Source organism: Triticum urartu, chromosome 6 (assembly GCF_003073215.2).
Source record: "Triticum urartu cultivar G1812 chromosome 6, Tu2.1, whole genome shotgun sequence".
Taxonomy (NCBI): domain Eukaryota; kingdom Viridiplantae; phylum Streptophyta; class Magnoliopsida; order Poales; family Poaceae; genus Triticum; species Triticum urartu.
Genome location: NC_053027.1, coordinates 571,046,938 through 571,191,116, shown reverse-complemented (window position 1 = coordinate 571,191,116; position 144,179 = coordinate 571,046,938). Strand labels below are relative to the sequence as shown.

The 144,179-nt window shown below is 45.2% G+C and overlaps 4 protein-coding genes and 2 pseudogenes across 5 annotated transcripts; 4 read left to right on the top strand and 2 right to left on the bottom strand.

Moving 5' to 3' along the window:
- The window catches only part of LOC125516321, a 26,729-nt pseudogene extending 20,361 nt beyond the window's left edge, over positions 1 to 6,368 (top strand).
- A 27,679-nt stretch (positions 6,369 to 34,047) lies between these two features.
- LOC125515592 (disease resistance protein RGA2-like) lies at positions 34,048 to 39,435 on the top strand. Its single transcript, XM_048681088.1, has 3 exons — positions 34,048 to 34,477; positions 34,599 to 34,896; positions 35,017 to 39,435. Exons 1-3 carry the CDS (start codon positions 34,168 to 34,170, stop codon positions 38,600 to 38,602), a joined length of 4,194 nt encoding a protein of 1,397 aa, XP_048537045.1. The 5' UTR covers positions 34,048 to 34,167; the 3' UTR covers positions 38,603 to 39,435.
- Positions 39,436 to 41,233: 1,798 nt separating this feature from the next.
- On the bottom strand, positions 41,234 to 42,667 carry LOC125513126. 2 transcript variants are annotated; one of them, XM_048678170.1, is made up of 5 exons: positions 42,521 to 42,667; positions 42,157 to 42,298; positions 42,002 to 42,055; positions 41,778 to 41,847; positions 41,234 to 41,641 (listed from the first exon to the last, which is right to left on the bottom strand). In XM_048678170.1, the coding sequence occupies exons 2-5, from the start codon at positions 42,208 to 42,210 to the stop codon at positions 41,589 to 41,591; spliced, it is 231 nt and encodes a 76-aa protein (XP_048534127.1). In that variant the 5' UTR covers positions 42,211 to 42,298; positions 42,521 to 42,667; the 3' UTR covers positions 41,234 to 41,588. The 2 variants fall into 2 exon arrangements, with proteins under 2 accessions (XP_048534127.1, XP_048534126.1); XM_048678169.1 differs by having other exon boundaries at positions 42,157 to 42,317; positions 42,521 to 42,663.
- A 5,349-nt stretch (positions 42,668 to 48,016) lies between these two features.
- LOC125517084 lies at positions 48,017 to 101,325 on the top strand (annotated as a pseudogene).
- Positions 101,159 to 134,217, bottom strand: LOC125517083 (splicing factor 3B subunit 2-like). Its single transcript, XM_048682288.1, has 19 exons — positions 133,926 to 134,217; positions 106,627 to 106,937; positions 106,427 to 106,540; positions 106,183 to 106,308; positions 105,997 to 106,059; positions 105,190 to 105,297; positions 104,023 to 104,100; positions 103,770 to 103,862; positions 103,321 to 103,407; positions 103,095 to 103,196; positions 102,870 to 102,989; positions 102,700 to 102,762; positions 102,474 to 102,619; positions 102,292 to 102,385; positions 102,120 to 102,178; positions 101,923 to 101,962; positions 101,735 to 101,826; positions 101,569 to 101,638; positions 101,159 to 101,473 (listed from the first exon to the last, which is right to left on the bottom strand). Exons 1-19 carry the CDS (start codon positions 134,215 to 134,217, stop codon positions 101,402 to 101,404), a joined length of 2,130 nt encoding a protein of 709 aa, XP_048538245.1. The 3' UTR covers positions 101,159 to 101,401.
- Positions 134,218 to 138,343: 4,126 nt separating this feature from the next.
- LOC125513125 lies at positions 138,344 to 139,707 on the top strand. Its single transcript, XM_048678168.1, has one exon. The coding sequence runs from the start codon at positions 138,371 to 138,373 to the stop codon at positions 139,556 to 139,558; it is 1,188 nt and encodes a 395-aa protein (XP_048534125.1). The 5' UTR covers positions 138,344 to 138,370; the 3' UTR covers positions 139,559 to 139,707.
- Positions 139,708 to 144,179: the final 4,472 nt, after the last annotated feature.

Below are 144,179 nucleotides of genomic sequence, written 5' to 3'. Positions count from 1 at the left end.
TCCTCCCGATGAATCCAAACCGTTCGAGGTCTTTTGCGATGCCTCTCTCCAAGGTCTCGGTGCAGTGTTGATGCAAGAGAAGAAAGTTGTGGCTTATACCTCTCGCTAGTTGAAGCCCAATGAGAAGAACTACCCCACTCATGACCTCGAGTTGGCGACAGTTGTGCATGCTCTTTTGACTTGGAGACATCTCTTATTGGGAAGAAAAGTGGACATCTTCACTGATCACAAGAGTCTCAAGTACATCTTCACTCAGCCTAACCTCAACCTCAGGCAGACTTGATGGGTCGAAATGATTCAAGAGTATAATCCAAGTATCGAGTACACTCCAGGCAAGGACAATGTGATTGCTGACGCTTTGAGCAGGAAGGCTTATTGCAACAATCTGATTCTCAAGCCTTATCAACCCGAGCTTTGTGAAGCTTTCCGCAAACTTAATCTGCAAGTTGTTCCTCAAGGTTTCCTCGCCAACCTTCAAGTCTCTCCTACCTTGGAAGACCAGATTCGCCAAGCCCAACTTCTTGATGCTATGGTGAAGAAGGTGAAGATTGGGATTGCCAAGAGTCAACCCAAGTACAAGTGCTACCGCCTTGATGACAAGGATACTCTCTTCTTCGAGGATCGTATTGTTGTGCCCAAAGGTGACCTTCGTAAAGTGATCATGAACGAGGCTCACAATTCACTCCTCTCCATCCACCCTGGGAGCACGAAGATGTATCAGGACCTCAAGCAGGCTTATTGGCGGACTCGACTGAAGCGCGAGATTGCTCAGTTCGTGAATGAGTGTGATGTCTGCAGAAGAGTGAAGGCAGAACACCAAAGGCCAGCTGGTCTCCTCCAACCTCTTGCCATTCCAGAATGGAAGTTTGACCACATTGAGATGGACTTCGTGACTGGGTTTCCAAAGTCCAAGCGTGGCAATGATGCTATATTCGTTGTCATCAACAAACTCACTAAAGTGGCTCACTTTTTGCCTATCAAAGAGTCTATCACTGCAGGTCAATTGGCGGAGCTCTACACCTCTCGGATTGTCTCTCTGCACGGTATTCCACAGGTGATCTCTTCAGACCGTGGCAGCATCTTTACCTCCAAGTTTTGGGAGTCTTTTCAAAAGTCCATGGGCACCAACATCCGCTTCAGCATAGCTTTCCATCCGCAAACTAGCGGTCAAGTCGAGCGTGTCAACCAGATTCTTGAAGATATGCTCAGGGCTTGTGTGATCTCCTTCGGCATGAAGTGGGAGGATTGCCTTCCATATGCTGAATTCTCCTACAACAACAGTTTTCAAGCAAGTTCGGGCAAGGCCCCATTTGAAATTCTTTATGGTAGGAAATGCCGTACACCTCTCAACTGGTCTGAAACCGGTGAACGTCAGCTGCTGGGTAATGACCTAATCACAGAGGCAGAAGAAATGTGCAAGGTCATTCTTGATAACCTCAAAGCAGCCCAATCCCGCCAGAAGAGCTACTATGACAATAAGCACCGTGATTTGGCTTTCGAGATAGGAGATCATGTTTACCTACGCGTCTCTCCTATGAAAGGGACTCGTCGCTTCGGTATCAAAGGGAAGCTTGCCCCCAGATACGTCGGACCTTTCAAGATTGTCAGCAAGAGAGGCGACCTCGCCTATCAACTCGAGCTTCCTTCAAACTTTGCCAATGTTCATGATGTGTTCCACGTCTCCACTCCGAAAGTGCTTCAAGACGCCTGACGCACCGTCAACTTCGAGGACATTGAGCTCCAAGAAGATCTCTCCTATCGTGAGCACCCAGTTGCTATTCTTGAAGAGACTGAACGCAAGACTCGCAACAAGTCAATCAAATTTCTCAAAGTCAAGTGGTCACACCATTCCGACCGTGAAGCTACCTGGGAACGCGAGGATCACCTCCGTTCTGAGTACCCGGAGTTCTTTCAGTCCTAGATCTCGGGACGAGATCTTTTCGTAGTGGTGGAGTGTTGTAACGCCCCACATGTAACCTCCCCCAATTGTACTCCGACTCATGCCGTTTCCGGCATTAAGTTATATTTAATTCTCGGGTTCGGGTCTTTGCCTCCGTGTGTTGTTTTCGTTTTTGTGCATCTCATATCATGTCATCACATGCATCGCATTTGCATACATGTTCATCTCATGCATTCGAGCATTTTCCCCGTTGTCCATTTTGCATTCCGGCGCTTCGTTCTCCTCCGGTGGTCCATTTCTAGCTTTCTTTCGTGTGTGGGGATTAAACATTTCCGGATTGGACCGATGAGACTTGCCAAGCGGCCTTGGTTTAGTACCGGTAGACCGCCTGTCAAGTTTCGTATCATTTGGACTTCGTTTGATACTCCAACGGTTAACCGAGGGACCGAAAAGGCCTCGTGTGTGTTGCAGCCCAACACCCCTCCATTTGGCCCAAAACCCACCAATAACTCTGCTCCATATCCTAGAGCGTTCGATCACGATCGCGTGGCCGAAAACCGCACCTCATTTGGACTCTCCTAGCTCCCTCTATGCCTCTATATACACCCCCCATATTTCGGCATCCTCGTCTCCCTCCTCGAAACCCTAAATCTAGAACCCGCGCCGCCACATGTCCGGACGGCGACAGTCTCCGCCCAGTCCGCCCTGTGTGGCTACGAGGCCTTCAAAGCCAAAATCTCAGGGATGCCTGCCCAGGACCTTTTCGTCCTTCGCCGAATGTAGATAGCCTTCCTTAGATATCCCCCCAGACGCCTAGTGGTTCTTGGGCGCCTATCACAGCCATCGCCGTTGCATTGTCGTGGACACCGCGAGGGAATGCGGAGCGGGGCGGGCCCATCACCCGCCGCCGGCCTCGCCAGAGGACCGCGGCCCGCCAGTCGTTTAAGAAAGCCTTTAACTCCTCTTTGCACCGGGGAATTCCTCCCCACCATCCCGAGCGCAGGAGACAAAACACAGCAAACGTCCTTTTCCTCTGGCAGGTTGCCATGATTGCTGGCCGCGACCGCTTTAAAGTGCTGCCGCTCGCGCCCGGGGCCGCCACCGCCGCTGCGAGCGGGAGGCGCCCTAACGCCAGGCCCTCGTAAATGCATGCCCGCCGTCGGGTGCTGCCTCGCCTCCTCGCCGTGCGCCGGCGCGCGCCGTCTCCCCTCAAGTCGCCCGGCGAATGGCTTGCCGGCGGCTCCATTTCGCCCCCGCGCTCCGGGCGGCTACTCTCCCGTTATGGGCTGGACCCGGTCGGCAGTAACCCTCCTCCTGCAATCGCATGCCATTAGATCCGGTACCGTGTCTGGCCTCGGATCGGTCGGATTCTGGGGTATTCTGATGGACAGACTCTAATTCGGTTGACTTTTTTTATCCCCGAACCACTAATTTTCGATGCAACGTCTTTGTCCTGCGTAACTTTGCATCCGTAGCTCCGATTTGGGCATATGATATATCGAAATCTTCGTCTCGACGGTACATCATTTCATTCCATTGCATCATTTGCATTTGAGGTCATCATTTGATGCCCAAAATGCTGTTAGAAGGAGGCTTCGTGAGTTAAATTGCAGATCCGTTAGTTCATCATGCACTTTTGTCATTTTTGCCATGTTTAATCCGTGCATGATATGCCTGTGCCCCTTTGGGATGAATTGTTAAGCATTTGTCTTCTTTCCAGAGGTGCCACCCATGCATTTTTAGGATGTGTGTGTTGTCTTGTGCAAGCTTGCGAAGAGAGTACCTGAGATTGCTGATTTCAGGGACTTAGTGATTTTCACTGAGTCTGGGATGTTTTAGTTCACGATGCTATATGTCCAGCTTGTTTCCTAGTGATCTGTGCCTCTTTTGAGGATGATCAATAAGAGTGATTTGTTATGCTTGTTGTGCTTATCCATCCATGTCTTTACTTGTTATGTTGGAGCACCCTAGGTTGATCAATCGAGCTCAACTTTTGCATAGTTGTGTTTTGGGCAGATCGTGAACTCTTTTGCGATTTTGCCGGAGTTTGCAGTGATCCATGCATGCTATGCCATTGTTCTTGCCATGTCTAGCTAGAATTTTGTGCCTTCTTAATGGATGTATGCTTGCCTTGCCATGACTTGCACCGTAGTGAGTGCATCGAGCTCGTTTACATGCCTTGAGTTATATTTCAGCATGTCTCAGTTTTCACTAAGTCTGAAAACTGATTGTGTTTCATCTATGTTCGTGTGCTCGTAGTATTTTGTGAACCCTTTTGGCCCCAGGTCACTTTGGGTGTTTTGTTAAGCTTGTTGAGTAGCTCCATGCCATGTTCTTACTTGTCATGTTCAGTTTTTTCATGTTGTTTTGCTGCTCCGAAGTGAGCATCGTGGTCTGAAATTTCAGACTAGCGTGTTAATTTCGCTAAGTCTGAAATCTGTTTTGCTTATTAAGTTTTGCCATGCTTGTTTGAAGCCCTTAATGGATGAATTTGCCTATGCCTCAGTCATGATGATTTGTTAAGCTTGATGAGTACATCACTGCCATGCAATTTGTTTACATGTTGGGTGGCTGTAGCATGTTCATTTTGTTGCATTTAGGAGGCATGTTGATGTAAATCGCAGATCGGTTCGTTTAGTAAAACGCTTGCCATTTATAGCCGTAGCTCCGATTGCCATGATCTTTATATCGTTTTCAGGGGATTTCTTCCCCTCTATCCAGTGGCACACTTGGTTTCCCAAGTTGAGGCCAGGTTCATGCATTTCCTGTTACATCTGAGTGTGCCCTGAGAAAGAGATATGTGCAGCTCCTATCGGGATTTGTCGGCACATTCGGGCGGTGTTGCTGGTCTTGTTTTAACCTGTCGAATCATCTTGTTGTACCGGGATACCGAGTCTGATCGGTGGTCTGGTGGAGGTCTATTCCTTCGTTGACCGTGAGAGCTTGTTATGGGCTAAGTTGGGACCCCCCTGCAGGGATTGATCTTTCGAAAGCCGTGCCCGCGGTTATGGGCAGATGGGAATTTGTTAATGTCCGGTTGTAGATAACTTGAACTTAATAATTAAAATGAATCAACTGTGTGTGTTGCCGTGATGGCCTCTTCTCGGCGGAGTCCGAGAAGTGGACACGGCGTTGGAGTTATGTTTGCGTAGTCCGCTCTATTTAGTTTTCCGCTCGCGCCTTGCCTTCTCTTTCTCGCTCTCCTTTGCGAATAAGTTAGCCACCATATATGCTAGTCGCTTGCTGCAGCTCCACTCACATTAACCCTTCCTTTCCTATTAAGCTTAAATAGTCTTGATCGCGAGGGTGCGAGATTGCTGAGTCCTTGTGGCTCACAGATTACTATTACACCAGATGCAGGGACCGATGATACTCCTCCGGATGGCGCGCTCGAGCTGAGGTGGGAGTACGACGAGGACTCTCAGCGATACTATGTTTCTTTTCCTGATGATCAGTAGTGGTGCCTGCTCGGGGTTCGATTCAGGGATTAGTCGCATGTTGGGGAGTCTTTTCTATTTTGGCGCCGTAGTCGGGCCATGAGTGTTTGTATAATGGATGCTATTTATGTACCTTGATGTGACGTGGCGAGTGTAAGCCAACTATTATTATTATCCCCCCTTTATATTTATATGTACATGGGTTGTGTGAAGATTGCCTCACTTGCGACTTATGCCTTCAATGCGATTATGCCTCTAAGTCGTGCCTCGACACGTGGGAGATATAGTCGCATCGAGGGTGTTACAGCTCCAAACACCCGGAGCGGTCTGATGACTGGATTACACGTGAACAAACCAGGAGTTTCGCCAGCTGGTTGCAGACACGTACCATGCATGACACCTCTATTGAAGATGACCTGTACTTGCTGTCCCAGTTACCATCTTCGAATATAATGACTTTCAAAGGGTACGAGATAAATGGTAATACATTTTACACGATCGCCCAAGATAAGAAGAGCACCAACCAAAACAGTGGTGTCCGCTTTGATGCAGAAACCAAGACGGGAAAGGAAACATATTATGGTTATATACAGGACATATGGGAACTTGACTATCGACGTGGTTTGAAGGTCCCTTTGTTTCGGTGCAAATGGGTCAATATGACACGAGGCGGGGTAACGGAAGACCCGCAGTACGGAATGACAACAGTGGATCTCAACAATCTTGCGTATGCAGACGAACCATTCGTCCTAGCCAATGATGTGGCACAGGTTTTCTATGTGAAGGACATGTCTACCAAGCCAAGAAAAAGAAAAGATAAGGAAGCGAATGCATCGTACGATGAGCCAAAGCGGCACATAGTTCTTTCTGGGAAGAGAAACATCATGGGAGTGGATGACAAGACAGACAAGTCAGAAGATTATGAAAAGTTTGATGAAATTGCTCCATTCACAGTGAATATTGACCCGAGCATCCCGTTAAATGATGAAGATTTTCCATGGCTACGACGCAAAGGGACACACGCGAAGAAAAAGTTTCACACCCAAAGATCTGGGATGTGATCGGCTTAACTATCATCACTTTCTTCTGTGTTTCACACCCAGGAGGGAATCTCTGTAATAGTTAGGGTAGTAGTTATGTGTTTTGGCATTTGAAACGCGAAGAAATTTTATGTGCAAACAAATTCTTTCATGCCTTTACTGATTTTTAAAGTTAAGTTATTCACAAACTAGTGATTCACACTAATTTCAAATAATTCAAAATTTAAACTATTCAAATTTGAAAACTACGGGCACTAACAGAAAGTTTGTAATTTTTTGTACCTAAAGCAAAAATATTCACAAAGAAACTCTAAATACAAAAAACAACTCAAAAATAAATAAAGCAAAAAAATAAAAAAGCCCGCCTACTAGGCCAGAGCGGCCTGCATACGACTAGAAACCCAACCTGTTGTTGGGCCAGGATGCAGGCCCGCAAAGGCCCAGTAGGCCAACAGGGCAGCACAGCACAGTAGGCCCAGAAGGCCTGCATTTGAGAGGAGCTCAAAGGAGCAGCCGCGGCTGGGTTTATAAACCAGTGCGGCTGCCCCTTCGCTAGGCGAGGTGGGACTAAACTTTGCGCCCCTCGCCTGGCAGCGCACCCCCCTTTAGTACCGGTTCGTGGCACCAACCGGTACTAAAGGGGGGCCTTTAGTACCGGTTGGAGCCACCACCCGGTACTAAAGGGGGTCGCTTCCCGCCGCTTGGCCTGGCCAAAACAGGCCTTTAGTACCGGTTGGTGGCTCCAACCGGTACTAAAGGTGTCCCCTATATAAGAAACACTTCAAAAATTCAGTTTCTCATCTCCCACTTCTCTCTGCCGCCGCCCCGTCCCGCGCCGTCGCCGCCCGTCGCGCCGTCCCCGTCGACTCCGCGACGCCCCCGTCCTCGTCGCGTCGTCCCCGTCGACTCCGCGGCACCCCCGTCGCCGTCCCGGTCGCCGATCCCCTCGCTTCGCCGTCGCCGTCGCCTTTGGATCGACCTCGCCGCCGTCGCCGTCGCCTCGACCTTGCCCGCGCGCGCTGTGAGCCCCTCCCCCGGCCCCTCTCCTCCCTCCAATCGATCGTAGCGCACACCGGCGCCGGCGCCGACGACCGTAGCGCACACACACGCGCGCGGCACACACACACTACATGCACACACACACACACTACACACACACTACGCGCACACACACACAATTTTTCTGTTTTTAGCTTTTAGTTTTTTCTGTTTTTCTGTATACAAAGTTTTAGATGAATTAATTAATTAGATTAGATTAATGTCAAATAGTATGTAGAAATGTTAGTTATAATATATATAATGTCAAATGTTATAGAAATGTTAGTTATATAGAAATGTTAGAAATTTTGGAAATGTTAGTTTTAGCTAGCTAGATGAATTAGATTAATTTCAAATTGTTAGACGATGATCGATGTTTTTTTAGTTTCTTATATTTTTAGTTATAAAATTTAGAATTTGCATATATGAAATCATCACAATCCATCATTTAAAAAATGTTACTTTACTTTTGCGGCATATAGTATTTTGTTGTCGACGATGCCCGGCCCGCATCCTCGCCGTCGACACGTCCGCGACGACGTCCTGCTTCAGAGGACCCATGTCCGGGACTGGGCTCCGCCGGGCTGGCACTGGGAGGTGCTACCTTCAGGGGCGCGACGCTTGGTGAGGAACCCGGCCCCGGGTCCCGTCGTCGACCCTCATCTCCTTTGGTGGCATTCGTGTGGGCCACTTTCGGTGCGGAGGGAGCCGGCCCCGCCGGAGGTGGTACGTCGCCGTGTCAGGGAGGAGGACGAGCACGTCCATCGCTACATGGCTGCTATGGACGTCAGGTTCTCCAATACCTGGCAGGTTCTTTGGGGAGATCACCCGAGCTATGATCCAGTGATGGTTCCTTCACTTTGGTTGTCCACCGCCTAGATTACTCTCTAGTATTCGATCTTTATTAGCTAGCTAGCTAGCTAGTGATGTATTCGATATATAATATTCGAGATGATTTATTCGAGATTATATATATTATTTGAGACGATGTATTCGAGATTATATCTATTATTCGAGACGACGTATTCGAGATTAAATCTATTATTCGAGACGATGTATTCGAGATTATATCTATTATTCGAGACTGTATTCGAGATTATATCTATTATTCGAGATTATACTAAATTGTTTTATATTTCTTTTGGCATAGTTAAATAAAAGCTATGGCGGACAATACCGACAGAGAGAGAGAACAGACCATGTTTATCATATCATACGCGGGCCAGATGATGATCAGAATGAAGAAGATTTTGACGGCTCCGAATTTCTAAACAACACCGGAGAGGGTGATATGATATTCGATCGCGACGACCGAGAAGATGAAGTCATGAACTACGACGAAGAACATGTTGATCCTGAAACAACAAACACCGGCGAGGTATATATATTTATATAAGCAGGAATCTGGTGATCATCGCATGTTTTAAATGAGTTGAAGATATATTAACGAATCGATCTTTCTTCTTTCAGCCATCCGGATCGAGCAAATCTTCAGGCAAAAGGACGAAACGAGGCCCGAACAAAAAGTTGAAGGAGGGCGTAAAGTACAATATCGAGGCATCAAACCTAATGGCGAACCATTAGCGCCTAAGAAGATTGCGGACAAGTTCGTGTGAAGGACCAACTCCCGATCTCCCTTCAAGAATGGAGAAAGCCAGCAAAGCCACGTCCAAATGTTACTTTTGTCGACGAGAATAAAAAAACTGCTTTGGGATACTCTCATGGAACATTTCACCCTACCAGATCATTTCACAGAAGCAGATGTGCGAAAGTCAAGGACGCTGCTTTTAGGAAGATGGCGGTTGCATTCAAGAACCACAAGAAACGACGTGGGAGAAGTACGTCAAGGGAGGAAGGAAGACTCCAGTATTCGAGGGCAGATACTAGAGAATCAAAGTGCTCATTGGGACGATTTCGTGAAATTCAAGGATTCAGAATTAGCTAAGGAACGGTCGAGAATAAACAAGAAGAATGCCGAAAAAAAGGATAAGTTCCATAAGCTGGGGCCAGGTGGCTACGCGGTGAATACCTAAGACTTCAAGAAAGAGATGGAAGCATCACAACACAGCCATACAATCAATGCGTGGTATGTCACATTAGGCTAAGAAAAAAAGGCCGAAAGTTCCATAAGCTGGGGCCAGGTGGCTACGCGGTGGCAATGCCTAAGTGGGATAAGTCTGAGAAAGAGATGGAGGATGCAAGTGTCACTCCGGTTACTAAGAGCTGCCCCCCCAGGTGCAGGACTTGGTTCTATGCGCATGGGGGGGAGTTGGACCCGAAGACAGGCAATGTTTCGACGAAGGCATGTCTGAACGGAGCCGACGATGCGCTACTTGTTGCAATAGAAGAGGCTCGATCGGGGGTGTTCCAGCCCAACAGAGAGAACGACGAGCTTACGCGTGCCCTGGGAAATCCTGAACACCCGGGAAGAACACGAGGCAAGGGCGCTATTCCGTGGTATGAGGGGTTTTCGGACTGGAACGCCGACTACAGAACCGTGCGAGAAAGAAGATTGCGGAGGAGAAGAAGAGGAAGATGGAGGAGGAGCAGAGGAAGCAGGACTATGAGCGCCTTCAAGGCCTAGAAGCAAGTCAAGCGGAATTGGCAGCTAAATTCCAGCGGCAGCAGGAGCAGATCGACTCACTTAGCCAGCAAAGGGGGTCTCAGCAGCTGCAGCAGCTAGCGGATGATCCAGCATTGGATATTGTAACACCCTCGATGCGGCTATATCTCCCACGTGTCGAGGCACGACTTGAGGCATAATCGCATTGAAGCATAATCGCAAGTGAGAATGTTCACAACCCATGTACATATAATTATAAAGGGGGAATAATAATAAGTTGGCTTACACTCGCCACGTCACATCAAGGTACATAAATAGCATCCATCATACAAACACTCATGGCCCGACTACGGCGCCAAAATAGAAAAGACCCCCAACATGCGACTAAGTCCTGAATCGAACCCCGAGCATCACCATTACTGATCATCAGGAAAAGAAACATAGTATCGCTGAGCGTCCTCGTCGTACTCCCACTTCAGCTCGAAGCGCCATCCGGAGGGTATCATCGGTCCCTGCATCTGGTGTAATAGTAATCTGTGAGCCACAAGGACTCAGCAATCTCGCACCCTCGCGATCAAGACTATTTAAGCTTAATAGGGAAGGAAGGGGTAATGTGAGTGGAGCTGCAGCAAGCGACTAGCATATATGGTGGCTAACTTATTCGCAAAAGAGGGCGAGAAGAGAAGGCAAAGCACGAGCGGTGACTAAATAGAGCAGACTACGCAAACATAACTCCAACGCCGTGTCCACTTCCCGGACTCCGCCGAGAAGAGGCCATCACGGCAACACACACAGTTGATTCATTTTAATTAATTAAGTTCAAGTTATCTACAACCGGACATTAACAAATTCCCATCTGCCCATAACCGCGGGCACGGCTTTCGAAAGATCAATCCCTGCAGGGGGGTCCCAACTTAGCCCATAACAAGCTCTCACGGTCAACGAAGGAATAGACCTCCACCCAGGACCCACCGATCAGACTCGGTATCCCGGTACAACAAGACATATTCGACAGGTTATTCGACAGGTCAAAACTAGTCCAGCAACACCGCCCGAATGCGCCGACAAATCCCGATAGGAGCTGCACATATCTCTTTCTCAGGGCACACTCAGATTGTCTAAACTTCCGGTAGGCCAGCCCAGAGTTGCCCCTGGTGGCCACCGGCGGCTGACGTTCCAGACCAACACTCAGAGGAGCACCGGCCCGTGGGGGGGCTAAAATAAAGATGACCCTCGGGCTCCGGAAACCCAAGGGAAAGAAAAGGGGTAGGTGGCAAATGGTAAAACCAATGTTGGGCATTGCTGGAAAAGCTTTAATCAAGGCGAACTATCAAGGGGTTCCCATTATAGCCCAACCGCGTAAGGGACGCAACAAACCGGGAACATAACACCGATATGACGGAAACTAGGGCGGCAAGAGTGGAACAAAACACTAGGCGAGAGGCCGAGCCTTCCACCCTTTACCAAGTATATAGATGAGTAAAGATAACATAGCAATATAGTGATATCCCAACAAGTAAATAAATGTTCCAACAAGGAACGGCTCCAATCTTCACCTGCAACTAACAACGCTATAAGAAGGGCTGAGCAAAGCGGTAACATAGCCAATCAATGGTTTGCTAGGACAAAGGTGGGTTAGAGGCTCAATCATGGCAATTGGGAGGCTGACAAGCAAGTGGTAGGCATCGTAGCATTGGCAAAGCAAAAGAGCGAGCAAACTAGCACAGCAAAGATAGTAGTGATTTCAAGGGTGTGATCATCTTGCCTGCACAGTTGTCAGAATTGACTGGATCCTCAAAAGCAAACTCAACGGGCTCCTCGTTGGCAAACTCGTCTCCCGGCTCTACCCAACAACACAAACAAGCAACAAGGATACAATCAACCACGTGCAAGGGCAACCAATAAGATGCAAAGATGATATGCTATGCGGGATGCGATGCGGGATGCAAGAATGCAACATGTAACAGGAAATGCATGAACCTGGCCTCAACTTGGAAATCCAAGTGTGCCACTGGATAGAGGGGAAGAAATCCCCTGAAAACGATATAAAGATCATGGCAATCGGAGCTACGGTTAAGAAATGGCAAGCGTTTTACTAAACGAACCGATCAGCGATTAACAGCAACATGCCTCCTAAACGCAACAAAATGAACATGCTACAGCCACCCAACATGAAAAAAATTTGCATGGCAGTGATGTACTCATCAAGCTTAACAAATCATCATGACTGAGGCATAGGCAAATTCATCCATTAAGGGCTTCAAACAAGCATGGCAAAACTGAATAAGCAAAACAGATTTCAGACTTAGCGAAATTAATGCTAGTCAGAAATTTCAGACCACGATGCTCTCTTCGGAGCAGCAAAACAACATGAAGGAAAACCTGAACATGGCAAGTAAGAGCATGGCATGGAGCTACTCAACAAGCTTAACAAAACACCCAACATGACCTGGGGCCAAAAGGGTTCACAAAATACTCTACCGAGCACACGAACATCGATGAAACACAATCAGTTTTCAGACTTAGTGAAAACTGGGACATGCTGAAATAATAACTCACGGAGGCATATAAACGATCTCGATGCTCTCACTACGGTGCAAGTCATGGAAAGGTAAGCATATATCCATAAAGAAGGCACAAAATTCTAGCTAGACATGGCAAGAACAATGGCATAGCATGCATGGATCACTAGCAATCACTCCGGCAAAATCGCAAAAGAGTTAACGATCTGCCCAAAACAGCAACTATCCAAAAGTTGAGCTCGATTGCGTCAACCTAGGGGGCTCCAACATAACAAGTAAAGACATGGATGGATTAAGCACAACAAGCCTAACAAATCACTCTTACTGATCATCCTCAAAAGAGGCACGGATCACTAGGAAACAAGCCGGACATATAGCATCGTGAACTAAAACGGCTCAGACTTAGTGAAAATCACTAAGTCCCTGAAATCTGAAATCTCAGGTAGCCCTCTTCGCAAGCTTGCACAAGACAACACACACATCCTAAAAATACATGGAAGGCACCTCTGGAAAGAAGACAACATGCTTAACAATTCATCCCAAAGGGGCACAGGCATATCATGCACGGATTAAATATGGCAAAAATGACAAAAGTGCATGTTGGATTAACGGATCTGCAATTTAACTCAACATGCCTCCTTCCAACAGCATTTTGGGCACCAAGATGACCTCGAATGCAAATGATGCAATGGAATGAAATGATGTACTCGTCGAGACGAAGAATTTGACATATCATACGCCCAAATCGAATCTATGGATGAGGAGATATGAGCGGTCAAAGTAGCAAGAAAAATATAACGGGAGAGGGAAAAAGTCAACGGGGGCGCTAGGGTTTACTGTAGCAACCGTGTCCCAGATCCGATCTCGCGCACTGTTCACCGGCGACGCGGAACTGTTCACCGGCGACGCTGCCGGCCGGATCCGGCGACGGCGAGGCGGCCGGCGACGAGGGGCGGCCCGGGGACGGCGAGGGGAGGCACGGGGGGAGTCCGGCGACCCTCGGGCGGGGCCGGGCGAGGCCGGCGTCGAGGTCGGCGCCGGATGCGTCGGGTGGCGGCGAGGACCGAGTGCGCCGGCGCGAGGCGGCGATGGCGATGCGGCGGCGCCGGCCACCGGAGGCGAGGAAGGCGGCGGCGCGCGGCGCTGGGGAGCTGGGAGGCGCGAGCGGGCCCGCGGGGGCCCCGCGTGGGCCGGGCGGGCCTCGGGCGGCGGCGGCGAGATGGTCCCGCCCCGGGGACAGGTGGCGGCGTCTGATAGGCTGGCGGCGGCGGGCGGACGCGTCCGGCTCCGTCCCGGACGTGTCCGGCGGCGGCGGAGGCTTTTTTTAAAAAAATTAGGGTTTCGAGGGGGAGAAGAAGAGATCCGAGATGGAGGGGTATTTATAGGCATAAGTGGAGCTAGGAGAGTCCAAATGAGGTGCGGTTTTCGCCCACACGATCGTGATCGAACGACCGAGACGATGGAGCTGAGTTTGGTGGGTTTTTGGGCCAAAATGGAGGGGTGTTGGGCTGCACACACACGAGGCCTTTCCGGTCCCTCGGTTAACCGTTGGAGTATCAAACGAAGTCCAAATGACCCGAAACTTGACAGGCGGTCTACCGGTAGTAAACCAAGGCCGCATGGCAAGTCTCGGCCCAATCCGGAAATGTTTAATCCCCACACACGAAAGAAAGCTAGAAATGGCCACCGGAGGAGAACGAAGCGCCGGAATGCAAAACGGACAACGGGGAAAATGCTCGAATGCATGAGACGAACATGTATGCGAATGCAATGCACGTGACGACATGATATGAGATGCACGAAAAAAACAAAAATAACACACGGAGACAAAGACCCGAACCCGAGAATTAAATATAACTTAATGCCGGAAACGGCATGAGTCGGAGTACATTTGGGGAAGGTTACATATGGGGCGTTACAGGATACCACCGCCCCATCCATGCCGAGAAGCAGCGTGGGTTCCGCCCCGGGCGACGCAGTGCTGGATAGATACCCCGTGGATGATATCACGGAGAACACTAACTGCGAGCTACAGTTCAAAATGAAGAACATATCCATGAAGGTGGCGGATGCCGTTGCTTTTTCAAATTCCCCCGAGGCAACCTTCCATTGCAACCCGATTCCAGCGGGCTATGCTCGTGTCTTGGTTGATGAGGTCGTGGACCCATATTCGGAGCTACAGCTTGACATTCCTGGAGGTGACGACGAGCACACATTGGGAGAGGCCATACATCGTGTCATCCTATGGAGAAAGGATTGCATCATCTTTCGAAGGCCACCGACACCGCGTCACCCGACTCCTCGTCGAAGTCCGCCACCGAGTCAGCAGACTCCCGCTCCAAGTCCACCAACGTGTGAGGCCACTCCTCCTCCTTCAAGTCCGGCAAAGTGTCAGGCCACTCCTCCTCCAAGTCCGACACAGCGTCAGACGTCCACTCCTCCTCCAAGTCCGGCACAACCTCAGGCCACTCCTCCTCCAAGTCCGGCACAGCTTCAGGCCACTCCTCCTCGTCCAACTCAGCCCTGTCAGCCATCTCCGCCGCCTCAGCAATCGCAGAAGAGACACCCCGCAGCTATGGTGCGTAGCGGTACGAGTCGAGGTGATAGTACAGGAAGTACAGGCGGAGGCCAGCGATATAAATATGGTCCAAACCTCAGTACTCCTCTTCCTGTGAGGGCTTACGACAGGACCGAGGAGCAAACCAATGCCATAGTGCGGGTAGAAGTCGACGCCCATTTTGGACCGAAACCGCCACCGCCGCCAAGGGAGAAAGTGCCTGTGGAAGTAGTTGACCACTTCATTCCTATGGCTCAACCACCAGCTCCTAAGCCTGTTGACACAGATTATGAGCGCCACATCAGGAAGTTACATCGACAACGTCTACAGAAGGAGGCGAGCTCGAGCTCGAGCAAACAACAAGCAGCTGTCAAAAAATGCGGGAAAACCATTGCCCAGCTGGGAAAACAGGCGGCGCAATCGATCCCCCCGCTTGTTGTGCCGCCAACAACACGTGAAAGTACGCGCGCGCAATATTATTGTGGCCAAACAGTTTACGTTCCCGAGGTGGGCGATGTGGTAATAACCCATGAGCATATAATGCAGGCTGGAGAACTCAAGATCACTGTTGGACAACTCCTCGAGATCGAAGACATGCCTCTGATTACAGAGGAGGAAATAAAACGGAAATTTGTCCGGGGCCAACCTTTGGTCAAGCCAGAAGATGTCAACAAGTTCCCAACGAGAATGTATGAATTGCATCAATGGTACATGGACATTATCAAGAGATCCGATCGAGAGTCCCTCATGGTGTATGTCAAGAAGGATGATTACTACCATCAGAAAGCTGTGGCCATTGAGTATAATGAACTGTTTCAGTTATACAACCAAGCCGCACTCGACAAATCTATCGTCAGTTGCTATTGTCTGTAAGTGATTTCTTTCTGTAATTTAAGTCTCAAGCTAGCTGTAGTGATCCTTTTGATCAATCATTACGTGTAATTATCCTCACTATATTCTTTTCTGTGGTATTATGCAGGATGAAGATGTATGAAATGAGAAAATGTGGATGCTATGGCATTGGGTTCATTGACCCAAACACCGTTAATGAATACACATGGAAAATAAACAAGCATCATGAAAAAGAGGTAGAGGACAGCATGCTAGAGTTCTTGAAGCGCCTCAAATACAATGAAGATATACTACTTCCTTACAACTTCCAGTGAGTCACACTTTCTTGTACTACAAATTCTCTGTTTTTGCCTACTAGCTAGCTACATGTTTTTGCTTACATATGCCCGCTTAATTAAGACATGCAAACGTGTGTGCATGCAGATATCACTGGATCTTGTGTATCATTAAAGTTGACGCTGGAACAGTTGAAATACTGGACTCGCTACTCAAAGCAAATAGTGACTATAACATCTTGTTTGGGATAGTCAACAGGTAATTTCAATCATTATTAACTATATATCTCGGCCTATTTAGTTCATCATTTCATGATATGAACTATTTAATAACCCCTTTATTCATTTTTTTGTCGGCGGGCAAGGCTTGGGCAAGGTTCATCAGCGTCACTCCAGGCGAATGGAAACCACATCTGAAATGGTTTCGAGCCAAGGTAAGTAATTAAGTAGTACTAGCTAGCTAGCTAGCTGCCATCTCTTTAATTATCATGCTTGATTAATTATTATCTGATCAAATTAAATTCCATTCTCGTAATAAAGGCCCTGAAGCAAGCGCAGGGGACTGATCTGTGTGCATTCTGCGTTTGCGAGAACATTCGCATGATGGCGTCCAAAAGGAGCAGGTCTCAAAGACAGGAATGGGTACGCTTGTCAGAACACTATTCACAATTTTTACACCATTATCGATATCTAGTCACACAACTAATACACATGCATATTGATCTCCTTCTTAACAGTTCAAAGAGGTGCGGGACAAGCTCCTAGAAACGGAGCGCGTAGAAGCACTTCAAGAGGAAATAGCAGGATTTTTGCTCGGCCAGGTCATAAATCCGAAGGGAGAATACTATTACCCGCTACCGCCCCCATCGACCAAGACATGAACCACTTCCAATTGTCATCATGCTCCGAAGGCACCAATCAGGCTAATGCCACTGGCTCCGAAGGCAACATGCATATGTAGGAGAAATTGTATATAGCTATACATGTGTGTATGTGTGAATTAATATGGTGGTTTGTGAGACATGATTGATGATATATATATGATTGGTTCTACTAGAAATTCTATTTATATATATGTGTATATATATAGAGAGAGTAACACTATTCTGATCACGGGATCAGAATAGTTATTTGGATCACAGCCAGCCCTATATAGGGGCGATCACATGTTCCTGAGATCGCAAAACCCACCGGACCGATTAAAAAAACACCACACCACACCCCACCTGCTGCCCCGATCCCCACCTCCTCCCTCGATCCACTCCCCCCGAATGCCAGATCTCGTCGCCGCCTCCTCCCCAAACTGCCGTCGGGGCCGCCTCCTTCCCCAACCGCAACCTCTGCTCCCCCGAGCCCCTCATCCCGCCGCCGTCCTCTGATCCCGCCGCCGCGCGCCTTCCCCCGAACCCCACGCCGTGCGCCCCCTCCCAGGAACGCCCCGCCGCCACGAGCCCTCCCAGGAACCCCCGCCGTCGCGCACCCTCCCCGGAACCACCGCCCTCCTCAAATCCCGCCGCCCTCCCCGGATCACCCAGCCACCGCCATCTCCCTCCCTGGTCACGCCGCCACCACTCTTTCCCTCCCCAAATAGCGCCGCAACCACCACCTCTGGCCTCTCCTGCATCGCGCCCTGCTCCTCTACCTCCGGGCGTGGCCCTGCGCCGCAACCATCGCCGTCGACAAACCCCGACAACCATCAGCCTGGGTGTCCTCCCTCCCGCCCGCTCGCTCCGACGCGGATCCGGCCGCAACCTGAAGGAAATATGCCCTAGAGGCAATAATAAAGTTATTATTTATTTCCTTATATCATGATAAATGTTTATTATTCATGCTAGAATTGTATTAACCGGAAACATAATACATGTGTGAATACATAGACCAACAGAGTGTCACTAGTATGCCTCTACTTGACTAGCTCGTTAATCAAAGATGGTTATGTTTCCTAACCATGAACAAAGAGTTGTTATTTGATTAACGAGGTCACATCATTAGTTGAATGATCTGATTGACATGACCCATTCCATTAGCTTAGCACCCGATCGTTTAGTATGTTGCTATTGCTTTCTTCATGACTTATACATGTTCCTATAACTATGAGATTATGCAACTCCCGTTTACCGGAGGAACACTTTGGGTACTACCAAACGTCACAACGTAACTGGGTGATTATAAAGGAGTACTACAGGTGTCTCCAAAGGTACATGTTGGGTTGGCGTATTTCGAGATTAGGTTTTGTCACTCCGATTGTCGGAGAGGTATCTCTGGGCCCTCTCGGTAATGCACATCACATAAGCCTTGCAAGCATTACAACTAATAATGTTAGTGTGAGATGATGTATTACGGAACGAGTAAAGAGACTTGCCGGTAACGAGATTGAACTAGGTATTGGATATCGACGATCGAATCTCGGGCAAGTAACATACCGATGACAAAGGGAACAACGTATGTTGTTATGCGGTCTGACCGATAAAGATCTTCGTAGAATATGTAGGAGCCAATATGGGCATCCAGGTCCCGCTATTGGTTATTGACCGGAGATGTCTCGGTCATGTCTACATTGTTCTCGAACCGTAGGGTCCGCACGCTTAACGTTACGATGACAGTTATTATGAGTTTATGCATTTTGATGTACCGAAGGTTGTTCGGAGTCCCGGATGTGATCACGGACATGACGAGGAGTCTCGAAATGGTCGAGACGTAAAGATTGATATATTGGAAGCCTATGTTTGGACATAGTAAGTGTTCCGGGTGAAATCGGGATTTTACCGGAATACCGGCAGGGTTACCGGAACCCCCCGGGAGACTAATGGGCCTATTGGGCCTTAGTGGAAAAGAGAAAAGGGGCAGCCCATAGCTGGCCGGCGCCCCCCCTTCCCCAAGTCCTAGTAGGACTAGGAGAAGGGGCCGGCCCCCCTCTCTCTCCTTTCCCCCTTGAGAGTCCTAGTTGGAATAGGATTGGAGTAGGACTCCCCCTGCGCCTCCCTCTCTCTGGCCGGCCGGCCCCCCTCCCCTCCAACCTTTATATACGGGGGCAGGGGACACCCCAAGACACACAAGTTGATCCTTGAGATCGTTCCTTAGCCGTGTGCGGTGCCCCCTGCCACCATATTCCACCTCGATCATACCGTTGTAGTGCTTAGGCGAAGCCCTGCGTCGGTAGTACATCAAGATCGTCACCACGCCGTCGTGCTGACGGAACTCCTCCTCGACGCTTTGCTGGATCGGAGCCCGAGGATCGTCATCGAGCTGAACGTGTGCTAAGAACTCGGAGGTGCCGGAGTAACGGTGCTTGGATCGGTCGGATCGGGAAGAAGACGTACGACTACTTCCTCTACGTTGTGTGATCGCTTCCGCAGTCGGTCTGCGTTGGTACGTAGACAACACTCTCCCCTCTCGTTGCTGTGCATCACCATGATCTTGCGTGTGCGTAGGAAAATTTTCGAAATTACTACGTTCCCCAACACAACCCCCCTCCGGTGAGCCTCCTCTTCTCCTTTTCTACCTCTGGCGTCCCACCCCTTCCCCTACCTCCCCGACCTTCTCTGGTTGCCTGGACAGGACTGCCCTTGCCATTGGGCGCGACCAGTGCCTGTACTTCGCCCACGACCAAGCCACTGTGCTCATCTTCAGTTTCGCGTCGCCCAGTTGCATAACAGTTGCGGTATGTTGATGTTCAGAGCACATGTTCTGTTGAAAAGATTCCCATTTTGCCTAATTATATTGCAATCCTGCAAGTCTATGAGCCATGCTCTGTACTGTGAACATATACTAATAATACAAGTTATTTGGTGCACTGTCAAGGTTCAGGAAAGGATGCAGGCTTCCACACGATGCCTGAAAAATGCCACTTCCCAAATCTCGTCTCCGTCTGTGCACGAAGCCGCTACTGCCCGTCAGTGCTTGGTGCACCAGCAGAAGTTCGTCACCTCACTCGCGAGCAGTCCATCTATCGCCTCCCATGCAAGCACTCCATCACCTCACACAGTGTCCGTTCGACAGAGTTTGTCCTTTTGAAGAAGCAGAAAATGGAGCTTGAAGCGGCCGCGGGCGGGTGGTGGTGTGGTTGTAGAAGAAGAAACGCTGGTGCAAACTCGTCCATCCGGCGCTAGTATACCAGTATGATTTGGAGGCAAAGAATTTGTTATGTCTCTTACCATGAATCTCTGTAGCTATGGAAACTTGGCTTCCTGTATTTTTTTAAGATATATCGCTAGCACTTTGTTCCCCAAGTGTGTTTGCATTAATGCGTGAGAGGAAACTATTCTGGGTAAGTATTCACCTGTGATTTTCCTATGCTTTGCACTGCTACGTACATAGTTTTTTGGTAAGAGGTGCTTTTCCGGTCACATGGAACATATCCCATTACTTGAAGATGTTTTTTGAGAGTAATTCTTTGTTTGCTCATTAAGAAAGGCACATATATTCGTTAAATCGATAGGAGGTGCTTTGTACAGATGGTGTTCATGTAGAAAAATCAAACTGGCGTTTGAAAAATGTGCAGTAGAAGTTCATGTCAAACTAACGGGGCGATTCAGCGTTTATTCTTGAAAAAGTGGAGAAAATTGTACATGCTCTGTAGGTCAAAAGTTTGGCATTAATTTATGTTTTGCGAAGGTCAAAATGTTGTGTTTGAGAAGGTCAAGTGTGTTATCTTAGCAAGTTCAAAATAAAATTTAAACCTGCAAGGTAAAACATGCAAGAAAGCAAAAAAGAAAGAGAGAAGTTCAATTTCTAAAGATGGCGCGGTACACAACGTGTAAACCAATGTTGAAAGAAAAAAAAGAAATGAGAAGTTCAATTTCTAAAGATGATGTGGTTCGACGTGCTAAACAATGTTGAAAGAAAACAAAAAGAAAAGGAGAAGTTCAATTTCTGAAGATGACGCGGTTTGATGTGCAAACCAATGCAAAAACACACACAAAAAATGTTTTTTTGGTGTCTTAAAATATTTTTATTCATAAAAAAGATTAAATAAATAAACCAGGAAGTCCATATTAAAAAGATGGAGAAGTTCGATGATTATAGAAAACTCAAATTTTCCTTGTTATTAAAGAATGGAAACAAGAAATTCAAACATTAAATAACAAGAGGTTCAACTTTTAATAAATAGAGCGCTTCAAAATTTCATAAAAAAGATTAAGAAATAAAACCAGGAAGTCCATATTAAAAATATGGAGAAGTTCGGTGATATAGAAAACTCGAATTTTCCTCGTTGTTAAAGTATGGAAATGAGAAGTTCAAAAATTAAATAACAAGAAGTTCAACTTTTAATAAATAGAGCGCTTCAAAATTTCATAAAAAGGATTAAGAAAATCAAATTAAAAATTCATAAAAAAACTCAGATATTTTCACGTAACCGAGAGAAGTTCGATTGATATCTGCCAGAAGTTCACGTACTACACGGTGTGCATTTTGTATTAAAAAGGAATAAAAAGCAAACGCTAAAAGTTTGTTGTTATAAGTTCAAGTCCTTCGTCGGAGAAAGTTAAAAAAAAATAATTCTGAGAGAGATTTGTACAAAAGGAATATCATTTGTGTAAAACCGACGAATGGATGAGAAAATTGCAAACGAAAATACGTCACAGAAGTTCAACTGAAAACAGCAGGAAGTTCAACTACTACAGTGGATGACTTTCAGATGAAAAACTTGTAAAATCATCGTCAGTATGAAAAATTGATCAACACGGGAAAGTTGCGTGTTCACAACAGCTTTCCATCGGTGTATCACTTGCTCAATTCCGGTGAATGGATGGAGAGCTACGAGGAGTGAATGGAGAGCTACGAGCAAAAAAATCACGTGAAAAACAGAGTGAAGTTCAGGTACATGCGCCGAGAAGTTCAGGTTCTTCACGCGGTGCATTTTCGAAGAATCTGTTTCGCGATATAGGCAGAACGCATGATCTCGTCGTTTTCGAAATTACTTGAAAACAGCTAGAAATTAGAGAAAACCATCGACATGAAAAAGTTTCGCATTTTCCATAGCTTTTCAGTGGTATATTATTTGCCCCATTCCGATAAAGTTTGTGGAAATTACGGCGAAAATACGTTTTTATCCATTTTAAAAACTGACTTAAAACAGTAAGGAATTTGGAGAAAAAATATATACCAAAAAGTTTCGCATTTCCTCAAGCTTTCCAACGCCATATCATTTGCTATATTCGGATGTACAGTTAAAAAATTAGCTCGAAAATACACACTCGGTGTAACTTGGACCGTTTTATAAATCACTTTTAAACCGTTTACAATTAGGAAAAACTTTCAACATGAAAAAGTAGCGCAATTTCATAATCTTTCCAACCCCATATCATTTGCCTCAATTGGATTAGCCATTTAGAAATGACATCGAAAATATGGACACGGCTGTTCGGTTTGTGAAATTTTACGTTTTTTCAAATTACTCTTTAACCGTAGGGAATTAGAGAAACTTTTAACATGTGGAAGAAGCGGTTTTGCAGCAGTTTTCCAACGCCATATTACTTGCCTCATTCCGATAAACGGTTTAAAAATGCGATAGAAATTACGATTCACGTTTTTTGTGTGAAGAAAAAACGGTTTTCAAAACTGCTCTTAAACAGCTTACATTTTGCGAAAAATTTAACTTGGGTCATGATACTCGTGTCCATAGCTTTCCAACGGTATATAGCAAGCCCTATTTGGGCAATGTTGCGGGAAGTTCAACCTAGCACAGGGGGAAGTTCAGGTCGAACAACTCAGGCAGTAAAATCGCAAAAAACGCGAGTTCTTCACGACCCGAGTGCAAAATCCGCCTATGAGCGAGATTCCTATCTAAAACGAGTATTTAGTTGCCAAAAATCGTTTGAAGATTACACTTACATCACATGGAACACGACTAACCAGAAAAACTCGCGGTAGAAGGCACGGTTATGAAGATAGCCCGAAGGTCGGGTTCGTACAGAGAGAAGTTCAGGCACGCGTACAAACAAAAATACGTCACAGAAGTTCAACGTGAAAACAGCAGGAAGCTCAACTACTACGCTGAATGAATTTTAGATGAAAAACTTTTAAAATCGTCGCGAGTATGAAAAAATGATTAACACGGGAAAGTTGTGTGTTTATAGCAGCTTTCCATCGGTGTATCACTTGCTCAATTCCGGTGAATAGATGGAGAGCTACGAGCAGTGGATGGAGACCTACGAGCAAAAAAATCACGTGAAAAAACAGAGTGAAGTTCAGGTACACGCGCCGAGAAGTTCAGGTACTTCACGTGGTGCATTTTCGAAGGATCTGTTTCGCAATAAAGGCAGGACAAATGATCCCGCCGTTTTCGAAATTACTTGAAAACGGCTGGGAATCAGAGAAAACCATCAACATGAAAAAGTTTCGCATTTTCCTTAGCTTTTCAACGGTATATTATTTGCCCCATTCCGATCAAATTTATAGAAATTACGGCAAAAATACGTTTTTAGCCATTTTCAAAACTGACATAAAACCTTAATGAATTAGGAGAAACAATATATACAAAAAAGTTTCGCATTTCTTCAAGCTTTCCAACGCCATATCATTTGCTGCATTTGGACGTACGGTTAAAAAATTAGCTCAAAAATACGAACTCGGAGAAACTTGTATCGTTTTCCAAATTAATTTTAAACCATTGAAAATTAGAAAAAACTTTTAACATGAAAAAATAGCGCAATTCCATAAGCTTTCCAACGCCATATCATTTGCCTCAATTGGATTAGCCGTTCAGAAATCACATCGAAAATACGAAGTCGGCTGTTCGGTTTGCGAAATTTTACGATTTTCCAAATTACGCTTTAACCATAGAGAATTAGAGAAAACTTTCAACATATGGAAGGGGCGATTTTGCAGCAGCTTTCCAACGCCATATTATTTGCCTCATTCCGATAAACGGTTTAAAAATGTGATCGAAAATACGATTCACGTTTTTTGTGTAAAGAAAAAACGATTTTCAAAACTGCTCTTAAACCGCTTACATTTTGCCAAAAATTTAACTTAGGTGATGATACTGGTGTTCATAGCTTTCCAACGGTATATCGCAAGCCCCATTTGGACACATTTTAGCTGAAGTTCAACCTAGTACTCGGGGAAGGTCAGTCGCGTTACTCGGGAAGTTCGGGTTGTGATCAGAATATTATTCTGATCACGTGATCAGAATAGTGTTTATGTATAACGTGTACAATGTGTAGTACCGTAAAATACCAGCAAACAAAAAAGAATTAAAATGGAAAATACAAAATTAAATGAAAAAGAAATCATAAAACCAAAAACCCCCCAAACATTTTAGTACCGGTTGGTGTTACCAACCGGTACTAAAGGGCTCCCGGCCCCCGGAGCTGGCTCGTGCCACATGGTTGCCCTTTAGCACCGGTTCGTGCTGAACCGGTACTAAGGGGGGGGGGCCTTTAGTGCCGAAATTTTAGTGCCGGTTACCTAACCGGCACTAAAGGGCCTTACGAACCGGTGCTATTGCCCGGTTCTGCACTAGTGAAGAGAACTATTTGGTCCACCATGCCTCTATGACCTGACTCATGTCACACTGCATTTCGCACGGAATTAAATATCCTATTTGATTTTGCCAAATCCTAGTCCTAGATCACACTACTCCACCTTTTTTTCAGCACTCGGTGTGAAGCCTCTTAACCCTAGTGTCACGCAATTTCTATGGAGCTATGCTGCTAGTGGAGTTTTAATCATCTGCGCATCATTGGTCACCTTCGAGGTGGTTGAGCACGTAAGCGAGGAGCGTGTTTTAGCAAAATTTGACCTTGCACCTCTTCTACTGCCCTCCCTACAAAAAATAGTTGACGTCCAATAAGTTTATGCTGAAACTCCATGGACACCACGGCGAAGCATGCTATGAAGCTAAATGTATGTGGTAGGAGTGGGAGGGCTGGTGTATATGTTTTGCTGCGTTTCCACACGACATTCGTCCACAATGACCACTCTTAATAATGTGATTTTTCATATGACTCAAATCGAACCAAAACAAAAACCTTCGTGTCGTCAGGAAAACCACGCCTTTGATCTTTTTGAAATGGGAGGGGGGTGTGGTGGTCACACAACATGATATTCATGGAATCAATATCCTGGGATAAACTTTAGCAACCAATATTTCCGCTAACCACAGTGTCATCTCACCAAAACAGAATTAACTGCCGTGCTCCCAAGTGTACTAGATTGTGCTCCCATTGGGGTGAAGCACAAATGTACTTCCAACATGAACTAAAGTGTGCTTTCAATATGAACTAAACCGTGCTTCCCTTGAAAGCACATCTATGCTCCTAAATTTACTAGCTTGTCCTCCCGTGGAGGGTGAAGCACACTTGTGCTCTACACGAGAGCACACCTGCGCTCCACGCAGGAGCACACTGTGCTCCCGACCGATTGAAAACAAATAAACAAGGAAACAAAAAAGGAAAACTAGAAAAAACCAAAAAGAGAGAGAGAAAAAAGGCAGAAATAGAAAGAAATTCGTTGTACGTTCTTTGCCACTCGCTCGCTCGCTAGAAGCGCCCCACATGTCGCACACACGTACCCCCGAGTGTACCCGATGTGCACGCTAGCAAGAGCCACGTGGAAACTGTCCGGGCCCTCCGGCACAACCTCCATGGGGTTTACCCGTGAACTAGTTGCTCCCGTCAAAAAGAAGTAATGGGCACAACCAAAAAGGAGATATCAGTTTTGCGCAATAGCAAAGGTTGTAAAAATAGTGAAGGTGGAGCAAGTGGCCCTTCATGCGTACGCAACATGGCAGCCAAGGCTTGCAGAACCGTGGAAAAAACTTACAACATGAACGCAAACCCCGAGAGTCTCGCAGTGAATCACTCGTGTGTACGCAGCAACCCAAAACCGAGGTAGTAACATGACGAACTAATGTATGGAGCGTCGAAAAATTCAAAAAAGCTAACCCTGTACAAACCAAATTTTGGTTGTTGGCCCTCGCTGCCTCGAACTCGCCGGTGACGAATCCGGTTCGCCATAGCTGTACCGTCATCAGATCTTGCGAGCCCAGATTAATCCACCTCAAGCTCCACACTACTAGGAAATACCTTATAGATAGAGGGTTAAGAGTAGCACGGCTCCGAACCGGTGCTGCAAGTGGGATTTGACAATAGCGCGGGACGTATATACCAGCACTACTACTATGTTGGCCCCGCTGTGTCCTCACGGGCTGGCCACAGTAGCAGCATTAGCAGTAGAGCTGGCCCACAGCACGTGCTACCAATGTGGCTAGCCCGAGCCCAGCTGCTCGCCCCCACTTAGCATATGTCCTAGTAAAGTTAAAGGGAATCACCCGTATCCTAGCCAACAATTTGGGAGCTCTTATTCATCCGTTTCGATGAATCAATAGATCACATAACGCATCCATATTTTGTACGACAGGCTCGACCTAAATGACAACTTTATTTTTACTAAAACTATTTTACATTTTGATATCGGGTCGGCGGCCCATTAGCAGCGGTATCGCGCGCACAATTTTCACGACCGGGCCGGCGCATTAGTAGCGGGAGCACGCACACAACTTTTGTTAAGGAACGGCTTCACGGAAGGGCATCTCTATGTCTCGCATTCAGCTAGACAAAGGGAACCCTCGCCGAAGGTTGGGTACATCTAGTTGGGCCGGCCCAGGTGCGAGGGAAACAATAGCTTCGTTTTCTGGGTCTTTTCATGTTTTATATTTTTGCTTTTTCTTTACCTCCGTTTGTACATCCAAATATTCTAAATAAATATATTACAAAATCACTCTACATAAAACATTTAGAAAATCTTGACATTTGAAAAATGCTCATTGTGTATAGAGAAAATGATTATCACGAATATGAAAAATGTATAAACACTAAAATACGTATGAAATTTTTTTATCATGTATTTAAGAAAGTTTACCAAGAATTTAATAAAAATATTGAACATTTGTTTGAAAAATGTTAAGCAAGCATTTGGAAAATGTTAAATGTCTATAGAAAAAATGTTGACTGTGTATTGAAAAATGCTGATTTTTAATCATGTATATAAAAATATTAATCAAGAATTTGAAAAACTGTTGAATAAGTATATAAAAATGTTAAATGTGTATAGAAAAAATGTTGAAAATATATTAAAAATGATGAATTTTTTATAATGTATATAAAAAAGTTATTCAAGCGTTTCTAAAAATGTCCAAAAAGTATATTTGAAAAAAGTTAAATGTTTTCAGAAGAAATGTTGAACACGCTTAAAAATGTTAATATTGCATTTATAAAATATTAACAAAGCAGTTGAAAAAAATTAAATGTGCATAGAAAACATATTGACCATGTATTAGAAAATGTTAATATTGTATTAGAAAAATGTTAATCAAGCATTGGAAGAAGTTTAAAAGTGTCTATAGGAATAATGTAGGCCAAGTATTCAAAAGATGTTAATCTTATATTTTATAATTTAAAAATGTGTATTAGAAAACAATGACCATGTATTAAAAATGTTAAATTTGTATTGAAAGAATGTTAAACATGTATTTGAAAAATATGGTTGACATATACAAAAATTTTAGAATGAAAACCAGAAGAAACAAATAAAACAAAAGAAATGAAAGCCCAAAAAACAAAATAAATTAAAGGAAAATGAAATAAAAACGAAAAAACAATTGCAAAATGAATTATAAGAAGCCGATGAAGACCAAGAAAGAAAGAAATAAAAACCATTTCCATGTGGTCCTCCCACATCATTTGAGGAGGTTTCGGTCCAGTTTACAGTAGCTTTCTAGAACTTTCCGTGTGGTTTCGCCAAGGTTCCAGAACGGTCTTTTCACAATTTTCCAAAAATTATATTATATTTTCACTTTCCTTTCTATGACATTATTTTATAATTCGTGGATATTTTCCAAATTCGTAAACACTTGTAGAACACTTTTAAATACGAATACTATGCAAGTTCAAGATTTTTTTAATTTTTTTAATTTGAGGAACACTTCTAAATTCGTTGAGTGGACGCCCCATGTGAGAGGGAAAAAATATGAATACTATGGGAGTACCTTTAAAAGAAATACGACACGAGTAGCAATCTGAACGTCTCCTGCGGTGTGGTTTTGAAAGGGCGTTTGTACTCCAGGGAGGATCCACTGGGAAGCGGGGAAGGGGGAAGATGGTTGGCTCGGTGATCTTCCTCGACGTCGTCGTCACATAACGCTACGAGTAGTAGCAATGTTGGACTGTTGGTTCTTCGCCTTTGTCTCATCCAGTGGGTGCTACGGCGTGGCCGGCGCGGGCTTACACCCATGAGGACTTGGTAGTCTCATTCGAGGAGGTTTCGGGCCAGTTTACAGAAGCTTCTAGTACTTTCAATGCGGTTTCGGGAAGGTTCCATAATGATCCTTTCACTGTTTTCTTTACTTTTTTCTCTATTTTTATTTTCCTTTCTGTGACATTATTTTATAAGTCGTGGATATTTTTCAAATTCGCAAACACTTCTAGAACACTTTTAAATACGAATACTATGCGAGTTTAATAGTTTTTTAATTTTTTTAATTTGAGGAACACTTGTAAATTCGTTGAGAGGACGACCCATGTGAGAGGGACAAAATAGGAATACCATGCAAGTACCTTTAAAAGAAATATGACACGAGTAGCAATCTGAACGTCTCCTGTGGTGTTGCTTTGAAAGGGCGTTTGTGCTCCAGGGAGGATCCACTGGGAAGCAGGGAAGGGGGAAGATGGCGGGCTCGGTGATCTTCCTCGACGTCTTCATCAGAGCGCGCTATGAGTAGTAGCAATGTTGGACTGTTGGTTCTTCGTCTTTGTCTCCTCCGGTGGGCGCTACGGCGGCGGCGGGCACGGGCTTAGAGGGCCCATAAGGACTTGGTTGTATTTTGTCTTCTTTTCCAATGTGAAAATGTAGTTCTCGATTGATGTGAAATAACTTGATGTTGCTTAAGTGTAATGAGCTAATTAATCATGTTAATTTGACTTCCTATATTTTGTATTTCCAATGTGCAAACATAAAATTAAAGGGAATCAGTAGATCTTATTCATCTGTTTCGATGAATTAGTAGATCACATAACGCACCCATATTTTGTAGGACAGGCTCGGCCTAAAAGACAACTTTATTTTTTCTGAAAAGTATTTTACATTCTGATGTCGGGCCGACGACCCATTAGTAGTGGAAGCGCGCACACAATTTTCACGACCGGGCCGGCGCATAGCGGCGGGAGCACGCACACTATTTTTCTTAAGGATAAGGAATGGCTTGATAGAAGGGCATCCCTATGCCTCACATTCAGCGTGACAAACGGAACCCTCACAAAAGTTTGGGTGGCGCGAGGTAAACAATAGCTTTGTTTTCTCTTTTTTTCCACTTTTTTGTTTTTGTTTTTTTGCTTCTTTACTTACGTTTGTACATCCAAATATTCTAAATAAATATATTACAAATATCAGACTACATAAAAAATAAAAAAAATGTTGACAAAGCATTTGAAAAACATTCATTGTGTATAGAGACAATGTTGATCATGAATACGAAAAATATATAAAAATTTAAAATATCTATGGAACAATTTGATCATGTATTTTAAAAAAGTTAATCAAGCATATGATAAAAAAATATTGAACACGTGTTTGAAAAATGTTAAGCAAGAATTTGGAAAATGTTAAATGCCTATAGGAACAATGTTGAACCATGTATTAAAAAATGCAGAATTATTTTTACTTATGTATATAAAAATGTTAATCAAGCATTTGAAAAAAAACAAAACGAATAAGTATATGAAAAAATGTTGAAAATGTATTGAAAATGATGATTTAATTATTATGTATACAAAAATGTTACTTGAGCATTTAGAAAAATGTCCAAAAAAATATTCAAAAACTGTTAATCAAGCATTTGAAAAATGTTAAATGTGTTCAGAAAAAAATATTAACCATGTGTTAAAAAATGTACAATTGCCCTTAAAAAATATTAATAAATCATTTAATAATTGTTAAATGTGCATAGAAAACGTATTAACCATGCATTATAAAATATTAATATTGTATTATAAAACTGTTAATCAAGCATTTGAAGAATTATAAAAGTGTGTATAGGAAAAATGTATACCATTATTCAAAAAATGTTAATCTTACATTTCGAAATGTAAATACTGTGTAGTAGAAAAAATGTTGAACATGTACTCCCTCCGTATCGGTGCATTAGGCATCTAACAAAAATCAAATAATCCCAAAACGCTAAGGCACGAAACAGTAGTACTAGTTGCATGCATATTAATTAGATCACATCTATTAATTGGAGGACCAATGCATGCAATTTCTGCGGCACGCTATTAAGATTTGAAGGAATCTCCTAATTACTAGCACATTTTTAGTTGAGAACGGAATGATGTGATTGGCTTTGTTAGCTATTCAATTTTTCTCCTAGCCCAATCTCTTCACACCTAGATTGCGGTGCACCTAAGATGCCTAATGCACCTAGACGGAGGGAGTATTAAAAATATTAAACATGTATTAGAAAAAGTTCTTGACATATACAAAAATTGTAGAATGAAAACTAGAAGAAACAATGAAAAACAAAAACATGAAAGCCAAAAAAAGTAAAACAAAGGAAAATAATTTAAGTCAAAGAAACAAATGCAAAACGAATAAAAACAAAGAAAACCGATGCAAACCAAGAAAGGAAGAAATAAAAAGCCGAAGAAATAAAAGCAAATTAACAATGAAAGTCGAGTAAAGAAACAAATAAAAATATTAAAAAAAACAACAAAAACGATGAAAAGATGAAAAAGCAAAGAAAACAGAACAAAAAGGAAATGAGTGAAGATACGAGGAAAAAAAGAAACGAAAAAAAAAACGGAACAACCAACCGACCGAGCATGGCGAATTAATCAGCAAAAGAAAAACAAAGATAGAACTAGGTCGACTTAGGGCATCTCCAGCCGTTCGGCTCCCAGGACGCCTAAAAATCGCCCCCTGGGGTCATGCCGGCGCTAAACCGCGCACGGGGGGCGTGATGCCCCCCAGTCGCGGCGCCCCACGTTTTTAAAAAAAAATTCAAATACGGCGCAAACACGACTGAAATTTAAGCAAACATCGGCGAGTTCGTTCAAACTTAAACATATTTTACAAAAAAGAAAAAAAAACTTCGGCGAGCTACCCCGCCGTCCCCCTCGCCGCCCGCCTCGCCGCCCGCCCACGCGGTTTACATGCCGAGGAGGCGGTAGAACCGCGTGTAGTCGCCGCCGCCGTCATCGTCGTCGTCGCCGCCCCCACCTGCGCCTCCGTCGCCCCTGCTGCATCCCTCCCCCGGTTGGCGCGGCGGGTTGGACGGTCCGGGGGTGTCGTCGTCGTCGTCGCTATCGAGGACCACGACGCAGTGCTCGTCCTCGCGCCCACGCTTGCGGGCGGCGATCTCCTCCAGGGCCCGGCGCTGCCGGACCATCTTGTCGCGAAGGTAGTCGTTCCGCGCCCAGCGCAGGGCGTCCTCGTCGGAGATGCCGCGCCGGGCTATCTCCTCGTACTCCGCGGGGAGGCCGCGCTCCGGCTTGGGCTTGACGAGGACGAAGCGGCTGGTGGGTGGGGAGGCGTTGGCGCCACCGATGCGGACGCCGGAGCTGCGCGTGCGGGCACTGACCGGCGTGTCCTAGGGCTCCGACTTGACGGGGCGGAGGCAGGGCGAGCCGCCGGATGACGAGGAGGACCCCCCGGTCTCCATGCGCCTCGGGGTCCAGGAACTTCCCCGGCGGCGTGAGAAGGACGGGGGATCGGGGTACTCGAGGGGCGGCGTGTTGCCGCCCTCGATGTACTCAAGGACGGCCTCCAACGTGCGCCCGGGCACGCCCCACCACCGGCGCCGGCCGTTGGAGTTGAGCCTGCCGGAGGGCTCGACGCCGTTGGTGGCCTCGAGCTACTCGGCGTGACGGCGGCGAAAGTAGGACTCCAAGAGCGGGCTGTCGGGGACGTACCGTGGCCCCTCCCTCGCCGGCCGCGGTAGGGACGCGCGGATGCGTGCGATCTCCGCACGCCGCGCCGCCCCGGTGGGTGGTGGTGGCACCGGCACGCCGCCGGCGCTGATCCTCCACGCGCCGGGCACCCGCATGTCCGGCGGGATCGGGTACCCGGCCTCATAAAGGAGGCGAGCCTCGTCTTCGTGGAGATGGCGGCGGCCGAAGCCGTTCGCCGCCGCGCCGTCACCAGGGAAGCGCTCGGCCATGGGCGGAGACGGCGAGAGAGAGGAGAGGGAGAAACGACGGCGAAAGAGAAGAGAGGGAGGAACGACGACGGCGAGAGAGTGTGGTCGCCGAGCACGCTGGTGCGCGTCTTATATAGGCCGAGACGCCGCCCGTACGTGTGGCCGCCATGTTACGCGTGGCGGGCGAGGGAGGGCGAGGGACGCGCGTCCTCCGGCCTTCACTGCGCCGCCCGTGAGGCATCAATGGCGCAGGCTGACCGGCGCGGCAGCGCGGCAGCTTTGGCATTGATTCTCCGCGGAAAACGAGGCGATGAAGACGACGAAGGGGCGAGAAGAGAGCCGTGACGCTGACGCGGCGGGCCCGCGGCTTTTTCGCGCCAAAAAAGTTCGCCCGGCGCCCCTGGGCGCCCCCCAGCGCGCCGGGTTCGGCCTGGGTCCGCCGGCACTGTTTTCGGCCCAGGCCGGCGAAAATCGGGTTCCTGTGGGCGCGACTGGGCCGATTTTTCGGCGCCGACGCAAGAAAAACGCCTGGGGAGGCCTTCCTAGAGACGCGGCTGGAGATACCCTTAGTCACTGCAGCGCGGGTCAAAAAGTTTTAGCCAGACACCCGCCAAAAAAAAGTTTTAGCGAGACAAAAGGAGCACTTGTTAATGCGAGATATGGCGCTCGCGTCGACAGAAATTGCTCGCTGGCGTTATCTCTTTATGGGCTCACAAGCGGAGGTAGTCTCATTCTTCGAGGAGATTTCGGGCCTTTTAGAGAAGCTTCTAGAACTTTCCATGTGGTTTCGGCAAGGTTACAGGATGATCTTTTCACCGTTTTTTCCTTATTTTTTCTCTATTTTTATTTTCCTTTCTGTGACATTATTTTATAAGTCGTGGATATTTTTTATAATTCACAAGCACTTCTAGAACACTTTTAAATACGAATACTATGCGAGTTTAAGAATTTATTTATTTATTTATTTGAGGAACACTTGTAAATCCGTTGAGAGGACGTCCCATGTGAGAGGGACAAAATACGAATACTATACGAGTACCTTTAAAAGAAATACGAGACAAGTAGCAATCTGAACGTCTTCTTCGGTGTGGCTTTGAAAGAGCGCTTGTGCTCCAGGGAGGATCCACTGGGGAAGCAGGGAAGGGGGAAGACGGCGGGCTTGGTGATCTTCCTCGACATCATCGTCAGAGAGCACTACGAGTAGTAGCAATGTTGGACTGTTGGTTCTTCGTCTTTGTCTCCTCCGGTGGGTGCTACGGCGGCAGCGGCCACGGGCTTAGACGACCCATGAGCACTTGATTGTATTTCTTCTTCTTTTTTTGGGATCTCTTGGCTTATGTTCCTGGTATTTCGGGTCAGTTCCAGAGTGTAGGCGTGTTGTGCTCTGTGCGTCGGTTGTGCTTAATGAACGCGTGTCTCTTTCAAAAAGAAAAGGGGCAGCCGCTTTTTTTTAGGCTTCTTTTAGTTTGTAGGAATGTCATAGAATTTATATAGGATAGGATTTGCATAGAAAATTTTTCTTTGAGGCCTTTTGGTTTGTAGGAATGGATTCTTATTCCTGTATAGGATAGGAATCAATCTTTAACATTTTGAAGAAAAAAAACATTATCTAAGACTCAATGAAAAAATTCCTATTTTATGCATCCTGTTTCTACAACATTTCTATCCTATGAACAAAAAAGAGGCATGAAAGGTGAACGGGCAGGGAAAAGCAGCGGCCGGGACAAATGCGACTACTGCTGCTGCATCTGATCCCCTCTCTAAGCTACCAAATCGAACCCCGCACCAGCTGCTGCCCTCTCCATTCCTGGCCGTTGCTTCCGCGGTTCCGCCGGCCGGTATCTGGCGATGGAGGCGGTGGAAGACGCCACAACCCTGGAGGCCGCGATTGCGTGGCTTGTTGATACCATCCTTGCAAATCTCCGAGCCGGCAGCGAGCTGGAGTCATGGATCCGGCAAGCTGGCCTCGGCAGCGACGTCGGGAAGCTCAAGTCCGAGGTCGAGGCGGTGGAGATGGTGGTTTCTGCTGTGCATGGGAGGGCGGCCGGGAACAAGCCGCTGGCCCGATCTCTTGCTTGTCTCAAGGAACTGCTCTATGACGCCGACGATGTGGTCGACGAGCTCGACGGCCACAGGCTCCAGCAGGAGCTCCAACCTGGTAATTTTGGTATCTGCTGAATTACTCGCTAATTGGCAATTCCCCTTTTCTCTTTTTAATTATTTATGTCAGGCACGACTATGCTGAATTTCTGGTCCACTTTCTCTTCTGCCTGCCTTAGAGACACTGCTCCTAACGGATGGACTTGATGGAACGCCGCAAACTGTTGAGAGATCGCGAGAAAATGCTGGCGACGTACAGAGTAGCGGTAATAACAGGTTACGGTCCGAGCTATGGAATCAATTTGAAATCACAGCATTTCTTGAACAAAACGGAGGGCCTTCGCCTTCCAGAGCAAGATGCAAGCGCTGTCAAACAGAGCTTATGTGCGAAACCAAGAAAGGGACATCGGTTTTGCGCAATCATCTCAAGAGCAAAGCTTGTAGCAACAAACGTGGAGCAACTGACCCTTCTTCAAGGTACCTAGATTATTTTCCTGCATTGCACCTGCATACTTTTGCGAGTCTTTTCTAATACACATGTGCTTAAGAGGATATTAATGTTCTCACTGCTAATCCATGATCTATTTCTCATTGCAGCACTGCTGATGCTACTACAATTCCTACGCCTGTTGCAACTGCCAGCAGAAAAAGGATGAGAACTAGTGAGGAGTCAACCGCAGCTAACCCAAACGGGTGGAACAAGGATGCATTTTCCGAAAGGATACAAGACATCACTAGTCAGCTGCAAGGCAAACGAGAGGCTATCACAAGGCTTCTCAATATACTTGGGCGAGACTCTGATGGCACAAGTTCAAATCACTATCCGAGTACAGTCTCAGATACACGCCGAAGAACATCAAGTCTTCTTCAAGGGAAGGTCTATGGAAGAGCTGCAGAGAAGAGATCCATCAAAAAGTTAATAGAAGAACACAAATCAACTGCCGGTGTAACCGTTCTTCCTGTTGTGGGCATCGGAGGAGTTGGGAAGACAGCTCTCGCTCAGCTTGTATACAACGATCCAGCTTTGCAAAGTCTATTTGATCACAAGATATGGATCTGGGTGTCTAAAGACTTTGATGAAATGAGACTCACAAGAGAGATGTTAGATTGCGTCTCCCAAGAATCTTATGATGGCCTATGCAGTTTTACCAAGCTTCACGAGGTCTTGAAGGGTCATGTTAAATCAAAGAGGGTTCTACTCATTTTAGATGATGTCTGGGAAGTCATGGATGACTGCAGGTGGAACAAATTATTGGCTCCTTTCAAGTCTGACAATGCAAAGGGCAACATGATAATCATGACAACTAGAAAACCGTCCGTTGCAAAGAGAAGAGGTACAACTGGGCCAATTAACTTAGGTGCTTTGGGAAAGTACCATTTTTGGCAATTGTTTCAATCATGCGCGTTTGGTGACGAGAATTATGAAGCGCAAGCAAGTCTAAATGACTTAGGACAGGAAATAGCACAAAAGTTAAAAGGGAACCCATTAGCAGCACAAACTGCCGGGGCACTATTAAGAGATCATATTACTGTGGAGCATTGGAGTAACACTCTAAATACTGAAGCTTGGAATTCCCTGCGACACACTAGTGGCATCATGTCTGCTTTGAAGCTTTCCTATGATGAGTTGCCCTACCCTATGCAGCAATGCTGCTCATATTGTTCTATATTCCCCTACGATTATGAATTTGTTGCTGAGGAGCTAGCTCGTCTTTGGATTTCACAGGGATTTTTGAAGCGTGATCATCCAAATATGAGTTTGGAGGAGACGGGACGGTACTATCTGACTGACTTGGTGAGTCTGGGCTTGTTTCAGCAATTTGACAGAAAAATATCCTCTCTTGGTAGTCAAACTCAAACTTGCTATGCTATGTGTGGCCTCATGCATGATTTTGCAAGGCTAGTTTCAAGAACTGAGTGTGCAACTTTGGATGGTTTGCAATACAATAAAATTTTCCCAAATGTACATCACTTGTCCATAGTAACCAGTTCTGTATATTGGAGGGATGATGTGACTGGAAACCTCTGTCGTAATGAGAGGTTTGAATTTTTGTTGCAAAATATATTCGCTTCAGTGAGAAAGTTGAGGACATTGGTGTTAATTGGGGAGTATGACTCTTTTTTCTTCAAAGCATTCCAAGATGTATTTGAAAAAGCACATAATCTGCGTCTGCTGCAAATGTCTGCAACATTTGCTGATTATAATTCCTTCCTGTGTGGCTTGGTAACTCCTACACGTCTTCGGTATCTAAAACTTCAGGATGGTCATACTGAGCAGAAGGTTTTGCCTGATGTTTTGAGCAAGTTTTTCCATCTTCAAGTATTAGATGTTGCTTTACTTATGTCTTTGCATACGGTTCATCTAGAGGATTGCGGGGCATGGAGAATACTTCCATCTCTGGAAATGCTTCGGTTTCTTAAAAGGTTGAAGTTGCGCAACATGCAGAGAGTAAGAGAAGTATCGGTTCCATCATTGGAGGAGCTTGTTTTAGATGGAATGCTAGATTTACAAAAATGTTCTTGTACTTCCGTGGGGGATATGAGGTCAAGTTTAAGGGTGCTGGAGATCCAGAGTTGCCCTGTACTTAAGGTGTTTGATCTGTTTCAAAAAGGTCATAACTACGAAATTGAGCATAAGTCATGGTTGCCCAATCTAAGGAAACTCATTATGTGTGATTGTCCTTGTTTGCAAGCACACAACCCCCTTCCACCATCAGCCATATTTTCTGAACTAATAATCGATGGTGTTTCAACAGTTTTGAGAATGGAGGGATCTTCCATGGAAACATTCTGGATTGAGCGTGAGTCTTCTGGTGGTGAGATGATGGCACTCGATGACAATATTTTGGCATTCCATAATCTTAAGGATATCAAATACTTGGAGATATTGTCATGCAAAAACCTAGCATCTATTTCATTTGAAGGATTAAGTCAGCTCATCTCTTTAAAGAGTTTGAAAATACAGTGCTGCAGAGAACTTTTCTCTTCAGATGATGTGCCAGAGCAGACCCATGAAAACATGATAACTGCATATAATGCTGCTCTCCCGTCTCTTGAAAGTCTCTATATTGAAGACTCTGGAATAACCGGGAAGTGGCTATCTCTGATGTTGCGACACTCGTTGAGCCTGAAGGAATTAGATTTACATGGCTGCCCGCAGTTGAAAGAGTTGAAGATAGAAGAGGAAGGGAAGGTTCAATCAAACCTTATCTCAGATTCTGAGGCTTCGTCATCAGGGTATCTATCTGATTCTGAGGCTTCGTCGTCAGGATATGTAGATGGAGTCGTGCACATTCAATTGAATCTCAGAAAGATAACAATTGGTGAATGCCCTAATCTGATATTTGACCGGGGTGGAAGATGTCTCCTCCCGCAATCACTTGAACAACTTGTTTGGTGGAAATATCCCCAGGAAACACTGCGGCCGTGCTTTGTGGATAATCTCACATGCCTCAAAAAATTAGTAGTAGGAGCCCAAAGTTTGAAATATATACAACTGGATTCATGTACGTCATTGGAAGATTTGGAAATTGAAGAATGCGGTCGGCTCATCACACTAGAGGGCATGCAATCGCTCAGATCTTTGGAATTAAATAGGAACTCAAGATTGAAATCTCTACAGCTGAATTCCTGCACGTCGCTGGAACATTTGGCAATTTTTGATTGTAGTTCGCTCGTCGCACTAGAGGGCTTGCGATCCCTGGTGAACCTCAAGCATTTGGTAATACTCAGATCCCCTGCCTTGAATTCCCTTGCCACATTGGAGAGTCATGAGTTATTCCCTGCACTGGAAAGTCTCGAGGTCAATGATTTGTCTCCCCTTAACACGACATTCTGCATGGGCCTCACCTGCCTCCGAAGCCTAAAGCTTAGTTATTCGGATGCAACGGGACTGACAGATGAGCAAGAGAGAGCGCTTCTGCTCCTCAGGTCCCTGCAACAGCTCTACTTTGACAATTGTGAGGATCTCGTAGATCTTCCCGCGGGGCTGCGTGGTCTTCCTTCACTCAAGATGTTGAAGATAAAATATTGCTCGTCCATTTCAAGGCTTCCGAAGGAGAGTCTCCCACCTTCGCTGGAAGAACTGGTGATCGTCCAATGCAGCGACGAGTTATCAGAAGGATGCGAATTGCTAGCAACAAGCAAGCTAGACGTCAAAATTAATAGGTGCTATGTGGACTGATTACCGAGTATCTTTCGACAAAACACCAAAATAGTACAATCATATGCTATTGGAGGGGTTGCCCAGGCCACCCCTGTCAAGGGTCACCTGTTACAGTACTTACTCCCTTCGTGCTTGAAAGAGTGCACTTCCAACTTTGTTGGAGGGTCAAACTATCTCAAAGTTTGACCGAGTTTGTGCAAAAATATGTCAATGATTGTGAAACCAAATAGGTATATGACGGAAATATATTTTATTATGAATCTAATGCTACTAATTTGATGGCATAAATGTTGGTCTATGATTGTATAAATACGGTCAAACATAAAAAGTTTGACTTTCCAACAAAGTTGGAAGTACACTCTTTTAAGGACAGATGGAGTGCATTTGAAGTGGGGGATAATGCTTAATGTGTTTTTCTTGTGATATGAACAGGTTTGGTTTCACGTCAGAATACCATTCTCATGTGGTCATGATAATGGTATCTTATACTCGTAATCTCAATATTTGTTTTCCGCTTGAGGGATATCCATGAATATTTTTCTTGTAAGGTGCCTCCCCACCCAACCAAGGAATAAGAAAGCATTCATCGCCCGCTTGTCTGTCTAATGCACCTGTTCTGTTCCAGCCTTTTCCATATCACCATTCTGAATTTCTCGCTGCTTGCTGAATGAATACATCATCTCGCTCTCGAGAACCTCCTGTACAGCAAGGCCAAAAGACAAAGCTGGATTCCCAATAACAGGCTGTAGTCAGAAACCCGTGAGTGTAACTGTACAAGTAAATTATTGTACAATGATGTCGTATTTTTAAGAACTGATGCAGATTTGATTGACCACTTCCTATTTTTTCGAGGCCGGCCGTGTTGTGTTCTTTTCCCAGATTTTTCCGAGCGCAGTGTGTGTTCACGGGTGTACTGAAGTTTGCATGTTCTGTTACAGCAACAGAAAATGCATGTTCCTAACACTGTTTGCCATGCAGATTTAACTCTATTCATGGATGATCTACACTTGATTTTCTGGAAAGTTCTTGAAAACAATTCTGCGCACCTTGAAATGTTTGGAGTCCAATAGAATGTTTGGGGTGTACAATAACAACAGATGGATTTTTCTAGCTCTGTTTGCACAGCAATTTTAACAGTCCACACTGAAGGTGCTATCCTTGGGGTTTTTTTTCAGGAATTGTTTCAGATTATTTTAGAGTCATGTGGTGTGTAGAAGTACGGCAACTTGCTCTGTTGCCCTTAGAAATCATGATCAGTCCACACGGGGCACTATTCTTTATTAACTGGGAATTCCTTCAGGAAAATCGAGCACTCTGTATTCTTGCAGTCCGGCGGTGTTTCCACGGTGTGCAGCAAACAGAGTATTCATCTTTCCAGCTTTGTTTGTGCTGAAGTTTTAACAGTGCTTTCACTGGAATGTTAGTTGTTGTCGGGATTTTTCTTGGATTATTTTGAGCACTTTGATATATTTTTCTCAAGTCCGGCTGTGTCTTCGAGGTGTACAATAATACACAGTTGATGCAATTGTTGGGTTACCATTTTTCTGTAGCACTTGGCAGTTTACCTGACAAGGCATGTTTTTTGTTAGTTCTTTTGCGAAGTTGCCCCTCTCCATCACTTGTTTGATGATACCGTTGATTTGACACATGTAGAGACGCTATTAATTTAACACTACAAACTTCAGTATGGTAATAGTACTGAAACATTATCTATCTGAAAATCTGTTAGCTGCTTATAGGCATAGTACAGTACATGAGAACTAACCTGTCAAAGAAACACAACATAGAACTGCAAGTTGGTCAGGCCAGTTTGCACAGAGACAAATGTACAATTTCATCTCTCTGAGAAGAACTCGGAGGAGCTTCTCGTCGATGCATTCTTCATCCCTCACACGACTCATTAGTCCCAAAAAAAATGCACCAAAGCTCAACATATCTTACTCTTCCCTAGCACTCGTGCTTCTCTTCTCAGGTGAGTACATCACAATAATTTACCGATACAGCTTCACTCACAGGATTCAGGCTACACTCTCAGCTTTGCAGTTCACCACTCATGTCCACCAGCAAGGTTGCTTTTACTGTTCCGGACAACACTAACATTTAACATCGTATTTCACATCATAAGTACTCCCTCCGTTCCTAAATATAAGTCTTTTTAGTGATTCCAACAAGTGACTACATACGAAGCAAAATGAGTGAATTTACACTCTAAAATATGTCTGCATACATCCGTATGTTGTAGTTCATTTGGAATGTCTAAAAAGACTTATATTTAGGAACGGAGGGAGTAATTGACATGAATGGACTACAACTTCATTTCATTTTTCATCCATCAACCCTGCTACAGTACAGTTTCACAGGGAAAAGCAGTAAACATTTTGGCTTGCAGGCAGCCATCAACAGGCAGTACTACTGGATTTCAAGCTATTCCCAAGCATAGGCAGTAGACATTTCAGAGCCTTTCCGAAGATGGATGACATGAGGTCTTTCCATGGCCGACACTGACCGATTGGCCAAGAAAATAACTGACACAGAAAAGCTTGACGAAGCGGATATAAAATATGGCAAGATGTTAAAAAATCAAGTCAAAATCTTTCGTAAAGCCACAAATAGAACTACTCCCCATCCTTCTCTTGCTGCAAATCCAAGTAAGAAAATTGACAAGATTCTATCTATTGACAGCCACTGGATAATCATGTCACCACATAATCGGTTCAGAAAGACTCAAGCAGTAGGTCTACTTGGCTCAATCATATCATCGTATCACCTTCATAATGTCTATTTTGACTACAGTCCCGTATACAGTCTCCATATTCAGAAACGATTCATTCGTCTCACACTCATAACTAGCAACCAGCTTGTAACGACACAATTATTACACAGAAAGCTACATGAGTTGCACGTTGTCTAGCACTCCCAAGACAACCGATTAGAGAGGATTCATGGAGGGGGGTGGATGGATGAAGCAGCATAAGTTGCAATTTCAAATTTCTGCAGTGAGTCTTCATGATGCCTGATCCAGCTTCTGCAGCTTTGCCTTGGTTATATCAAGTTGCTCTAAATAAGAATTAGAGAGGGAGGAATCATGTCATGTTACCACAATGAAGCACCACATAGACAATAAGAAAACACCACCACCACTTCCAATAACAACAACAACAACAACAACAACAAAAGCGATGTGCAATCGTACTCTGTTGGGACGCCACGGCCGATTTGATGTCCTTGCGGAAGAAGATGTTGCAGGTCTTCTGGTACGCGGCCTGCGCATCAGACAAGTGGAAGTGGTCAGTTGTTACTACCTACCACTTTCAAGCCATCACACTAAAACAGCCTAATTGACCATCGCCCAAATTCATGCAGAAATTATCGTAAAAAAGTTAACCCGGGTCCGGGAGGAGGAGGAGGGATACTTACCCTGGATGGAGGCAGGTTGTTGAGCTCCCCAATCGCGACTTGGTGCGCTCTTACCTGAACCGAAGAACACACACATGTGGGTTGTATTATCTTTTACTGTCCTCGAACAAATCGAAAGGACTGCATCAAGGTAGAGAAACATGTAGCCCTAATACCTCCTTCATAAGCTCCATCTTCTTCATGTCCACCTCCTTCGCCGCCGCAGCCATGTCTCGCCGGTGCCGGACTTGGAGCTCTGCTTCAGCTCCAGACCTCCAGTACAGCTCAGTCAGGCAAATCAGCAGCAGCTAGCGACGCCTAAACGAACGAAACGAATCTGGTTCATACGAATCGAGAAGGACTCTTAAATTAGCGCTGAAACCACGCCGCCGCAAAAATCGAATCTTGTGGGATTCCAAAGCCACTCCACCCCCAGCGAACCCACGGCCGATCCAGAAGCCAGGGAGGCCCGCCCGGCTGCGGCTACGAGAAGGAAGAGGGGCGGGAGATGGAGAGGGTTCTAGAGAGGGAGAGGAAGACCTGACGAGTGGCGTCCGGCGGAGACGGGAGGGCGGAGGACGACGGCGGCGCGGCGACCGGGGAGATGGGACCAAAGAGACCGTGAGAGCGGAGGACGACGGTGCGTGTCGCCGCTGAATTACGGCCCATATACTCCCAAACCTGACCAGATGGCCCGGCCTGGCCTAAACGGGCCAGGCAAGGCACAGCCCTTTCGTTTTTTTGGTTTTTTTTTCGGGTTTTCGGTTTTCTACCGATCTTCTTAGCTTTTGGACAAAAAAATCGAAAAAAAAATACTGTGAGAAAAACATGTTTTCTTGTTTTTTCTTCCGTGAGAGGCATGACCGTGTCTCTCGGAAATGAAAAAAATGCACTTTCTTTTTTTTTTCTTCCGCGAGAGTGATGGTTTTGCTTTTGCGAGAGGCACGGTTCATGCCTCTTGGAAACTGTTTTTGAAAGGGAGAAAAAGACGTCCGCCTGGTGTGGTTTTTTCTTCCGGTTTTTTCATGGAAAAAAGGTTCTTAAAAATCTATCAACATGAGATCTGATTTTGAAGATCTAGACGTGAGGAATTCAATAGTGAAAACGATTTCAGATTTGGACGCAAAGTTTAACAGATAAAACATTTTGAATAAACAAATTTATGGAAAAATGAAAAACTACCAGATTACGACAAGTGACGCACATACAATACTTTATTTGTCGCAATCTAGGAAGATAAAAGTAATCTTTAAAAGAAGTACTTTTCAATTAGTGATTTTGAACGGGCTGACTCATAGCATGTTTATTCCTGATTTTGGGCTGTTTTAGGGGTTAATATGTATTTGAATTTTTTTTAAAGAAAAGTAAATGGGTCGTGCCGTACCCAGCCCAGACACAACCCTAGGTAGGCCATGTTCTCGAAATCACTAATTAAGAACTCCTTTTTAACATCACTCTCACCTCCTCAGATTGTGATTAGTGGTGCACTGCATGCGTGCCACTTGTTGCAATTTGGGAGTTTCCCTTTTTCGTATATTCGTTTATTCAAACATTTTATCTCTTAAATCATGCATTTAAATCTCGAACTATTTTTATCATTGAATTCCTTGCGTCGAGATCTTCAAAACTAGATTTCATGTTAATACATTTTGACGAACTATTTTTTCAGAAAAAATCCAGACAAAATAAATCGGACGGAAAAACTGAATAGGGAGCACGTTTTTTCCCTTTCCGAAAGAGGCACGGCCGTGCTTCTCTCGATAGCACCACCGTGCCTCTCGCGGAAGCTAACCCGTGCCTCTCGCGGAAGAAAAAAAAATAGAAAACGCATTTTTCGTGCCCCTCGCGAAAGCACAACCATACCTCTCGCGAAAGCACAACCATGCCTCTCGCGGAAGCAAAATCATGTCGTGGCAGAAGGAAAAAAAACAGAAAACACGTTTTTTCCGTTTTCGAGAGGCACGGGCGTGCTCCTCGCGAAAACACAACCGTGTCTCTCACGGAAGGAAAAAAATAGAAAACACATTTTTCGTGCCCCTCGTGAAAGCACAACTGTGCCTCTCGCGAAAGCACAACCATGCCTCTCGCAGAAGCAAAATCGTGTCGTGGCGGAAGGAAAAAAAACAGAAAACGTATTTTTTTCGTTTTCGAGAGGCACGGCCGTGCTCCTCGCGAAAACACAACCGTGCCTCTCATGGAAGAAACAAATACAGAAAATGTGTACCTAAACCGTGCCTCTAGCGGAAGAAAAAAAACAAAAAATGCGTTCCTTTTTCGTTTCCGAGAGGCACGGCCGTGCCTCTCATGAAAGCACAACCGTGCCTCTCACGGAAGTAAAGTCGTGCCTCTCGCGAAGAAAAAAAATGCCCCAAAAGCTAAGGAGGACCGATGAAAAATCAAAAAATGAAAAAAAAATCGTTTAAAAAGCTGAAAACGCATGCGTAAAATAAAAAGAATAAAATCTGATAGGAGCATCCAGAACGCGACATGTGACTTAGCCCACTCTCAAGTGATCGTTGGGAGGCTTCCAAAGAAGCGCTCGAAGGAGGACTGGTGAAAAAACAAAAAATAAAAAAAACATGAAAAAAACCGTTTAAAAAACTAAAAACGCGTGCGTAAAATAAAAAGAATAAAATCTGAAACAAGCGTCCAGAACGCGACACGTGACTTAGCACACTTTCAAATAATTTTTGGGAGGTTCCGCTCGTCAACTAGTTGCTCTCCCATGTTCTAAAATGACCAATTATAAAACGTGTCGGGCTGTGAAAAGACACCACAGCCGGGCACGTGGGCTATCGGGCAAGCACACCAAGATCAACCGATTTGGCCACCTTTGTATACAGCCTGGCCTAAATTCCTACAACCCTTAGGGTGCTAACGCAGTAATCAAGGAGCCTAAAAAAATTAAAGAAATCAAGGCCATGCAGAACGAGACGGAGCATATTAATTTCTGCCATGAACGAAGGGAGGTTAATATACTCCCTGGTCTCGGTTTAGAGGGCGTGCACGTAGGTCTAGGTTATTCATTTGACTAACTAAATATGAGTAATATGTCATTAAAAGTATATCATTGAATTCTTAAGTGGATGTAGTTTCTAAACATATATTTTATCACATATAATACATATATAGCTAATTAAATTCTTCACCTAAAATGACGTGCATATCCTGTAAATCGAGACAAAGGGAGTAGCTAAGAACACTCCTACTTTTATGTCTGGCTTCTAGATTCATCGGATTATGTAAAACTTTCTGTTGAGATTTAAGAAAGTCGGGCATTTCCCTCAAAAACAAGAAGAAGAAAAAAACCTACCAGACAGAGCGCCTCCCAGCGATTGAGGCATTTGGATTGCGCTAGCGGACTCCTTCGTCCGCTCTAGTGCACTAGGGGGCTGTTTGGTTTACAACCTGAAAAACTTGTCTGAAAAATGAGCGCCGACGCGGCACGCACTGATTGCTCTGCCTGAGTCAGGCCTCAATTTTGATGGCCTGGCTCCCACTAATTACGTGCCGGAAATGCTCGTGGCAGGCTGGTCGAATTGTGCCGAGGCGCCAACCAAACAAGGTGCAGGCAGTTGTCCGGCTCTGGGTCAGGCACATTTCTCTCAGGGCAGCAACCAGACAAGGTGCAGGCAATGGCCCATAGGCTTGCGTGTTGGTTGACCATTGAGTTTCTAGAAAAACATTTTTTGCAAATTTATAAAAACTTCATGCGTTTGAAAAAATTAAATGAATCACAAAATGTTCACTAATTTTGAAAAATCGAAAGTAAAAAATGATCCAGAATTCTCTCAAAGTTTGCCAATTTGAAAAACATGAATTAATTTCAAAAAGTTGATAAATTTAAAAAATGTTCATGAATTGGAGAAAATAGTCAAGAATTAGGGAAAAAAAGTAAATAAAATGGAATAAAACCCGTCATAGAAAACCAGAAGAAAAGCCATCCAAAACCGATGGGGAAAAACCTACATGGGCTGCCCATATAGAGCTAACGTAGGGGGATGTGAGAGCACTATCTACGGTTAATAAATTAAACATCGTGGCAAATTCATAAAGCTTCGCGGTATTGGCTCAAAAAAAATCTGCGGTCAACTGTCAAATAGTCTTTTTTTCAGGAGGGGCTTTGTCTCGCTCGCAGCGAGCAAGAGCTCCTGGTCGACACCTATTGGCATCAAATCGACATGCTACGGTTGAAGTAAGGTGCAAAGGGCTGACCAATAACGTGCCAACCTAAGGGTGTGTTCTGAAACTACCCAGCTTCTCCAAAACTTCCTAGATTCAGCTTCTACACTATAATTTGCCAGGCAACACTAGGTAGTGGTTATTTTTGGTTTATTCGTTTTTCTTTGATTTTTTGCTGTTTCCTACATTCCATAAATACTCCAAAATGAATGTGTATTTTGAAAAATATTTAACACATACTAGAAATGGTTAATGTATTTGAAAATGTTCAAGGCATGTTTTAAAAATGTTCACCATATATTAAAAAAATTCCTCGTATATTAAAATGTTCACCATGTACTTGAAAATATTAAATGTATTTATGTTTAAAAAGTTCTCCATGTGATAAAATATTTCATCGTGTTTTATAAAAATATGAATATTTTCATGTATTAAAATAATTTTCTTCATGTTTTGAAAATGGGCATTGTTTATTAAAAAAGAAACAGCAAAAAAAGGACTGGAAGGAAAAACCAAAAACTAGCAAAAGGGAAACAAAATGCACAGCAAAAAACTGAAAAAAAGACCCTAGAATGACACCACAAACGAAACAGCATGAAAAAATGAAACACAGGCCACAATAGAAAGAAAAAAAAACATTGCAGCAATGCAACTAATGAAATAGTAGGAAAAAAACAACAACGGAAAACCAAAAAGAATCTCCAGCAGGTTAGCAAATGCCAAAGTGGGCCTACCCAATTTTCCTCGCATGTGGGCATCGCCATATCCATTCGATGTGTGCGGGCAAAAAATAGGATTTGGATCCCTCAAAAAAGAAAAAGAAATAGGATTTGCCAATGCGAGCATCCCTCTCCTCAAGTGACGAGCTATTGGGCTGGACCAGTACCGCGTTGCTTCATTTGATTGTTAGTTTGTCTCAAAAAAAATTGATTGTTAGTTGCTTTCTCTGATTTTCCTTTTTGGTTCTTTTGTATTTTTGTTTATATTTTGAAATACACTAAATATATTTTATTAGCTATTTTTTAAATGGTCATCGTGAATTTTAAAAATGTTTATGTAGTGTAAAATAATGTTCACATAACTTTTAGAAAATGTTCATGCAGTTATATTATTAGGGTATATATGGTTTGCATGATCCCCATTATTATGCAATCACCTCAACTCCTCTTAATAGTACGGTTATCCTATGACTCCCCAAAAAAACCTTCGAGTCTTCGGAAGAATCATCACCCATTTTCTTTTTGAAGTGGGGGTCAACCAACTCCATATAAACTCATCGAGAGACCAATGTCCTGAGATAAACTTAATAACCAACACTGGTCTCACTAACCACATTATCATCAACACCAAAATATCATTAGGGACTAAATGCACTTACAATTTTGTATGTGCTTCGTTATTAAAATCGATCTCATTTCCATATCAAACTCAATTCAGACACAACTTGCCCAACATAGTATTGAACCAACATGAACATGTAAACCACATTTGATCACAGCTAAAGCATCATGCCGGCTATTAGATCTCCTCATAAAAACATTATATACTATATTCTATTCGTGTGTGGCTATTAGACCAGAAACCACTCTTGGGATATTTGTAAAATTGTATGCTTTATATATCTATCTCGAGATATTTAAGAATATTAAAATATGCACCATAACGCACATACATACACTATAATTTGACGCTAATTTCATATAATAATCGATGACAATATGAGATTTCATTCATTTCTATTTTTAGGGTTTAAGGGGATCAACTTAAATTTTAAGAGAAATTATTTGGAAATAAAACTTTGTGGCTACATGATACAATTTACTTTAGTATGATGCATGTGTGGTGTATCTTTCAATGGTAAATGTTAGAAATTCATATCAAAACATGTTATTATTAATTGTGGCTATATACAATATAATAGTTAACTTTATAATTTTCTATAATAAATCAAAGTAAGTAGGAAAGTTTAGTACAAATATTATATGTTTTAACTCACTTTGAGCCTAAAGTTTGGATCGTCGTTGTAGATACGATGCCAACATATTGATTCCATTCATCACAAACTTTCATATTGGGTGTTTGCAATGCAATGAAATGAACAGAGTGCAACTTTGGGTGGTTTGCAATGCAATAAAACTTTGACAACTATACACCATTTGCCTATAGTAACTAATTCTGTATATTGGAGGGATGATCAGACTAGGAATATACCTCGTAGTGAGAAATTTGAATTCTTTTTGCAAAATATAGTCGCATTAGTGAGAAAGTTGAGGACATTCGTGTTAATGGGGGAATATGACTCCTTTTTCTTCAAACCATTCCAATATGTCTTTCAAAAAGAACATAATCTATGTCTACTGCAAATGTCTTCAGTATCTCCTGGTTTCAATTCCTTTATGTGTATCTTGGCAAATCGTACACATCTTCGGTATCTAAAAATTCAGGATGGTCCTACTGGCTTTGCCATATGTCCTGATTAGGTTTTTCTATCTTCAAGTTCTGGATGTTGGTTTCTTTAAGTCATTGCATACGGTTCATCTAGAGGATTGCGAAGAATGGAGAATAGTTCCATCTGTGGAAATGCTTCAGTCTCTTAAAAGATTGAAGTTGAGCAACATGCAGAGAGTAAGAGAAATCATGGTTCCATCATTGGAAGAGCTGGTTTAGATGGAATGCCAGATTTATGGAGATGTTCATGTACTTCTGTGGGGGAGATGAAGTCTAGTTTAATCTATTTCAGAAAGGTTGTAACTACAAAATTGAACATAAGTCATGGTTTCCCAGCCCTAGCCAACTCATTATGGTCGGTTGTCCTCCTTTGCAAGTACAGAACCCCCTCTGCCTTTAGCCACATATTCTAAACTAATAAGACTAGTGTTTCAGCAATTGTGTCAATGGGGGGATCTTCCATGGAAACATTAAAGCTTTATGGATATGGACTTCCGAGTGAGATGATGGCACTTGATGACAAAATGTTAGCATTCAATAATATGAAGGATATAAAATACTTGGAGATATTGTTGTGCAAAAGCATGATATCTATTTCATTCATAGGTTTAAATCAGCTCATCTCTTTAAAGAGTTTGAAAATAGAGTACCGCAAGAACTTTTCTCATCACATGTTGTGCAAGAGCAGACCCATGAAGACATGATAACTGCAAAAGCGGCTGCTCTTGAAAGTCTTTGTATTAGAGATTGTTCAATAATAGGAAGTGGCTATCTCTTATTTGTGACATTCACACGCCCTGAATGAATTAACTTTATATGACTGCCCGTAGTTGAAACAACTAAAGATAGAAGAGGAAGGAAAGGTTCAATCAAACTTTATCTCGGCTTCCGAGGCTTCGTCATCTTGATATGTAGATGGTGCATGGCCAAGCTCAGATGTAGACGGAGTTGTGCACATCCTGTTGAATCTCAGAAAGATAACCATTGGTAAATGCCCTCATCTAATATTTGACGGGACTAGGGAAGACTTGGTTGGATTTATCTCCCTTGATGAAGATGCCCAAGAGAAGGGAAGATGTCTCCTCCCGTAATCACTTGATCAACTTGTTTGGATTGATTATCCCCAAAAAAAACATTGCGGCCCTGTTTTGTGGGAATCTCACGCGCAGAAAATTAGAAGTGATTGAAGGAAGTTTGGAGTACCTATAGATGGATTCTAGTACGACGTTAGAAGAACTGGCAAATGAAAATTGTCGTTTCTCGTCGCTATAGAGGGCATACGATCGCTTGGATCCCTCTGGTCTTTGGTATTATTTGTGAACTCAAGCATGGAATCTCTACAATTGCATTGGTGCATGACGCTGGAATGTTTGGAAATTCATTACCGCAGTGCGCTCATCTCACTAGAGGGCTTGCGGTCCCTCCTGAACCTTAAGCATTTGGAAATACGTGGTTCCCCTGCCTTGGGTTCCCTTACCTCATCAGAGAGTTATGGGCCAATTGAGGGAATTTCAAGCCACAACTATGAGTTATTCCACGCACTGGAAAGTCTCGAGGTCCATGACTTGTCTCCCCTTAACACATCATCTGCAAGGGCCTCACATGCCTCTGAAGCCTAACACTTACTTTGTCAGATGAAATGAGACTAACGGATGAGCAAGAGAGAGCTCTTCTGCTCCTTAGGTCCCTACAAGAGCTCCATTTTAAGGGTTGTGGACTCGTAGATCTTCCAGCGCGGTTGTGCATCCACCCTTCTCTCAAGACGTTGAAGATCATAGATTGTAACTGTAACACCCTCGATGCGACTATATCTCCCACGTGTCGAGGCACGACTTAGAGGCATAATCGCATTGAAGGCATATGTCGCAAGTCAGGCAATCATCACAAACATCCCATGTAATATAGATAAATAAAAGGGATAACATAGTTGGCTTACACTCGCCACGTCAATCAAGTACATAAATAACATACATCACCCAAACACTCATGGCCCACCTACGGCGCCAAAATGAAAGATAACCCAACAAGCGACATGGTCCCGATCACCCCAACTGGGCACCACTACTGATCATCAGGGAAAGAAACATAGTATCGCTGAGAGTCCTCGTCAAACTCCCACTTGAGCTCGAGCGCGTCACCTGGAGCGGAATCATCTGGACCTGCATCTGGTGTAATAGTAATCTGTGAGCCACAGGGGACTCAGCAATCTCGCACCCTCGCGATCAAGACTATTTAAGCTTAATAGGTATGGCAAGGTAAATATAAGTGGAGCTGCAGCCAGCGACTAGCATATATGGTGGCTATCTTATTCGCAAAAGAGAGCGAGAAGAGGAGGCAAGGCGCGAGCGAGAAACTAAAGGACAACCTGCGCAAGCATTACTCCAACATCGTGTCCACTTCCCGGATTCCGCCGAGAAGAGGCCATCACGGTAACTCACACGGTTGATTCATTTTAATTACATTTAGGTTCGAGTTATCTATAACCGGACATTAACAAATTCCCATCTGCCCATAACCGCGGGCACAACTTTCAAAAATTCAAATCACTACAGGGGAGTCCCAACTTAGCCCATGACAAGCTCTCACGGTCAACGAAGGAATAGACCTCCTCCCGAGACGTTCTGATCCACTAGTGCAGAACCAGGCAATAGCACCGGTTTGTAAGGCCCTTTAGTGCCGGTTTAGGAACCGGCACTAAAGTTTCGGCACTAAAGGCCCCCCCCCCTTTAGTACCGGTTCAGCATTAGCCGGTGCTAAAGGGAAACCACGTGGCGTGAGCTCGCGCCCTGGTATGGGGGACCTTTAGTACCGGTTGGTGTTACCAACCGGTACTAAAGGGTTTTTTTTTGAAAATTTTGGAATTTTTTTTTGATTTTTTGATTTTTTATTTTTCTGAATTATTTGATGATTTAGTCTCTAATCACCTCTCTTAACTGCTCAAGTGTGGATCACTCATTCCAAATCATCTAACTTCCCGACCGGTCACCCATCCCTCTCACTACTCTAGCTCGAGCACGCTTAACTTTCAGGTTCTATTCTCCTTTGTTTCCGAGTCTGCACTTGTTGTTTTCCTGACAATAGTAAGATGTCAATCATATTAACCCTCAGAAGTTTAGCTTGAGCATGAAGTCACACATTTCACCGTTTGAGTTTGAAACTATTATTCTAAAAAAACAATAATTATTTAGTAACGCTAATATTTCTTGAATAAGTTTGACCATAGTTTGACCACAGTTTGACCATAGTTTGACCAGATTTGACCAAAATTCAAAAAATTGAAATAATTATTTAGTAACACTAATATTCTTGAATAATTATGTAGTAACACTAATATTTCTTGAATAAGTAGTTTGACCATATTTTGACCAGATTTGAACAAAATTCAAAAAAACTGAGATACTTATTTAGTAACACTAATATTATTGCGTAATTATTTAGTAACACTCTATATTTCTTGAATCAGTTGTTTGACTGGTTTGACAAGATTTAACCAAAATTCAAAAAAACATAAATTAGAGCATATCTTTTTTTCCTTTTACAATTTGTCATTTCAAAAATTGTCCTAAACCCTAAACCCGGGACTTAAAACGTCGGAAACTCTATGCTAAACAGTAAAAACTAAGGGTTTAGACCATAAAACCTAACCCTAAACGCTGAAATCTAAACCCTAGCACTAAACGCTAAAAACATCCAAAAAACATCTAAAACGCCCAAAAACTCTATTTTCCCTTTGGAATTTTGTGATTTAAAAAAATTGTCGAAACGGAAAACTGGTTGTTTCAGCGGATCAATCTTTTTGTTTTGCAAATTTTGATATATTATATGTATTTTTCTGAATTAGGATGATTTAGTTATGATTTTTTCAAGTTTGAAAATTGCCCTATAGTGCCGATTTGTGTCTCCAACCGGTACTATAGGTCAGACCCCTTTAGTACCGGTTCATGGCACGAACCGGTACTAAAGGTTAGACCTTTAGTACCGGTTCGTGCCACGAACCGGTACTAAAGGGGATCGTGGGGCCCCGGCCTGACGCCAGCCTGCCACCACCCCTTTAGTATCGGTTCGTGCCACGAACCGGTACTAAAGGTTCAACACGAACTGACATTAATGCAAATCCGTTCGAACCGGCACTAATGGTACCATTAGTACCGGGCCAAAATCAAACCGGCACTAATGTGCTTCACGTTTGACCCTTTTTCTACTAGTGATCAGACTCGGTACCTCGGTTCTTCAAGACACTTCGACAGGTCAAAACAAATCCAGCAACACCGCCCGAATGTGCCGACAAATCCCGATAGGAGCTACACATATCTCATTCTCAGGGTACACTCAGATGAGCCAGACGTCGGGTAGGCCAGCCCCGGACATCGCTCGGTTGGACCAACACTCAGAGGAGCACTGACCCGGGGGGGGGGGGTTTAAAATAAGATGACCCTCGGGCTCCGGAAACCCAAGGGAAAAGAGGCTAGGTGGCAAATGGTAAAACCAAGGTTGGGCATTGCTGGAAAAGCTTTAATCAAGGCGAACTATCAAGGGGTTCCCATTATAACCCAACCACGTAAGGAACGCAAAATCCGGGAACAAAACACCGATATGACGGAAACTAGGGCGGCAAGAGTGGAACAAAACACTAGGCGAGAGGCCGAGCCTTCCACCCTTTACCAAGTATATAGATGCATTAAGATAACATGGCAATATAATGATATCCCAACAAGTAAATAAATGTTCCAACAAGGAACGGTCTCCAATCTTCACCTGCAACTAGCAACGCTATAAGAGGGGCTGAGCAAAGCGGTAACATGGCCAATCAACGGTTTGCTAGGACATGATGGGTTAGAGGTTTGACATGGCAATTTGGGAGGCTTGAAAGCAAATGGTAGGCATCATAGCATTGGCATAGCAAAAGAGCGAGCAAACTAGCATAACAAAGATAGTAGTGATTCCGAGGGTATGATCATCTTGCCTGCAAAGCTGTCAGAGTTGCCTGGATCCTCGAAAGCAAACTCAACAGGCTCCTCATTAACGAACTCGTCTCCGTCTCTACCCAAACAAGACAAACAAGCAACAAGGACACAATCAACCACGTGCAAGGATCAAACAATATGATGCAATGATGATATGCTATGCGGGATGCGATGCGGGATGCATATGCAAGATGTGACAGGAAATGCATGAACCTGTCCTCAACTTGGAAATCCAAGTGTGCCACTGGTAAGATGAGATGAAATCGCTTGAAAATGATATAAAGAACGCCGGAATCGGAGTTACGGTTTGGAAATGGCAAGCGATTCAAATATGACGCCGGTCTGCGATTTACAGCAAGTAGGCATCTAAATGCAATGAGATGAACATGCTACAACACTCAAACATGGCAACAAAATACATGGCAGGGATGCATTCAAGATGCTTAACAAAAGTCTAGCACTGAGCTACGACCAATTCATCCATTAACAGGTTCAAACAAGCATGGCAAAACTGCATATGGTAAACAGATTTCAGACTTAGTGAAATTAACACTTGTCTGGAATTACAGATCAGGTAGCACTCTTCGGAGCAACAAAACTACATGCTACAGGACCTGAACTTGACAAAGTAAAGCATGGCATGGAGCTACTCAAAGAGCTTTACAAAAGTCTCTTAGTGACCTTGAGCCAAAAGGGATCACAAAATACATTTGCAAGCATGTGAACATAGCAAAAACATAATCAGTTTTCAGACTTAGTGAAAACTGGCACATGCTGAAACATAACTCAAGTAGGCATGTTTACGACCTCGATGCACTCACTACGGAGCAAGTCATGATAGGCTAAGCATATATCTATCAAGAACACACAAAATGCAGCTAGACATGGCAAGAACAATAACATAGCATGCACGGATCAACTACAACAACATCGGTAAAAATGCAAACAAGTTGACAATCTGCCCAGATTCACAAAGTAGCAAAAATAGAGCTCGATTGACTCAAGCTAGGGTGCTCCATAATTGCAAACAAAGACATGGATGGATAGAGCACTACAAGATTAACAAAACATCCTTACTGATCATCCTCAAAAGAGGCACGGATCACTAGGAAACAACATGAACATATGACAGCATGAGATAAACAGGTCAAGGACTTGGTGGAAATGCAATGCACATGATGACATGATATGAGATGTATGACAACGACAACAACACATGGAGACAAAAACCCGAACCCGAGAAAATAAAATAACTTAACGCCGGAAACGGCAAGAGTTGGAGTACAAATTGGGAAAGTTACATCCGGGGTGTTACAACACTCCACCACTACGAAAGGATCTCGTCCCGAGATCTAGGACTGAAAGAACGCCGGGTATTCAGAACGGACGTGATCCTCACGTTCCCAGGTAGCTTCATGGTTGGAATGGTGTGACCACTTGACTTTGAGGAATTTGATTGACTTGTTGCGAGTCTTGCGTTCAGTCTCTTCAAGAATAGCAACTGGGTGCTCACGATAGGAGAGATCTTCTTGGAGCTCAATGTCCTCGAAGTTGACGGTGCGGTCAGGAGTCTTGAAGCACTTTCGGAGCTGAGAGACATGGAACACATCATGAACATTTGCAAAGTTTGAAGGAAGCTCGAGTTGATAGGCGAGGTCGCCTCTCTTGCTGACAATCTTGAAAGGTCCCACGTATCTGGGGGCAAGCTTCCCTTTGATACCGAAGCGACGAGTACCTTTCATAGGAGAGACGCGGAGGTAAACATGATCTCCGATCTCGAAAGCCAAATCACGGTGCTTACTATCATAGTAGCTCTTCTGGCGGGATTGGGCTGCTTTGAGGTTATCTCGAATGACTTTGCACATTTCCTCTGCCTCTATGATTAAGTCATTACCCAAAAGCTGACGTTCACCGGTTTCAGACCAGTTGAGAGGGGTACAGCACTTCCTGCCATACAGAATTTCAAATGGGGCCTTGCCCGAACTTGCTTGAAAACTGTTGTTGTAGGAGAATTCAGCATAAGGAAGACAATCCTCCCACTTCATGCCGAAGGAGATCACACAAGCCCTGAGCATATCTTCAAGAATTTGGTTGACACGCTCGACTTGACCCCTAGTTTGAGGATGGAAAGCTATGCTGAAGCGGATGTTGGTGCCCATGGCCTTCTGAAAAGAATCCCAAAACTTGGAGGTAAAGATGCTGCCACGGTCTGAAGAGATCACTTGTGGAATACCGTGCAGAGAGACAATTTGAGAGGTATAGAGTTCCGCCAATTGAGCTGCAGTGATTGACTCTTTGATAGGCAAAAAGTGAGCCACTTTGGTGAGTTTGTCGATGACAACGAATATAGCATCATTGCCATGCTTGGACTTAGGAAACCCAGTCACGAAGTACATTTCAATGTGGTCAAACTTCCATTCTGGAATGGCAAGAGGTTGGAGGAGACCAGCTGGCCTTTGGTGTTCTGCCTTCACTCTTCTGCAGACATCACACTCATTCACGAATTGAGCAATCTCGCGCTTCATTCGAGTCCACCAATAAGCCTGCTTGAGGTCCTGATACATCTTCATGCTCCCAGGGTGGATGGAGAGGAGAGAATTGTGAGCCTCGTTCATGATCACTTTACGGAGGTCACCTTTGGGCACAACAATACGATCCTCGAAGAAGAGGGTATCCTTGTCATCAAGGCGGTAGCACTTGTACTTGGGTTGACTCTTGGCAATCCCAATCTTCACCTTTTTCACCATAGCATCAAGAAGCTGGGCTTGGCAAATCTGGTCTTCCAAGGTAGGAGAGACTTGAAGGTTCGCGAGGAAACCTTGAGGAACAACTTGCAGATTAAGTTTGCGGAAAGCTTCACAAAGCTCGGGTTGATAAGGCTTAAGAATCAGACTGTTGCAATAAGCCTTCCTGCTCAATGCGTCAGCAATCACATTGGCCTTGCTTGGAGTATACTCGATACTCGGATTATACTCTTGATTCATTTCGACCCATCGAGTTTGCCTGAGGTTGAGATTAGGCTGAGTGAAGATTGTAAGGGCATATTTATCCCTAGGGTGTTTTGGTGATTGATGACAATGCATTTGCAGACTAATCGGGTGCTTTGAGTTTCTTTTCAGATATTCATTCTTCGGCACGAACCGATTATTTCCCCTCGGCGCTCTACTCAAGACGGTGTAGCTTCTTTCGTTTCTTTGTTGGTGGACTAAGTTTCGTAGCAGTCACCGTACTATCAAGAGGGGATCCGCTTCGGTATGGTTTGGGTGGAATCAACACGTACACCTCCTCATCACACCCTCCGTGTCTTTCCGCCTCAATGGAGCTTCTCTTTTCTCCCCTCTCTATCTTTTCTTGGACCCAGCGGTAGTACCGCGGGCCACAGCGGTAGTACCGCTGAAGCTCACTAAGCGGTAGTACCGCTCCTCGGAGCGGTAGTGCCGCTTGATGGTCTCAGCAGTAGTACCGTTGCGGCTCCATGCTCCTACCGCCTCGACTCAAGTGCGCATTTCTCGTGTCGGGTTTTGCGGCACTAGCTGCGGTAGTAGTAGCGTTAGTATGGCTGAAGCTCACTAAGCGGTAGTACCGCTCCTTGGAGCGGTAGTACCGCTTGGTGGTCTCAGCGGTAGTACCGCTGCGGCTCCGTGCTCCTACCGCCTCGACTCGAGTGCGCATTTTCTCATGTCGGGTTTTGCGGCACTAGCTACGGTAGCAGTGGCGGTAGTACAGCTTGTGAGCGGTAGTACCGCCCTGCCTCCACGGTAGTACCGCTCTGGGTCCCAGCCCCAGCCCCTTTCTCTTCTGGCCTGGCAGTACCGCTGAGGGGGAGCTGTAGTACCGCTTATGAGCGGTAGTACCGCCCTGCCTCCACGGTAGTACCGCTCTCTGCGGGGCTGAGTGGGGGATAACGGTTGGATTGTTTCCCCCACTATAAAAGGGTATCTTCTTACCCCTCTTTGACCTACCTCTTGCCCCAAGCTCCATTTATTGCTCAAGCTCCATTAAATACTCCAAGCTTCATTTTGCCCGATCTATCTCCCTAGCCAATCAAAGTTGTTGATTTGCTCGGGAGTGGTTGAGAAGGCTCCGATCTACATTTCCACCAAGGGATCTTTGATTCCCCCACTCATCCTTAGCGGATCTTGTTACTCTTGGGTGTTTGAGCACCCTAGACGGCTGAGGTAACCTCGGAGCCATATTCCATTGTGGTGAAGCTTCCTGGTCTTGTTGGGAGCCTTCGATTAAGTTGTGGAGTTTGCCCCAACCTTGTTTGTAAAGGTTCGGTCGCCGCCTTCAAGGGCACCAATAGTGGAATCACGGCATCTCGCATTGTGTGGGGGTGTGAGGAGAATACGGTGGCCCTAGTGGCTTCTTGGGGAGCATTGTGCCTCCACACCGCTCCAACGGAGACGTACTTCCCCTCAAAAGGAAGGAACTTCGGTAACACATCCTCATCTTCACCGGATCCACTCTTGGTTATCTCCTACCTTTACTTGTGCAAGCTCTTTAGTGTTTGTTCCCTTGCTTGCTTGTATGCTTGTTGTTATTGCATCACATAGGTTGCTCACCTAGTTGCACATCTAGACAACCTACTTTGATGCAAAGTTTAATTTGGTAAAGAAAAGCTAAAAATTGGTAGTTGCCTATTCACCCCCCCCTCTAGTCAACCATATCGATCATTTCAATTGGTATCAGAGCCTCGTCTCTTTCTTAAGGACTTTACCGTCCAAAGAGTATGGTTGATACCGTTGACAGTGTGGAGGAACACTCCGGTGTGAATCCGATCTTGTCTACGGGCGATGGGGGAACTTCGGTCTCTCGTGAGGAGTTCAATGTAGCCTTAGAGACATTGGAAACCTCCATGACGACCGAAGTTGAAAGCATGTTTACTAAATTTCTTGAGGGGCTTAAACTATCCACCGCACCGTTGAACATGGGGGATCCCACCAACAAGGTGTCGGATGCTATCCCCGACAAGGGGGAAGCTAGTAGTGAAAAGGCTCCTTCTTCTAGTGGCAAGAATGGCACCGGCATCTTTGCCCATGTGGAACCACCACTTGTTTATGGTGGACCGGTTCCTTCTACTCATTTGAATCATGCCGGTCCTCCTCCTAAGATTGTGAAAAATGAGGATTTTGATTCTTGGGTTTACCGCTTTAAACGTCATTTAAATCATGTGAACACTAACCTTTGGAGAATCATTGAAGAAGGTTTCTACCCACATGATCCAAGCAACTTCACTCCTCGAGAAGCTGCGGACAATCAATTCAATGAGAATGCTCTCTTCATCATTCAAGATGCAATTCCACCCGAAGACCTACCCCATCTTCGTCCCTTCGCCTTGGCCAAAGATGCATGGCATTGTGTCGTGTCTCTCTACCAGGGAAGCGCAAGCATTAAACGCTCCAACTATGAAGTGGTACAAGATGAGGCCGATGAGTTCGCAATGAAGGAAGATGAAGAACCTCGTGAGCTCTATAGGAGAGTCACCAAACTCGCGGTCTCACTACGAGATCACGGGAGCAAGGACACGGATGACAATTGGATCAAGCGCAAATTCCTCAAGGCAATGATGCCCTACCACAAGGCCATGTCCTCCGTCATTCGTCAAAGACCGGACTTCCACACTTTGACCTCAAGCGAAGTGTTGGATGAGTTTGTGGCCATGAACATTTTGGACAAGACCGCCGACAATGCGTTGCTTCGTTCTCAACGGGCAAAGAAGCCCAACCTTGCATTGAAGGCCAAGCTCACCGTGGAAGAAGAAGAAGAGGAAGAAGAGGAGAGCAACCCCAAAGATACAAAGTATGCATATCATGAACATATGGCACTTGCTTCAAGGCAATTTTGGAGCAAGAAAAACTCGAGGCCCAACTTTAGTAAAAACAACTCGAGTGGCACAAGGGGCAAGCAACGTGTAAGGACTTGCTACAATTGCGGCAACATAAGTCATTTCGTTGCGGAATGCCCGTATGAGAAAAGGGAAGACAATGGTGGCAAACTAATCCGAAAGGACAAGGCCAAGTCGTTCCCCAACAAGAACAACTTCACCAAGAAGACTCCTCCCAAGGCCTTGGTTGTGCAAGAAGAGTATAATGAGGATGATGACGATGATGAAGATGATGAGTCGGTTGCCATGGCCTCCGTCGCCATTGCAACAACGTCACGAGTGTCTCTCTTCGACTCACCCAATGAGAGCATCACCGCCAAGTGCCTCATGGCTAAAGCCACCAACAAGGTAACTTCCAACATCAAAACTACCATCATTAATCATCCTTTCCCAACGGATAGCATTGATGAAGTTGAGGGAGCTAATGTGGAGGTTAACGAGTTTGAGGCCTTTATGGGTAAACTCAAGGGAAAATCCAAGAAGCACTTTGTTGCTCTCTTGGAACAACTTGGTGAGGCCAATGACATGATCGAGGCCCACGAAGACACCATCTCGAAGATGGAAGGGCATAGTCGTGACTATGCCGATGAGATTTCGGATATTTCCAATGCTCTTGAGGAAGAGCATGGTCTTCGTTTGGCTCTTGAGGAGTCACACAATGTTGATCATGCTAAGTTAGAGAAAGATTATGATCATGCCCTCGTTGTTTCTCGTGTGCTAAATTCCGAGAAGGCCAAACTTGGGGTTGATCTTGCTAGACTCAAAGAGGAGTTTGATATACTTGACAAGGCCCACAAGGCCTTGAAGGGTATTCATGCTAGTCTCAAGGAGTCTCATGATCAACTCCAAGTGAAGCTAACTAAGGAGAAAGCAACTTTTCCTCATATGGTTTTAATTGATAATGCAAATGCTACTAACCCGTGTTGTGAGCATATACATCTTGTTGAGGAAAATGCTAAGTTGAAGGAGCAACTTGAGAGAGGCCTTGCGACTTGCATACAAGGCAAGAAGAACCTCAATGATCTCTTGATCAACCAAAAGGGAGGTGTGGCGAAGGAAGGGGTTGGGTACGTGTCCCCGACTCCAAGAACAAGAAGAAGAATGACAAGACCAAACGACCTCCTCCCCTCATGCAAACCTTTGTGAGGGCGGGAGAGAGTGTCCCCGAGGAGAAGAAGAAGAACAAAGTCAAGAAGGGCAATGTCACCTCACCCAACAAAGCCAGCGATTTTAATCCTTCTTATGTGTTGTGCCGTGCTAGTGATGGGCATGTTTATGCCAAATTTGTTGGTTCTCTTCATGAGTACATTGAATGGTCTATTTGGGTTCCTAAGACCCTTGTTACGAACATCAAAGGACCCATTACAAAATGGGTACCTAAAACGAAGCATTGATCTCTTGTAGGTGTTTGCTTCTGGTGGTGGATCATGGTTGCTCGATAGCGGAGCTACAAATCATATGACCGGAAGAAAGGACTTGGTGGTGGACGTGCACAAGGTTCCATCTATGACCACCAATGTCGAGTGGGGTGACGCCTCATCTTCTAAGGTATTGGGACTTGGCAAGGTTGTCATCTCTCATGATCTCACGATCGAGAAGGTCATGCTTGTTGAGTCCCTTGCATACAATTTACTTTCCGTTCATCAACTTGAAATCATGGGCTTTGCCACTTTCTTTGATATCGATACCGTGGCCCTCTTGTGGAGCAAGACTCTTAAAGTAGCCTTTGTTGGGCATGTCGAGAACGGTCTATATGTGATTAACTTTTCGGAGCGACCCACTAAGACCGCGACATGCCTAATGGCTAAAGTTGATGTGGGATGGCTTTGGCATCGCCGTTTAGCCCATGTCAATATGAGACCTTTGCAAAGTCTCGTAAAGGGGGACCATGTCCGTGGACTAACGAATGTTAGTTTTGCTAAAGATCGTGCTTGCAGTGCCTGTATCGAAGGAAAGCTACATGAGAAGGCTCACCCTCCCACGACTATCATTTATTCAAAGAGGCCTTTGGAGCTCCTTCACATGGATCTTTTTGGGCCCCCATCCTTCGATAGTCTTGGAGGTAGAAAGTATTGCTTGGTGATTGTGGATGACTACTCAAGGTACACGTGGGTGTATTTCTTCAAGAGGAAGAGCGAGACCCAACAAACCGTCATTGACTTTGCCAATGAAGCACAACGTCAACACAATGCAAAGATCTTGACAATAAGAAGTGACAACGGCACCGAGTTCAAGAACTACACCTTGGATGAATTTCTTAGTGATGAGGGAATCAAGCATCAATATTCCGCACCATACACCCCTCAACAAAATGGTGTTGCGGAGAGGAAGAACCGGACGTTAATGGATGCGGCAAGGACCATGATGGCGGAGTTCAAGTCTCCGTACAACTTTTGGGCCGAAGCCATCAACACCGCGTGTCATGCATCCAATCGGCTCTACCTCCGCAAGGGCTTGAACAAGACTCCATATGAGATACTTACCGGTAACAAGCCCAACCTCAAGTACTTCCGGGTATTCGGGTGTAAGTGTTTCATTCTCAAGAAAGGTGTTCGTTTGTCTAAATTTGAGGCTAGAGCTTATGAGGGCATATTTGTTGGTTATGCTACAAACTCTCATGCTTACCATGTCCTCAATAAATCCATGGGACTTATTGAGGAGACATGTAACGTGGAGTTTGATGAGAATAACGGCTCCCAAGTGGAGCAAAGTGGCACTTGTGATGTAGGTGATGAAATTCCTCCTCAAGCCATAAGAAGAATGGGTGTTGGTTTCATCCTACCCATTGAGGAACCCCTTGTGGCCGAAGGAGAAGGACAATGCTCCACTCAAGTGGAGCCATCACCAACCCAAGGCCCACACGCTTTCGAAGAACAAAGTGAAGGCCCTCAACCTCATGAACAAGACCAAGGGCAAGATCATACTCAAGACGGTGTTGACACACCAAGTGATGCCCAAGGTCAAGTTCTCCCCCCCGAGCAAGTTCAAGACCAAGAACAAGTTCATGACGACGCTCAAGATGATCAAGTAACCGCTCCTCAACTCACCACCGAGGAGAAATTAGAGCGTCATGCCGCCAAAGTTGCTTCCAAGCTCTCCACCAAGGATCATCTCATGACGAATGTGCTTGGAAGCTTAAGAAAGGGGGTAAGCACTCGTAGAAAATTAGCAAATTATTGTGAGCATCACGCGTTTGTCTCTTGTGTGGAACCTCTCAAGGTCTATGAGGCACTAGAAGATCCGGATTGGCTCAATGCCATGCATGAAGAACTCAACAACTTCGAGCGCAACAAAGTGTGGAGATTGGTGCCAAGGCCAACGGGGAACCACAATGTCATTGGAACCAAGTGGATATTCAAGAACAAGCAAGATGCACATGGGATTATCATTCGCAACAAGGCTCGTTTGGTAGCACAAGGCTACTCCCAAGTCGAGGGTATTGACTACGGTGAAACCTTTGCTCCCGTTGCTCGTCTTGAATCCATTCGCATGTTGATTGCATATGCTTCTCATCATAACTTTAAGTTACATCAAATGGATGTGAAGAGTGCTTTTCTTAATGGTCCCATTAATGAATTGGTGTACGTCAAGCAACCCCCCGGGTTCGAGGATCCCTACTTTCCCGATCATGTGTATCAACTCGATAAGGCACTCTATGGCCTTAAACAAGCCCCACGTGCGTGGTATGACCACCTTACCGAGTTGTTACAAGACCGTGGGTTTGAAGTTGGGATAATCGACCCCACTCTTTTTACTAAGAAGGTCAAAGGGGAGTTGTTTGTGTGCCAATTATATGTTGATGATATTATCTTTGGTTCTCCTAACAAAGCTTTCAATGAGGAATTTGCCGCTCTCATGACCTCAAAGTTCGAGATGTCCTCCATGGGGGAGTTGAAGTTCTTTCTAGGGTTCGAAGTGAAGCAAAGAAGAGAAGGAACCTTCATCAATCAATCCAAATACACTCAAGACATGCTCAAGAGATTCAAGCTAAGTGACGTCAAGCCGGCTTCCACCCCAATGCCCACCAAGTGCCAACTTGACTTAGATCCCAATGGTAAAGTGGTGGATCAAAAGGTATATCGTTCCATGATTGGATCCTTGCTTTACCTTTGTGCATCTAGACCGGACATCATGTTGAGTGTGGGAATTTGTGCACAGTTTCAAGCCGCACCTAAGGAAAGTCACTATGTGGCGGTCAAACGAATCTTTCGATATTTGGCTCATACCCCAAACTTTGGCTTATGGTACCCAAGAGGATCAAACTTCAAGCTTGTAGGGTACTCGGATTCCGATTGGGCGGGAGACAAAGTGGATAGGAAGTCCACTTCCGGAGGGTGCCAATTCCTTGGTTGCTCTTTGGTAAGTTGGTCTTCCAAAAAGCAAAGTTGTGTGTCTCTCTTGTCCACCAAAGCGGAGTATGTTGCGGCCGGTAGTTGTTGTGCACAACTCTTATGGATGAGGCAAACTTTAAAGGATTACGGTGTCACTTGTGACAAAGTGCCTCTTTGGTGTGACAATGAAAGTGCCATCAAGATTTCTCTGAACCCGGTGCAACACTTCAAGACAAAGCATATTGAGATTCGGTATCACTTCATCCGGGATCACATTAGGCGAGGAGAGATCGAGCTCAACTATGTCAACACTCATGACAACCTTGCAGATATTTTCACGAAGCCCTTGGATGAAGCAAGATTTCGCGAGTTAAGGCATGAGCTAAATATCATTGATTCGAGCAATGTTGCTTGAACCCTTGCACACCCTACCACGCTCAATTTGTTGTCTAGTTTAGGTGTAGGCATGGACATAGGGGGAGTGTTGTTCTCTCAATGAACTCTCCCTCCCCCCATTATGCATAAATTGATCAAGTCTTTCACTTTAGCCATTGTTGATGGCACTTGTGCTTAAAAGACGAGTTTTGGTCATGGGCCCAAGGTTAAAATCTTCGCGGCGCCATACCTCTTGACTCAAACATAGGTGCCTTCGGCCACCGCCCTCTCTTGAAGAGGGGTTTCTTGGCCTCTTGCTGGTGTGTCCTTTTGCTTTTCGTTGCTGGTTTTTCTGCTTTCTTTTGAGCTAAGCCATGTAGTCTAGTTGCCGCGGTGTGCTGGGCGGTACTACCGCTGTTGGCGAGCGGTACTACCGCTGATAAGCGGTACTGCCGCTGATGGTGGACGGTACTACCGCTGGTAAGCGGTACTACCGCCCCACCAGTGCGGTACTACCGCTTATAAGCGGTACTACCGCTCCCCAGCGCGGTACTACCACTGCGGGGCGGGGCCAGGGGGTTATATCGGGGCAGGGGGAGGTTTCTTCTCCCCCATACCCATTCACTCGCCCCCTCGTGTCTCTCCCTCTCTCCAACACCGTTCCTCCGCGAAAGGGCTCCGATGGATCTCCTCCTCCGGGGCGTCCCTCTCCATTTCCTTCGGTGGAGTCCTCTTGCCATGGATGCCGGTATTGCCCCCGTTCTTTCTCTCTTTTGGTCTTGCTTTCAAATCTTGTGCTTTAGGGGCAATGATGATTGCATCTCTAGATTTTTGGCTAAATCTAGGCTTGAGTTGGTTGGAGAAGGCAACTAGACCATCTAGATTGGTGTTTGGTAGGATTATTTTTGAATTTGGTAGGCCGGTAGTGCCGGATCTGACCACGGTAGTAGGAAACCACTGTTTCACCGCCTCATGCTATGAAACTGCTGTTTATCCGCCTCAAGCTGTACTACCGCTCCTTTGGAGCGGTACTACCACTTGACCTAGAGCGGTACTACCGCTCCCTTTGGGGCGGTACTACCGCGGGCAGGTCAAGGTACTACCGCTGCATGCCAATTTCCATCATTCTCCTGTCTTACCTTGATCTTTTTGTTGTGTTTGTTGGCTTATGCTCATTTCTTCTAGTTGTTTTGCGTCTTTTTGTGTTTTGGCTCCAGGTGATGACCTCTCCGAGCAGCAAGGTCGCCGTATCAACCCCGGGTGTGCCACCTCCAAACGCTACCGGACCTCAGAGCCTGCCGGTGGTTCCTTGAGCACCCAACCGCCTTCTGCAAGTGTTCCTCCACCTCCTCAGCAATCGAAGCGAGCCGCCAACAAGACAAAAGGGAAGACTGTGACTGAGATGACCAACAAGGAGTTTTGGGAGAGGCATCGCCGCAACCCCTATGTGGTGGACCAAGAACCCACTTTGGTCAACCGCCCGTTCTGGAACCGTTTTCAATTTGCCATCTACTTTGATGTGATCAAGGCCAAGAAGAATCTATTTGTTGATATTCGCTCCATTGACACTGATGCTATGGAGAAGGACCCAGAGTACTTTGGAGAAGCCCTTCAGATGTGCACTCAGCTGAACATTCTCAGGATCATGCAGTTCAACAAGGATTTCGATGCGGATTTGGTGGCTCAATTCTATGCCACCGTCCATCTTGGAACAGATGGGGACAGGACTCTGACTTGGATGACCAATGGCAAGCGGCTTTCTGTCAAGTGGCGGGCGTTCATGGAGTTACTTGATGTGGTGGATAATGGGCTTGAGACTCCTGTCGGTTTCCGTCCTCACCGCAATGCTACATCCACCCACAAGCAAGCCCTTTGGCCCTACTGCACTGTGAAGGTTCACCCTGTCACTGAGAAGAAGACCTATGAGCTGTGTCCGTATCTGGACATTCTTCATCGCATATTCCGTGAGACTCTCTTCCCTCGCATTGGGAATCTGGATCAGGTCCACTCCTACCTCGTGGACATGCTCCTTTTCTGTCAGCATGAGAAGGAAGCAAACACTAGAGAGAGCCTAGATATCTCTCATGTCATGTGGTCTGAACTTCTATTTGCCGTGTCTGAGCACAAGTGTCCTATCTATGGTCCCTTCATCATGAGGCTTATTGAGAGGGCCTGGGCACAGACTTATCCCAGAGTGCTGCTAGAGACTGGAGACTTGGTTTCTCATGAGATCAAGCGTCTCAGGAAGAAGGACAACTGGACAGCGCCTCACACAGGGGGTCTATCTGCTACTGCTGCCACAGGGGGCCCGTCTGCTGCTGCCGCTGCCATGGGGACCGAGGGTGAGGCTGCTACTGATGCTCACGATGAGGACTTTGGCCACTCTAGTGCAGAACCATCTTGGGCACAGAATCTCAAGCGCAAGATGAAGAAGCTCTTCTGTATGGAGTCCCATGGTCAGTACATGACTCATGTGGCGGAGAAGCATGCCAGGACGCGCCACAATGAGATCATGCGTCAGTTGGGAGCAACAGTTGTCAGTGGGTCTGAGAGACAGATCACTGAAGAGGAGGACTGGATTCATCAGAATTGCCACTGGACCGACTCCGATGCCGAGCAGTTTTCAACCCACGATGAAGATGCAGAGATGTGATGTTTGAGACCTTCCTCTCCCATCACCTGGAGTCGTAGTGTCCCTCTCTGCCCTTTTTGGTGTCTCGATGCCAAAGGGGGAGAGAGTGTAGGGATTTGCTTCTTGTGTCGTGGTTTGTTTTAGTCTTGTGGTTTCTTGTGCGTTTCTCTTGGTTTGGTTTGGTGTGAGAACTCTGTTCCAGACATATGGTGTAAGACATATGCTACCTTTGTTATCCTTTCTATGTTTTATGTACCTCGGTATCTTATAGCTTGCTTGCTTATCCTATCATATATGTTGTTCTCATATATCTTGCTTAGGTTGTTGGTCTCTAAAATATAGGGGGAGCGGTGATTCTAGTATGTGTGCCGTGCAGTCCAAAGCACTTATCTAGTTTGCACACATCTAGGGGGAGCCTGTCTATATTTTAGAGGTGTGGGTTCGCTCGCATTCTATGTCATTACTCTTTTTTGTGCAAATCCCGTATTGTCATCAATCCACCAAAAAGGAGGAGATTGTAAGGGCATATTTATCCCTACGGTGTTTTGGTGATTGATGACAATGCATTTGCGGACTAATCGGGTGCTTTGAGTTTCTTTTCAGATATTCATTCTTCGGCACGAATCAATTATTTCCCCTCGGCGCTCTACTCAAGACGGTGTAGCTTCTTTCGTTTCTTTGTTGGTGGACTAAGTTTCGTAGCAGTCACCGTACTATCAAGAGGGGATCCGCTTCGGTATGGTTTGGGTGGAATCAACACGTACACCTCCTCATCACACCCTCTGTGTCTTTCCGCCTCAATGGAGCTTCTCTTTTCTCCCCTCTCTATCTTTTCTTGGACCCAGCGGTAGTACCGCGGGCCACAGCGGTAGTACCGCTGAAGCTCACTAAGCGGTAGTACCGCTCCTCGGAGCGGTAGTACCGCTTGATGGTCTCAGCAGTAGTACCGCTGCGGCTCCGTGCTCCTACCGCCTCGACTCGAGTGCGCATTTCTCGTGTCAGGTTTTTGCGGCACTAGCTGCGGTAGTAGTAGCGATAGTACGGCTGAAGCTCACTAAGCGGTAGTACCGCTCCTCGGAGTGGTAGTACCGCTTGGTGGTCTCAGCGGTAGTACCGCTGCAGCTCCGTGCTCCTACCGCCTCGACTCGAGTGCGCATTTTCTCGTGTCGGGTTTTGCGGCACTAGCTGCGGTAGCAGTGGCGGTAGTACAACTTGTGAGCGGTAGTACCGCCCTGCCTCCACGGTAGTACCGCTCTGGGTCCCAGCCCCAGCCCCTTTCTCTTCTGGCGCGGCAGTACCGCTGAGGGGAGCGGTAGTACCGCTTATGAGCGGTAGTACCGCCCTGCCTCCGCGGTAGTACCGCTCTCTGCGGGGTTGAGTGGGGGATAACGGTTGGATTGTTTCCCCCACTATAAAAGGGTATCTTCTCCCCCCTCTTTGACCTACCTCTTGCCCCAAGCTCCATTTATTGCTCAAGCTCCATTAAATACTCCAAGCTTCATCTTGCCCGATCTATCTCCCTAGCCAATCAAAGTTGTTGATTTGCTCGGGAGTGGTTGAGAAGGCTCCGATCTACATTTCCACCAAGGGATCTTTGATTCCCCCACTCATCCTTAGCGGATCTTGTTACTCTTGGGTGTTTGAGCACCCTAGATGGTTGAGGTCACCTCGGAGCCATAATCCATTGTGGTGAAGCTTCGTGGTCTTGTTGGGAGCCTCCGATTAAGTTGTGGAGTTTGCCCCAACCTTGTTTGTAAAGGTTTGGTCGCCGCCTTCAAGGGCACCAATAGTGGAATCACGGCATCTCGCATTGTGTGAGGGCGTGAGGAGAATACGGTGGCCCTAGTGGCTTCTTGGGGAGCATTGTGCCTCCACACCGCTCCAACGGAGACATACTTCCCCTCAAAAGGAAGGAACTTCGGTAACACATCCTCGTCTTCACCGGATCCACTCTTGGTTATCTCCTACCTTTACTTGTGCAAGCTCTTTAGTGTTTGTTCCCTTGCTTGCTTGTATGCTTGTTGTTATTGCATCACATAGGTTGCTCACCTAGTTGCACATCTAAACAACCTAATTTGATGCAAAGTTTAATTTGGTAAAGAAAAGCTAAAAATTGGTAGTTGCCTATTCACCCCCCCCTCTAGTCAACCATATCGATCCTTTCAAAGATGTACTTGAGACTCTTGTGATCAGTGAAAATGTCCACTTTTCTTTCCAATAGAAGATGTCTCCAAGTCAAAAGAGCATGCACAACTGCCGCCAACTCGAGATCATGAGTGGGGTAGTTCTTCTCATTAGGCTTCAACTGGCGAGAGGTATAAGCAACAACTTTCTTCTCTTGCATCAACACTGCGCCAAGACCTTGGAGAGAGGCATCACAAAAGACCTCGTACGGTTTGGATTCATCAGGCGGAGTCAGAACTGGAGCAGTGATCAATTTCTCTTTCAAAGTGTTGAAAGAAATGTCACACTCCGGAGACCAAACGTACTTAACATGCTTCTGGAGAAGATTTGAGAGAGGCTTCGCGATCTTAGAAAAGTTTTCAACGAATCTTCGGCAGTAGCTTGCGAGACCGAGGAAGCTACGGAGTTGCTTCACGTTCTGAGGAGGTTCCCAATTCACAATTGCAGACACCTTCTCAGGATTCATGGCAATGCCCTTGGCAGAGATGATATGACCAAGATAAAGAACCTCATCGAGCCAAAATTCACACTTGGAGAACTTGGCGTAGAACTGATGTTCTCTGAGCTTATCGAGTACCAAACACAAGTGCTTGGCATGATCTTCCTTGTTCTTCGAGAAAACCAGAATGTCGTCGAGATAGACCAACACGAAGTCATTGGTGTAGGCGTTGAAGATGAAGTTCATCATGCGAGAGAACGTCGGAGGAGCGTTGACGAGGCCAAAAGACATGACAGTGTATTCATATGAACCGTAGCTTGTCCCGAAAGCCGTCTTGGGAATATCTTGCTCACGGATTCGAATCTGATGATAACCCATACGGAGATCAAGCTTGGAGAATACTTGGGAACCTTTGAGTTGTTCGAACAGCTCGTTGATGTTGGGAAGTGGGTATTTGTTCTTGATGGTCTTCTTGTTCAATGGACGGTAATCAACACAAAGTCGGTCCGTTCCATCCTTCTTCTTCACAAAAAGAACACCACAACCCCACGGAGAAGAACTAGGCCGGATGAGACCCATTCTCTCTTGAATATCGAGTTGTTTCTTCAGCTCCTTCAACTCTTCAGGTCCGAGCTTGTAAGGACGCTTGCACACAGGTTCCGTACCGGGCTCAAGATCAATAACGAATTCAACTGGCCGGTGCGGAGGCATTCCTGGAAGCTCTTCTGGAAAGACGTCTTGATATTCGCAAACGACTGGAATCTACGAGATAGCATCCAGTTCACCCTTCTCATTGAGAGAAAACAGACGGATTGTATCATCCCGAGCGGCAAAGACAATTACATCCTCAAACGAATGAGTCAATTGAATCTGCCTGGCTGCACAGTTAAGATGAGCCTTGTGCTTAGAAAGCCAATCCATCCCGAGAATAAGATCAATATCCGAGTTACCAAGAACCACCGGAGAAATGAGAAACTTGTAATCGCCCAACGTGATAGTAACATCCGGGGCGATAGCGCTTGCATTCATGAATTTACCCGGAGAAACCACAGATAACTGTCTAGGTAAATCTTGTAAAGGCAACTCATGCTTAGAACAAATGGTCTCGAGATGAAACAATGCGATGCGCCCCTGTCAAATAGAACTTTTGCAGGAATATCATTAACAGGAAGGTTACCAATGATGACATCTGACGAGTCCTCTGCCTGAGCTGCATTCATCAAATTGACCTTGGCGGACTTGGTGTTATGCTTGACCATAGCTGTACTTGCCGATCTGACAAGAGGAGGAGGGAGACGCATCTGGTTGAGACACTTGTTGGCATAGTGACCCTTCTGTAGGCACTTGTTGCACGTGACCTCTGAAAGCGGACGGTGGTACGAAGCACTCGATCTTGGAGCTTGAGACGAAGTCTTGTTCTGAAAGCCAGGGTTGGGTGGGTGGGAAGAACCATTGCCACCTTTGCTCTTCTGCTGATACGTCTGACGGAACGGAGGAGGAGGAAGCCAATACTTCTGCTGCTTGGCCACTTGAGTAGAGGAAGAAGGCGTAGTGTCTATGACTCACTTCTTGGAAGCATCACACCTCAACTGAGCGGCCTCTTGCTTCGGTGCCATGTTGGAGAACTCATCGTACCTCAAGGGCTCAAAGAGAACAAGAGCGAGCTGGATTTCTTCTCTGAGACCACCCCTGAACTGGTATATCATGCTCTTCTCATCAGGTACGTCCTGCTTGGCAAAGCGGGCGAGCTTCTGGAACAACTTGTTGTAGTCATAGACAGACAAAGAGCCTTGCTTCAAGTTGCGGAATTCCTCACGCTTACTTTGAACCACGCTCTGAGGGATATGGTGAGCTCGGAAATCTTGACGGAATTCATCCCAAGTAATCACACGTCCACCTCTGGAATCCTTGTACTGCTGGAACCACTCTGCAGCTTGATCTTTGAGTTGGAAGGAAGCGAACTTGACGAAATCCTCAGGCCTGACGTTACTGCACTCGAAATGCTTACACAGATCCACGAGCCAATCGTCAGCATCGGTTGCCTCAACACAATTGCTGAAAGTCTTTGGCCCGTTAGCAAGGAACTGGTTGAGTGTAGCAAAGTGATTCTGATTGTTGCCTTGATTCCCTTGGTTGCCTTGATTGCGCTCTTGGAGAATTTGCATGATCAACTGTGTGTTGGCATTAGTTGCGGCCATCACAGCTTGCCATGCCTCCAGAGGAGGTGGAGGTGGTGGCGGATCTTGATTTTGATTCTGATTGGTGCTCTTAGCGGGAGCCATCCTGAAGAGGTTGACCACCATTAGCACATAGACAGATAAAATGAAGCTGAATCCAACGGAATGAAAATTGCAACATATAGTCTTCACATCCGAACAAAATGAACGAATGCATTCCTCTTGAAATGGTCACATATCCATAAATTGAGAAGCCACGTAGAATTAAGGTAGAGAAATAAATCAACAAGGTATGGATCAAGAACGAATAATCGGTAAGAAATCCCAATCTCAAACCAATATCCGTGGAAGAAGAACTATAGCTACAAGAATTCCCACCTATGAAACTCCCGAACCTTTCCGGTTATGCAATCAGGTGTTGGGGATACAGGGGAAGCATAATATCTCACCCAAACTAGCAAATCCTACATCCAGCTGTATCCATCCTTCAACACATAACCGAGAAAAACTTCGGAAACCATCTACCTCAACCTTCGAAAAAAACATCCGTTATACAAGTTATGGTGATACTCCCGAACTCCCGCCCCAGTACTGGGTGGCGTCGAGGTTATCTCACCAACGAACTGCATAAAAGAGGTTTTTGATGTCGGCGTACTAAACTCAGGTATTCCAGAACTGCAACGATAAAATTATGATGACAACACCTTAGACCTCAACTCCCCGGGGTGAAGGAAATATGCCCTAGAGGCAATAATAAAGTTATTATTTATTTCCTTATATCATGATAAAAGTTTATTATTCATGCTAGAATTGTATTAACCAAAAACATAATACATGTGTGAATACATAGACAAACAAAGTGTCACTAGTACGCCTCTACTTGACTAGCTCGTTAATCAAAGATGGTTATGTTTCCTAACCATGGACAAAGAGTTGTCATCTGATTAAACGGGATCACATCATTAATTGAATGATCTGATTGACATGACCCATTCCATTAGCTTAGCACCCGATCGTTTAGTATGTTGCTATTGCTTTCTTCATGACTTATACATGTTCCTATGACTATGAGATTATGTAACTCCCATGTGACGGAGGAACACTTTGTGTGCTACCAAACGTCACAACGTAACTGGGTGATTATAAAGGTGCTCTACAGGTGTCTCCAAAGGTACATGTTGGGTTGACGTATTTCGAGATTAGGATTTGCACTCCGATCGTCGGAGAGGTATCTCTGGGCCCTCTCGGTAATGCACATCACTTAAGCCTTGCAAGCAATTCAACTAATGAGTTAGTTGCGAGATGATGTATTACGGAACGAGTAAAGAGACTTGCCGGTAACGAGATTGAACTAGGTATTGGATACCGACGATCGAATCTCGGGCAAGTAACATACCGATGACAAAGGGAACAACGTATGTTGTTATGCAGTCTGACCGATAAAGATCTTCGTAGAATATGTAGGCGCCAATATGGGCATCCATGTCCCACTATTGGTTATTGACCGGAGACATGTCTCGGTCATGTCTACATTGTTCTCGAACCCGTAGGGTCCGCACGCTTAAGGTTTCGATGACAGTTATATTATGAGTTTATACGTTTTGATGTACCGAAGGTTGTTCGGAGTCCCGGATGTGATCACGGACATGACGAGGACTCTCGAAATGGTCGGGACATAAAGATTGATATATTGGAAGCCTATGTTTGGATATCAGAAGTGTTCCGGGTGAAATCGGGATTTTACCGGAGTACCGGGAGGTTACCGGAACCCCCCGGGAGCTATATGGGCCTTAGTGGGCCTTAGTGGAAAAGAGAAGAGGCAGCCTAAGATGGGCCACGCGCCCCTGCCCTCCCTTGGTCCGAATAGGACAATGAGAGCGGGCCGGCCCCCCTTCCACTTTTCCCCCCTCCGCGAATCCTATTCCAACTAGGATTGGGGGGGGGGGAATCCTACTCCCGGAGGGAGTAGGACTCCTCCTGGCGCACCACCTCTAGGCCGGCCGCCCCCCCCTGAGCCTTTATATACGGAGGCAGGGGCACCCCAGAGAAACACAAGTTGATCCACGTGATCATATTCTTAGCCGTGTGCGGCGCCCCCTGCCACCATAGTGCTCGATAATATTATAGCGGTGCTTAGGCGAAGCCCTGCGACAGTAGTACATCAAGATCGTCACCACGCCGTCGTGCCGACGGAACTCTTCCCCGACACTTTGCTGGATCGGAGTCCGGGGATCATCATTGAGCTGAACGTGTGCTAGAACTCGGAGGTGCCGTAGTTTCGGTGCTTGATCGGTCGGGTCGTGGAGACGTACGACTACATCAACCAAACGCTTCCGTTGTCGATCTACAAGGGTACGTAGATCACACTCTCCTCTCTCGTTGCTATGCATCACCATGATCTTGCGTGTACGTAGGAAAATTTTGAAATTACTACGTTCTCCAACAGTGGCATCTGAGCCTAGGTTTTATGTGTTGATGTTATATGCACGAGTAGAACACAAGTGAGTTGTGGGCGATATAAGTCATACTGCTTACCAGCATGTCATACTTTGGTTCGGCGGTATTGTTGGATGAAGCGGCCCAAACCGACATTACGTGTACGCTTACGCGAGACCGGTTCTCCCGACGTGCTTTGCACATAGGTGGCTTGCGGGTGACAGTTTCTCCAACTTTAGTTGAACTGAGTGTGGCTACGCCCGGTCCTTGCGAAGGTTAAAACAGCACCAACTTGACAAACTATCGTTGTGGTTTTGATGCGTAGGTAAGATTGGTTCTTGCTTAAGCCCGTAGCAGCCACGTAAAACTTGCAACAACAAAGTAGAAGACGTCTAACTTGTTTTTGCAGGGCATGTTGTGATGTGATATGGTCAAGACATGATGCTGAATTTTATTGTATGAGATGATCATGTTTTGTAACCGAGTTATCGGCAACTGGCAGGAGCCATATGGTTGTCGCTTTATTGTATGCAATGCAATCGCGCTGTAATGCTTTACTTTATCACTAAGCGGTAGCGATAGTCGTGGAAGCATAAGATTGGCGAGACGACAACGATGCTACGATGGAGATCAAGGTGTCGCACCGGGGACGATGGTGATCATGACGGTGCTTCGGAGATGGAGATCACTGGCACAAGATGATGATGGCCATATCATATCACTTATATTGATTGCATGTGATGTTTATCTTTTATGCATCTTATCTTGCTTTGATTGATGGTAGCATTATAAGATGATCTCTCACTAAAATTATCAAGAAGTGTTCTCCCTGAGTATGCACCATTGCGAAAGTTCTTCGTGCTGAGACACCACGTGATGATCGGGTGTGATAGGCTCTACGTTCAAATACAACGGGTGCAAAACAGTTGCACATGCGGAATACTCAGGTTATACTTGACGAGCCAAGCATATGCAGATATGGCCTCGGAACACGGAGACCGAAAGCTCGAGCGTGAATCATATAGTAGATATGATCAACATAGTGATGTTCACCAATGAAACTACTCCATCTCACATGATGATCGGACATGGTTTAGTTGATTTGGATCACGTGATCACTTAGAGGATTAGAGGGATGTCTATCTAAGTGGGAGTTCTTTAAGTAATTTGATTAATTGAACTTAAATTTATCATGAACTTAGTACCTGATAGTATCTTGCTTATGTATGTTTGATTGTAGATAGATGGCCCGTGCTGTTGTTCCGTTGAATTTTAATGCGTTCCTTGAGAAAGCAAAGTTGAAAGATGATGGTAGCAATTACACGGACTGGGTCCGTAACTTGAGGATTATCCTCATTGCTGCACAGAAGAATTACGTCCTGGAAGCACCGCTGGGTGCCAGGCCTGCTGCAGGAGCAACACCAGATGTTATGAACGTCTGGCAGAGCAAACCTGATGACTACTCGATAGTTCAGTGTGCCATGCTTTACGGCTTAGAATCGGGACTTCAACGACGTTTTGAACGTCATGGAGCATATGAGATGTTCCAGGAGTTGAAGTTAATATTTCAAGCAAATGCCCGGATTGAGAGATATGAAGTCTCCAATAAGTTCTATAGCTGCAAGATGGAGGAGAACAGTTCTGTCAGTGAGCATATACTCAAAATGTCTGGGTATAATAATCACTTGATTCAGATGGGAGTTAATCTTCCAGATGATTGCGTCGTTGACAGAATTCTCCAATCACTGCCACCAAGCTACAAGAGCTTCGTGATGAACTATAATATGCAAGGGATGAATAAGACTATTCCCGAGCTCTTCGCAATGCTGAAAGCTGCAGAGGTAGAAATCAAAAAGGAGCATCAAGTGTTGATGGTCAACAAGACCACTAGTTTCAAGAAAAAGGGCAAAGGGAAGAAGAAGGGGAACTTCAAGAAGAACAGCAAGCAAGTTGCTGCTCAAGAGAAGAAACCCAAGTCTGGACCTAAGCCTGAAACTGAGTGCTTCTACTGCAAGCAGACTGGTCACTGGAAGCGGAATTGCCCCAAGTATTTGGCGGATAAGAAGGATGGCAAGGTGAACAAAGGTATATGTGATATACATGTTATTGATGTGTACCTTACTAATGCTCGCAGTAGCACCTGGGTATTTGATACTGGTTCTGTTGCTAATATTTGCAAATCGAAACAGGGACTACGAATTAAGCGAAGATTGGCTAAGGACGAGGTGACGATGCGCGTGGGAAATGGTTCCAAAGTCGATGTGATCGCAGTCGGCACGCTACCTCTACATCTACCTTCAGGATTAATATTAGACCTAAATAATTGTTATTTGGTGCCAGCGTTAAGCATGAACATTATATCTGGATCTTGTTTGATGCGAGACGGTTATTCATTTAAATCAGAGAATAATGGTTGTTCTATTTATATGAGTAATATCTTTTATGGTCATGCACCCTTGAAGAGTGGTCTATTCTTATTGAATCTCGATAGTAGTGACACACATATTCATAATGTTGAAGCCAAAAGATGCAGAGTTGATAATGATGGTGCAACTTATTTGTGGCACTGCCGTTTAGGTCATATCAGTGTAAAGCGCATGAAGAAACTCCATACTGATGGACTTTTGGAACCACTTGATTATGAATCACTTGGTACTTGTGAACCGTGCCTCATGGGCAAGATGACTAAAACACCGTTCTCCGGTACTATGGAGAGAGCAACAGATTTGTTGGAAATCATACATACAGATGTATGTGGTCCAATGAATATTGAGGCTCGTGGCGGATATCGTTATTTTCTCACCTTCACAGATGACTTAAGCAGATATGGGTATATCTACTTAATGAAACATAAGTCTGAAACATTTGAAAAGTTCAAAGAATTTCAGAGTAAAGTTGAAAATCATCGTAATAAGAAAATAAAGTTTCTACGATCTGATCGTGGAGGAGAATATTTGAGTTACGAGTTTGGTATACATTTGAAACAATGCGGAATAGTTTCGCAACTCACGCCACCCGGAACACCACAGCGTAATGGTGTGTCCGAACGTCGTAATCGTACTTTACTAGATATGGTGTGATCTATGATGTCTCTTACTGATTTACCGCTATCGTTTTGGGGTTATGCTTTAGAGACGGCCACATTCACGTTAAATAGGGCACCGTCAAAATCCGTTGAGACGACGCCTTATGAACTATGGTTTGGCAAGAAACCAAAGTTGTCGTTTCTGAAAGTTTGGGGCTGCGATGCTTATGTGAAAAAGCTTCAACCTGATAAGCTCGAACCCAAATCGGAGAAATGTGTCTTCATAGGATATCCAAAGGAAACTATTGGATACACCTTCTATCACAGATCCGAAGGCAAGACTTTTGTTGCTAAATTCGGAAACTTTCTGGAGAAGGAGTTTCTCTCGAAAGATGTGAGTGGGAGGAAAGTAGAACTTGATGAGGTAACTATACCTGCTCCCTTATTGGAAAGTAGTACATCACAGAAAACTGTTTCTGCGACACCTACACCAATTAGTGAGGAAGCTAATGATAATGATCATGAAACTTAAGGACAAGATACTACTGAACCTCGTAGATCAACCAGAGTGAGATCCGCGCCAGAGTGGTACAGTAATCCTGTTCTGGAAATCATGCTGCTAGATCATGATGAACCTACGAACTATGAAGAAGCGATGGTGAGCCCCGATTCCGCAAAATGGCTTGAAGCCATGAAATCTGAGATGGGATCCATGTATGAGAACAAACTATGGACTTTGGTTGACTTGCCCGATGATCGGCAAGCAATTGAGAATAAATGGATCTTCAAGAAGAAGACTTACATTGACGGTAATATTACTATCTACAAAGCTCGACTTGTCGCAAAAGTTTTTCGACAAGCTCAAGGGATTGACTACGATGAGACCTTCTCACCCGTAGCGATGCTTAAGTCTGTCCGAATCATGTTAGCAATTGCCGCATTTTATATTATGAAATTTGGCAGATGGATGTCAAAACTGCATTCCTGAATGGATTTCTGGAAGAAGAGTTGTATATGATGCAACCAGAACGTTTTGTCGATCCAAAGGGAGCTAATAAAGTGTGCAAGCTCCAGCGATCCATTTATGGACTGGTGCAAGCCTCTCGGAGTTGGAATAAACGCTTTGATAGTGTGATCAAAGCATTTGGTTTTATACAGACTTTCGGAGAAGCCTGTATTTACAAGAAAGTGAGTGGGAGCTCTGTAGCATTTCTGATATTATATGTGGATGACATATTACTGATTGGAAATGATATAGAATTTCTGGATAGCATAAAAGGATACTTGAATAAGAGTTTTTCGATGAAAGACCTTGGTGAAGCTGCTTACATATTAGGCATAAAGATCTATAGAGATAGATCAAGACGCTTAATTGGACTTTCACAAAGCACATACCTTGACAAGATTTTGAAGAAGTTCAAAATGGATCAAGCAAAGAAAGGGTTCTTGCCTGTGTTACAAGGTGTGAAGTTGAGTCAGACTCTCAATGCCCGACCACTGCAGAAGATAGAGAGAAAATGAAAGATGTTCCCTATGCTTCAGCCATAGGCTCTACCATGTATGCAACGCTGTGTACCAGACCTGATGTGTGCCTTGCTATAAGTTTAGCAGGGAGGTACCAAAGTAATCCAGGAGTGGATCACTGGACAGCGGTCAAGAACATCCTGAAATACCTGAAAAGGACTAAGGATATGTTTCTCGTATATGGAGGTGACAAAGAGCTCATCGTAAACGGTTACGTTGATGCAAGCTTTGACACTGATCCGGACGATTCTAAATCGCAAACCGGATACGTGTTTACATTAAACGGTGGAGCTGTCAGTTGGTGCAGTTCTAAATAAAGCGTTGTGGCAGGATCTACATGTGAAGCGGAGTACATAGCTGCTTCGGAAGCAGCAAACGAAGGAGTCTGGATGAAGGAGTTCATATCCGATCTAGGTGTCATACCTAGTGCATCGGGTCCAATGAAAATCTTTTGTGACAATACTGGTGCAATTGCCTTGGCAAAGGAATCCAGATTTCACAAGAGGACCAAACACATCAAGAGACGCTTCAATTCCATCCGGGATCTAGTCCAGGTGGGAGACATAGAGATTTGCAAGATACATACGGAGCTGAATGTAGCAGACCCGTTGACTAAGCCTCTTCCACGAGCAAAACATGATCAGCACCAAAGCTCCATGGGTGTTAGAATCATTACTGTGTAATCTAGATTATTGACTCTAGTGCAAGTGGGAGACTGAAGGAAATATGCCCTAGAGGCAATAATAAAGTTATTATTTATTTCCTTATATCATGATAAATGTTTATTATTCATGCTAGAATTGTATTAACCGGAAACATAATACATGTGTGAATACATAGACAAACAGAGTGTCACTAGTATGCCTCTACTTGACTAGCTCGTTAATCAAAGATGGTTATGTTTCCTAACCATGGACAAAGAGTTGTTATTTGATTAACGGGATCACATCATTAGTTGAATGATCTGATTGACATGACCCATTCCATTAGCTTAGCACCCGATCGTTTAGTATGTTGCTATTGCTTTCTTCATGACTTATACATGTTCCTATGACTATGAGATTATGTAACTCCCGTGTGCCGGAGGAACACTTTGTGTGCTACCAAACGTCACAACGTAACTGGGTGATTATAAAGGTGCTCTACAGGTGTCTCCAAAGGTACTTGTTGGGTTGACGTATTTTGAGATTAGGATTTGTCACTCCGATCGTCGGAGAGGTATCTCTGGGCCCTCTCGGTAATGCACATCACTTAAGCCTTGCAAGCAATGCAACTAATGAGTTAGTTGCGAGATGATGTATTACGAAACGAGTAAAGAGACTTGCCGGTAACGAGATTGAACTAGGTATTGAGATACCGACGATCGAATCTCGGGCAAGTAACATACCGATGACAAAGGGAACAACGTATGTTGTTATGCGGTCTGACCGATAAAAGATCTTCATAGAATATGTAGGAGCCAATATGGGCATCCAGGTCCCGCTATTGGTTATTGACCGAGACATGTCTCGGTCATGTCTACATTGTTCTCGAACCCGTAGGGTCCGCACGCTTAAGGTTACGATGACAGTTATATTATGAGTTTATGCAGTTTTGATGTACCGAAGGTTGTTCGGAGTCCCGGATGTGATCACGGACATGACGAGGAGTCTCGAAATGGTCGAGACATAAAGATTGATATATTGGAAGCCTATGTTTGGATATCGGAAGTGTTCCGGGTGAAATCGGGATTTTACCGGAGTACCGGGAGGTTACCGGAACCCCCCGGGAGCTATATGGGCCTTAGTGGGCCTTAGTGGAAAAGAGAAGAGGCAGCCTAAGATGGGCGCGCGCCCCTCCCCTCCCTTGGTCCGAATAGGACAAGGAGAGGGGGCCGGCCCCCCTTTCTCTTTCCCCCCCTCCGCGAATCCTATTCCAACTAGGATTGGGGGGGGGATCCTACTCCCGGAGGGAGTAGGACTCCTCCTGGCGCGCCACCTCTAGGCCGGCCGCACCCCCCCTTGAGCCTTTATATACGGAGGCAGGGGCACCCCAGAGAACACAAGTTGATCCACGTGATCATATTCTTAGCCGTGTGCGCGCCCCCTGCCACCATAGTCCTCGATAATATTGTAGCGGTGCTTAGGCGAAGCCCTGCGACAGTAGTACATCAAGATCGTCACCACGCCGTCGTGCTGACGGAACTCTTCCCCGACACTTTGCTGGATCGGAGTCCGGGGATCGTCGTCGAGCTGAACGTGTGCTAGAACTCGGAGGTGCCGTAGTTTCGGTGCTTGATCGGTCGGGCCGTGGAGACGTACGACTACATCAACCAAACGCTTCCGTTGTCGATCTACAAGGGTACGTAGATCACACTCTCCCCTCTCGTTGCTATGCATCACCATGATCTTGCGTGTACGTAGGAAAATTTTGAAATTACTAGGTTCCCCAACACGGGACACTTCCACTAAACCCCTGACAGGACGCACCAAGACAATGTTCTCATCATAAAACCATCGGAACGATTCCAAGATACAACGCGTGATCCTAAAAAAAAATAGTGAAATTTGAGAAGAGAAGAGTCAAAACTCTACGTCAGGATGCCTTACCAGAAGCGATGAGGAGAACTGGGAAAGTAAAAAGAATTTCCTAACTCTCCGATATAAATTCCTAAATGACTCAAAACATTTTTCTAGACACAACTCGGCCTGCTAAAAACGATCAAGCAATGGGGCTCCTTAAGGTCGGGGAAGGCTTGATTACCAACTTGTAACACCTCCGATGCGACTATATCTCCCACGTGTCGAGGCACGACTTAAGAGGCATAATCGCATTGAAGGCATATGTCGCAAGTCAGGCAATCATCACAAACATCCCATGTAATATAGATAAATAAAAGGGATAACATAGTTGGCTTACACTCGCCATGTCAATCAAGTACATAAATAACATACATCACCCAAACACTCATGGCCCGCCTACGGCGCCAAAATGAAAGATAACCCAACAAGCGACATGGTCCCGATCACCCCAACTGGGCACCACTACTGATCATCAGAGAAAGAAACATAGTATCGCTGAGAGTCCTCGTCGAACTCCCACTTGAGCTCGAGCGCGTCACCTGGAGCGGAATCATCTGGACCTGCATCTGGTGTAATAGTAATCTGTGAGCCACAGGGGACTCAGCAATCTCGCACCCTCGCGATCAAGACTATTTAAGCTTAATAGGTATGGCAAGGTAAATATAAGTGGAGCTGCAGCCAGCGACTAGCATATATGGTGGCTATCTTATTCGCAAAAGAGAGCGAGAAGAGGAGGCAAGGCGCGAGCGAGAAACTAGAGGACAACCTGCGCAAGCATTACTCCAACACCGTGTCCACTTCCCGGATTCCGCCAAGAAGAGGCCATCACGGTAACTCACACGGTTGATTCATTTTAATTACATTTAGGTTCGAGTTATCTACAACCGGACATTAACAAATTCCCATCTGCCCATAACCACGGGCACGGCTTTCGAAAGTTCAAATCCCTGCAGGGGAGTCCCAACTTAGCTCATGACAAGCTCTCACGGTCAACGAAGGAATGGACCTCCTCCCGAGACGTTCCGATCAGACTCGATACCTCGGTTCTTCAAGACACTTCGACAGGTCAAAACAAATCCAGCAACACCGCCGAAATGTGCCGACAAATCCCGATAGGAGCTGCACATATCTCGTTCTCAAGGCACATATCTCGTTCTCGTTCTCAGGGCACACTCAGCCCAGAGTTGCCCCTGGTAACCCCGGACATCACTCGGTTGGACCAACACTCAGAGGAGCACTGGCCCCCGGGGGGGTTAAAATAAGATGACCCTCGGGCTCCGGAAACCCAAGGGAAAAGAGGCTAGGTGGCAAATGGTAACACCAAGGTTGGGCATTGCTGGAAAAGCTTTAATCAAGGCGAACTATCAAGGGGTTCCCATTATAACCCAACCGCGTAAGGAACGCAAAATCCGAGAACAAAACACCAATATGACGGAAACTAGGGCGGCAAGAGTGGAACAAAACACTAGGTGAGAGGCCGAGCCTTCCACCCTTTACCAAGTATATAGATGCATTAAGATAACATGCCAATATAACGATATCCCAACAAGTAAATAAATGTTCCAACAAGGAACGGTCTCCAATCTTCACCTGCAACTAGCAACGCTATAAGAGGGGCTGAGCAAAGCGGTAACATAGCCAATCAACGGTTTGCTAGGACATGGTGGGTTAGAGGTTTGACATGGCAATTTGGGAGGCTTGAAATCAAATGGTAGGCATCGTAGCATTGGCATAGCAAAAGAGCGAGCAAACTAGCATAGCAAAGATAGTAGTGATTTCGAGGGTATGATCATCTTGCCTGCAAAGCTGTCAGAGTTGCCTGGATCCTCGAAAGAAAACTCAACGGGCTCCTCGTTAGCGAACTCGTCTCCCGGCTCTACCCAAACAAGACAAACAAGCAACAAGGACACAATCAACCACGTGCAAGGATCAAACAATATGATGCAATGATGATATGCTATGCGGGATGCGATGCGGGATGCATATGCAAGATCTGACAGGAAATGCATGAACCTGGCCTCAACTTGGAAATCCAAGTGTGCCACTGGAAAGATGAGATGAAATCGCTTGAAAATGATATAAAGTACGCTGGAATCGGAGTTACGGTTTGGAAATGGCAAGCGATTCAAATATGACGCCGGTCTGCAATTTACAGCAAGTAGGCATCTAAATGCAATGAGATGAACGTGCTACAGCACTCAAACATGGCAACAAAATACGTGGCAGGGATGCATTCAAGATGCTTAACAAAAGTCTAGCACTGAGCTACGGCCAATTCATCCATTAACAGGTTCAAACAAGCATGGCAAAACTGCATATGGTAAACAGATTTCAGACTTAGTAAAATTAACACTTGTCTGGAATTACAGATCAGGTAGCACTCTTCGGAGCAACAAAACTACATGCTACAGGACCTGAACTTGACAAAGTAAAGCATGGCATGGAGCTACTCAAAGAGCTTAACAAAAGTCTCTTAGTGACCTTGAGCCAAAAGGGATCACAAAATACATTTGCAAGCATGTGAACATAGCAAAAACATAATCAGTTTTCAGACTTAGTGAAAACTGGCACATGCTGAAACATAACTCAAGTAGGCATGTTTACGAGCTCGATGCACTCACTACGGAGCAAGTCATGATAAGCTAAGCATACATCTATGAAGAACACACAAAATGCAAGCTAGACATGGCAAGAACAATAACATAGCATGCACGGATCAACTACAACAACATTGGCAAAAAATGCAAACAAGTTGACAATCTGCCCAGATTCACAAAGTAGAAAAAGTAGAGCTCGATTGACTCAAGCTAGGGTGCTCCATAATTGTAAACAAAGACATGGATGGATAGAGCACTACAAGATTAACAAAACATCCTTACTGATCATCCTCAAAAGAGGCACGGATCACTAGGAAACAACATGAACATATGGCAACATGAGATAAACAGGTCAAGGACTTGGTGGAAATGCTGAGTCCCTGAAAACAGAATTACCAAGTGCCTCACTTTGCAAGTTTGCACTAGTCACCACACACATCACAAAAATACATGGGTTGCATCTCTAGAAAGATGACAAAACCCTTAACAAAACATATGTAGAGCATCAGGGCATATCATGCACACAATAATCATGGCAAAAATGACAAAAGTCTAAATGGAGTAGCAGATCTGACAATTATCTCAAGTAGCCCTCTTCTAACAGCATTTCGGGCATCAAGATGAACTCAAATGAAAATTATGCAATGGAATGAAATGATGTACTCTCTGAGACGAACATTTTGATATGCTATATGCATGAATCGGAGCTCCGGATGCAAAGTTACGAGGCCACGAACAGGAGCACTTGGATCTGGAATTTCGGGACTTAGAAGAAAAACAACCTCCGGATCTAGGGTTTACTGTTCACGGCACGCGAACCGAGGCGGCGGCGCTGCTCGCCGGGGAAGACGAGGACGGTGGCGGCCGGGGCCTTGGCATGGAGGAGGAAACGGCCGGGGTGGTCGCCGGCGCGGGTTCCGGGCGTGGCGGGGCGGCGCGGCCGGTGGCGGCGCGGGCGAGCTCGGCCGGCGAGGTGGAGGCGAGGCGGCGCGGCGGAGGTCAAGGCGGCGGCGGCGGGCGGCGCTCTCCGGCCGGGCGGCGCCTCGGGCGCGAGGAGGCGAGGCAACGGAGCGGGCCCTCGGGGGCCGGCGCTGGGCTCCCGGGCTGCGGCGGCGGCTGGCGGCGGAGGTGCCACGTGGCACGCGGCGGTTGGCGGCGGTGGGATCCGGACGTTGTCCGGCTCCGTCCGGACACGTCCGGCGGCGGCGGAGACGGATTTTTAGGGTTTTGGGGAGGGGGATCCGAGATTTTCGAGGAGGACCTATTTATAGGCATAGAGGGAGCTAGGAGAGTCCAGATGAGGTGCGGTTTTTGGCCACGCGATCGTGATCGAAGAGGGTTTAGGTGGGTTTGGGCCAAATTGGAAGGGTGTTGGGCTGCAACACACACGAGGCCTTTTCGGTCCCTCGGTTAATCGTTGGAGCATCAAATGAAGTCCAAATGATATGAAACTTGACAGGCGGTCTACCGGTAGTAAACCAAGGCCGCTTGGCAAGTCTCGGTCCAATCCGGAAATGTTTAAACCCCACACACGAAAGAAAGCTAGAAAATGACCATCGGAGGAGAACGAAGCGCCGGAATGCAAAACGGACAATGGGGAAAATGCTCGAATGCATGAGACGAACACGTATGCAAATGCAATGCACATGATGACATGATATGAGATGCATGACAATGATAACAACACACAGAGACAAAAACCCGAACCCGAGAAAATAAAATAACTTAACGCCGGAAACGGCAAGAGTTGGAGTACAAATTGGGAAAGTTACATCCGGGGTGTTACAGTAACACTACTAGGAAAATGCTTACCAGTAGCGCCGGTTTTTGTGCTACCAGTAGCGCTGGCACTAGCGCTACTGCTACGGTGCTACAACTATTTTGTAGCAGTAGCGTGTTTTTAGGCCAGCGCTACCGGTAAGTTCAACTACTAGTAGCGCGTTTTTAGGCCAGCGCTACTGTTAACTTTTATGTTTTTTTAGCATTTTGGTGTTGTACTTGTTTAAACAGATATATCTTTTATACAATAACAACTCATCATGAACTAGTATGTTTAAATAGCATATTCATTACCACTTGTCATCACCATCAAACAATGTTCGTCAATGAGACATCATATAACAAGTTGGTCACTAGTCATAATCACAACTCCTCCTCCTCATCATCAACTCTAACACATTGTAGCACATAATAACACATTCTAGCTACGACCTACTCCTCTCATAGGACCTACTCTACCCTCTCTTAGGTAAAATATCATAAAACAAGATAGGCATTGATGCTGCATTAAGGAAAATTGACTCTCCATAATAAAGAACGGAGATCATCCTGTCTCCAAGTCTTGGCCTACGCACAATGTTGCTTCCAAGTAGCTCTCTACGATGGTTCAAACATTTTTTGAAATCATCTATTATCATGGCTTCCTCCCTTTTAGAAATCTGGTATGGACAGGAGTGATGTGGATACTACGGCTGACCTGGCCGTGGTGGCCGTAAGCTCATAACATTAACGCGGCCTCTCGTTAACATCAGATGAGGCACACAATCCATCGGGATTTTCTGTTCAAAAACATAGTAATAACTTTCTAGTTAGCAATATAGTTTAGTTTTAGAAGAATTTATGCAAAAGATGCACGGATGTCGTAATAGTAGAAAATCTTAGCATGATATCTCCATTGATGTTACCATAGTTCAACACATTCACTAGTGGCACGTATTGACCATAATGTGGAGGAGTTTGATAATAGCTTTGGTAATTCTCAAGAAAAGTAAAAATGCGATAAGACCATCTTGCTCCTTATAAGTTAATTGTGTTTCATCATTGTAGTAGTAGGTTCTGTCTACCATTTTCCGTACATTTTTTGAAGAATGAAAATAAGCTGTCAATGGAAATAAGCTGTCAAATATTTTGAAATAAACAATATAAATTACTTAGTAAATATGTTTAAGAAACTCACATAGCGGTAGAACTGGAAGCGTGTCAACAAGGACCCAAATGGTCATATCATTTTCGTCGATGTCAGGATCACCAAGATCGAAGGTGAGAAGCATACCCTCATGAAAATCATACGCCTTGCAAAGGGCTTCCCAATTCAGGCAACCAAAATTGGATGAGTTCACAGAATTGTATAGATTTACAGCAAAATCATAACCATGATGGGTTCTTAGTTGAATTATCTTTGTCTCCATTCTTTCATGATCTTCAAAACCCATCTTCTCCAAGACATAGCGTCTTGCATGGCATGGGATAAGCTAGTCGAATTGTAAAAGACGGAAATTACACGTTGAAGAAGCAGAGAAGTCATGCAAAAAATAACAAAAAACACTTCTCGTCGTTGCGTACCGTTTCAACATCGAAGGTCTCTTGGAGCTTGATGCTGAAGCGCCGACCTTCTACCAAGTGAGGCCTGTCGCACAGACCGCGCTCATCTTCGCAGTACTCGCACATAGCGAATTCCCTTTCATTGCCAGACATTTCCTAATAGGTAATTAATAATCCATCATCGAATACATATATAGTAGTTTGTAGCAAAGATCATCATATAACAACTAAAACACCTAAAATTTGTAGTTTGTAGCAAAGATCAACATCGAACCTAGTTTGTAGCAAAGATCATCATATAATCCATCATCGAATACATATATAGTAGTTTGTAGCACAAACTGCGCTCATCTTTCAATAAGCAAATAACTAATAGATCATCATATAATCCATCATCGAATACATATATAGTAGTTTGTAGCAAAGATCATCATATAACAACTAAAACACCTAAAATTTGTAGTTTGTAGTAGTTTGTAGCAAAGATCAACATCGAACCTAGTTTGTAGCAAAGATCATCATATAATCCATCATCGAATACATATATAGTAGTTTGTAGCACAAACCGCGCTCATCTTTTGCATTCAATAAGCAAATAACTAATAGGTAATTAATAATCCATCATCGAATACATACATAGTAGTTTGTAGCAAAGATCATCATATAATATCACTAATACATCTCGAATAATAGCTCCTCTAGGTTCAGTGGGCCACGGTGTGCACCCAAAGAGAAGGAACCATCACCGGATCATAGCTCCGATGAGATCCCCAAATAATCTGCCAGGTATTCGAGAACCGGCCGTTCGCCAACGCAACCAAGTAGCGCTGGACGTGTGTGTTCTCGTCCGTGACACGGTGCTGTACCACCTGCGCGGGGGACTCAAGCCTCTCCACCGATGCAGGCCCACGTGTCCGCCACCAAAGAAGCTCCGGGTCGACGACGGGCTGGCTCCTCACTAAGCTGCGCTCACCAGAAGGTAGCACAACCCAGTACCAGCCCGGCGGAGCCCAGTCCCGGACATGGCCCCTCAGCTCAACCAGGAGTCCTCCGCCGAGTCGATGACGAGGATGCAGGATAGGCATCGTCGACGCCGAGAACTAAATGCTTAATTATGAAAACAAAATTAATAGACACTTAGCAAAATTTGGCATGACCTTTGCTAAAAATAGGACATATGGAGCGCCTGAAATTTGCCAGAACGTAAACGAATCGACTTTTCTGGCAAAACATAGGCCACTCGAAAAAATATGACATGTCCAAAATGTGACATGTTCAAAATATGACATGTCCACTGCAAATTTTCATATAACAGGAAAAATTGCTTTAACTAAAAAAATAACAACAATTGCTTTAACTAAAAAAATACCTACAATTCTGTTAACTACACCTAAAAAACTAAAACACCTAAAATTCTGTTAACTACACCTAAAACAACTAAAACACCTAAATTCTATTAACTACACCTAATTAAAAACATAGCTAAATTTTTGTCCTAACTTTAAAACCTAGCTAAATTTAAAACCTAGGGTTCATACGAATTAACTAGGGTTCATACCTAATTATTCTAATAACCTACATTTTTTCAACTACATAGGATTCAAAATAACTACTCTAATAACTATAACTAGCTAGGGGGGAGGGAGGAGGAGGAAGGAGAGGGAGGAGTACCTCTCTGTATGGTGGAGGAGGGCCGACGCGGGAGGAGAGCCGACGCGGGGGCCGGGGCGGCCGGCGGGGGAGGAGGCCGATGCGGGGGAGGGCCGACGCGGGCGAGGGCGACCGAAGCAGCAGGGAGGAGGGCCGGCCCAGGGGACGGCAACGTGCGGGTCGACGGCGGCGCGGGGGGATTGAGAGGGAGGAGTGTGGAGAGTGTGAGTGAGCTTTATTGAGAGATGAAGCAGCAGGCCGGGCCGGGGACACGCGGGGGGAGAGGGAGTGGGCCTAACAACAGCGCGGGCAATGGGCCAGCGCTACTGCTAAGCCCACTAGCTGTAGCGCTGGCGCAAAACACACGCTACAGCTAAGTGGCCTGCCCTTTGGCCCCGGCGGCCCGCTAAACAGCAGCGCGGCCCACGCCAACCAGCGCTGCTACTACTCACTAGCAGTAGCGCCCTTTCTGGCCGGCGCTACTAGTAAATACCAGTAGCGTGTGTGCCCAAACAGGCGCTACTGCTAAAATTCTATGTATAAGCATTTTCCTAGTAGTGTAATCTCATTGCAGGGCTTCCGAAGGAGGGCCTCCCACCTTCGCTGGAAAAACTAGAGATCTACGACTGCAGCGTCAAGTTATTAAAACAATGCAGATCACTTGCAACATTGAAGCTAGAGGTCAAAATTGATGGGATCTATGTGGTTTCTTGCTCAATATCTTTATATTGTATACTTCTACCATATATGCCCAGTTTTTTTGGTTAAACACGAAATTGTACAATTATATGCTATTGGAGGAATTGTCTAGGCAATCCCTGTCCTGGGTCACCTATTGCGGTACTTATATTTAAAGGGAGGGAAAACTGCTTACCACATTTTTCTTGTGATATCAACAGGTTTGGTTTCAGTTCAGAACCTTATTCTCGCGTAGTCATGATAACAGTGTTGTACAATCAGAATCTCAACATTTGTTCTCTTATGTATTTCGGAAATCAAACTGGGGATTTATGGTGTGGGAAAGGCCTAGTGTTTTCTCTATCATATCAAAAACTTAAAGCTTCACGAGGTAAATCATGTCTTTCTTATGTTCATATATTATTCATCTCATGTTTTTTAGGTCCTTGAATGGATGCAAAAGTTAGGTCCACAGATGTTGGGTGACCGATTTGATAATCAGGCCACGTCACATGGCCCCACCAGCAGACATCAAATTTGAATTTAGGCATTTACCTTGAACCCGTCTGATTTGTCTTTTCCAGTGAGACGGCTTTCTCTCGCCTGATCTTTCTTTCTTGACGAGAAGACTATTTGTTCATCTACATTCCATTTTTAGACTTGGGGACATAACCCATCTGCTTCTACCACATTGTTGCACTGAATGTATGCCACATGCGTGGTAGTTCCTATAATTGTAAAACTATTACGGTTAGTGCCTGGCTTAAGATGACCGAATTGAACCCTATTCATCTGAGCAACTTTTGTATCATTTGTTTGCATTGTGTTTTTGTGATGGGCATGTTGATGCTTGGAGCGTATTGGGTTATGAGTTCACATAGTCGGCTAGTCACACAAAAAATATATCTGGTTGTACTTATTCTCTCTGTAAACAAATATAAGAGCATTAAGGTCACTAACGCAGTGTTCCAAATGCTCTTACATCAGTTTGCAGAGGGGGTAATATTGAAGTACTTGGGGCATCCTTGTTTCCCTACAGAACTAATGATTCAAGAAAGGGAAAATTGCTAAGCTATTTGTTTCTCTCTTATGGGTATGAAACACTGCATGTGTTTGATTTTGCTTCGGGGCCTCACCCTCACGTGGTTATCCCTGATTATAAAAGATCAAACACACCAATTTCATCATATGTGTATACTTTGTTGTGATGTTGTTTTATTTATAAAGTAGGACGAAAACCTTTTTTGCGAGACATTTTTCATAGTCTCTTGGGTTACACAAGTTGATTTTTTTACAGGATTATACATATTGAGAGGCAAAGGAGGACGAAAGTCAAACTGGAATGTTGCCGTGCGGCAATTTCAGAAAACGTTGATGTGGCGACCATTTTAGAAAAAACATTGACATGGCACCAAATTCAGAAATTCAGCCGTGGCACGAAATTATAGCTCCTCGCCCCACGCCTAGTATACCTTCTCCACGTCAAGGTCGTCTGTGTACGCTTGTCATCATCACCTGTAACATGTAGGATATCTCTACGATATTTACATTAATGTGGCAATCTCGTGACTTCAGGCATCAAGTCGTGACGCGCAGACCACTTAAGATTACAACATATAACCATCTCATACATAACCTCATTATCATGACGAAGGCTATACCACATCATATGCATACTCTGCAAAACCAAGTTAGACATCCTATAATCAGTTTTTGCAAATTCTAGTTATGTCGTTAACCAGTTTTAACAAATAGTACTAGATACATATGTCCATACAATTAAGGCGATATTCTTGATGCTAGATTAAGTTTTGGGGTTTGTGAGGGAAGAAACTTAATTACAAATCTATAGCCCCACACTAAACTTCATCTAATACGTGTGACCCCCTAGAAGACTATCCATCTTCGGCACCCTCTTCTGTACGCGATGTTTCACTATTCTTGACTATGATGAAGCCTAAGAAACTATTAGCAGATCATCGACAGCTAGAGTCGATCGATTGTCAGAACCTTGTAACAAAGCTACATCGTATTGTCGATGAACTGAAACAAAGCAACACTCGTGGGAAGAAAAACAAGAACATCAAACCCTCACATCCAGATGTGATCTAAATCGCAACCTAGACCTACTCATATGACTTCTCATGATGCCACTGTTGGGAAATGTAGTAGAAAACAAAAAATCGTGCCTACGCACACCCAAGATCAATATGAAGATGCGTAACGGGTTGGGATCACGATCTTTACCATTACCAAGTTGCAAGGATAGAAGAACGTGTAGGTGTAGATCGTACTTGGAGTCCCTCGAACCGTCGATGAACGATCCCATGAACTGTCCACGAATAGTCCCTCTAACCGAAGACCGAAAGCACGGTCCCTCTACTTGGTTGGAAGTATGCAGCCTTCACGGTCCGGAGAATTAGTGGGAGGAGATCAGAACCACACTGGGCTTCTAATTATGAGGATTACAGAAACTAGACCTAGCTCTAATTAGTCAAGTAGGACCAACTAGAACTAGAACTAGAAGAACTAGAGGAGGCCCCAAAACTTGTATATCCCAATAAAGCAAAAAAACCTAGTATATATAGGTTAGAGGAGAGGGAGAGGGCAGACACCAAGGAGGGAAAGTCCCTCCTTGGGGCGTCGGCCAATGGGGGGAAATTCCTCCTCCCCTAGTCCAATTCGGAATTCCCCTTCCATAAGGGGGGGGCGCCTCCTCCACTTGGGCCAAGTTGCCTCAAGTTTCATTCTCTTGTTTGGCCTTTTCAGGCCCGTTTGTATTAAATTAAATATAAAAGTGTTCTAAATATTTTTAGACTCTTTTATATATAATTTAAGAGCCCCGGAAACATTTCCACCTATATATTAATTATCGGTAATACCCGGCATTACCTGATACTCTTTGAAACCCTTTCGGTGACCTCAAAACGATTCTGGATCCTCTCAAAATTATTCCGAATATTTATGAAACAATTCCACAAATATATTCTCATCACCCTCGCCCTACTAACACCCGGTAGATCGTGATTTCCTTAAGCTTGTGATCCGGTAGGCTTGGTAACTCACAAACATGAACAAAACCCTTTCGTTCAATGACCGGTAGAGGAAGTGGACTTCCATATTGACCCCTATGAGCACACAAACACTACTAGGGAAAACCCTAATAGTAGCATGGGTTTTGATCTATCAGCAGCACGGGTAGCCACGTTACTACTATGGCGCTACAGCTAACAGTTAGTAGTAGCGCGGTCTAGACCCGCGCTACTACTATTGACTATATCAGTAGCGTTTTTCTGGAACACGCTACTATTAAATAGCTGTAGCCATTTTCTATCCCCATGCTGCTATTGTATCTTTCATCATTTTTCCTGTTTCCTACCCCGTTTCAATAAACTGCAATTTCACATATACCAGATAACAATATCATTAACCACAATACCATGTAGTCATACAGTAGTCATACAATATCATAAAGCATTATAGGTACTCATATATAGTCAACATGCATCCTCACATGAATATAGCATATATGGTAAGCAGTACTAAGTAGTCTTACAACCACACATATATAGCAGTTCTACTAGGTATATATAGTCATACAACCATACACACATATATAGTTCTAGATGATATCGACGACGATCATCATCCTCAAGCCTGGGCGGTGGGCGTTCCTGATAGTAATTAGGATAGCCTGTCCAACACGAAGATCCTTGCCAACGAGGAAGCTCTTCCACCAAACCGAGCTTAAGTGTGTGCGACCGTCCGTGTCCACGCCGTAAGTACAGGTGGTGACGGAGCCCCTTGCGGTAAGGCGTATTCCAGCTGAGCCTTCTTCATCGGGCTCGATACCTGATAATCCACAAGTATAGGGGATCACAACAGTTTTCGAGGGTAGAGTATTCAACCCAAATTTATAGATTCGGCACAAGGGGAGCCAAAGAATATTTGAAGGTATTAGCAGCTGAGTTGTCAATTCAACCACACCTGGAGATTAATTATCTGCAGCAAGGTGATCAGTAGCAAAGTAGTATGATAGTTTTGATAGTAGTAATAGCAGCAATGGTAATAGTAATAGTGATAGCAGTAATTTTGTAGCGAATATAATAGTGATGATAACCGTAGTAACTTAGCAAGAACAATATAAGATAAATTCGTAGGCATTGGATCGGTGACTAGGGAAAACCCTAGTAGTAGCGCTGGTTTTTAAGCTAGTACTAGCGCTTGTGCAAGCGCTACCACTAAGGCGCTACAGCTAACTAGTAGCAGTAGCGCTGGAAAGGAAGTGCTACTACTATACCTAGTTAGCAGTAGCGCTTTTCTATAGTGAGAGCTACTGATAGTACTAAGTAGCAGTAGCACTTCTTATGAAAGGCGCTGCTGCTAACTTTTCCTGTATTTTAAAAAATACAGCTTATTTTCGTTGTGGTTTTATATACAGTACTTTCATCATATGATTTTATGACCATGATTAGTTATTATATATAACAGTGGATGAAATAAACATGGAGTAGATTCAAGTGGAGACAACATATGGTGCATGTCGAAAGTACTACTAATCCAAACTTGATCTAGTTTGGATTAATAGTACTTTTGATGTGCACCACATGTTGCCTCCACTTGAATCTAATCCATGTTCATTTCACCTACTGGTATATATAGAATAACTCATCATGCTCATATAACAACTTAGCATCATGCATCATCGATCATAATAATAAATAACTCATCATTGGTATCATAATAACAAGTCATACTCATCATCATTGATCATACAACTTCTACTCGATACCACATCATCATCACAGTCATCTAACCAATCCTACTTAGTTGTTCTTAGCACATGATCATGAGTATTAGCTAGGACCTACTACCTTCTCCTAGGTAAAATAGCATAAAACAAGATAGCCCCTAACTCTCCATTATGGAGAATGGAGATTATCCTGTCTCCAATTCTTGCCTTTCGCACAATCTTGCTTCCAAGAACCTCCTTACGATTGTCCATACAATTTTTCCATTCTTTGATTAACATGCGTTCATTGGTTTTGGAAATCCGATATGGACAGGTTAGACTCGTAGGATGACCTGGCTGTATGTTCAAAACATCAAGGCGACCATTCTGATACATCAAATAAGGCACACAATCCATCGGGATTTTCTGTTGAAAAACATAGTAATAACTTTGTAGTTAGCAATGTAGTTCAGTTTTAGAAGTATGCAAAAGATGCACGGATGTCGTAATAGTAAAAAAATCTTACCAGGGCATCTCCATGGAAGTTACTATGGTTCAACACGTGCACTAGTGGCACGTATTTACCATAATTTGGAGGAGTATGATAATAGGTATTGTAATTCTCAAGGTCAGTACAAAATGCGATCAGATGATTTTTCTCTTGATAAGTTAATTCGGAGCCATCGGTGTAGTGGGTTTTGCCTACCATCTTCCGCACATTGTTTGAAGAATGAAAATAAGTTGTCAATGGAAATAAGATGTCAACTATTTTGAAATAAACAATATAAATTAGTTAATAACTATGTTTAAGAAACTCACATAGCGGTGGAATTGGAAGCGTATCAACAAGGACCCAAATGTCCATATTGTCTTGCTCGATGTCAGGATCACCAAGATCCATGGTGACAAGCATATCCTCATAAAAACCATACATCTTGCAAAGTGCTTCCCAATTTGGGCAACCAAAATGGGTTACGCTCTGAGAATTGTAAAGATTTACTTCAAAATCCATACCATGATGGGTCCTTAGGTGAATTTTCTTTGTTTCAAAACTTTCATGGTCTTCAAAACCCATCCTCTCCAAGACATAGCATCTTGCATGGCATGGAATAATCTAGTCAAATTGTAAAAGATGAAAAATACACGTTGAAATAGTTGAAGTCGTGCTTAATTACGAAAAAAACACTTGTCGTCATTGCATACTGTTTCAACATCAAAGGTCTCCTAGAGCTTAATGCTGAAGCGCCGATCTTCGTCCAGGTGAGGCCTGTCGCACAGACCTCGGTCGTCGTTGCACCAGTCGCACTCCCCCGGGAGACTTTCGTCGTCCGAGTACGACATTTCCTATGTTCATAATTCAAAGATTAAACTTGTACAATTAAATTAGATCATTATTATTCATCACGGGTTGACTATCGGTCTGTCGAGTCTTTTATTGAAAACTCTCAGCTCACGTGGTGTATATATTCGACTGTCGGTGATGGTAGCTCCTCCTTTCGTTCCCGAGTGCATTACACCAAATTGTCTAGCACACGGGAACGAAGGAGAAGCTACCCCCATGACAACAGTTGGGATTCTTCGTCCTCTCATATATGGTGGAGACTCTCCCTCATTGATTCCTCTCTGACATTTGCGACCGTCGGTGATGGTCGTTACTCCTCCTTCCCCTAGTGCATAACAAAGGTCTAGCACAAGGAGAAGAAGGAGAAACGACCCCCACGACAACAATCGGGATTCTTCGTCCTCTCATATATGGTGGAGCCTCGACAGACTTAAAGTCAACCTGAAATATCGTTTAATTATATTTCTAGAAAATCCAGGCCACTCGATATTTCCTACATATTCTAGCACAAGTCATGCCAAAATTCACGGAAAAATCTGGCATGACCTTTACTAATAAAGGACATATCGAGCGCCTGAAATTTGCCGAAACGGAAATTAATGAACACTCCGGCAAAACATAGGCCACTCGGAGGTGTAACCTGCAAACATGACCGGCCACTTGGGCAAGCACATATCCTATTTGAGCAACACAAGATATACATGTTTTTATCTACATCATATGAGCATTCAAACTTGATGGTCATTGCATTTCAATGGTTGAAAATATGAGCAAAAACATTTCAAAATATCTTATAGGACTCATATTGACATGGAGATTTGGCTGGTCTCACCTCGAGGTCGGAGGGGGTCGATGACGGGGATGACGGCGGGGATGATGGAGGGGCTCCTAGATTTCTGCAAAAACAAAAACCCTATAAGCTATCAACTAATCAAATGCATACGCCTTGCATAGTGCTCTCCAATTTTAGCATTCAAAGTAGGAGTAGTTTTCCAATTTGAGCATTCAATAAGAAAAACCAAATCATAAAATAAATTAGTATTCAAATTAGCATGCATTCAATAAGCAAAACTACATCATCTCTTGCGTCCGTACATCATCGAATATTATCACTATAATACACTCGAATACTATCATACATATAGCATCGCTAATACAACTAAAACTGTAGCGCCCGACGGGTATCGGCGCGGGCGGTGGACACGCAAAGAGAAGGAACCATCACAGGATCATAGCTCCAGTGAGATCCCTGAAGAACCTGCCAGGTATTGTCGAATCTTCCCTCCAACGCAACCATGTAGCGACCGACGTGCTCGTCCTCCTCGCTGACACGGTGACGTACCACCTCCGCGGTGTCCGGAAGCCTCGGCACCGTCACTGGCCCACGCGACCGCCACCAAACAAGGTTCGGGTCAACGACGGGTTGGATCCTCACCAAGCTGCGCCCCCCCCCCCCCCCGGAAGGTAGCACCTCCAAGTACCAGCCCGGCGGAGCCCATTCCCGGACATGGCCCCTCTGATCAAGCAGGTCTCCTCCGCCGAGTCGACGACGAGGATGCAGGATAGGCATCGTCGACGTCGATGCGGAAATAATTGGTTTAACTAAAAAAATAACAACAAATGTGTTAAACACCTAAAATACCTAAATTGAATTAACAACATGGGGTGGCTGGTCTCACCTCGATCGAGGTCGCAGGGGGTCGGTGACGGGACGATGGCGGGGATGATGCAGGGGCTCCTTGATTTCTGCAAGAACAAAATATAAACAAAAACATTATTATCGCCATCTTAGGACTTAGTGAAACTCCATAAGCTACATTTAATTATTCTATTCAAATTTACTTATAATTTTCTATTCTATTCAAATTTACTTATTCAAATTTTCTAAAAAATTCCTATTCTATTCAAAAGACCTACATTTACTCTTTTTTTTAATTTCATATTTTATTCTATTCAAATTTACTTATTAAAAATTTCTAAAAATTTCCTGTTCTATTCAAAAGACCTACATTTACTTATTATTTTCAAATTACTTATTCAAATTTTCTAAAAACAAAATATACTAAAAACCTACATTTACTAAAAACAAAAACCTACATTTAACAAAAACTAAAACCTATTTACAGAAAGTGGGAGGAGGAGGTGGTAGGAGGCCAGGAGGAGGAGGAAGGAGGAGGAGGAGGAGGGAAAGGAGGAGGAGGAGAGAGCAGGAGGGGGAGGAGGAGAGAGCAGGAGGGGGAGGAGGATAGAGCAGGAGGAGGAGAGAGCATGAGAGGGAGGAGGGAGGAGGAGGAGGGTGCCGTTGGAGAGGGAGGAGGAGGAAGGGACCGCCGACGGAGAGGGAGGAGGAGGGGGCGCCGGCACCGGAGAGGGAGGAGGAGGAGGTGGAGGAGGACCACGGCGACGGTGGCGGCAAGGGCGACGCAGGCGATGAGAGAGTGTGAGGGGGAGAGTGAGAGGACGCGCGGGGAGGGGGGGTTGGATAAGGGCCCTTAGTGGTAGCGCTTGTCCGTAAAAAGCGCTACTGCTAAAGTCTATAGCAGTAGCGCTCTCTGTGGAAAAGCGCTACTACTAAAACTTTGGTCTTATTAGGAGGGGACTGAATATATCAATAGCGCTGGTAAGGGAAAAAGCGATGTTGCTAAGATCAATAGTAGTAGCGCTTTCTACCCATGAGCGCTACTAGTATCCCTAGCATACCTGGAACGGTCTGTCAGTTTTAGTAGTAGCGCGTTTTCTAGTTCCAGCACTACTTCTATGCTCATATTAGCAGCACTTGTACTTCCCGAGCGCTGCTGCTAAGTAGCAGCAGCGCTTACTATTTTACAACGCTACTACTATGCTACTATGTATAAGCATTTTCCTAGTAGTGTGTGCGACCGTCCGTGTTCATGCCGTAAGTACAGGTGGTGACGGAGCCCCTTGCGGTAAGGCATATTCCATCCGAGCCTTCTTCATCAGGTTCGATACCTGATAACCCACAAGTATAGGGGATCGCAACAGTTTTCAAGGGTAGAGTATTCAACCCAATTTATAGATTCGACACAAGGGGAGCCAAAGAATATTTGAAGGTATTAGCAGCTGAGTTGTCAATTCAAACACATCTAGAGATTAATTATCTGCAGCAAGGTGATCAGTAGCAAAGTAGTATGATAGTTTTGATAGTAGTAACAACAGCAATGGTAACAGTAATAGTGATAGCAGTAATTTTGTAGCAAGTGTAACAGTGATGATAACCGTAGTAACTTAGCAAGAACAATATAAGATAAATTCGTAGGCATTGGATCGGTGACTTGTTGGATGATATTCATCATGAGACAGTTATAACCTAGGGCGATACGGCACTAGCTCCAGTTCATCAATATAATGTAGGCATGTATTCCGTAAATAGTCATACGTGCTTATGGAAAGAACTTTTTTGTCCTACCCTCCCGTGGCAGCGGGGTCCATATTGGGAACTAAGGGGTATTAAGGCATCCTTTTAATAGAGAACCAGAACAAAGCATTAACACATAGTGAATACATGAACTCCTCAAACTATGGTCATCATCAGGAGTGGTCCCGACTATTGTCACTCCGGGGTTGCCGGATCATAACACGTAGTAGGTGACTATAACTTGCAAGATCGGATCTAGTACATGGATATAATTGTGATAACATAAACGGTTCAGATCTGAGTTCATGACACCCGGGCCCAAAGTGACAAGCATTAAGCATAGCAAAGTCATAGCAACATCAATCTTAAAACATAGTGGATACTAGGGATCAAGCTCTAACAAAACTAACTCGAATTACATGATGAATCTCATCCAACTCCTCACCGACCAGCGAGCCTACGAAGGAATTACTCACTCCCGGTGGGGAGCACCATGGAATTGACGATGGAGAAGGGTTGGTGATGACGAAGATCGAAGACCCCCCTCTTCGGAGCCCCAAACGGACTCCAGATCTGGCCTCCCGATGAAGAACAGGGAGTGACGGCGGCTCCATCTCGTGGATCGTGATAATTCTTTCTCCTTATTTTTTTCTGAAAAAATAGAATTTTATAGCGTCGGTTCCAGGGTCTGCGGGGCCACCAGGTGGGGACAACCCACCTGAACGCGCCAGGAGAGGGGGGCGTGCCCTGGTGGGTTGTGCCCACCCAGGTGCCGGCGGAAAAAATCGCGTCCTGGGGATCTGTTGAGGGCGCGAGTTACCATCAACGCATAGAAACGCAGAGCAAGATGCAGGTCGAGGAAAACCTACGAACACACCACCGCCTCCTAGCACACAGCAAATGGATTTTGACGTCCCCACCGACGGGAGCCCCGCCAGACACCATGCCTCTGCCTGCGTCGCACGGGCTTCGCCCGATGGACGCCCTCCGGCGACTGCGAGGAGGAGGACGGAAGGGGGCGAGGGCGGCGGCGGCGAAGCTAGGGCCCCGCGTCTCGTGGGAGCGAGGCTAGAGAATTGGGGGTTGATAATCTGTCTCGCTAGCATCTGATTGATGGGGACATGTGGAGTTTGTGATCCTAGAGTGCAGTACGCCACGCCTCGAGTGGTTGTCAAAGTTTCGACTGAACCCGAAATTGACCCCTTGCAGTGCCAGCCATGGAAGCGGATATGCGGCTTTAGCCACTGGAGAAGTGGAATACAACGGCTTGGGATAGACATGTTTATCTTTTGTCATATGCTCTTGGTTGACCTTTTATTATGTGCTTTTTCAAGTCACCGGCCCCTAAATCTAGCCATACTACCTCTCTCTCAGTTTACAGGGCGTGCACGTGCTCCTAGGTTGTCAATTTGACTAACCTAATACAAGTCATATATTACAAAAAAATATACCAATATAAACTTCAGATGTTCTATTTTCAAACCGTATAATTTTTGTGTTATATAGTTTATATTAAGATGATAAAATTGGCAACCTAGATATATGCGTAGGACTTGTAAACTGAAATGGAGGTAGTATTCATATTAATTAACCACAGTTAAACAAATGAGACTCGTATTTAAATTTGAGAAGGGAAGGTAGTTGTCACAACAACATATACCATCATGGAAAAAAACATAATATTGATTTTTACCGTTTCTGAGGCAACAAGTCGCCACTAAAAACCATTTGATTTAAGCATAAGATTGGTGGAGGAACAAAGGAGATGAAAATATCTTAATCACACAGTTATCGGTATCAACAGGGAAATAACTATCTTTAAGCCAACCAGGACATAGCAGTAGCTTGGCTTACATTCTTAAATAAAATGCTGGACAAAGATATCGGGAATTTTGGTCGAAACCTTGGAGCAGGTCTCCCAAGGCATTTCTCCCAAACCCAGTCTTTTTCAACCCAACTAACTCTCTTTTTCTTTTCTTCCATGTCGATCTTTATTTGAGCTAAAACGGAATCAACATTAAACGGCTCACGATTATTACAGCCCAGGCCTTATATGCAATATGATACCGACACATAAGAACATATATCAATTATAGCATTTTTTTTCCTTTGTCAGCACTTAAAAATACAACACCTCCATCACAACAAGACCCTCATTTGCCCAGGAAAATTATGCCCTAAAAGCATCTTGTTCCCGAGCACTCATAGCTCTCCTCTCAGATGAGTACTACAAAAACAGTAATTTAATGATACAGCTTCACCTGCAGGTTTCAGAATGTGCAATTCACCACTTATGTCAACCATAGCAAACTTAGCATTACTCTTCATGACAGCAATGGATTAATGCTAGCAGTCACATTTAACATCACAATTTGTTCTCATGCATGGATTACAGCTTCACTTCCTTTTTCATCAGGCCTTCTCATCCAGCACTTCAACATTTGCCAGAGGCTAAGTATACATACACAGCTTGATTTAGAGTAGAGTACAGGCTACAGGAAGAAATGGAAACATCCTCCTCCTGGGAAGCGGAAGAGGAACGGTAACAAAACAGCGCCGTCTAGAACTTGAAGTCCTTCTTTTTGGAAGATTTCCCGTCCTTCTCGTGCTTCCTCTTCCTCTTGCTCGCGTTCTGCGGATCAGAGAGAGAAGAAAGGGTTCAGCTCAACAAAAGCTGGTATTTGCTTCTGGCTCAACAGATACACAAGAGTGCTCGTAGAAACGTACCTCCGCCACCATGTCGCTGAAATCTTCCTTCTGGTTCCGTAGCTTCTCCTCCTCCCGGGCTTCTTCATACCTGTTTCATCATTTTATTAAAGGGAAGGCGTTAATGTTTCAACTCATGGCTACTGACAGGAAAAGCTTGGCAGATGCAGGGGAGAAGTGATCTTACTTGGCTGCCAGAACATCGTCCATAACTTCGAGCTCCTCGGGATGTATGGTGACGTCCACTTTGTCGGACTTTTGATTCTTGAGGAGATCAACCTGCAAAAGACAACCACGAAGGTGTGTCAATGAATCATCGACCATGCACGGTATGGGAATGCTTGTATACTTGGGGCAAGGAATGTAAAAGCTCACCCTTTTAACCCCAGCCTTATCCTGTGCCCCAACCACATATCTGCAAAAACAGCAAGATAGAAAATGAGTTCTCCACATGATTGAAACAGGAATCCATCAGAAACTATTGATACAAAATGAGTTCTCTGTATGGCTGAAACAGAAATCCATTGGAAAAAATATTGTAGAGATGACTAGGTTGTATTAGAGTTGCATACGTATGGCTTGACCCATAGAGGGTTCCAGGTGCGATTTTCTCCTCCTTCTGCTCAAGAACCTTCAGATGAAAAAGAACAGATTGTTGGTTATGAACTGCAATAAGTAAGCCAAACTAAAGCTCCATAATAAAATTTGGCCTGAAATACCACAAAACTGAAGCTAAGCCCTTACCTGGTATAACTGCTTATCTGTTGGCCTTTCAGACTCTTTCCTCTGTTGCTTCCGAAGATCAATGACGTCAGGTGTTTCCACGCCAGTGGGAGTGCTATAAACAGAACAAGAAGAGGCGTCATAACATAGTTCCTTTAGGGAAGAACCTAAGCTAGTCATCAAATAATTATTATAGAAATAACCTTGACATGGTGTCGACAGACTGCATGCCAGCTTCCATGTCTTCATCTTCCATTAGTTCCTCCTCCTCTTCCTCCTCATCTTCCTCCTCCTCCTCCTCTTCCTCCTCCAAGTCTCCCCAATGCTTGCTGCGGTCAACAGGCTCCTCCTGGAATACAATGCAACACAAGTCAGTTAACTAGTAGAGCTGCAGTTCAGTTTCAAGGAAAATTAGCCGATCAAACATACATCATAATTAGGTTCATCCAGCTGTAGGATACCAAAAACATCTCCGTAGAGGGGGCGTCCATGCTGTTAGCCAAAACAAATAAATAGATCAGAAAATAAATTTATTTTCATTACAGAAGCCGCATTTAACTACAGCCGAGCCCATGAAAAGCACATTTGTTGTAAATTACCTCATCCACAGGAGGCTTTCCCCATTCCCCGGGCCGGTAACCAAAAGTAGCACCAGGAGGAATTGGGGCATTCAGACCAGGAATCTTCAGTGAAGGATAAGAGGGCGGAGGACCATATCTCTGCCAAAATTATTTGATGTCAGTTGATAGCTGGTCAATAACAAGAGATCAGTCAACCAGAAGACCAGCTGCCTGTAGTTTTTTTCTTACTAAAAAGAACAATACCTGCATGTTTATAAGCCATGGAGGCGGTGCACCTTCTGGCATACCAAGAGCTTCTTTAAGTTCTCGGGACAGCATACCTGGCTTCATTTCCCTAAGTTTGACCTGTTGAGTTCATACATGTATTATGCTCGGCGAGCCAGGTTTGAGAACAGACATATGCATGTCCCAAACATATATCAGTTATCTCTGTTTCTGACATAAAGAGAGTGAAGCAAAAAAAAAGTACCTCAAACTCTTTCCCTTCGTAGTAAAGGTCACCATGACTAGTCAATTTTGGTTTTGTTTGATATTTGAAGAAGGCGTCGTGTAAAACCTGCACACAACAAAATTACGGTGAGACTTGCTTTCCTGCACATTCAGAAGTTAACTCATCTCTAAAATTTGAACATATGGAAGAAACACATCGTACTTATCAGCTATAATATTTTCACGTGTACATTATCAGTATTAGTGCCTAAGTGGCAGGTAATAAAACACCTGGCAAACCGGATATGCATGTAGAGAAGTATAGCACAAGGAGAAAACGCAGGCATGTGTTATTCAACACCTAAATAAAATCAGGGGGGAAATAAATAATGCTCTGTAGCCATGTTGCACACTATGGAGAAAACACAAATATATATGGCATGTGCTTCTATGAGCAACTCAGATTAGCCTCAACAGGAATTAACTGACCTGATAATCTATATCCATCTTGCCCATTTTTGGCTGCATACGCTCCCGCTGCTTCTGCTTCAACTTTTTGCTATCCTCTTTCTCGATATATGCCTGAAAATGCATTCGGAAAGCTACTTACAATTTGTCCATCTTGCCCATTTGTGGAATAAAAATTAAAGTGCCAATAAAACTCAGCTCCTGAAGTTACCAAGTTGACAAGGGAGATACAATGTCCATAGCATTGCTACAAAGGACCAAGATATTAACATACCTGTCTTATTTTTTCTATTCCAGTTGCAGCAATGAAGTCAGGAAGTTGGAAAGGTTGTTTTTCGATACCTCTCTTGCCCTGAAAGAAACAACATGATGATGTAAAATCTATTCGACAAGATATAGCTAATGTGAAGCAAAGCATAATTTCATGTTTTAGAGATATAAAAAGGTTGCAAAGGCCAGGGCAACTGATATGCTTGTATGCGCAAACAAAGGAGGACCAAAGGTCAAGATCCAAGATGGAACAAAACGTCTTTCAAGGAAATTCCTAGCATGAATCAACTAGGTCAAATACTTTAGCATTTATACTACAGTAATCACTCAAGTACAGTACCACCAAGACCTTGCTCCCAAGAAGTTGCAGCATCCCTGCAAGAATTATATATCTGTATAAGAGGGAGGGGAAAAACCTTATCAACTATATGTTCCCTCCCCTCTTCTAGTAACACCCACCCCATGGTACTGCCATGGCACTTTGCAATGAGTTACACTAGCATATCCGTGCTGGCCCGAACAGTTGCAGTTATGGGCTTACACTTTTCGATGATGCAAGGATAAATCATAAAACCCAAGTGTGCACGGTATTGAGTGAATTTGGGCCTGGCATGTTAGTCTGTCCCTTGGCCCTTGTGTTTGTTTCTCTTTCTTGCTCTTTCTTGCTTTTTTGGTCTTGTTTTATTTCTAGTTCTATGTCTGTTTTTGGTCGGTTGTATTGGTTTTGTAACCATGGCACTGTATTTTACACAGAGTTACTTCTAACACAAAATGATACGCATTTAGATGCATGTTCGAGAAAAAAAGTGTTTTGCTGTTTTTGATTTTCTTTCTTGTGTTGAAGTTTAGATTTTTTTTTTCTTTTTGTCATGGCGATTCTAATAGTATGTAGATTTTGATGCTTCTGAGTCTTCTTATAATAAAACATGCATTTTGATGCAGGTCCATGGGAAAAAACTTATGTAATAATATATGAAAGCATGCAGTATTTGTTAGTAGACGACAGCACTTCTACAAGTGGAGTTCAAAGAAAATGGATGGTCTGTTTGCATCTGCCTACCAACTCCACTACTAACAACACTATTTTCTGATTATGGTTTATTTCTCAGATTGTGGTACCCATTACGAAATTATGCATAACAAGATTATTCATGGTACATGTATTACAAACCTGCAAGAATTTCCTCTTTTGGGACCAGTGCCTTGGGACAGGTACTGTGTTCCTGTAAGACTTCAGATAGACAAGTAACTTCGGATCTGACGCAGTCGCATCCCAAACCTGGCAGGAAGAGCATAATTGCATCAGTTGAAGCTAATCCATAAACAATTTTACACTGCTGATGGCAATGAGTTAAAGAAGATAGAACACAACAAATAGTTTAAGAGACATTATCTCATCTTATGTTCACACCACCGATACAAGCTGCATGGGTATACGTGTGTGCATGCTGTCATGGCCTTTAATAGGAGAAATACATCTTAATCTTGGAACTGTGAAAGGTGAAAGTTGCTGGCACATTTTTCTAGCAATCTAGATTAAGATAAGCTTTCTAAGTTGCGATGAACCTTACTACGGGTTATTTACTCAGATAAAACAGAAAGTTGACATAATTTCAAACACATCCTCACTAACAAAGTGCATTGTTACAAACTGCACAGCCAATGGAAATTGCATGACCAGACCAGAATAGTAGACAGACTTAAAACAAATTCTCCAATGCAACTTTAGTTATATCAACAAGAGGTGATGGTAAAAGTTGCAAGCACCATTTTCTAGCAAACCAGCCTAGCATAACCTTTTACAGTTGCCTGGAAACTTATTATGTATTATCTACTTGGATAAATCAGAAAGCTTAAATGATGGACAAGTGTGGTAGAATAGGATGCTGCGTCAACACATCCGTTCGAAGTAATACAGCAACACCAGACTGCCAGTACACCTGGTTCACAACAAAAGGAAAGGAGGGGGGTGGCTTACTTCGACAACGTCGGGCCTGTTGCATATCTGCTTCAGCTCCGCAATCTTCATCCTTTGTTCCAGCTACAAAGCACAAACCAAAACAGCAAAATTCATGCTTAGCGCCTTCTACTAAACCACAACAATCGCACATAAAAAAAGGGTAACTCAACAATCAGGAAGATACAGAGAGAGAGACAAGCAAACCTTTTTCTTCTTGTTGGAGATGCCCCCTTCCTTCTTCTTCTGCTGGGTCTCCTGCTCGTCGTCGTCCGAGTCGGACCCCGACCCCTTCTTCGCGGCGTCGGCGGCCTCGTCCTTCTTCTCCCCATCCTGCCAGCACAACACCACCAACCCTACTAGTCAGAATATTCATATTGCAGAGCAGAGGAGCTAAAACTGCAGAGATTCGTAGGTAGGGTTTTGCTTGGTAATCGACGGGCTCCGGTACCTCGGCGGCGACGGGCTCCTTGAAGGTGAACTTGTCGAAGATGCTCTTGAAGTCGGCGAGCAGGCCGTCGGCGAGGTCGGGCTCCTCCGGCACGTACTCCACCTCGATCTCCACCTGCGCGCACAACCAAACCAACCCAGCGTCAGAGAGGCCGTCGCGAGCCCCACCCGAAGAAGCCCTAGGGGCGCCCGTCCACGTACCGGGGGCTTGGAGTCGGGCTTGTCCTCCTCGGCATCTGCGGCCGCGTCGGCGTCCGTGGCGGCGGCGTCGGAAGCGGGCGCCTTGCTCTTCTTCTGCTTCCGGCGGCGGCGGCGGCGCTCGCTCTCGCGCGACTTCTTCTTGTCGGCGCCCGCGGCGGCGGGGGCGGGGGCCGGGGCCGGGGCCCCGTTGGCGAGGTCGGAGCTAGGGTCGGCGGCCATGGCGGTCGGCGATGGGGAGGGGAGGTGGAAGGGCCAGAGGGCTCCGGGGTCAAGTAAAGTTAGCCAGAGCGGTTCTGGGTCGGTCTGCTGGGCTGTCAAGGCCCAAACGATTTGGGCCGGTCCGCCGCCGACACGGACCTTTGCGGGGATTAGAGAGGATCAAATGCGTGAACTTTTTTTAAAATCCTGGCACAATTATCGAAATACACTAATATTTAAATGAAACTTGGGAACATTTTTTGAAATTCAAGACGCAAATTTTAAAACAACTTTTGTAATTTAGTAGAATTTTCAAATTCGTGAACATTTTCTGAAATTCAAAAACAAAAAATGTGAATGTTTTTTTAAATCAAGAACATTTTAAAATTCGTGAACAATTTGTAGATTTTGTGAACATCTTTTTCTCAACATTTTTTGGTTGCACCCGCCAGTGGGAATTTGCTTATTATGTTATCCACTGAGTTGATTGATAGGTCAAAACAAATTAATACTCGACCAGCAGCCAAACTTTTAGCAACATTACCCAGAAAAAAACTTTTAGTAACATTAATATTGATTATTATTATTGCCAAGCTGAATGTGTCTGCTTCTTAATTTTCCCTGGTGAAAGTCCATTCCATTTGGCTGCACAAAATGACATATACTCAAATGCAGTTTAATGAGAAGGCCCAGAATGACTAGAAACAGCACACATTCTCAAAAGCTGAATCACAAACCATCCACAGCTCGAACCAACCACAACACTGCAATCTTCATTTCAGCCTTGCCCAGGCGACCGAATCGTAAGCGGGCGAAAATTGTGAGGAGCAGAACATGCCGGCGACCCAAATATGTTTCATTCTCCGGTTGGACCCGCCCTTGCAGTGGCACTCAGGCTCCAGGGAACACAAAGGCATCAGATCGACCCCCTTTTCAACCGTTAACGAAAAAGGTGCCATAATAAACAAGTGCACCTAATACACAACCGTGGGTTTAAACCCAATATATAAACCCTACATTAACACACGGATCCTCTGGGACAAGCTCCAGGCACATAGATCCTACAGTAGCACACACATAACCAATTAATTACAAGTTTTTTTCGCTCAGAAGATAGGACGGTCGATCAAGATACATCTAGCGGCGGCCTCGGGCCTTTGACCTCCCCTTCCGCGCCACACAAAAATAAGAAGGTGTCATCAGATTGCCAATGCTTTCACTGGCATTCTTCTAGAACTAAATAAGAGCATAAAGGTAAAACATATGTTCAGAACAAGAAACAATCCAACAAACTGAATTTGTAATCGATTACAAACAAACGCAACAGAACATCTGAAAACGTACAACTGTATTATTCAGTCTTGAGATCATTTGTCCCTAGGGCTGAAAGAATCAGCCAATAGGCCATTAAGAAAAACAAGACAGACAGACTAGTAATTTCTACTCCCTCCGTCCCAAAATAAGTGTTTCAATCTTAGTACAACTTTGTACTAAAGTTCAGTATAAAGTTGAGACACTTATTTTGGGACAGAAGGAGTACTTAATTAGTAGGCCTTGTTTGGTGCGAACAAAATAAAATGTTTCCTTCCAAGGAGGTTGTTTTGATTTCACATCATATTGCCTTCACGAAGAAAACTATGCAAAAGAAGCTCATTATCCTAATGCTGGGGCTCTAGGGGATTATGTTAACCACTTCCTAGCTAGGGATTAAACTATTTGGCATCCCAATTGATGACGTTGCTAAAAATGCTAAACCAGGTCTGTAACGCTCTCGATGCGGCTATATCTCCTACGTGTCGAAGCACGACTTAGAGGCATAACCGCATTGAAAGCATGTCGCAAGTAAGGCAATCTTCACAACATCCCATGTAATATAGATAATAAAAGGGGAAGGAACATAGTTGGCTTACACTCGCCACGTCAATCAAAGTACATAAATAGCAATACATCATCCAATCACTCATGGCCCGACTACGGTGCCAAAATAAAAGATCAACCCAACATGCGACACGGTCCCGATCGCCCCAACTGGGCACCACTACTGATCATCAGGGAAAGACATGTAGTAACGGCATGAGTCCTCGTCGAACTCCCACTTGAGCTCAAGCGCGTCATCTGAAACGGAGTCATCAGGCCCTGCATCTGGTTTGGAAGTAAACTGTGAGCCACAGGGACTCAGCAATCTCGTACCCTCGCGATCAAGACTATTTAAGCTTATAAGTAAGGCAAGGTAATATGTGGAGCTGCAGCAAGCGACTAGCATATAGGGTGCCTAACCTGTTCGCAAAAGAGAGCGAGAAGAGAAGGTAAAGCACGACGAATAACTAGAGAACAACCTGCGCAAGCATTACTCCAACACCGTGTTCACTTCCCGGGCTCCGCCGAGAAGAGACCATCACGGTAACACACATGGTTGATCCATTTTAATTAAGTTAAGGTTCAAGTTATCTAGAACCAGACATTAACAAATTCTCATCTGCCCATAACCGCGGGCACGGCTTTCGGAAGTTCAAATCCCTGCAGGGGAGTCCCAACTTAGCCCATGGCAAGCTCTCGCGGTCAACGAAGGAATATACCTTCTCCCGAGACATTCCGATCAGACTCAGCATCCCGGTTCTACAAGACACTTCGACAAGTTAAAACAAATCCAGCAACACCGCCCGAATGTGCTGACAAATCCCGATAGGAGCTGCACATATCTCGTTCTCAGGGCACACTCAGATGAGCGCTCCATACAACTAAAACCAAACCTCGAGTTTCCCCGAGGGGGCGTTGCATAGGACTCTAGTTTGGATCAACACTCAGAGGAGCACTGGCCCCGGGGGGTTTAAAATAAGATGACCCTCGGGCTCCGGAAACCCAAGGGAAAAAGAGGCTAGGTGGCAAATGTTAAAACCAAGGTTGGGCATTGCTGGAAGAGTTTTATTCAAGGCGAACTATCAAGGGGTTCTCATTATCACCCAACCACGTAAGGAACGCAAAATCCGGGAACATAACACCGATATGACGGAAACTAGGGCGGCAAGAGTGGAACAAAACACTAGGCGAGAGGCCGAGCCTTCCACCCTTTACCAAGTATATAGATGCATTAAGATAACAAGATAATATAATGATATCCCAACAAGAAAATAATGTTCCAACAAGGAATGGTCTCCAATCTTCACCTGCAACTAGCAACGCTATAAGAGGGGCTGAGCAAAGCGGTAACATAGCCAATCAACGGTTTGCTAGGACATGATGGGTTAGAGGTTTGACATGGCAATTTGGGTGGCATGATAAGCAAGTGGTAGGCATCGTAGTATAGGCATAGCCAAAGAGCGAGCATCTAGCAAAGCAAAGATAGAAGTGATTCCGAGGGTATGATCATCTTGCCTGCAAAGTTGTCAGAGTTGACTGGATCCTCGAAAGCAAACTCAACGGGCTCCTCGTTAGCCAACTCGTCTCCTGGCTCTACCCAAACAAGACAAACAAACAAACGGAACACAATCAACCACGTGCAAACTCAAACAACATGATGCAAACATGGTATGCTATGCGGGATGCGATATGTGATGCATATGCAAGAATTTGACAAGGAAAGAAAGAACCTGGCCTCAACTTGGAAATCCAAGTGTGCCACTGGAAAGGTGAGATGATTTCAGTTGAAATCGATATAAAGAACACCAGAATCGGATGCACGGTTTGGAAATGGTGAGCAATTCAAATATGGCACTGGTCTGCGATATACAGCAAGTAGCCATCTAAATGCAACAAGACAAACATGCTACAACACCCAAACATGGCAACAAAATACATGGCAGGGTTCCATTCATGATACTTAACAAAAGATGAACACTGAGCTACGGCCAATTCATCCATTAACAGGTTCAAACAAGCATGGCAAAAGCGCAATTGGTAAACAGATTTCAGACTTAGTGAAATTAACACTTGTCTGGAATTTCAGATCAGGTAGCACTCTTTGGAGCAAGAAAACTATATGCTACAGGAACTTAACATGGCAAAGAAAGGAATGGCATGGAGCTACTCAAATAGCTTAACAAACATCACTTAGTGACCTTGAGCCAAAAGGGATCAGAAAATACAATTGCAAGCATGTGAACATGGCAAAAACTTAAACAGATCATAGACTTGGTGAAAAACTGGAGCATGCAAACCAGATATCAAGTAGGCATGTTTACGAGCTCGATGCACTCACTACAGAGCAAGGCATGACAATCTAAGCATACACCCATCAAGAATACACATTATTCAAGCTAGACATGGCAAGAACAATATCATAGCATGCACGGATCAACTACAACATTCTCGGCAAAATCGCTAACAAGTAGACAATCTGCCCAGATTCACGAAATAGCAAAAGTAGAGCTCGATTGACTCAAGCTAGGGTGCTCCATAAATGCAAACAAAGACATGGATGGATATAGCACTACAAGATTAACAAATCACCCTTACTAATCATCCTCAAAAGAGGCACGGATCACTAGGAAACAACATGAACATATGGCATATTGATAACAACAGTCTAAGGACTTAGTGGAATTGCTAAGTCCCTGAAATCAGCACTAACGAATGCTCCACTTTGCATGCTCGTGCTAGTCACCACACACATTACAAAAATACATGGATGGCACCTCTGGAAAGATGACAAAGCATATAACAAAAGATATGTAGAGCTCATGGGCATATCATGCACACAATAATCATGGCAAAAATGACAAATAGCTAATTGGAGCAGCAGATCTGGCAATTATCTCAAATAGCATTATTCCAACAGCATTTCGGGCATCAAGATAAACTCAAATGAAAATGATGCAATGAGATGAAATGATGTGCTCTCTGAGGCGAACATTTTGATATGCTATATGCCCAAAACGGATCTACGGATGCAAAGTTACGGCACAATGAACATAGCTAAATAATCTGCAGACTTAGGAAAAAAAGGTCAACCCTAGTTTCCAGATCTGGATCCGGCGCGTGGATCGAGGTTTGCCGGGGGGCCTCGCCGGAGTCCGTCGGGGAAGCGGCTGCCGGAGCTCGCCGGTGGAGGGGAAGGGCTCGCCGGCCCCGGGCGAGGACGGTGGTGGTGGTTGTTGGGAAACGTAGTAATTTCAAAAAAATTACTACGCACACGCAAGATCATGGTGATGCATAGCAACGAGAGGGGAGAGTGTTGTCTACATACCCTCGTAGACCGAAGTGGAAGCGTTGACGCAACGTAGAGGAAGTAGTCGTACGTCTTCCCGATCCGACCGATCCAAGCACCGTTACTCTGGCACCTCCGAGTTCTTAGCACACGTACAGCTCGATGACGCTCCCCGGGCTCCGATCCAGCAAAGCTTCAGGGATGAGTTCCGTCAGCACAACGGCGTGGTGACGATGATGATGTACTACCGACGCAGGGCTTCGCCTAAGCACTACAACGATATGACCGAGGTGGAATATGGTGGAAGGGGGCACCGCACATGGCTAAGGAACGATCACATTGATCAATTGTGTGTCATAGGGTGCCCCTTGCCTCCGTATATAAAGGATCCAAGGGGGAGGGGTTCGGCCGGCCCTATGGAGGCGCAGGAGGAGTCCTACTCCTATCGGGAGTAGGACTCCCCCCCCTTTCCTAGTCCAAATAGGATTGGTGGGAGAAGAGAGGGAAAGAGGGGGGGCGCCGCCCCTCCCACCTTGTCCAATTCGGACTAGCGGGAGAGGGGGCGCGCGGCCTGCCCTGGCAGCCCCTTCCTCTTCTCCACTTTAGGCCCATGAGGCCCATTAACCCCCCCGGGGGGTTCCGGTAACCCCCCGGTGATCCGGTTTTATCCAAAACTTCTCCGGAACGCTTTCGGTGTCCGAATATAGTCATCCAATATATCAATCTTTATGTCTCAACCATTTCGAGACTCCTTGTCATGTCCGTGATCACATCCGGGACTCCGAACTAACTTCGGTACAACAAAATGCATAAACTCATAATAACTGTCATCGTAACGTTAAGCGTGCGGACCCTATGGTTCGAGAACAATGTAGACATGACTGAGACATGTCTCCGGTCAATAACCAATAGCGGGACCTGGATGCCCATATTGGCTCCTACATATTCTATGAAGATCTTTATCGGTCAGACCGCATAACAACATACGTTGTTCCATTTGTCATCGGTATGTTACTTGCCCGAGATTCGATCGTCGGTATCCAATACCTAGTTCAATCTCGTTACCGGCAAGTCTCTTTACTCGTTCCGTAATACATCATCTCGCAACTAACTCATTAGTTGTAATGCTTGCAAGGCTTATGTGATGTGCATTACCGAGAGGGCCCAGAGATACCTCTCCGACAATCGGAGTGACAAATCCTAATCTTGAAATACGCCAACCCAACATCTACCTTTGGAGACACCTGTAGAGCACATTTATAATCACCCAGTTACGTTGTGACGATTGATAGCACACAAAGTGTTCCTCCGGTAAACGGGAGTTGCATAATCTCATGGTCATAGGAACATGTATAAGTCATGAAGAAAGCAATAGCAACATACTAAACGACCGAGTGCTAAGCTAATGGAATGGGTCATGTCAATCAGATCATTCAACTAATGATGTGACCTCGTTAATCAAATAACAACTCTTTGTTCATGGTTAGGAAACATAACCATCTTTGATTAACAAGCTAGTCAAGTAGAGGCATACTAGTGACACTCTGTTTGTCTATGTATTCACACATGTATTACGTTTCCGGTTAATACAATTCTAGCATGAATAATAAACATTTATCATGATGTAAGGAAATAAATAATAACTTTATTATTGCCTCTAGGGAATATTTCCTTCAGTCTCCCACTTGCACTAGAGTCAATAATCTAGATTACACTATAATGATTCTAATACCCATGGAGCCTTGGTGCTGATCATGTTTTGCTCGTGGAAGAGGCTTAGTCAACGGGTCTGCTACATTCAGCTCCGTATGTATGTTGCAAATCTCTATGTCTCCCACCTGGACTAGATCCCGGATGGAATTAAAGTGTCTCTTGATGTGTTTGGTCCTCTTGTGAAATCTGGATTCCTTTGCCAAGGCAATTGCACCAGTATTGTCACAAAAGATTTTCATTAGACCCGATGCACTAGGTATGACACCTAGATCGGATATGAACTCCTTCATCCAGACTCCTTCGTTTGCTGCTTCCGAAGCAGCTATGTACTCTGCTTCACATGTAGATCCCGCCACGACGCTTTGTTTAGAATTGCACCAACTGACAGCTCCACCGTTTAATGTAAACACGTATCCGGTTTGCGATTTAGAATCGTCCGGATCAGTGTCAAAGCTTGCATCAACGTAACCGTTTACGATGAGCTCTTTGTCACCTCCATATACGAGAAACATATCCTTAGTCCTTTTCAGGTATTTCAGGATGTTCTTGACCGCTGTCCAGTGATCCACTCCTGGATTACTTTGGTACCTCCCTGCTAAACTTATAGCAAGGCACACATCAGGTCTGGTACACAGCATTGCATACATGATAGAGCCTATGGCTGAAGCATAGGGAACATCTTTCACTTTCTCTCTATCTTCTGCAGTGGTCGGGGATTGAGTCTGACTCAACTTCACACCTTGTAACACAGGCAAGAACCCTTTCTTTGCTTGATCCATTTTGAACTTCTTCAAAATCTTGTCAAGGTATGTGCTTTGTGAAAGTCCAATTAAGTGTCTTGATCCATCTCTATAGATCTTTATGCGTAATATGTAAGCAGCTTCACCGAGGTCTTTCATTGAAAAACTCTTATTCAAGTATCCCTTTATGCTATCCAGAAATTCTATATCATTTCCAATCAGTAATATGTCATCCACATATAATATCAGAAATGCTACAAAGCTCCCACTCACTTTCTTGTAAATACAGGCTTCTCCGAAAGTCTGTATAAAACCAAATGCTTTGATCACACTATCAAAGCGTTTATTCCAACTCCGAGAGGCTTGCACTAGTCCATAAATGGATCGCTGGAGTTTGCACACTTTGTTAGCTCCCTTTGGATCGACAAAACCTTCCGGTTGCATCATATACAACTCTTCTTCCAGAAATCCATTCAGGAATGCAGTTTTGACATCCATCTGCCAAATTTCATAATCATAAAATGCGGCAATTGCTAACATGATTCGGACAGACTTAAGCATCGCTACGGGTGAGAAGGTCTCATCGTAGTCAACCCCTTGAACTTGTCAAATACCTTTTGCAACAAGTCGAGCTTTGTAGACAGTAACATTACCGTCTGCGTCAGTCTTCTTCTTGAAGATCCATTTATTCTCAATTGCTTGCCGACCATCGGGCAAGTCAACCAAAGTCCATACTTTGTTCTCATACATGGATCCCATCTCAGATTTCATGGCTTCAAGCCACTTTGCGGAATCTGGGCTCACCATCGCTTCTTCATAGTTCGTAGGTTCATCATGATCTAGTAGCATGATTTCCAGAACAGGATTACCGTACCACTCTGGCACGGATCTCACTCTGGTTGATCTATGAGGTTTAGTAGTATCTTGTCCTGAAGTTTCATGATCATTATCATTAGCTTCCTCACTTATTGGTGTAGGTGTCGCAGAAACAGTTTTCTGTGATGTACTACTTTCCAATAAGGGAGCAGGTACAGTTACCTCGTCAAGTTCTACTTTCCTCCCACTCACTTCTTTCGAGAGAAACTCCTTCTCTAGAAAGGATCCATTCTTAGCAACGAATGTCTTGCCTTCGGATCTGTGATAGAAGGTGTACCCAACAGTCTCCTTTGGGTAACCTATGAAGACACATTTCTCCGATTTGGGTTCGAGCTTATCAGGTTGAAGCTTTTTCACATAAGCATCGCAGCCCCAAACTTTAAGAAACGACAACTTTGGTTTCTTGCCAAACCATAGTTCATAAGGCCTCGTCTCAACGGATTTCGATGGTGCCCTATTTAACGTGAATGCGGCCGTCTCTAAAGCATAACCCCAAAACGATAGCGGTAAATCAGTAAGAGACATCATAGATCGCACCATATCTAGTAAAGTACGATTACGACGTTCGGACACACCATTACGCTGTGGTGTTCCGGGTGGCGTGAGTTGCGAAACTATTCCGCATTGTTTCAAATGTACACCAAACTCGTAACTCAAATATTCTCCTCCACGATCAGATCGTAGAAACTTTATTTTCTTGTTACGATGATTTTCAAATTCACTCTGAAATTCTTTGAACTTTTCAAATGTTTCAGACTTGTGTTTCATTAAGTAGATATACCCATATCTGCTTAAATCATCTGTGAAGGTGAGAAAATAACGATATCCGCCACGAGCCTCAATATTCATCGGACCACATACATCGGTATGTATGATTCCCAACAAATCTGTTGCTCTCTCCATCGTACCGGAGAACGGTGTTTTAGTCATCTTGCCCATGAGACACGGTTCGCAAGTACCAAGTGGTTCATAATCAAGTGGTTCCAAAAGTCCATCAGTATGGAGTTTCTTCATGCGCTTTATACCGATATGACCTAAACGGCAGTGCCACAAATAAGTTGCACTATCATTATCAACTCTGCATCTTTTGGTTTCAACATTATGAATATGTGTATCACTACTATCGAGATTCATCAGAAATAGACAACTCTTCAAGGGTGCATGACCATAAAAGATATTACTCATATAAATAGAACAACCATTATTCTCTGATTTAAATGAATAACCGTCTCGCATCAAACAAGATCCAGATGTAATGTTCATGCCTAACGCTGGCACCAAATAACAATTATTTAGGTCTAATACTAATCCCGAAGGTAGATGTAGAGGTAGCGTGCCGACCGCGATCACATCGACTTTGGAACCGTTTCCCACGCGCATCGTCACCTCGTCCTTTGCCAGTGTTCGCCTAATCCGTAGTCCCTGTTTCGAGTTGCAAATATTAGCAACAGAACCAGTATCAAATACCCAGCTGCTACTGCGAGCTCTAGTAAGGTACACATCAATAACATGTATATCACATATACCTTTGTTCACCTTGCCATCCTTCTTATCCGCCAAATACTTGGGGCAGTTTCGCTTCTAGTGACCAGTCTGCTTGCAGTAGAAGCACTCAGTTTCAGGCTTAGGTCCAGACTTGGGTTTCTTCTCCTGAGCAGCAACTTGCTTGCCGTTCTTCTTGAAGTTCCCCTTCTTCCTCCCTTTGCCCCTTTTCTTGAAACTAGTGGTCTTGTTGACCATCAACACTTGATGCTCCTTCTTGATTTCTACCTCCGCAGCTTTCAGCATCGTGAAGAGCTCGGGAATAGTCTTATTCATCCCTTGCATATTATAGTTCATCACGAAGCTCTTGTAGCTTGGTGGTAGTGATTGGAGAATTCTGTCAATGACGCAATCATCTGGAAGATTAACTCCCAGCTGAATCAAGTGATTATTATACCCAGACATTTTGAGTATATGCTCACTGATAGAACTGTTCTCCTCCATCTTGCAGCTATAGAACTTATTGGAGACTTCATATCTCTCAATCCGGGCATTTGCTTGAAATATTAACTTCAACTCCTGGAACATCTCATATGCTCCATGACGTTCAAAACGTCGTTGAAGTCCCGATTCTAAGCCGTAAAGCATAGCACACTGAACTATCGAGTAGTCATCAGCTTTGCTCTGCCAGACGTTCATAACATCTGGTGTTGCTTCAGCAGAAGGTCTGGCACCCAGCGGTGCTTCCAGGACGTAATTCTTCTATGCAGCAATGAGGATAATCCTCAAGTTATGGACCCAGTCCGTGTAATTGCTACCATCATCTTTCAACTTTGCTTTCTCAAGGAACATATCAAAAATAAACACAGGGAAGCAACAACGCGAGCTATTGATCTACAACATAATTTGCAAAATACTACCAGGACTAAGTTCATGATAAATTTAAGTTCAATTAATCAAATTACTTAAGAACTCCCACTTAGATAGACATCCCTCTTATCTTCTAAGTGATCACGTGATCCAAATCAACTAAACCATAACCGATCATCACGTGAAATGGATTAGTTTTCAATGGTGAACATCATTATGTTGATCATATCTACTATATGATTCACGCTCGACCTTTCGGTCTCCGTGTTCCGAGGCCATATCTGCATATGCTAGGCTCGTCAAGTTTAACCTGAGTATTCTGCATGTGCAAAACTGGCTTGCACCCGTTGTAGATGGACGTAGAGCCTATCACACCCGATCATCACGTGGTGTCTCAGCACGAAGAACTTTTGCAACGGTGCATACTCGGGGAGAACACTTCTTGATAATTTAGTGAGAGATCATCTTATAATGCTACCGTCAATCAAAGCAAGATAAGATGCATAAAAGGATAAACATCACATGCAATCAATATAAGTGATATGATATGGCCATCATCATCTTGTGCTTTGTGATCTCCATCTCTGAAGCACCGTCATGATCACCATCGTCACCGGCGCGACACCTTGATCTCCATCGTAGCATCGTTGTCGTCTCGCCAATCTTATGCTTCCACGATTATCACTACCGCTTAGTAATAAAGTAAAGCATTACATCGCGATTGCATTGCATACAATAAAGCGACAACCATATGGCTCCTGCCAGTTGCCGATAACTCAGTTACAAAACATGATCATCTCATACAATAAAATTTAGCATCATGTCTTGACCATATCACATCACAACATGCCCTGCAAAAACAAGTTAGACGTCCTCTACTTTGTTGTTGCATGTTTTACGTGGCTGCTACGGGCTTAAGCAAGAACTCATCTTACCTACGCATCAAAACCACAACGATAGTTTGTCAAGTTGATGCCGTTTTAACCTTCGCAAGGACCGGGCGTAGCCACACTCGGTTCAACTAATGTTGGAGAAACTGTCACCCGCAAGCCACCTATGTGCAAAGCACGTCGGGAGAACCGGTCTCGCGTAAGCTTACGCGTAATGTCGGTCTGGGCCGCTTCGTCCAACAATACCGCCGAACCAAAGTATGACATGCTGGTAGGCAGTATGACTTATATCGCCCACAACTCACTTGTGTTCTACTCATGCAAATAATATCAAACCATAGAACCTAGGCTCGGATGCCACTGTTGGGGAACGTAGTAATTTCAAAAAAATTCGTACGCACACGCAAGATCATGGTGATGCATAGCAACGAGGGGGAGAGTGTTGTCTACGTACCAACGCAGACCGACTGCGGAAGCGATCACACAACGTAGAGGAAGTAGTCGTACGTCTTCTTCCCGATCCGACCGATCCAAGCACCGTTACTCCGGCACCTCCGAGTTCTTAGCACACGTTCAGCTCGATGACGATCCTCGGGCTCCGATCCAGCAAAGCGTCGAGGAAGAGTTCCGTCAGCACGACGGCGTGGTGACGATCTTGATGTACTACCGACGCAGGGCTTCGCCTAAGCACTGTAACGGTATGACCGAGGTGGAATATGGTGGAAGGGGGCACCGCACACGGCTAAGGAACGATCACGTTGATCAATTGTGTGTCATAGGGTGCCCCCTTGCCTCCGTATATAAAGGATCCAAGGGGGAGGGGTTCGGCCGGCCCTATGGAGGCGCAGGAGGAGTCCTACTCTCCTAGTCCAAATAGGATTGGTGGGAGAAGAGAGGGAAAGAGGGGGGCGCCGCCCCTCCCTCCTTGTCCAATTCGGACTAGGGGGAGAGGGGGCGCGCGGCCTGCCCTGGTAGCCCCTTCCTCTTCTCCACTTTAGGCCCATGAGGCCCATTAACCCCCCGGGGGGTTCCGGTAACCCCCAGTGATCCGGTTTTATCCGAAACTTCTCCAGAACGCTTCCGGTGTCCGAATATAGTCATCCAATATATCAATCTTTATGTCTCGACCATTTCGAGACTCCTCGTCATGTCCGTGATCACATCCGGGACTCCGAACTATCTTCGGTACATCAAAATGCATAAACTCATAATAACTGTCATCGTAACGTTAAGCGTGCGGACCCTACGGTTCGAGAACAATGTAGACATGACCGAGGCACGTCTCCGGTCAATAACCAATAGCGGGACCTGGATGCCCATATTGGCTCCTACATATTCTATGAAGATCTTTATCGGTCAGACCGCATAACAACATACGTTGTTCCCTTTGTCATCGGTATGTTACTTGCCCGAGATTCGATCGTCGGTATCCAATACCTAGTTCAATCTCGTTACCGGCAAGTCTCTTTACTCATTTCGTAATACATCATCTCGCAACTAACTCATTAGTTGTAATGCTTGCAAGGCTTATGTGATGTGCATTACCGAGAGGGCCCAGAGATACCTCTCCGACAATCGGAGTGACAAATCCTAATCTCGAAATACGCCAACCCAACATCTACCTTTGGAGACACCTGTAGAGCACCTTTATAATCACCCAGTTACGTTGTGACGTTTGGTAGCACACAAAGTGTTCCTCTGGTAAATGGGAGTTGCATAATCTCATAGTCATAGGAACATGTATAAGTCATGAAGAAAGCAATAGCAACATACTAAACGATCGGGTGCTAAGCTAATGGAATGGGTCATGTCAATCAGATCATTCAACTAATGATGTGACCTCGTTAATCAAATAACAACTCTTTGTTCATGGTTAGGAAACATAACCATCTTTGATTAACGAGCTAGTCAAGTAGAGGCATACTAGTGACACTCTGTTTGTCTATGTATTCACACATGTATTATGTTTCTGGTTAATACAATTCTAGCATGAATAATAAACATTTATCATGATGTAAGGAAATAAATAATAACTTTATTATTGCCTCTAGGGCATATTTCCTTCAGCGGTGGCGTCCGCGGCGCCTGGCGACGGCCAGAGCGGGCGGGGCCGGTGTGGTGGAGCTCGCCGGCGACGAAGACCGGCGCCTGCGCGGGGCGGTGCGGCGGAGAGACGGGGCGCCTCGGGAGGAAGAGGCACCGGGCGGCGGCGGTGGCGAAGTGGGCCTCGGGGGCCCGATCCGGGCCTCCCGGGCCGGCGGCGGCGACGAAGTGGGGCGGCGGCGCGGCGAATAGGAGGCGGACACGTGGCGGCGGCGGCTGGGTCGGACGTGTCCGGCGCGAGCGAACGCGTCTGGCGGCGAGAGGTGGGAGGCGACTAGGGTTCCAACCGTGATTTCGAATGGGCGTGGTATTTATAGGCATAGAGGGAGCTAGGAGTGTCCAAATGAGGTGCGGTTTTCGACCACGCGATCGTGATCGAACGCTCTAGATGATGGAGAGGGTTTTGGTGGGTTTTGGGCCAAATTAGAGGGGTGTTGGGCTGCAACACACACACGAGGCCTTTTCGGTCCCTCGGTTAACCGTTGGAGCATCAAACGAAGTCCAAATGGTACGAAACTTGACAGGCGGTCTACCGGTAGTAAACCAAGGCCGCTTGGCAAGTCTCGGTCCAATCCGGAAATGTTTAATCCCCACACACGAGAAGAAGGTAGAAATGACCACCGGAGGAGAACGAAGCGCCGGAATGCAAAACAGACAACGGGAAAAATGCTCGAATGCATGAGATGGACACGTATGCAAATGCAATGCACATGATGACATGATATGAGATGCATGACAACAACAACAACACACGGAGACAAAAACCCGAACACGAGAAAATAAAATAACTTAACGCCGAAAATGGCAAGAGTTGGATTACATATTAGGTAAATCATATCCAGGGTGTTACAACACTCCACCACTACGAAAGGATCTCGTCCCAAGATCTAGGACTGGAAGAACGCCGGGTACTCAGAACGGAGGTGATCCTCGCGTTACCAGGTGGCTTCACGGTTGGAATGGTGTGACCACTTGACTTTGAGGAATTTGATTGACTTATTGCGAATTTTGCGTTCAGTCTCTTCAAGAATAGCAACTGGGTGCTCACGATAAGAGAGATCTTCTTGGAGATTAATGTCTTCGAAGTTGACGGTGCATTCAGGAGTCTTGAAGCACTTGCGGAGCTGAGAGACATGGAACACGTCATGTACATTTGCAAAGTTTGAAGGAAGCTCGAGTTGATAGGCGAGATCGCCTCTCTTGCTGACGATCTTGAAAGGTCCCACGTATCTAGGGGCAAGCTTCCCTTTGATACCGAAGCGACGAGTACCTTTCATTGGAGAGACGCGAAGGTAAACATGATCTCCGATCTCGAAAGCCAAATCACGGTGCTTACTATCATAGTAGCTCTTCTGGCGTGATTGGGCTGCTTTGAGGTTATCTCGAATGACTTTACACATCTCCTCTGCCTCTGTGATTAAGTCATTACCCAAAAGTTGACGTTCACCTGTTTCAGACCAATTGAGAGGGGTACGGCACTTCCTGCCATACAGAATTTCGAATGGGGCCTTGCCCGAACTTGCTTGAAAACTGTTGTTGTAGGAGAATTCAGCATATGGAAGGCAATCCTCCCACTTCATGCCGAAGGAGATCACACAAGCCCTGAGCATATCTTCAAGAATCTGGTTGACACGCTCGACTTGACCGCTAGTTTGCGGATGGAAAGCTATGCTGAAGCGGATGTTGGTGCCCATGGACTTTTGAAAAGACTCCCAAAACTTGGAGGTAAAGATGCTGCCACGGTCTGAAGAGATCACCTGTGGAATACCGTGCAGAGAGACAATCCGAGAGGTGTAGAGCTCCGCCAATTGACCTGCAGTGATAGACTCTTTGATAGGCAAAAAGTGAGCCACTTTAGTGAGTTTGTTGATGACAACGAATATAGCATCATTGCCACGCTTGGACTTTGGAAACCCAGTCACGAAGTCCATCTCAATGTGGTCAAACTTCCATTCTGGAATGGCAAGAGGTTGGAGGAGACCAGCTGGCCTTTGGTGTTCTGCCTTCACTCTTCTGCAGACATCACACTCATTCACGAACTGAGCAATCTCGCGCTTCAGTCGAGTCCGCCAATAAGCCTGCTTGAGGTCCTGATACATCTTCGTGCTCCCAGGGTGGATGGAGAGGAGTGAATTGTGAGCCTCGTTCATGATCACTTTACGAAGGCCACCTTTGGGCACAACAATACGATCCTCGAAGAAGAGAGTATCCTTGTCATCAAGGCGGTAGCACTTGTACTTGGGTTGACTCTTGGCAATCCCAATCTTCACCTTCTTCACCATAGCATCAAGAAGTTGGGCTTGGCGAATCTGGTCTTCCAAGGTAGGAGAGACTTGAAGGTTGGCGAGGAAACCTTGAGGAACAACTTGCAGATTAAGTTTGCGGAAAGCTTCACAAAGCTCGGGTTGATAAGGCTTGAGAATCAGATTGTTGCAATAAGCCTTCCTGCTCAAAGCGTCAGCAATCACATTGTCCTTGCCTGGAGTGTACTCGATACTTGGATTATACTCTTGAATCATTTCGACCCATCAAGTCTGCCTGAGGTTGAGGTTAGGCTGAGTGAAGATGTACTTGAGACTCTTGTGATCAGTGAAGATGTCCACTTTTCTTCCCAATAAGAGATGTCTCCAAGTCAAAAGAGCATGCACAACTGTCGCCAACTCGAGGTCATGAGTGGGGTAGTTCTTCTCATTGGGCTTCAACTAGCGAGAGGTATAAGCCACAACTTTCTTCTCTTGCATCAACACTGCACCGAGACCTTGGAGAGAGGCATCGCAAAAGACCTCGAACGGTTTGGATTCATCGGGAGGAGTCAAAACTGGAGCAGTGACCAATTTCTCTTTCAAAGTGTTGAAAGCAATGTCACATTCCGGAGACCAAACGTACTTGACGTGCTTCTGGAGAAGATTTGAGAGAGGCTTCGCGATCTTTGAAAAGTTCTTAACGAACCTCAACGAACCGAGGAAGCTACGAAGTTGCTTCACGTTCTGAGGTGGTTCCCAATTCACAATTGTAGACACCTTCTCAGAATTCACCGCAATGCCCTTGGCAGAGATGATATGCCCAAGATAAAGAACCTCATCGAGCCAAAATTCGCACTTTGAGAACTTGGCGTAGAACTGGTGTTCCCTGAGCTTATCGAGTACCAAACGCAAGTGCTTGGCATGATCTTCCTTGTTCTTCAAAAAGACCAGAATGTCGTCGAGATAGACCAAAAGAAAGTCATTGGTGTAGGCATTGAAGATGAAGTTCATCATGCGGGAGAAAGTTGGAGGAGCGTTGACGAGGCCAAAAGACATGACAGTGTATTCATATGAACTTTAGCTTGTCCTGAAAGCCGTCTTGGGAATATCTTGCTCACGGATTCGAATCTGGTGATAACCCTATGGAGATCAAGCTTGGAGAATACTTGGGCACCTTTGAGTTGTTCGAGCAACTCGTTGATGTTGGGAAGTGGGTATTTGTTCTTGATAGTCTTCTTGTTCAATGGACGGTAATCAACACAAAGCCGGTCCGTTCCATCCTTCTTCTTCACAAAAAGAACTCCACAACCCCACGGAGAAGAACTAGGCCGAATGAGACCCATTCGCTCTTGAATATCGAGTTGCTTCTTCAGCTCCTTCAACTCTTCAGGTCCGAGCTTATAAGGACGCTTGCAAACTGGTTCCGTGCCAGGCTCAAGATCGATGACGAATTCAACTGGCCGGTGCGGAGGCATTCCTGGAAGCTCTTCTGGAAAGACGTCTTGATATTCGCAAACGACTAGAATTTGAGAGATGGCATCCACTTCACCCTTCTCATTGAGAGAAAACAGATGGATGGTATCATCACGAGCAGCAAAGACAATTACATCCTCAGACGAATGAGTTAATTGAATCTGCCTGGCTGCACAATCAAGATGCGCCTTGTGCTTAGAAAGCCAATCCATTCCGAGAATAAGATCAATATCTGAGTCGCCCAAAACAATAGGAGAAGCTAGAAATTTGTAGTCGCCCAACGTGATAGTAACATCCGGGATGCAGGTATTAGCTGTCATTTGCTTGCCCGGTGACACGATTTGCAAGGCACTTTGTAGATACTGATAATCGCACTCATTCTTTGATGCAAAAGGTTTGGAAATAAAGCAATGCGATGCACCAGTGTCAAAAAGAACTTTTGCAGGAATATCGTTAACAGGAAGGTTACCCATGATGACATCTGACGAGTCCTCTGCCTGAGCTGCATTCATCAAATTGACCTTGGCATGCTTGGTGTTATGCTTGACCACAGTTGTACTTGCCGATCTCACAGGAGGAGGAGGAGGGAGACGCCTCTGATTGAAGCATTTGTTGGCATAGTGACCCTTCTGTTGGCACTTGTTGCGCGTGACCTCTGAAAGCGGACGGTGGTACGGAGCACTCGATCTTGGAGGTTGAGACAAAGTCTTGTTCTGAAAGCCAGGGTTGGGTGGGTGGGAAGATCCACTGCCACCTTTGCTCTTCTGATACGGCTGACGGAACGGAGGAGGAGGAAGCCAATACTTCTGCTGCTTGGCCACTTGAGTAGAGGAAGAAGGAGTAGCATCTCTGACTCGCTTCTTCGAAGCATCACACCTCAGTTGAGCAGCCTCTTGCTTCAATGCCATGTTGTAGAACTCATCGTACCTCAAGGGCTCAAAGAGAACAAGAGCTAGCTGGATTTCTTCTCTAAGACCACCCCTGAACTAGTATATCATGCTCTTCTCGTCAGGGACGTCCTGCTTAGCAAAGCGGGCGAGCTTCTGAAACAACTTGTTGTAGTCATAGACAGACAAAGAGCCTTGCTTCAGGATGCGGAATTCCTCATGCTTGCTTTCAACCATGCTCTGAGGAATATGATGAGCTTTGAAGTCTTGACGGAATTCATCCCAGGTAATCACACGGCCTCCTCTGGAATCCTTGTACTGCTGGAACCATTCTACAGCTTGGTCTTTGAGTTGGAAGGAAGCGAACTTGACAAAGTCCTCAGGCCTGACGTTACTGCACTCGAAATGCTTGCATAAGTCCACGAGCCAATCGTCAGCATCAGTTGCCTCAACACAATTGCTGAAAGTCTTTGGCCCGTTAGCAAGGAACTGGTTGAGTGTAGCAAAGTGATTCTGATTGTTGCCTTGGTTGCCTTGGTTCGCTTGATTGCGCTCTTGAAGAATTTGCATGATCAACTGCGTGTTTGCATTGGTAGCGGCCATCACAGCTTGCCATGCCTCCAGAGGAGGAGGAGGTGGTGGCGGATCAGGATTCGGAGTCGTCCGCGTTGGAGGAGCCATCCTGAAGAGGTTGACATCCATTAGCACATTGATAGATAAATATTGAAGCTGAATCCAACGGAATGAAATTGCAACATATAGCCTTCACATCCGAACAAAATGAACGAATGCATTACAAATGAAATGGTCACATATCCATAAATTGAGAAGCCACATAGAATTTAGGTAGAGGAATAAATCAACAAGGTACGGATCAAGAACGAATACTCGGTAAGAAATCCCAATCTCAAACCAAATATCCGTGGAAGAAGAACTAGAGCTACAAGAATTCCCACCTATGAAACTCCCGAACCTTTCCGGTTATGCAATCAGGTGTTGGGGATACAGGGGAAGCATAATATCTCACCCAAATCTAGCAAATCCTACATCCAGCTGTATCCATCCTTCAACACATAACCGAGAAAACTTCGGAAACCATCTACCTCAACCTTCGAAAAGCATCCGTTATACAAGTTATGGCAATACTGCCGAACTCCCGCCCCAGTACTGGGTGGCGTCGAGGTTATCTCACCAACAACTGCATAAAAGAGATTTTCGATGTCGGCGAACTAAACTCAGGTATTCCAGAATTGCAACGATAAAATTGTGACGACAACACCTCGGAGCTCAACTCCCCAGGACACTGCCACAACCCCTAAATGACAGGAGGCACCAAGAACAATGTTCTCGTCACAAAACCATCGGAATGATTCCAAGATACCCGCGTGATCCTAAATTTTTTTTAGTGAAATTTGAGAAGAGAAGAGTCAAAACTCTATGTCAGGATGCCTTACCAGACGATGAAGGGACTGGGGAGTAAAAAGAATTCCTGAACTCTCCGATATATAATTCCTAAATGACCTAAAACATTTTTCTAGACTCAACAACGACTGCTAAAAATGATCAATCAGTGGGGGCTCCTAAGGTCGGGGAAGGCTCTGATTACCAACTTGGGCTGCAACACACACGAGGCCTTTTCGGTCCCTCGGTTAACCGTTGGAGCATCAAACGAAGTCCAAATGGTACGAAACTTGACAGGCGGTCTACCGGTAGTAAACCAAGGCCGCTTGGCAAGTCTCGGTCCAATCCGGAAATGTTTAATCCCCACACACGAGAAGAAGGTAGAAATGACCACCGGAGGAGAATGGAGCGCCGGAATGCAAAACGGACAACGGGGAAAATGCTCGAATGCATGAGATGGACACGTATGCAAATGCAATGCACATGATGACATGATATGAGATGCATGACAACAACAACAACAACACACGGAGACAAAAACCCGAACCCGAGAAAATAAAATAACTTAACGCTGGAAACGGCAAGAGTTGGATTACATATTAGGTAAATCATATCCGGGGTGTTACAAGGTCCATGTCCCAACTCCCAAGCCTATACCTGACCATGACCCGGACTAGCTATCATTGGCATCGCTAATACAAAAAAGAATCACATAGTATATAGTTGCTAGTTTGAAAGCCTTATGCCAAAAGATTACATTGTGTTGAGTTCGATTCGATATGAACGGGATCTGAGTTGACTGGAGAAGTCATGATGGCTCTGAAAGCTGAGACTAGCCAGGGATAGGGGTGCGTGGAAGCTAGCTATCCAGGTGCCAGTACCACGAGTTGGTTGCGAGATCTTATGGGTCTAAGCTCTAGCCTACCCCAACTTGTTTGGGACTAAAGGCTTTGTTGTTGTTGCTGCTGCTATGTAATTAACAAGGTTCACAACTAAATTGGTTAATATCGTAATCATACCGTGCCAAAAATAAATTCCGCCGAAAAGGAAAAATCCTAAATAAATAAATTCCGCCGAAAAGGAAAAATCCTAAATAAATATAATTTTTTTTTCTAAAAATGCCAAAAACAATTTTCACCGTCTAAATAAAATATTTAGAACATAGTGAACATTTTCTTGGCCTAAAAATGCAATTTGTATAATAATGCATATTTTTCTAATTCGAATAAAATAGCAATAAAATCCAAATAAAAATTATTTATTTGATTTTAACATTTTTCCTCCAATATTTGTTTTATTTTGGAGAAGTCATTTTATCTCCTCTCATTTTTTTGAAATATTTTGGAGAGAAAAATAATTAAAACCAAAATGATCCTCTTTTCAATATTTGAGAAAATTCAAATATGAAAATAATAAAATCCCCAACTCTCTCCGTGGGTCCTTGAGTTGCTTAGGATTTCTAGGATCGCAAACGAAATGCAAATAAAATATGATATGCATATGATGACCTATGTATAACATTCCAAATTGAAAATTTGGGATGTTACAAAAGATGGTTAAGGTTTCTTAACCATAGACATGTGTTGTCATTTGATAATAGGATCACATCATTAGGAGAATGATGTGATGGACAATACCCATCCGTTAGCTTAGCATAATGATCGTTCAGTTTATTGCTATTGCTTTTTTCATGTCAAATACATATCCCTTCAACTATGAAATTATGCAACTCCCGGATACCGGAGGAATACCTTGTATGCTATCAAATATCACAACGTAACTGAGTGATCATCAAGATGCTCTACAGGTATCTCCGAAGGTGTTTGTTGAGTTGGCATAGATTGAGATTAGGATTTATCACTCCGAGTATTGGAGAGGTATCTCTGGGCCCTCTCGACAATACACATCATAAGAAGCCTTGCAAGCAAATGACTAAGGAGTTAGTTACGAGATGATGTATTATGGAACGAGTAAAGAGACTTGTCGGTAACGAGATTGAACTAGGTATGAAGATACCCACGATCGAATCTCGGGCAAGTAACATACCGATGGACAAAGGGAATTACGTATGTTGTCATAAAGGTTCCACCGATAAACATCTTCGTAGAATATGTAGGAACCAATATGGGCATCCAAGTCCCGCTATTGGTTATTGATCGGAGAAGCGTCTCGGTTATGTCTACATAGTTCTCGAACCCGTAGGGTCCGCACGCTTAACGTTCATTGACGATATAGTATTATATGAGTTATGTATGTTGGTGACCGAATGTTGTTCGGAGTCCCGGATGAGATCACAGACATGATGAGGAGCTCCGGAATGGTCTGGAGGTAAAGATTGATATATAGGATGATATGGTTAGGCCAAGGGGTAAAGCCCACGGGGCTTTAGGTCGGTGCAAAAGGAGTTTTGCGGAGGCTAGGGGGCCAAACGCCGGAGACCTTGACGGCTGGCCCTGGGCCAGATGCCGAGGCCCGTGGCATCTAGGCCAGACGCCAAGGACTATGGCCTCTGGTCCTGTAAGTCCGAGAAGGACTCTTCCTTGCGGGAAAAAACGACTTTGAGGAGGCTCTTTCTCCAAGTTACGACCCCAGGGCTCAACATATAAATAGAGGGGCAGGGCTAGCACCTGGAACACATCAAGATTCACCAAGCCGTGTGCCCGCAACCCTAACCCTCTAGTTTATTCTCCGTCATAGTTTTTGTAGTGCTTGGCGAAGCCCAGCGGAGATTGTTGTTCACCACCACCGTCACCACGTCGTCATGCTGCCGGAACTCATCTACTGCTTCGCCTCTCTTGCTGGATCGAGAAGGTGAGGACGTCATCGAGCTGAACATGTGCTGAATGCGGAGGTGACGCACGTTCGGTACTTGATCGGGACGGGCCGTGAAGGTGTACGACTACATCAACCGCGTTGATAAATGCTTCCGCTTAGGGATCTTCAAGGGTATGAAGATGATCTTCCCCTCTCGTAGCTATGCATCTCCATGGATAGATCTTGCGTGTGCGTAATTTTTTTTATTTTCCATGCAATGTTTCCCAACAATTTGATCTGATTAGAGCAGCTGGACAGAATCCGAATTAGGTCAACTGAGCAATCATTGCTCCCTTGTACTGCGGCAAAATGATTGATGAACTTCTCCTGAAATTATGCATTTATGAAATGGTGAAACCTCTTGCATTACCTAAATAGCTGATCACATCACTTCTAGCATGAGTACAACGGTCTCGTGGATGGCGTCACGGCATGGCTCGATGGCGGCGGCGCGGTTTGCTTCGATGGCCGGCCGAGGTCGTTGGGAAAGGAGGCGGACACGGGGAAGGCGACATGCTCAGTGCTACTTGACCATGTCATCTCCGCCGATGCCGATGAGCTCAGCCTCGGTGGCAGCGGGCTCCTGGCCGTAGCCATCGACCACCTCGAGTGGGAGCCTGCCGCGGGGGCCGACCTGTAATGTATGTTGTTTGGTAATAGCTCTTCGTTCTCAACATCCGGTTGCGGCTGTTGCACACATTGTCTCCAAATACCGGTGTGAAAATGCTTTTTTAGATCTAATCATTATGGTTCTCCAAACACTGTTGGCCCAGTCCCGACGCCGAGTACTTCCGGCGACGACGATACGACCGACGACGAACAACGATGATGAATAGAGCTCACTGACTATCTTGGTTTTAGCCCCAAGCCGGCCAGACCCAACGAGATACTTTACGTCGAGATGCACCGTATGAAGCAGATGCACCGCAGTGCAAAACTGGCCTGAGCTCACTGATCTCCCAGCCTAAACACGCACGTACACAACAGCCTTTGGGCTCGATACTCAAACGCACGCGTGAAAATGAACAAAACTGGCCCTTTTCTGAAAATTCAACACAAAATGGCCTTAATCTGAAAATATTTCACAAAATGGCCCTCTTTTGCATGACGCCCGGGGCTTGGACACCACTTTATGCTTTTCGTGATAGCCAGCTTACTATGCTTCCTCCAAGAAAATATGTCACGTCCGAGGTACTCTTGTTGGAAATATGCCCTAGAGGCAATAATAAATTAGTTATTATTATATTTCCTTGTTCATGATAATCGTTTATTATCCATGCTAGAATTGTATTGATAGGAAACTCAGATACATGTGTGGATACATAGACAACACCATGTCCCTAGTAAGCTTCTAGTTGACTAGCTCGTTGATCAATAGATGGTTACGGTTTCCTGACCATGGACATTGGATGTCGTTGATAACGGGATCACATCATTAGGAGAATGATGTGATGGACAAGACCCAATCCTAATTAAGCATAGCACAAGATCGTATAGTTCGTATGCTAAAGCCTTTTATAATGTCAAGTATCGTTTCCTTAGACCATGAGATTGTGCAACTCTCGGATACCGTAGGAATACTTTGGGTGTGCCAAACGTCACAACGTAACTGCGTGGCTATAAAGGTACAATACAGGTATCTCCGAAAGTGTCTGTTGAGTTGGCACGAATCGAGACTGGGATTTGTCACTCCGTGTAAACGGAGAGGTATCTCTGGGCCCACTCGGTAGGACATCATTATAATGTGCACAATGTGACCAAGGAGTTGATCACGGGATGATGTGTTACGGAATGAGTAAAGAGACTTGCCGGTAATGAGATTGAACAAGGTATGGGGATACCGACGATCGAATCTCGGGCAAGTATCGTACCGCTAGACAAAGGGAATTGTATACGGGATTGATTGAATCCTTGACATCGTGGTTCATCCGATGAGATCATCGTGGAGCATGTGGGAGCCAACATGGGTATCCAGATCCCGCTGTTGGTTATTGACCGGCGAGTTGTCTCGGTCATGTCTGCATGGTTCCCGAACCCGTAGGGTCTACACACTTCAGGTTCGATGACGCTAGGGTTATAAAGGAAGTTGATATGTGGTTACCTAATGTTGTTCGGAGTCCCGGATGAGACCCCGGACGTCACGAGGAGTTCCGGAATGGTCCGGAGGTAAAGATTTATATATGGGAAGTTCTGTTTTGGTCACCGGAAAAGTTTTGGGTTTTATGGGTAACGTACCGGGACCACCGGGAGGGTACCAGGGGTCCACCAAATGGGGCCACAAGCCCCGGAGGGCTGCATGGGCCAAGTGTGGGCTGGTGCGCCCCCCCACAAGGGCCCAAGGCACCTAAGGGGAGGAAGGGGGGCAAACCCTAAGGGCAGATGGGCCTTAGGGCCCATGCCTGGTGCGCCTCCCTCTCCCCCTCCACTTGGCCGCCACCCTAGATGGGATTGGGGCTGGCCGCCGCCCCTAGGGTGGAACCCTAGGTGGGGCGCACCCCTCCCTCTCCCCTATATATACTTGAGGACTTGGGGCTGCCAATAGATGAGTTTTCTGACCTCTCCCTGGCGCAGCCCTACCTCTCTTTCTCCTCATATTTCGCGGTGCTTGGCGAAGCCCTGCTGGATCACCACGCTCCTCCACCACCACCACGCCGTTGTGTTGCTGCTGGATGGAGTCTTCCTCAACCTCTCCCTCTCTCCTTGCTGGATCAAGGCATGTGAGACGTCACCGGGCTGTACGTGTGTTGAACGCGGAGGTGCCGTCCGTTCGGCACTAGGATCTCCGGTGATTTGGATCACGACGAGTACGACTCCTTCAACCCCGTTCTCTTGAACGCTTCCTCTTAGCAATCTACAAGGGTATGTAGATGCACTCTTCTTCCCCTCGTTGCTGGTTTCTCCATAGATAGATCTTGGTGACACGTAGGAAAATTTTGAATTTTTGCTACGTTCCCCAACAACTCTTACGGTCATCAACAATCCTTTCCTTGTCACTAGCACTATAGCCGAGTAGTTTCACCATCTCCTTCTTGCTCATCTCAAGACGAGGTTCCATTGAAGCAACAATATGATTGCAATCTTTCAAGCCATGGCTTTCAAGTACCTTCCTTGCATATGCCTCCTGGCATAGTGTGATCCCTTCCAACTTTTGATGTACCTCGATCCTGAGGTAGTAACTCAATAGCCCTAGATCATCCATCTTTGAAAATCTCCTTCATTTGTAGGTTGAACTTTGCAATCACCTCTTCATCTGCTCCAGTTATCAACATGTCGTCGACGTAGATGCCAACTAGTAGACGATCCCTTCCTTCACCTCTCTTGTACATCGCATGCTCTAGTGGGGCTTTCTCAAATCCAAGAGAAATCAATGTATGATCAAGTTTGATGCTCCATGCCCGAGAGCCTTGTCGTAGCCCGTACAAGACTTTGTGTAACTTTAGTACCTTGTGTTCTTCTCCCTCTTTGATGAATATCGGTGGTTGGTTCACATAGACGTCTCCTTGTAACTCTCCTTTCAAGAACACGGATTTTACATCCATTTGATGTATCTTCCATGATTTCTGAACCGCGAGAGCGATGAGTAATTCCACCGATTCCATCTTTGCAACGGGAACGAACGCTTCTTCGAAGTCCACACTTTCCTCTTGCACGTACTCTTTGGTCACTAGCCTTACTTTGTGCTTCACGGACCCTTCGACATCTTTCTTGATCACAAATTCTCACTTGAGATCCATGGCTTTTTCATTGTTGGGAAGATCCACAAGCTTCCATGCATTATTGTCGTGGATCGACCTCAATTCTTCTTTCATAGCCTGACGCCAACACTCCATCGTATTTGCGTCATTAAAATCTGCCAGTTCCTCGGCACTTAGACACGAGCATCCACTCCTTCTCATCTTTGCCGGGTCAATCGTTCGAAGAGCTTACTTCGAATATTGTTGTAACACCGGTTCTGGATGTACGGACGTGGGTGGTTGTGTCCTTTCCTCCATTACTGTCGGAGACAACTTTGCTTGCGCGGCTCCTTGTACCTTCAGAAGCGATGCCTTGCTATTTTCTTTGCTCATAGCAATTGGCAAAGCTAGCATTTTCACGTGAGCTAGCCAGCCCTCCTGTTTATATGCTCTTGCTGCTGCACTTTTGAAGCCCGATGCTCAGACTATTGCTTCTAAGCCTCCACTCTGTGCTTCTTAATGAACCTCCAGCTGCTGTACTGTTTGCTGGTTTGGGTTGACGTGAGGCGCCCTTTTCATGGTCCACTAGTGGTGTCTCATCCACCTCTCTCGGGCTGCTTTCTGGCCAGCCTCCTGCCAAGTATGGAGCGTGCGTGCGTGCGCTACCAGACATAGCTCTCCTAGCATCGCTCGCTGGGAGACCGAGCACTCCTGTCTGCAGAACGCTTTGGCTACTTTCTGACGCGGATATGACAACGGCGACACCCTCGCCTTGCTATTGTTTGCACGCACATGCATCCAATCTAGCACCAGCATATTGTGCTTCGTGGACTTCAGGCGTCACGTACGCTGTTTTATCTTTGTCAGACAAAGTGATATATGTATCTGTAGCATCAACGCAAGTTTCGGAATCATCTCCTGCATCTGTAACATCGACACGAGTTTCCGAACCATAATCTTGGGAGCGAACTTTTTCTTCACGGAGCTCGACAATTTCTTTAGCCGATACTTGAAGAACTGGATCCTCCTCATCCATGAGTTCACACATCAACATCATGTCACTTTCATCATCTTCCTGGACCATGCGCACCTTCTCCTTAGGGGAATTCTTGCACTCCGACTTGAAGTGCCCGAGCAGATTACAGTTGTGGCAGCGGATCTTCCTCTTGTCGAACTTTTTCTTCTTTGGCTTCTCCGACTATTCGTCGGTGTCCTTTGCGGGACGGTACTTTGCGCCACTACCAAACGCCTTCTTGAAATTGTTCTCCTTGAAAACCATCGCTTGCCACTGAGCGCGTGTAAGCATCAGGTACTCATCCTGCTTTGCGTCACCGTAACTCAATTTCATCCGCTCATCATGCGCCTTGAAGCGACCAACCAGATCATTCAAAGTGAGAGTCTTGAGATCAACACATTGCTCGATCGCTGACACAATCGGCATGTAGCGCGGTGGAGCGGCACGTAGGAAATGCCTGACCACGGAGATGTCCTTCAATTTCTCGCCGAGACCGCGAATCCCGTTCACCATCGAGGCAACCCTCGCTGCGAAGGCGTCCACCGTCTCATCTTCTCCCATTCTCAGGTTCTCGTAACTTTTCAGCAAAGTTTGCAAGTTCGCCTCGCGCACACGCGAGTGCCCTAGATGCAACGTCTTGAGTGTGTCTCACGTCTCCTTCGCTGATGTCTTCGAGATTAGATGCTGCTGCACGTCCACCAGCGTCACCGAGCAGATGGCCGTGATAGCCTGGCGATCTTTCCGATACAAGGCACCACCCTTCAGGTACTCGTTACCGCCGGGGTCGACGGCTTCCCAGAGCTCATTGGCCTCGAGCGCCCACTCCATCATGGTCGCCCACACCACGAAGTTCCCATGGTCAAATCGTGGCTACTCCGATCTGACAGGAGCAGCAATTACTTTAGCCACATCGGAGTACTCCACCAGCTTTTTGGTCTTCTCGTCGTCCAACATGACCTCCCGTTACTACAAGATCAACCTTGCTCTAGATACCAATTGTTGGCCCAGTCCCGACGCCGTCGTCACCGACGACGAACGACGATGATGAACAGAGCTCGCTGACTATCTTAGTTTCAGCCCCGAGCCGGCCAGACCCAACGAGATACTTTACGTCGAGACGCACCGTACGAAGCAGATGCACCGCAGTGCAAAACTGGCCTCAGCTCACTGATCTCCAAGCCTAAACACGCACGTACACAACTCATCAAACGCACGCACGCACGCGAGACTTCTGCTGATTGCCACACGTACGTATCGTACGTGGTGATTTTACTTTATTGCTTCACCAACTCACGGTTGTACAAGGGGTAGGGGTACACGCATATAATATGCAAGATAGACACTAGAAGCTAACCTACTCGTCTCTACTTCTAATCCTACCTGATGACTGCTTCTGTGTACGAACCGGACACAGTTCCACGCACGTCGTGGTTAATTCCAACAAACACAACCCATTGACTGATATTATAGTTTTTGTGGGCTGGTTCTTTATGAGAAAATTATTGTACAATAATACTGTAGTTAGAAGGAGGCCGCTCTTGTACGGCAGTTTTGGGTGTTGGGAATGCTTCGAATGCTAAAGGAGGATGGGCTTGATGGTGCTAGATCTGGCAAGAAAGAGATCATTGGGTAATCTCCAACAATGCAGAGTTCCTACTTTTGTGCTCTGCAGCGACACCAAGATCCTTTGATCAATTCGCCATTCTCCTGCAGAAGGCTTAGGTTTATCTATGTTAGCACATAAAATGCTCACCTCTGCATCTTGTATGTCATGTTGATGATTTAGTCCAGTGGTGCTAACTGGGTTATTAATATGGTTCTGACGTGATATGATGTGCTGGTGTTTGGTTTGTGATTAACATTTCATGTGAGTTAAATTGTGAAATAGTGAGACACTGAAATGGTACTTATATGTGCCTAATGTTGAGTTGCTCTTACTGCTCTTGAAGGACTGGACAAGTGAGCATGAAAGTTTTGAAATATTTGGTTTTTTATGGCAACCATTTTGTATTGTTCTGACCATGAGTGTATTTAATCTTGTGGCCTAAGACTTTTAAGTTGATGTTACGCATTGACGGCATGCTGAGATTATTTGGGTATATCTGGATGACGCACATAGTTTATTCCTTCGCAGGTTCTTGAGGACTACCTGAAGAATTTTAGAGTCTTGGAGGGGAAGACGATGCCACCCATCATTGGTAATATCTGGATGACGCATTAAAAAAAATCAGGTCCATTCTTTGATCTTCTCTAATGTTTTTCTTTGCTGCTTGAATAGATAGCTCTCTGTGGGTTGTAGGCTTGTAGCCTTGAAGTTCCGAATCCATAACCATTTCATATTTGGCTGTGAATAGTTACAACTGTTTGCGGACCATTACTCGGGCAAGCCGCCGCCGTCGCTCGCATCGTCACACCAATTACAAGCACTGGATATGGATATGTTGATAAGGTTGGCTTCATTGCACTTGTTGTTCATTAATTTACATACATATTAGAAAAAATTATCTCAAGGCCATATGTCACTCAGAGCTGCCTCTATTGAAATGGTGATTATACTGTAAATTCATCAAGATAGTTCATGTTTCTCAGCGTAGCTAAATTCAATCTTTCTTGACTTTGTGTTTCTGCTTTATGTCTAGATTTTCCTTTGTCTGCACCTTTTATTTTAGTAATAGTAATTTTTATAATTATACAACTGTTTCATTACATCAAAATTTATTGAAGCAATATACCCGTACAAAATTTCAAATACAAGTGAGTTTAATATGCTATACTATGCATAGGTTGCAGAACGCATGACTGTACAAGTACGTGTCGTTAACTTTCTTTTGGAGACACATGAAGGAAATGGCTTGCAAGGACATGCAACATGGTATGTTCTGATTACTTTTTGTGCATATTCCGTTCTTCCTTTTCTGATGAGAAATGGTGGTAAACCTTTTTATTTTGTCTTCAAACATGCCTACATAGTCTGATGTTAGTTATCCAAAGGCTCCAAGTCAATTCACATTGTTCCAATGGACATCGTTGTAATATTGGTGATTAAGTTGTCATGCTACCTATTCAAATATTTTTGACATCTTTAGACTGTGAATACATTCAGTTATAATCATTTTTGTACTTTGCCAAATCAGGTAAACCACAATGGTGATATTAGCTCAAAATAATTCTGCTGTAGATCAAATGAATTTACAGTATGTTAAACCACAATTGTATAATCATTTTTTAAATACACATTGCAAAAAAAGTTGTATGCATGACGAACATTTTCAAATAACGTTAAAAAATTTAACAAATGTGTAACATTTTCCAAAAAAAACATGTTGAACATTTTCCAAACGCACAAAACACTTTCTTTAAACTCATGGCAGTTGTAATTTTTTTCTTTAACAGCCAAAGCGGATTTTTGAAGAGGTACATAACGGCCAAAGCGGATTTTTGGAGCATGGTAGCCGCTGAGCATGTTTTTTGAAAGGTTAAAAACTGACACTTAAAAGATTTTATTATTTTTTCGCACAAAAACATATGCATGTGCTCTAAGTAACTGTCAAATTTCATTTGAAATTATGTTACATTATACCCTGCAATAAAGACAAAAAAAGGGGTGAAAAACAAGCTGATTTCTGCATGTGTTTTTAGTCTTTTAATCTATCACATGCAAACACAGGTTTTTGATGAAAATTCGCATGATATATTACGTGCAGAGGAAGAAGCAGAGATTGTTGCCGACCCGGGCCCTGCACGGTAGCTCCGACCCATGACAATAAACAGACCTCGGAGACCCTGCGAACACGTTGAAAATGCGACTACCGCAGCCATGCCGCGAACAGGCCGCAGTTTTAAACCAAAACAAAACATAATTTACGACGTACTTATCCGAGGACCAATTTTTTAGCATCGTATATATATATATATATATATATATATATATATGACACTTTCGCAAAAAAAATTATAGTTACACGGATCTTTTGGGAAATTGATTTTTTTTGGAATAAATCTTTGTGGGAATTGGTTAATCACAAGATGGATTCACGTTGACATCGTCAACCGCCGGATGTTGTGGAAAGCTGGCCCGCCCCTTCCCCAAGGAAACGAGAAGAGACCGGATCTTTCTGGAATTTTATTTCATCCCATATATACCCGACCCTGGTCTCCTCTCTCGTCACAACAAAATTTCACCCGAGCGATTCGATCTGCATATCCCAACCTCGACAGAGCAATGGCACGCCGTGGTTTTTTTGGGTATGATCCCTACGACTGCTACTACCCTGCGTCGCCCTACGCCTACGATTACGATCCATACTACCACAGTCCCGCCGTCGACGCGTTCTTCGCCGAGCCGCTCGTGACGGCCCGCCGGAGGGCCCCGACGCAGCACGACGACGGCTTCTTCCCTGGATTCAGAGTCTCCGAGCCGGCGGCGCGGACCAGGGCGCGTCCCAGGCCCAGCAGCGGGTCCCCGAAGAGCTGCCCCGACTGCTACGAGGTGGAGGTCACAGGGCCCGAGCCTGACTCGCCGCCCGCGGTGCCGAGGAAGCCGGCGCCGTCAGCGGAGGAGGCCGCGGCGAGGGTGCAGGCGGCGGCGCGCGGGCTGCTCGCTCGTCGCATGGTGCGGGAGGTGCGTGCGGTGGAGCGCCAGGCCAAGGCCGTGGCCGCGAGGGTGGCGGCCGAGGCGGAGGCGCTCCGCGAGGACGCCCGTGCGCGGATCGGCCTCGGGGAGGAGCTCATGCGGCTGCTGCTCCGTCTCGACGGCGTGCGCGGTGCCCGGGAGTACCGCAGGAGGGTCACCAGGCGCGTGCTCACGCTCCAGGACGCAGTTGACGCTCTCGAGGCCGCGCCCGCGGTGGTGACCGCCGATGCGCCGGAAGTTCAGAATGCAGAGGAAGAAGCAGAGGATGGGATGGAACCGGAGTTGGAGCTGCCGGTTGAGGACAACACTGCGGCTGATCCTCTGGTTGCCGAGACAACTGACACGGCGGCAATGGAGGTTGACGTGGCGAGCCCCGTCGACGTCGTCGTGGACGAGGCCGAGACCGAACTGGTGGCGGAAGGGGAGAAGGCCTCGGAGGCGGAGGGGGAGTGGGAGATGGTGGCGACGGGAGACGGCGACGTCTCCACTGGCGAGAAGGAACCTACACCACCCAAAGCGCAGCAGCAGCAAGAACAGGCACATAAGGAGAAGAAAACGGTGACCACCGACGGGCTGGACGCGAAGAAACTGATGGAGATGGTGGCGGCACTGTGCGAGCAGAGCGCGCAGCAGTGCACTCTGATTGGCTCCCTGGCAGAGCGGGTGGACACACTGGAGCGCGCCGTCCGGCGGGTGGAGGAGACCGACCGGTGCAGACGGAGGAACAAGAACACCAACAAGGACGGCAAGAAGAACACTAGCTTCTACAGCGACTAGATACCATAAATAGCTTCTCCTAGCATGAGGCTTCGATTGGATTTTTTTTCATTAGCTTTTAATCTTGCATTTGTTTCAATTCCGTTCATTGTGTGAACAAACTTAGATCATGTCGGCAAATTTCATTAATTTAATTGAGTTGTGTGATGCTTGAGCTTTTAAAATACGACAAATGCTTCTTTTTATGGGCAATCGAGCTTCCAGTTTATTATGCACATCTTCTGCACTCACGGCAAAGGAATATGTGCAAGCTACCAAAATTTACTTATCAAACAAATTACTGATCAGAAGTCATTGTCGCAGCCTACAAAATCAACCGAGAAAATCAAGAGGAGAATGTTTTTGCTTTGGTGGAACTAAAAGAGAAAATAGATGAAATTAACAAGCTTCCTTCATGAAGACATAGCTACAACATCAATAGATCAACTGAAAATGGAATATATGTTCACCCGGTGTCATTAACTTCAAGCAATCTTCATCCGCTTCACAGGAACAACCAAGAAAATCTGCGTATCTTTTTACAGAAATATTTCCCAGGGTCACTCACTGGTTCTGAATGTTGTACTGGCCAGCTGCAAAATTCTGAATAATGATTATAGTCCAGGCAAAAGGACACAATTTGCCATTTGGGTTGAAGTTAGCTGACGCAGGATAAGAGAAAATTGTAGCCAACTCTAGCAGCCGGCGCATGTGCATAAATAAAGCAAGGAGCATCAATGCATCTTAACAAAGGAAAAAGGACAGGGCACATTTTGTTTATGTTGAAAAATACTCCAAGAACCTGGTGCTAGGTCATGCATTTAGATCCAGACCCCCCAAAAAAATCATGAACAACAAAGTAATGGGGAACATGAACCAAGCATCCGGATTAGACCAATAAATCCCAGTACCTCGTTGCATGCAGTATGACTAATTACTCCGTTCTATATTTTATCTCTGGATATCATTGGTGCTGTTCAAAGTGTATCACCTACTATCACCATCAGAAGAAAGATTGACAATGAGTCGGTCCCAAAGCATGACATTGTTCTTGGCAGATGACTCGTAAGCAGCAACTTAACTTGTTGATGACTAAAAATATGATGTATACTGTATTGATAGCTTAAAGTGTGATACTTACAACTAATTTGACTGCACGAATAAGATTGTTACCATTTATCTTTGGAATGATCTTGCCAGCACTTGTTGAAGAGCTCTTGGACCTTGTTGACGCTGCACCTATTATTGTAGTGAAGAGCTTGAAACTATCAGGTAGGCTCCAATCAACCTTTTTCTGCATTAAACCATGGGATCTTATTTGCTCTAATAGCTTGTTGCTAAATTTGTCTACCAGATGTGTTTATTTCTATAGTGGGCAAAGCACACTTGTGATTAAGCACAAGATGGAGGTTGGCCACAGAGCGACGGAGGCTGTGACAAACACCTACACTGGTTCCCTGGGGTGACGACAGCGTTGTAGGAGGCAGGCAAAGGGCGACAACGGAGGAGTAGCAGGCAAAGAAGCAATCGGCATGAATCCATGGCCGAGAAGCAATCAAGATGAGCACACAGTGTGCACGGGCACATGGAAGCATCCCTAAAACAGAGGATCCTACATTCCCGCCACACCATATGGGACAAAATCGATAACATACGCCATAGAACAAGTTTTGATTCAATCGCCTCCGCTATTTGGGTTTCAGCCGAGACAACCCCCGCCACCCTCTCCCCCCCCCAAAAAAAAACCCCCTTCCATACCAACGAAATAATCAAGACATAAGGAAACCAACGAAATTGAATCCTCGGATGCAGCGCAGGAAGATGAATAGCATGACGACGAAGCCCCGCAACCCATCTGTCAGACCCTGTTCATGTATTCCCCTGTTCCAGCGTGCCAGAAGCTATAACGGCCGTGGATCCTCCATCATGTGGTCCTGGTTCAAAAATAACGGTTCATCAGCGGAGGGCATCTCTCCTCCATCGATCTGCCATCATGCGGCTGCTGATGCAAATGAGTAGCTGTAGCTTACCCGACATAGCCATGTGCTCTGTTTTGCTTTACTTCTACTTTTTACCAACTTGTAGTGGCTATAAAGCCAGCCACAATCCATGAGAGAGGGCATGTTGTTTTGTATTGGGTGCAAACCCTAGCCGCCAGTGGCGTGCTAAACTACTTTCCCCATTTTCTATCAAAGAAACCCTAGTTTCAAGCTCCTGTTCTTCCCTCAAATCGATGTTGCGGTAGTTAAATTGCTTAATTCAGAGCTCTGGTCCTGACAATTGGTATCAAGAGCTAGTCTTTTCTTGGTAGTGGAGTTGATTGGGGCGAAGTAGAGGTTGGTTGCAGCTATAAAATCCCTCTCCGAGCCCTAATCCGGCGACGACGACATCAGGTGGCGGCCAGAGTGGCAGCGTTCGGGTGCAGTCAGAGTACAATTTGGTTGCCTGGGATTACTTCTCGGGTGGTAAAACCCCAGCTCATGTGATCTGATCATGTACCATCGGAGGCAGGCGCAGGAGGCGGCGTAGGCGGTGGTGACGAGTTCATCCCACCCTCCCACCCCTCTATGGTGGTGATAGCCGACGACTTCAAGATGACGGGCCTGGCTGATTCTGGTTCGACGGCTGAATTGCAGCTGGAGTCCCTTGAATTAGACATCAAGACGCTGAAGGAAATATGCCCTAGAGGCAATAATAAAGTTATTATTTATTTCCTTATATCATGATAAATGTTTATTATTCATGCTAGAATTGTATTAACCGGAAACATAATACATGTGTGAATACATAGACAAACAAAGTGTCACTAGTATGCCTCTACTTGACTAGCTCGTTAATCAAAGATGGTTATGTTTCCTAACCATGGACAAAAGAGTTGTTATTTGATTAACGAGGTCACATCATTAGTTGAATGATCTGATTGACATGACCCATTCCATTAGCTTAGCACCCGATCGTTTAGTATGTTGCTGTTGCTATTCTTCATGACTTATACATGTTCCTATGACTATGAGATTATGCAACTCCCGTTGACGGAGGAACACTTTGTGTGCTACCAAACGTCACAACGTAACTGGGTGATTATAAAGGTGCTCTACAGGTGTCTCCAAAGGTAGATGTTGGGTTGACGTATTTCGAGATTAGGATTTGTCACTCCGATCGTCGGAGAGGTACCTCTGGGCGCCCTCGGTAATGCACATCACATAAGCCTTGCAAGCATTATAACTAAGATGTTAGTTGTCAGATGATGTATTACAGAACGAGTAAAGAGACTTGCCGGTAACGAGATTGAACAAGGTATTGGATACCGACGATCGAATCTCGGGCAAGTAACATACCGATGACAAAGGGAACAACGTATGTTGTTATGCGGTCTAACCGATAAAGATCTTCGTAGAATATGTAGGAGCCAATATGGGCATCCAGGTCCCGCTATTGGTTATTGACTGGAGACGTGTCTCGGTCATGTCTACATTGTTCTCGAACCGTAGGGTCCGCACGCTTAACGTTACGATGACAGTTATTATGAGTTTATGCATTTTGATGTACCAAAGGTTGTTCGCAGTCCCGGATGTGATCACGGACATGACGAGGAGTCTCGAAATGGTCGAGACATAAAGATTGATATATTGGAAGCCTATGTTTGGACATCGGAAGTGTTCCGGGTGAAATCGGGAATTTTACCGGAGTACCGGAAGGTTACCGGAAACCCCCCGGGAGCCAAATGGGCCAACATGGGCCTTAGTGGAAAGGTGAGAAAGGGGCAGCCCACATGGCGCGCGCCTCCCCCCTCTCCTAGTCCTATTAGGACTAGGAGAGGTGGCCGCCCCTTCTCTCTTTCCCCCTTCGGGGAATCCTAGTTCGAACTAGGATTGGGGGGAGTCCTACTCCCGGTAGGAGTAGGACTCCTCCTGCTCCCTCCTTGGCCGGCCAGCCTCCCTCCCTCCATCCTTTATATACGGGGGCAGGGGACACCCCAAGACACACAAGTTGATCCTTGAGATCGTTCCTTAGCCGTGTGCGGTGCCCCCTGCCACCAAATTCCACCTCGATCATACCGTTAGTGCTTAGGCGAAGCCCTGCGTCGGTAGTACATCAAGATCGTCACCACGCCGTTCGTGCTGACGGAACTCTTCCTCGACGCTTTGCTGGATCGGAGCCCGAGGATCGTCATCGAGCTGAACGTGTGCTAAGAACTCGGAGGTGCCGGAGTAACGGTGCTTGGATCGGTCGGATCGGGAAGAAGACGTACGACTACTTCCTCTACGTTGTGTGATCGCTTCCGCAGTCGGTCTGCGTGTGGTACGTAGACAACACTCTCCCCTCTCGTTGCTATGCATCACCATGATCTTGCGTGTGCGTAGAATTTTTTTGAAATTACTACGTTCCCCAACAGTGGCATCCGAGCCTAGTTTATGGTTTGATGTTATTTGCACGAGTAGAACCACAAGTGAGTTGTGGGCGATACAAGTCATACTGCCTACCAGCATGTCATACTTTGGTTCGGCGGTATTGTTGGTTGAGACGATCCGGACCAACCTTACGCGTACTCTTACACGAGACCGGTTCCCTCGACGTGCTTTGCACATAGGTGGCTTGCGGAGACTGTCTCTCCAACTTTAGTTGAACCAAGTATGGACTA

Excerpts from the sequence above, each read along its gene's own strand:
- LOC125515592 (XM_048681088.1), top strand. The coding sequence starts at position 34,168 with ATGGAGGCGGTGGAAGACGCCACAACCCTGGAGGCCGCGATTGCGTGG. Across the intron at positions 34,478-34,598 it reads CCAGCAGGAGCTCCAACCTG|AGACACTGCTCCTAACGGAT; the intron begins GTAATTTTGGTA and ends TGCCTGCCTTAG. Across the intron at positions 34,897-35,016 it reads GCAACTGACCCTTCTTCAAG|CACTGCTGATGCTACTACAA; the intron begins GTACCTAGATTA and ends TTCTCATTGCAG.
- LOC125513126 (XM_048678170.1), bottom strand. The coding sequence starts at position 42,210 with ATGGCTGCGGCGGCGAAGGAGGTGGACATGAAGAAGATGGAGCTTATG. Across the intron at positions 42,056-42,156 it reads AGATGGAGCTTATGAAGGAG|GTAAGAGCGCACCAAGTCGC; the intron begins GTATTAGGGCTA and ends TCTTCGGTTCAG. Across the intron at positions 41,848-42,001 it reads ACAACCTGCCTCCATCCAGG|GCCGCGTACCAGAAGACCTG; the intron begins GTAAGTATCCCT and ends TCTGATGCGCAG.
- LOC125517083 (XM_048682288.1), bottom strand. The coding sequence starts at position 134,217 with ATGGTCCAGGAAGATGATGAAAGTGACATGATGTTGATGTGTGAACTC. Across the intron at positions 105,298-105,996 it reads ACAGGCCCGACGTTGTCGAA|GTTTGGGATGCGACTGCGTC; the intron begins GTAAGCCACCCC and ends TCTTCCTGCCAG. Across the intron at positions 102,763-102,869 it reads GAAAGCCTCCTGTGGATGAG|CATGGACGCCCCCTCTACGG; the intron begins GTAATTTACAAC and ends TTTGGCTAACAG.
- LOC125513125 (XM_048678168.1), top strand. The coding sequence starts at position 138,371 with ATGGCACGCCGTGGTTTTTTTGGGTATGATCCCTACGACTGCTACTAC.